Source organism: Oncorhynchus nerka, linkage group LG14 (assembly GCF_034236695.1).
Source record: "Oncorhynchus nerka isolate Pitt River linkage group LG14, Oner_Uvic_2.0, whole genome shotgun sequence".
NCBI lineage: Eukaryota > Metazoa > Chordata > Actinopteri > Salmoniformes > Salmonidae > Oncorhynchus > Oncorhynchus nerka.
Genome location: NC_088409.1, coordinates 75218041 through 75362219, shown reverse-complemented (window position 1 = coordinate 75362219; position 144179 = coordinate 75218041). Strand labels below are relative to the sequence as shown.

Genomic DNA, 144179 nt, shown 5'->3' with positions numbered 1-144179 from the left:
TACACAAAGCTGGAGATCTGCCTGTGTTAACCTCCCTACGATGTAATCAAAGCATTGGACCACAGGGACTGTGTAACTGTGAGACAAACCTCCAGCGGGCTGTGCCTCCTTCCCCTCCTTTTGAAACCCTGCTAATTGAAACCATACCATCATGCACCAAAGGTCACCGCCCGCTCCCCTCCCCAGTCTGCTGCCGTGATGACAGCCTTGAGAATGGTCCTTGGTCAGAAGTAGTGGTTGGTAGGACCACTCCTCCAGTGGAGGAGGACCTGGTGGGGTTTATACCAGTACACCCCAGACCGAGCTATCACTGTAACATGGCCGTCCTTGGTTCTGTTATGAGAGAACATGAGCCAATGTAGGTTAGCCTTGATGCTTCAGTCTTGTTTTATAAATGGTTGGTGAAGTGCATTTCATTTCTCTCTCTCTCTCTCTCTCTCTCTCTCTCTGTCACGAGTCCGACCGAGGGTGTTTCCCCTTCCCGGGCGGGTGGCGCTCGGCGGTCGTCGTCACCGGCCTATTAGCTGCCACTGATTGTTTTTCCTCCCCCTCCTTGTATGTTTAGTGGTAGCACCTGTTCTTGTTTAATTAGTTTGTCTTTATTAGACAGCCGGCCCGCCTGGTTGTTGTGCGGGATTATTTTTCATTGTAAACTTTCGGCTCTGTTGTTAGAGGTACGTGCTTAGTTGTGATTTTCTCCATTGTACTTTTTCCCCTGTGTTTGGGAAACATTACTTTTGTGAGCACCCTGTGTTGCGTTGGTGCTAGTAAAGACGCACAGCATTGAACTCTGTCTCCTGCATTTGACTCCACACCCACGACACCCGGAGCATTACAGAATCCCGCACCTTTGATTTATGGAGTCAGCAGGAGCAGCAGCCAACCCTCTCCCATCGATGGAGGAACGGGTTCTCCACCACACCACCGTCCTCCATCGGATCGGATCCGCGATGGATCAAGTAATGGAGAGAATGGACAGATGGGAGAGGAGTGATCTCCTCTCTCCACCTTCGGCACCCACGGTTCCGGACTCCCCATCTCCCGACTCCAGCACCCTCCGTCTGACGCTACCGAGGGCTTATGATGGAGCGGCGGCGGGTTGCCAGGGGTTTCTGCTTCAGCTGGAGCTATACCTGGCCACCATCAGACCCACTCCCTCAGGAGCAGAGAGGGTGAGTGTCCTCATCTCCTGCCTCACGGGTCGTGCTCTGGAGTGGGCGAACGCAGTCTGGAATGGCCCAGACTCAGCGCGGGAGCACTACACAGAGTTTTCCTGCCGCTTCCGTGCCGTGTTTGATCACCCTCTAGACGGCCGAGCGGTGGGAGAACGACTATTTCATCTCAGGCAGGAGAAGAGGAGCGCCCAAGATTACGCGCTGGAGTTCCGGACCTTGGCAGCCGGATCTGGGTGGAACGACAGGGCCCTTATGGACCACTACAGGTGTAGTCTCCGAGAGGACGTCCGCCGGGAGTTAGCGTGTCGGGACACCACTCTGTCACTGGATCAGCTGATCGACATGTCCATTCGACTGGATAATCTGCTGGCTGCCCGCGGGCGTTCAGAGAGGGTTCTGTGCGTTCCACCACCCAGCCCCTCCGCTCCCATTCCCATGGAGTTGGGAGGAGCTACGCCGAGGGGTACCGGAGGAGGTGGCCTTCCCTGCACCAACTGTGGTCGGAGAGGGCACACGTCTGATCGGTGCTGGGGGTCCGTCTGGGAGTAGAGATGGCAGGCGGAACGCTTCTCGGTCACCCCAGGTGAGTCAGCATCAAACTCACCCAGAACCCCTTGTTGGCCATATGTTTGTCTTAATCTCTTTCCTTCATTTTTTTCCCTCTTCCCAGCATAGGGCGCTAGTCGATTCAGGCGCAGCTGGGAACTTTATGGATCGCGGACTCGCCCTTAAGTTAGGGGTTCCGCTGGTGCCGATAGATTCTCCTTTCCCCGTGCACTCCCTAGATAGCCGGCCATTAGGGTCAGGGATGGTCGGGGAGACCACGGTCCCACTGGACATGGTGACGCAGGGGAATCATAGGGAGCGTATCAGTTTTTTTATTATTGATTCGCCTGCGTTTCCAGTGGTACTGGGGACTCCCTGGCTGGCCCGGCACAATCCTAAAATTTCGTGGAGACAGGGGGTTCTCCAGGGGTGGTCAGAGGAGTGTTTCTGGAAGGTGTTTGGGAGTTTCCATCTGTGCCACGTCGGTGGAGAGTCCAGACCAGGGTTCCACGGTGTGCATTCCCCCCGAGTATGCCGATTTGGCAATCGCTTTCAGTAAAGTGAAAGCGACTAAATTACCACCTTATCGACCGGGAAGGGATTGTACGATAGATCTCCAGGTGGACGCTGCGCTTCCCAAGAGTCACGTGTACCCGTTGTCCCAGGAGGAGACGTTGGCAATGGAGACATATGTCACGGAATCGCTGGGACAGGGGTACATTCGGCCCTCCATTTCACCCGTCTCCTCGAGTTTCTTTTTTGTGAGGAAAAAGGAGGGAGGTTTGCGTCCGTGTATCGATTATAGAGGTCTAAACGCCATCACAGTGGGGTATAGTTACCCTCTACCTCTCATCGCTACGGCGGTGGAATCGTTCCACGGAGCGCAGTTCTTCACAAAACTGGATCTCAGGAGCGCGTATAGTCTGGTGCGTATTCGTATTCGGAAGGGAGACGAGTGGAAAACCGCATTTAGTACTACATCCGGCCACTATGAGTACCTCGTCATGCCGTATGGGTTAAAGAATGCTCCAGCCGTTTTCCAATCCTTTGTAGACGAGATTCTCAGGGACCTGTGCGGGCAGGGAGTGGTTGTTTATATCGATGACATTCTGATCTACTCGGCCACTCACACCGCGCATGTGTCTCTGGTGCGCAAGGTGCTTGGTAGACTGCTGGAGCATGACCTATACGTCAAGGCTGAGAAATGCGTGTTCTCTAAACGAGCCGTCTCTTTTCTGGGATATCGCATTTCCACCTCGGGGGTGGTGATGGAGGGTGACCGCATTAGGGCCGTGCGTAATTGGCCGACTCCAACCACGGTAAAGGAGGTGCAGCGGTTTTGGGTTTTGCCAACTACTACCGGAGGTTTATCCGGGGTTTTGGCCAGATAGCGGCTCCCATTACCTCACTGCTGAAGGGGGGCCCGGTGCGGTTGCAGTGGTCAGCAGAGGCGGACAGAGCATTCAACAAGTTGAAGGCGCTGTTCACTGATGCGCCCGTGTTGGCGCATCCGGATCCCTCTCTAGCATTCATAGTGGAGGTGGACACGTCCGAGGCTGGGGTGGGTGCCGTGCTATCACAGCGCTCGGGTACGCCACCAAAACTCCGCCCCTGCGCTTTCTTCTCAAGGAAGCTCAGCCCAGCGGAGCGTAACTATGATGTGGGGGACCGGGAGTTGCTAGCGGTGGTTAGAGCTCTGAAGGTGTGGAGACACTGGCTTGAGGGGGCTAAGCACCCTTTTCTCATCTGGACCGACCACCAGAATCTGGAGTATATTCGGGCAGCTAGGAGACTTAACCCACGTCAGGCAAAGTGGGCCATATTCTTCACCCGGTTCCGGTTTACTTTGTCTTATAGACCAGGCTCCCAGAACGTGAGGGCTGACGCACTGTCCCGCCTTTATGACACCGAGGATGGGTCCACCGAACCTACTCCCATCCTTCCCGCCTCAAAGCTGGTAGCCCCAGTGGTATGGGAGGTGGACTCGGACATCGAGCGGGCGTTACGGGCTGAACCCGCGCCTCCTCAGTGTCCAGCGGGGCGAAGGTACGTGCCGCTTGGTGTCCCGGACAAACTGATTCGGTGGGCTCACGTCCTACCCTCCTCGGGTCACCCTGGGGTGACGAGGACAGTGGGGAGCCTTCAGGGGAGGTATTGGTGGCCTACGTTGGTCAAGGACGTTAAGGGTTATGTCTCCTCTTGCTCAGTGTGCGCTCAGAGTAAGGCTCCTAGGCACCTTCCTAGAGGGAAGCTACAACCCCTCCCCGTTCCACAGCGGCCATGGTCACATCTGTCCATAGATTTCCTGACCGATCTCCCGCTGTCTCAGGGGAACACCGCGGTTCTAGTGATTGTGGATCGGTTTTCTAAGTCCTGCCGTCTCCTCCCGTTGCCCGGTATCCCTACAGCCCTGCAGACTGCGGAGGCATTATTTACCCATGTCTTTCGGCACTACGGGGTGCCGGAGGACATCGTTTCTGATCGGGGCCCCCAATTCACGTCTCGGGTATGGAGAGCGTTCATGGAACGCTTGGGGGTCTCGGTCAGCCTGACCTCCGGTTATCACCCCGAGAGTAATGGGCAGGTGGAGAGAATGAACCAGGAGGTGGGTAGGTTTCTGCGGTCGTATTGCCAGGATCGGCCAGGGGAGTGGGCACGATACATTCCTTGGGCTGAAATGGCTCAGAACTCACTACGCCACTCCTCTACTAACGTGTCCCCTTTTCAGTGTGTGTTGGGGTACCAGCCGGTCCTGGCACCATGGCATCCGAGCCAGACCGAAGCTCCTGCGGTGGAGGAATGGGTACAGCGCTCCAAGGAGACCTGGAGGGCCGTCCAGGAATCTCTCCGACAAGCGAGTGGACGGCAGAAGAGGAGTGCTGACCGCCACCGCAGTGAGGCCCCGTATTTGTACCGGGGACAGGGTCTGGCTCTCGACCCGAAACCTACCTCTCCGCTTGCCCTGCCGGAAGCTGGGTCCGCAGTGTGTAGGGCCCTTTAAAGTCCTGAGGAGAATAAACGAGGTGTGTTATCGATTACAACTCCCTTCCTATTATCGTATTAACCCCTCGTTTCATGTGTCTCTCCTCAGGCCGGTGGTAGCTGGTCCCCTGCAGGACAGTGAGGTACCGGAGGTCCCTCCCCCCCTCTGGACATCGAGGGGACCCCGGCGTACACGATCCGGGCCATTCTGGACTCAAGACGCCGGGTGAGGGGCCTGCAGTACCTCGTGGACTGGGAGGGGTACGGTCCGGAGGAGAGGTGCTGGGTACCGGTGAGGGACATCTTGGACCCATCCATGTTGAGGGATTTCCATCGCCTCCATCCGGATCGCCCTGCACCTCGTCCTCCGGGGCGACCTCGAGGCCGGTGTCGGCGCTGCGGGAGCCGCGCGTCAGGGGGTACTGTCACGAGTCCGACCGAGGGTGTTTCCCCTTCCCGGGCGGGTGGCGCTCGGCGGTCGTCGTCACCGGCCTATTAGCTGCCACTGATTGTTTTTCCTCCCCCTCCTTGTATGTTTAGTGGTAGCACCTGTTCTTGTTTAATTAGTTTGTCTTTATTAGACAGCGGGCCCGCCTGGTTGTTGTGCGGGATTATTTTTCATTGTAAACTTTCGGCTCTGTTGTAAGAGGTACGTGCTTAGTTGTGATTTTCTCCATTGTACTTTTTCCCCTGTGTTTGGGAAACATTACTTTTGTGAGCACCCTGTGTTGCGTTGGTGCTAGTAAAGACGCACAGCATTGAACTCTGTCTCCTGCATTTGACTCCACACCCACGACACCCGGAGCATTACTCTCTCTCTCTCTCTCTCTCTCTCTCTCTCTCTCTCTCTCTCTCTCTCTCTCTCTCCCTCTCTCTGGCTCTCTCTCCCTCTCTCTCTCTCTCTCTCTCTGACTCTCTCTGGCTCTCTCTCTCTCTCTCTCTCTCTCTGGCTCTCTCTCTCTCTCTGACTCTCTGGCTCTCTCTCTCTCTCTCTGACTCTCTCTGTCTCTCTCTCTCTCTGTCTGTCTCTCCCTCTCTCTGGCTCTCTCTCCCTCTCTCTCTCTCTCTGACTCTCTCTGGCTCTCTCTCTCTGACTCTCTCTGGCTCTCTCTCTCTCTCTCTGACTCTCTCTGGCTCTCTCTCTCTCTCTCTCTGACTCTCTCTGGCTCTCTCTCTCTCTCTGACTCTCTCTGGCTCTCTCTCTCTCTCTGGCTCTCTCTCTCTCTCTGCCTCTCTGGCTCTCTCTCTCTCTCTCTCTGGCTCTCTCTCTCTCTCTCTGCCTCTCTCTGGCTCTCTCTCCCTCTCTCTCTCCCTCTATCTCTCTCTCTGGCTCTCTCTCTCTCTCTCTCTGGCTCTCTCTCTCTCTCTGACTCTCTGGCTCTCTCTCTCTCTCTGACTCTCTGGCTCTCTCTCTCTCTCTGACTCTCTCTGTCTCTCTCTCTCTCTGACTCTCTCTGTCTCTCTCTCTCTCTCTCTCTCTGACTCTCTCTGGCTCTCTCTGGCTCTCTCTCTCTCTCTGACTCTCTCTGGCTCTCTCTCTCTGACTCTCTCTGGCTCTCTCTCTCTCTGGCTCTCTCTCTCTCTCTGACTCTCTCTGGCTCTCTCTCTCTCTGGCTCTCTCTGGCTCTCTCTCTCTCTCTGCCTCTCTGGCTCTCTCTCTCTCTCTGACTCTCTCTGGCTCTCTCTCTCACTCTCTGACTCTCTCTGGCTCTCTCTCTCTGACTCTCTCTGACTCTCTCTGGCTCTCTCTCTCTCTCTCTCTGACTCTCTCTGGCTCGCTCTCTGACTCTCTCTGGCTCTCTCTCTCTCTCTCTCTCTGACTCTCTCTGGCTCTCTCTCTGGCTCTCTCTGGCTCTCTCTGGCTCTCTCTGGCTCTCTCTCTCTCTCTCTCTCTGACTCCCTCTGTCTCTCTCTCTCTCTCTCTCTTTCTCTCTCTCTCTCTCGCTGGTGAGAACAGTGGCACTTACGACTTGTTGTATTTCACAGGCTAATTCCACTAACTACATCATCAGGATCTTTTTTGTTTTTGTTTTGACACCTGGAGTAATAGAGAGTGTGATTAAACCCGCTGATTCATTGTGTCACTTTACCACAGCCATGTGATAGGAGTTACTTACCCTGCCCACTCATTAATAACCTCTATGAGTTTTTGAACCATGGAGATTTCCTTCCTTTATGGTGACTGTCAGTTTCTTTATTAGTGCATCATTAGACATTGGCAGTATTCCTGGGAAGCTGTGTGATTACCTACAATCAAATTGTACCAGGTATACAGACACTTAGATCGTATTTACCACTGTTTATTCCTGTTTTCGAAGACCATACACATAACTATTACCTAAATATAAATAATAATAATAACATTAATTACAGTGTAATAACAATGTCATTAAATCATTTTTTATTCTAGTAGGCCTATGTCATTCTGGTTTAAGGAACGTGTGACAATAAGAGCAAACTAAAGACTAAATATTAAGCATAAAAAAACAGCTGACATATTAGTGTCAGGATCTGAAAGTGACTTAATACTCAACGGTTCCATTGTAATATATTATCCATAATGGACCAAATGAATTGTTGATTTAATATGGCGGGACTACAGCGTTTCATAATGCCTGTTCCTGGTGACATTGCCCAAGGGACGCACAAGAAGTTTAATAATTGTACGCACCAAGTAAACAGCCCTCCGGCTGAGAAATGAGCCAGTGGAAGCCTAAACAAATCCTCTGTCCCTAAGCTCGTTAGACCACCTCTCCGCAGAAACAAATTACAATGAAGTTTGATTTTCTAAAGAATGGGCTCCTGTTGCCTCTGAACTGGCAAAAGCAATTAGAGAGTGATGGACACCTGTCAGTGACAGCAAGGCAGCCAGCTATTCTCCATCCATCTCCAGGGCAAGCTAGCATTCTGCTTCATCTCAGTCACTACCCTTCCTTTGTCCTTTAAAATCAAGAGTGTAAAAATCAATGGTACTTTATTGTTGCTTTGAATCCACACATACAGCAATGAGATGGTGAGTGCTTTGTAGGGTTTGATGGAGGAAGGGGGAGGGACATTGAGTCTAAGGTATCTGGATAAGATCAATATGAAAGAGAGAGAGACAGACAGAGATAGAAAGAGAGAGGGGGATAGAGAGAGAGAGGCTGCCGTAGCCAGACCTGGCTCTCAAGTGAAGACAGGCTATGTGCATACTGCCAACAAAATGAGGTGGAAACTGAGCTGCACTTCCTAACCTCCTTGCAAATGTATGACCATACTGTATTAGAGACATATATTTCCCTCAGATTACACAGATCCACAGAGAGAGAGAGCGAGAGAGAGAGAGAGAGAGAGAGAGAGAGAGAGAGAGAGAGAGAGAGAGAGAAAGGCCACCATAGCCTGTCTTCTCTTGAGAGCCAGGTGTGACTATGTGCACACTGCCCACACAATGAGGTGGAAACTGAGCTGCACTTCCCAACCTCCTGCCCAATGTATGACCATATTAGAGACACATATTTCCCTCAGATTACACAGATCCACAAAGAATTCAAAAATAAGCCCAATTTTGATAAACTCCCACTGGGTGAAATACCACAGTCTGCCATCACAGCAGCAACATTTGTGACCTGTTGCCACAAGAAAAGGGCAATCAGTGAAGAACAATCACCATTGTAAATACAACCCATATTTACGTTAATTTATTTTCCCTTTTGTTCTTTCACTATTTGCACATCGTTACAACACTGTATATAGACATCATATGACATTTGAAATGTCTTTACTCCTTTAGAACTTCTGTGAGTGTAATGTTTACGGTTCATTTTTATTGTTTATTAACTACTTCACTTGCTTTGGCAATGTTAACATATGTTTCCCATGCCAGTAAAGGCATTGAATTGAATTTGAGAGAGAGAGAGAGAGAGAGAGAGAGAGAGAGAGAGAGAGAGAGCAAAGTACATTTTGGTGCAACACATTTCACTGTCTATGCTTAAAATTGTGTGCATGGACAATAAAATGAGTAATTCATAATCGAATATGGGGGGATTGCTCCTATCTTAGTTTTGCATGGAGGATTGCTCCTATCTTAGTTTTGCATCGCTCAACATCTCATTGATATTTCAGTGCATAACGAACAAATAGAGCAATGGGTTATTTAATAATTTAACATAAACCCCATTGCTTTATTCATTCAGATACAGTATATCCCTAAATGGCAATTTGAGTTTGAATAATGTTTTTAACCTCTGTAAGATTAACGTCCAGTCACCGTTTTCCACTATCACTCTCCTTTTATTGCTCCTGCAATAGCCAATGTATTTGATGTGGCTGTTTAACAGTCAATGCATTTCCCCATTATATCATCCAAACCACCGGTTAGCGTTCAAGGTAGTGCATGGTAAAAGGTGGATGGGAAAAGTCCTCTCTTTGGAAATGGAAATGGTGAGTGTAATCTCCTCTTGAGACAGGAGAGATGAGGAGTGGAGAGGCATGCTCTCTGGGGTGAACACACTTGAGTTTACATTCCGTTTTAGAGGTTTTCTTTGGAGATTGCTTTGGTTGAGATCAAGCCGCACATAAACTGAAACATTTGAGGCAGCAATCAACTGACCGTATTCCTATTGAGGTGCACCACCGCAGAGAGCGGGTGGAGGTAGAATAAGCACAGAGTGAAGTCAGGGTTGTGTGCTCTCTTACTGCTTTTTGACAATTTTAGTTACTTAATCCTTAATCCCAATCAGATCTGGGTTCAAATACTACTTCAAATATCTCAATTACTTTCACATACCTTTCAAAGTAAGTTTTCAGATATTTCTTTTGAAAAGACAAGTAGTTGAATATAATTGAGAAAGTATTGGCATGTGCACTTGGAAAATATTGGCATGTATTTGAAATTACTCAAATACACTGACTCAAATAAACTCCCATGCATTTAATCCAGGTTTTTGAAAATACTGTTTACAAATAAGTATTTGAAAGTACATTCAAATAGTAGGCTATATAGAAAATCATTTGAAAATCATTTCAAATACTTCCAATGGAAGTAGTTGATTCAGGCCACATTATTTGCAAATACTCAAATAGACAGACAATAAGTATTTAAATAACAAATATTCAAATAAACATGTGTTTGATCCCAGGTATGATCCCAATGCATCCTTTATGCCTTTATTATGTTGTTCAAAACTTACTACAGAAGTGAGAGGTTCCAATTGTTAATTAGTGTATTTTCTATTCATGATTTATTAATCTAGTGTACCCTGTTTCAAATGTTAATGTCAAGCAAAATAGCACTAGGCATAAATTATTCTTGATTTGGGTGATTTTCTAAGTAACCCTATTCATAGGAACTGCCTCAGGCAAAAGACTTCAGAAAAGATGAAGAAACCCATTGAGCAAGAAACAACAACATACTGTGAGCTGTCATACTCCTAACATGAAACAACAACATACTGTAAGCTGTCATACTCCTAACATGAAACAATAACATACTGTGAGCTGTCATACTCCTATCATGAAACAATAACATACTGTGAGCTGTCATACTCCTATCATGAAACAACAACATACTGTGAGCTGTCATACTCCTAACATGAAACAACAACATACTGTGAGCTGTCATACTCCTAACATGAAACAACAACACACTGTGAGCTGTCATACTCCTAACATGAAACAACAACACACTGTGAGCTGTCATACTCCTATCGTGAAACAACAACACACTGTGAGCTGTCATACTCCTATCATGAAACAACAACATACTGTGAGCTGTCATACTCCTATCGTGAAACAACAACATACTGTGAGCTGTCATACTCCTAACATGAAACAACTACATACTGTGAGCTGTCATACTCCTAACATGAAACAACAACACACTGTGAGCTGTCATACTCCTAACATGAAACAACAACACACTGTGAGCTGTCATACTCCTATCATGAAACAACAACACACTCTGATCTATCACACTCCTAACATGAAACAACAACACACTGTGAGCTGTCATACTCCTAACATGAAACAACAACATACTGTAAGCTGTCATACTCCTAACATGAAACAACAACACACTGTGAGCTGTTATACTCCTAACATGAAACAACAATATACTGTGAGCTATAGTACTCCTAACATGAAACAACAACATACTGTAAGCTGTCATACTCCTAACATGAAACAACAACACACTGTGAGCTGTCATACTCCTAACATGAAACAACAACACACTGTGAGCTGTCATACTCCTAACATGAAACAACAACATACTGTGAGCTGTCATACTCCTATCGTGAAACAACAACACACTGTGAGCTGTCATACTCCTAACATGAAACAACAACACACTGTGAGCTGTCATACTCCTAACATGAAACAACAACATACTGTGAGCTATAGTACTCCTAACATGAAACAACAACATACTGTGAGCTGTCATACTCCTAACATGAAACAACAACACACTGTGAGCTGTCATACTCCTAACATGAAACAACAACACACTGTGAGCTGTCATACTCCTAACATGAAACAACAACATACTGTAAGCTGTCATACTCCTAACATGAAACAACAACACACTGTGAGCTGTCATACTCCTAACATGAAACAACAACACACTGTGAGCTGTCATACTCCTAACATGAAACAGCAACATACTGTGAGCTGTCATACTCCTAACATGAAACAACAACATACTGTGAGCTGTCATACTCCTAACATGAAACAACAACACACTGTGAGCTGTCATACTCCTAACATGAAACAACAACATACTGTGAGCTGTCATACTCCTAACATGAAACAACAACACACTGTGAGCTGTCATACTCCTAACATGAAACAACAACACACTGTGAGCTGTCATACTCCTAACATGAAACAACAACACACTGTGAGCTGTCATACTCCTAACATGAAACAACAACACACTGTGAGCTGTCATACTCCTAACATGAAACAACAACATACTGTGAGCTGTCATACTCCTAACATGAAACAACAACACACTGTGAGCTGTCATACTCCTAACATGAAACAACAACACACTGTGAGCTGTCATACTCCTAACATGAAACAACAACACACTGTGAGCTGTCATACTCCTAACATGAAACAACAACATACTGTGAGCTATAATACTCTTAACATGGTACTTGGATCCAGGCCTCAAATTATTGCTGTAATATCATTGTATAATCTAAAGCTAAAACATAAATTCCAGCATCTGCCGCTGTCAGCAATTACATTTTTGCACATGTAAGCAACATGCTTGGCATAATGGTACGATGTTTTCACACAGAGGTCATATTTCCATACAGTAACTGGGATTACCTTTTTTTCCTTACTTTAATCAACTAATTCAAACATGCTGTTGGATCATTCAGCAGTTTCTTCACTTCAAATCCATTAGGTCCTGCTGGAGTAAAACATAGCAATATGCCAGGTGAACCGTATGGACATCTTATTCCGACCAGCGCATCAATACATTATAGAGAAAGTACCTACCACAGCATTGCTTGACTTCAGATGCTCTGTCTTGTAGACTATTAAACAACCATACTAACCCATTAACTAGTCAAAGCAATTCAAACTCATGTCTTTTCCCTCATGTCGGAAACAAATGAATAGCGCTCCTCTAGACTTGTAATGTACAAACAATCTAGGCTGACAATGCTATTGCAGATTTCCCTCTTTCTTTCTTTGCCTGTTTTGTCTACTGAGATCAAAGAAACCGATGCACTTGTGACCATATGCATCATGTTCTAAAGTTGAGAAAAAATATCCCTGTTTGCCCTCATTTCGGGATTTTGCTTTTGTAACTTTCAAGTCTGGAGAGAGCTCTCTTCCCTTTGTTGCCAGTTCTGTTTCTTCCAGCAGCAGTCTCAGAGCAATAATTATGTCTATGATAGGTGTAGTCTTAAGAAGTTCAACAAAGTTGGCAGCAGGAGACTATGTTATACAGTAACTTTGCAGATTCAATGAAAAGGTACAGTACATAATGTAGGTTACTATACAATCAATCCCATGCTACCAAAATACATTGTCTCCTTTTGCAATAAGAGTACTGTAGTTGTTTATGACATGCAATGGAAAATAAGTCATCCTGGAGGAGAGGACATCACATTTCAATTCAGTTATGAGAATCCCATTGCATGTGGGATTCTGCATTGTTTGCTGTTTGGGGTTTTAGGTCGGGTTTCTGCTGATCTAAAAAGGCCTTTATAAATACATTTGATTTGATTTGATGTATCGCAATGTTCTCCCCAAATTAGTCAAAGTGTCTTTGCTGCGCACGCTAATGTTCACAGTAGACAATAATCTGTTTTGTCTCTCAGACGATGGGAACATGCATTCCTCTGTCCTCTTCAACAGGAAGTGAAGTGTTGAGCCCTGCAGAGTCCCAAACTCCAGCCACGTGGCCACTTCACGACAAGCTAGGGCTTTATTTATAGAAGTCAAACAACAGGAAGGAAAAATGGGGCCAATTCTACCTGGCAAGATGTGTAGGAGTGATGACACACACTCAGTAGAGTGTAAACAGATCAAGAGGAAGGTCCAGAAAGGGTGTTATGAGAGAGAGGGAGAAAGGGGTCTCTCAGTGTTAAAGTCTAAAATGTTTCCTTAGCCCTGAGCCAGTGAGAGTGCCCTATATGCCTTCCGATGTCTAAGGCAAGAGGAGAGGAGAGAAGGGATTCAATGAGATTAAACTATGTAGGTCAGCCCTTCTAACTTACAAGTAGAATGTCTGGGGTAGTGGTTCTGTGGACCTCACTAGCATGGAAAATGTACACCTCTGTGAATTGTTGCAGTTCGCTGTTTCCAGTTTAACTGGAAAGGAGACATAACATCACATTACAAACAAAATGACTGTTAGATTCAGGTGATGTAATACATTGAATGAGTGCAAAGAAGTTTGTCATTTTTAAACACAGTACAATCACACATGGATACAGTACAATGCCATTTTGGGGGGGCAGGTAGCCTGGTGGTTAGAGTGTTGGGCCAGTAACCGAAAGGTTGCTAGATCGAATCTCTGAGCTGACAAGGTACACATCTGTCATTCTGCCCCAAAACAAGGCAGTTAACCCACTGTTCCTAGGCCGTCATTGAAAATAAGAATTTGTTCTTTAACTGTTTAACTGCTCTCTCCACTGGCTTCCAGTTGAAGCTCGCATCCGCTACAAGACCATGGTGCTTGCCTACGGAGCTGTGAGGGGAACGGCACCTCAGTACCTCCAGGCTCTGATCAGGCCCTACACCCAAACAAGGGCACTGCGTTCATCCACCTCTGGCCTGCTCGCCTCCCTACCACTAAGGAAGTACAGTTCCCGCGCAGCCCAGTCAAAACTGTTCGCTGCTCTGGCCCCCCAATGGTGGAACAAACTCCCTCACGACGCCAGGACAGCGGAGTCAATCACCACCTTTCGGAGACACCTGAAACCCCACCTCTTTCAGGAATACCTAGGATAGGATAAAGTAATCCTTCTCACCCCCCCCCCCCCTTAAAAGATTTAGATGCACTATTGTAAAGTGGCTGTTACACTGGATGTCTTAAGGTGAACGCACCAATTTGTAAGTCGCTCTGGATAAGAGCGTCTGCTAAATGACTTAAATGTAAATGTAACTGACTTGCCTAGTTAAATAAAGGTTCAATCAAATTTAAATCATAGAGGATGACACAAAAAAGTTGTTTAACTTATTACCATTGTGGTCCTCAAGAAAATACATGAAAACAAAATCTACACAAGATTATAAAATGAAAACAAAATACATCTCAAATATATCTCATCAGTAGGGAGGAAACCGTAAAAGGAATCAAATAGATTACCATGTAATGTTCATTTCAAACAATTCTACTTTATTTACGCCTGTGTAGTTTTAACGCATTTTGCCCATAAACCATTCTTAAGGTTTATCTTAAGACTTTCTAGTGTGGGTATGGATTTTATATGATTTTAAATGATTCCAAAGGTGACAACAGAGGCTTATCCTGCAACTCGTTCAGTGTCATTTTCATGGTATTTGCAGTTAGTATCATCAGGCATTGGGAGATATTTGTCTCATCTCCTCAAACCTTGGTCTCAAACCTCTTTCATTTCTCTAACCTCTCTGTCATACTTCTCATACCGGTCCTGAGAAATAATACCAATACAATGCAACTATCATTGAGGTATCCATACACAGGCATGTTTATGAAGAAATATCTGTAGATCGTGATTATTGAATCATTTATTTGGCAAATTCATTCTTGAGACCGCAGGGGATGCCTGCAAGCCGTGTGATGAGACCATGACTTAAGAGGCTTAGGGGGCGAGGAAGACCTCTGCTGCTTCTCATTAGACCAGGGTATTTAGAAACCAATATGGCCCAGTGTTAAATAGTGCACACACACCAGCATGATTATCGCACATGGACCCTATAATAACCTCACTTTCACACACAGAAGTATTTATCGAGAGGAGGAGAGAAAATGAATGGTCCGTCTCAAAAACACCTTTGATTTCAGTCCTCTGAGTATGACGGACATTAAAATTTTGTGCAATTAAATAAATGGTTCAGAGATAATCACCTGGTCCCTTGAGCTACAGTATGGGTGAATAATGCATATGGAGAAGGTGGAGGATGAGGTTGCCCCCTCTAATTAAAAGAACATGCCCTCAGTGAATCAGCTGTTATGGCAACCACATGGTAGTGGAAATATAGCGAATTTAAAGGTCCAGTCAGAAATCTATAAAGGAGTCTCATGGGTATGACATGAAATCATACACAAGGCCTTGACAGCCCCACTCACCCCAGAAATATGGCATAAGATGATATGTCAAGGTCGGACTTGAATCAACCTCTCACTGTCCTTTGTTCATCTTTTTCTTCCAATTCTCCTGAAAAAGCTTTGTTATTAGTCCTGAGATTCCACAATAAGTAAGTTATAAGCATCAGATCTAGATGTCCCGCGACTCTCCCACACTTGTTTATTTTTCTTGTTGCAAAATGATATCAATAAATAATGCTGGCAGTATCAGCGAGTGTGACAGAAATGGAAATGAGATTTGGGTTTCCGCTGCCTGCCACATGTCGCTATGGGTTTAGGTCTTCCAGTGAGTTATTTTTGAAGCAAATTTGGGTCATGACTTGCAAGGTGTTATTTTTAGGTATCAACCCCTGTAGGCAATGTCTGTGAGCTACAAAACATTTAACCGTGCTTTGCGTGATTTGCATTTTTAAAGGAAAGCAGCGGAGGGAATATCATTGTGCTCTGTTGCTCCTATCTTTCCCACCATGTTTCACTGAAATGCTGCTCATTTCAGTGAGGTGGAGGATGCCACACGTCTCCAGTCTTGACTAGTTTCTCTCTGTGATGGAATGAAGCATACAGTGTTAAAAGTTATTCTGTATCTCTGTATCGCTCTGTCCCTGGCCTGCAGACTGAACCAGAATGGTTGACTGGTAGTGTCCATAGGATTATACTTCACTCCATCATGCTGTAATTGTTTTCTAAGCTCCCTGGTGCACCTCCTGTTGTTGCCTAATGTCGAAACTCACGCTCATGCTAACTCCATTGCCTAAGCGCACCTGGCCCATCCATGTTATAGCATTTCATTTTGACATATTGTCTACCTCTGGTGACCACATCCTTGTTATAGCATTTCATTTTGACATATTGTCTAGCTCTGGTGACCACATCCATGTTATAGCATTTCATTGTGACATATTGTCTAGCTCTGGTGAACACATCCATGTTATAGCATTTCATTCTGACATATTGTCAAGCTCTGGTGACCACATCCATGTTATAGCATTTCATTTTGACATATTGTCTAGCTCTGGTGACCACATCCATGTTATAGCATTTCATTCTGACATATTGTCAAGCTCTGGTGACCACATCCATGTTATAGCATTTCATTTTGACATATTGTCTAGCTCTGGTGACCACATCCATGTTATAGCATTTCATTTTGACATATTGTCTAGCTCTGGTGACCACATCCATGTTATAGCATTTCATTCTGACATATTGTCAAGCTCTGGTAAACACATCCATGTTATAGCATTTCATTTTGACATATTGTCAAGCTCTGGTGACCACATCCATGTTATAGCATTTCATTGTGACATATTGTCTAGCTCTGGTGACCACATCCATGTTATAGCATTTCATTGTGACATATTGTCTAGCTCTGGTGAACACATCCATGTTATAGCATTTCATTCTGACATATTGTCAAGCTCTGGTGACCACATCCATGTTATAGCATTTCATTTTGACATATTGTCTAGCTCTGGTGACCACATCCATGTTATAGCATTTCATTCTGACATATTGTCAAGCTCTGGTGACCACATCCATGTTATAGCATTTCATTTTGACATATTGTCTAGCTCTGGTGACCACATCCATGTTATAGCATTTCATTTTGACATATTGTCTAGCTCTGGTGACCACATCCATGTTATAGCATTTCATTCTGACATATTGTCAAGCTCTGGTAAACACATCCATGTTATAGCATTTCATTTTGACATATTGTCTAGCTCTGGTGACCACATCCATGTTATAGCATTTCATTTTGACATATTGTCAAGCTCTGGTGACCACATCCATGTTATAGCATTTCATTGTGACATATTGTCTACCTCTGGTAAACACATCCATGTTATAGCATTTCATTTTGACATATTGTCTAGCTCTGGTGACCACATCCATGTTATAGCATTTCATTTTGACATATTGTCAAGCTCTGGTGACCACATCCATGTTATAGCATTTCATTGTGACATATTGTCTACCTCTGGTAAACACATCCATGTTATAGCATTTCATTTTGACATATTGTCTACCTCTGGCTATCACATCCATATTATGGCATTTCATAGCATTTCAACTCTGGTGACCACATCTGTAGAGAAAATACTTACAACCAAGGCATGGCGGTCTCCTGTTTGGTTTTGGTTTTATTACAGATTTTGACAGTGTTCACATGAAAAATCACCCGCTATTGGAAACCTTTTCTACAAGTCCAATTGCTGAATTTGATTGTATTATGAGAGTGTCTTTTGGGATTTAAAAAGCATGCCATTCTCAGTCCTTGTAGAGGAATTGTCAACATTTAGTCTGTAATAAGTTATAGTGGGTAACAATGAGAAAAGCACAAAAGGAATTGTGGTATTTGTTGGGCTTACATTACAATTTGTTTCCCAAACTTTGTCTAACTGAAAACATTGACATATTTAACAATTCAGCTCAACCTGCCCTGACACTAATATCCAAGCCTGCCATTCGATTCTCAATGTTTAATACACCACATATCTTTCTGTCATAGAATTCTATGCCAGTTTGTCATGGTAACATTGTTAGAGTGAAAAATGTCATCCAATCGCAGTCAAAGCGATGGGTAAATTGTGTATTCCATTCACACTAAGATCTATTATTTACAAACAGTATTGCTTTCCTATTGCCAAGAAAAATATCAAATTAGAAACCATATTGGCAAGGACCGCCGATATTTGTTTTTCATGCTAAATTAGATTTCATTTGTGGCATTTTAATATTTTCCTGAGCGTTAACAAATCACACCGTCTTCAAAGCAAAGGTACTGAGTGCACAGCAGCCCGTGTTGGGAGTCCTATTCATGATGAGCATGGATATCTCGCCTTTCTTTTGTGCCACACTTTGAATAATTTGTTATCACACACAGACACATGCTAACACACGCACTCTACACACACATACACCTGGATTTTGCATTGTAGATATGTGGTAGTAGAGTAGTGGCCTGAATGTAATATCATACAATATTTCAAATTGTATTTACAGTAACTGCCTTAATGTTGCTGCACCCCAGCAAGAGTAGCTGCTGCCTTGGCAAATATACATAGCCACTCTCAGTTCAACGAGCATCTCCTTGGAGCACGACTTTCACATTCACACAATGTTCCAATATTTCCCAATTAAATGTTTTTAAAGAAACAACGATTTGTGAATTCACCAATCACAAAAGGCACGTGACAGCGGATATTCGGGCACATTAGCCAGATATATAAATATTCTGGGAGGGAGTTGCTAGCTCCTCAGTGTCAAGCAGAGTCATCTGCAAATATAATGGTTTGTGTCTATCCAGAGCAGGGGACAATTTAATGAATTTAAAGAACCCATTTAGTATTTTACCTTTATTTAAGTAGGCAAGTCAGTTAAGAACAAATTCTTATTTTCAATGAAGGCCTAGGAACAGTGGGTTAACTACCTGTTCAGGGGCAGAATGACAGATTTTTACCTTGTCAGCTTGGGGGTTTGAACTTGCAACCTTCCGGCTATTAGTCCAACACTCTAACCACTAGGCTACCCTGCCAGAGAGGGCTATTAAATCATGTGGATGGGAGCATCCATCATTCAGTGGAATATTCCTGATGGTCTTGTCTGTTTGACCATGATGCTGCTCTAGCGCTGAAATGGATGTAATTAGAATAATCTCATTGGAAGGTGAAGCGTTTTGTTGGCCGTGCATGTGATTCTTTCCCGAAGGCGTGAGAGTGCTCCTTATAGTCAAACAAGCTCAAGGTACTGTAAGTCTCCCTCCCAGTAGTGTTTTATGGTGCAGTTGAAAATGATTCCTGTTTGCTCTGGACAAGCAGTACTTCACTATGCCCTCTCCCCACTCCATCCATGTCTGTTGAAGCTCATTAAACATCACTGTTTTCCCCGTCAGCTTGGGAAGTGTACAGACTACAGTACGTCTTGCAAGAGCCGTGTGTTCTGATCCAGAGGCATCACTGGAATTGAGGAGGCACATCCTCAGGGCACGTTGGTCTGCATCCCTGGCCTGTTTGCTGTGGCCATGAGAGGTGTGTGTGTGTGTGTGTGTGTGTGTATGTGTGTGTGTGTATGTGTGTGTGTGTGTGTGCGTGTGTGTGTGTGTGTGTGTGTGTGTGTGTGTGTGTGTGTGTGTGTGTGTGTGTGTGTGTGTGTGTGTGTGTGTGTGTGTGTGTGTGTGTGTGTGTGTGCGTGCGAGTCCATGTGTGTATTTAGAGTTAAATTCGAACCACTGCCTGTTCACCCCGCTATCATCCAGAAGGCGAGGTCAGTACAGGTGCATCAAAGCTGGGACCGAGAGACTGAAAAACAGCTTCTATCTCAAGGCCATCAGACTGTTAAACAGCCACCACTAACATTGAGTGGCTGCTGCCAACACACTGTCATTGACACTGACCCAACTCCAGCCACTTTAATAATGGGAATTGATGGGATGTAAATATATCACTAGCCACTTTAAACAATGCTACCTTATATAATGTTACTTACCCTACATTATTCATCTCATATGCATACGTATATACTGTACTCTAGATCATCGACTGCATCCTTATGTCACTAGCCACTTTAACTATGCCACTTTGTTTACTTTGTCTACATACTCATCTCATATGTATATACTGTACTCGATACCATCTACTGTATGCTGCTCTGTACCATCACTCATTCATATATCCTTATGTACATATTCCTTATCCCCTTACACTGTGTATAAGACAGTAGTTTTGGAATTGTTAGTTAGATTACTTGTTGGTTATCACTGCATTGTCGGAACTAGAAGCACAAGCATTTCGCTACACTCGCATTAACATCTGCTAACCATGTGTATGTGACAAATAACATTTGATTTGATTTGATTTGATTTACTATTATTAGGGGAATCTGCCCAAAGGTGCAGGGAGGGCAGCTATTTTTACCAGCTCATGCTCTGTTTTGATCCTTGCTCCCTTCCTCCTCTTTTCCTTCCCTCCCCTCCTCCTCCTCCTCCTTTTTGAAGTGAGACATGCCCGTGCCCTGTGGTGCATGTGCTGGCCAGGCATCACTGCAGCACCTCTCTCTCTACCTCCGGTTCTCTCTGCATCCATGTCCACTCCAGGTTTGATGTGATGCTAAAGCACCAGGTGTCAGGGTCCATGCCCTTCCATTTCATCCTCCTCATCAGCCAGCATGGACAGGAAGGCCACAAGACAGAATAAACTGCATGCAAGTTGGCCGGAATAACATAAAAGGCTAGGGGAATCACTGTTCTACGCACTACAAGCTATTTTAGGAGAGAACTTTTATCTCCTTTAATTCAGCTCAGGCTGAATGAACGCTGTTGCTTTTAAATAGCATCTTGCACAAGGTATGCAAAAATCCATTCATACAGTCAGTGATATATAGTCCTCATTAACATTGCAGTGCTAATGCAGGGCAGAGACATTTTTCTTCTCCTCTGCAAGAGCCACAATGCAGTGTGGCTGACTGAGAACTTGAGTTTCACTCCAGAAGGAGCTCCTCTTTCTCTCTCTCTCTCCCTCTCACTTTTTTTCTTTAATTTGCTTTACTTTGGTTTATCTATCCTTTGCCTCTTTTCTCCCTCTTGCTCTATCTCTTTATTTGCTCCCCTCTTTCTCTCTCTACCAACCACGTCCTTTCTTGCAGCCCAGAGAAGAGGCAAAAGCCCTGTTCTAAAGCCTTGTTCTAAAGCCCTGTTCTAAAGCCCTGTTCTAACGCCTTGTTCTAAAAGCCCTGTTCTAAAGCCCTGTTCTAAAGCTTTGTTCTAAAGCCCAATTAATCTCTCTTCTATTCCATCTCAGCCATCTCCATGAGACTTAAAGGGCATAGCATTATCATCTTAGAAATCTGCAGATAACATCCTCTCATGATTACCTTGATCACGCTGTTTTGGGGGTGTTTCTGAAAGAGACAAAGACTTGGGAATGATATGACTGGCATATATGATTCCATCACACTATAAAACACGGCCATGAGAAAACTTATAATTGTTCTGCAACCAGTGTGTTATTTTTAGTGTTGGATGTGGCAGGTATAATTATGCCATGAATATGTTATTTTCTTATCTGTGTTTTGACAGGAGCAGAAAGTCTTTCTGCTAAACGTGTTCAGTGGTTCAAGTTAACCGTGTTGTCAAGGCTACTGCATGAAGACAGCTTGGTGCAGAACACATCATTTTCTATTTTTTTTGTTTTGCTAGCCACAGCCCGGGCCTTAATGTGGACGTGCCTTCCGCTTGCTTTCCATTCCCCTCGATATGGTAAAGCATTGTTTATGGCTCTGAACCCACAATAACCCTGTGAAAAGAGGTAAAGGATTGAGCTGTTGTGACTTGAATCCTCTTTCCTCTTCAATGTAAATTCTTTGGTGGCTCTGCCGTACTAAATTGCCAAGTGACCAAAATAAGTATTCTCCAATCTCCCATGGCAGTAACGTCTGGCAGTAACCCAAGCCTGGTTGCCTGTAGAATGGCGGGCAGATATTATCTAGACTGTAACAGAGGATGTCTCCACAGCGGGGAGGATGGAGAGAGAGAGAGAGAGAGAGAGAGAGAGAGAGAGAGAGAGAGAGAGAGAGAGAGACAGAGACAGAGACAGAGACAGAGACAGAGAGCTAGAGACTGCAGAGCTGGCATGGGGCCAAGGAATCTGTCTTGTGGGCCCACAAATCAGTTTGTACCAGGTGAGGCAGAATCCAGAATCTGCCTTGAAATAAAACAGCATGAAGTAGTCACAAGGTTGGAACCCGATCAAAGATAAGAGAAAAATTGAACACACTCGACTAAGGAAACTTAATCAACTGCTTGCAATTAGATAATGCAAAGTTTGTCTTATAAATCAGGGAGTATCAAGCAGGGAGTATCAACAGTTTATCCCATCCTGAGATAGTTCAGTCATAGATAAATGACAAGCATTACCAGGTCAAGAGTTCCAGTCAATACAAAAGGAATGCACCAATATTTCTCATTGGGTGGCTCTAATGTGGTGTGGCATTCTTTCGGTGGGAGAGTACAGGACGTATTTGAAGTACACTACCGTTCAAAAGTTTGGGGTCACTTAGAAATGTCCTTGTTTTTGAAAGAAAAGTAATTTTTTGTCCATTAAAATGACATCAAATAGGTCAGTGTAGAAGTTATAATGTTGTAAATGAATATTGTCGCCAGTAACGGCAGATTTTTAATGGAATATCTACATAGGCGTACAGAGGCCCATTATCAGCAACCATCCCTTCTGTGTTCCAATGGCACGTTGTGTTAGCTAATCCAAGTTTATCATTTTAAAAGGCTTATTGATCATTAGAAAAACCTTTTGCAATTATGTTAGCGCAGCTGAAAACTGTTGTCCTGATTAAAGAAGCAATAAAACTGGCCTTCTTTAGACTAGTTGAATATCTGGAGCATCAGCATTTGTGGGTTCACTTTGTCCAGTGTGTGTGTTCTTTTGCCCATCTTAATATTTTATTTGTATTGGCCAGTCTGAGATATGGCTTTTTCTTTGCAACTCTGCCTAGAAGGCCAATATCCCGGAGTCGCCTCTTGTTATTGTTGAGACTGGTGTTTTGCGGGTACTATTTAATGAAGCTGCCAGTTGAGGAGTTGTGAGGCATCTGTTTCTCAAACTAGACACTCTGATGTACTTGTCCTTTTGCTCAGTTGTGCACCGGGTCTCCCACTCCTCTTTCTATTCTGGTTAGGGCCAGTTTGCGCTGTTCTGTGAAGGGAGTAGTACACAGCGTTGTATGAGATCTTCAGTTTCTTGGCATTTACTGACATGGAATATCCTTCATTTCAAAGGTCTTTGTTTCTGGCTATTTTGAGCCTGTAATCAAACCCAGAAATGCTGATTCTCCAGATACTCAACTAGTCTAAAGGAGGTCAGTTTTCAACTGTGCTAACATAATTGCAAAAGGGTTTCTAATGATCAATAAGCCATTTAAAATTATAAACTTGGATTAGTTAACACAACGTGTGTAACGGCCTTTGGTGGAAGAAGGTGAGGACCAAAGCGCAGCGTGGTACGTGTTCATCATTTTTATTTAACTGAAGACTGAATAACCAAAACAACAAAGGAACAACCGAAACAGCTCCGTCAGGTGCAAAACACACTAAACAGAAAATAACTACCCACACCACACAGGTGGGACAAGGCTACCTAAGTATGGTTCTCAATCAGAGACAACGATAGACAGCTGCCTCTGATTGGGAATCATACCAGGGCAAACACAGAAATACAAAACATAGAACAAAACATAGAATGCCCACCCCAACTCACGGCCTGACCAAACAAAATAGAGACATAAAAAAGGAACTTAGGTCAGAACGTGACAACATGCCATTGGATATTTCAGATATATTTCAGATATATTTCAGGTATATCATATTCCATCCAGCTACAATAGTAATGTACAACATTAACAATGTCTTCACTCTATTTCTGATCAATTTGGTTCTGATCAATGTGCTTTTCTTTCAAAAACAAGGACATTTCTAAGTGACCCCAAACTTTTGAACGGTAGTGTATGTCATAAAGTATGCTTGTTACCTGTCTCCCTGTATAATGTTGAGCTGCTGTTTGTTCAGCGAGGCAGTGTGCAGCAACCGTGGCTCAAGGCACAATAATGAGCTGTGTGATATTTAGTGGGTGGCCTTCCTGACTAAAGCTTTGTGACATGTTTTATTCTATGTTGTAATTTCTTTCTTATGAAACTCGAGTTCAATGTCTAACCTAATTACATGTCTGAATATGTCATGTACCATAATTAATTGGGTAGTAAACTGTGCTGTAATGTCTTTAGTAAACGCTACAGCCACCTAGTTTTGTGTACAGTGTGCAGCATGAATGCACCTCTGTGACAAATAGCTATGTTGTCTATTTCACATGTACTGTACAGTATGTTCAAGTAACTTTATCAATGGACAAGCCAGTTGAAGCTAATAGCTGTATTATGTATGTGCCAAGTGCATTCTATGGCTGTGCATGAAAATGTGATTTGTAATTCCATATTATCACACCTTTACGCCTCAATTGTAACACAGATGCACAAGACAGGCACCATCCCTATAGATTCAGATTTCTAGCCATTTTATCTATTTTTCTTCAATCCATGTCACAGGGTTCCTTTCCTCAATTAGATTAGTGGTAGCTAGTTCCCGAAAGAACTGTCCTGCTCTTCCTGAATGAAACGTGATTGATTTATGGAAGGACCAAACTGCCATTATCCTATTTATTACTTGTATGATTGGAATACATCCAGTAGGATATCACCAGGGCATTGCTGCTAATAAACGTCCTGATTTCGTCAGGGAGGAAAATCTATAGAGATTTCTATTTTCACTTTAGTGGTAGATGAAACACGTACCCAGCCCAAAGGTCAGAGCTAGCTGAGATGGAGGAAGTTTGTGTCTCTGGCCAGGAACTGTAGATCGAAATGATAATAATCTGAAATACATTTTATAATCCATATGCAGTTAAAGTCGGCTGCTCTCTTTTGGAAATCTGAAACAGGGCACATCGTTATACTCACAATCAACGACATGCATAATCAGAGAATGAATATTACATGTTTATTACACAGCTAAAAAACAATAACTATTGTTGTTTCGTATAAGTGGAGATCAGAATTTAACAAAACTGTGACCACCCTACTGTAATCTATTTGAATTAGACCCACCCTAAACTGTTAGTATGATGCTGGGCCTGCTGGGCCTGCTGGGCCTTGAGGACACCGTGGTGGGCATGTGGTTGTCTCACAGCTTCAACTGTGGCCGGAAACTAGAGCCGAACAACCTTTGATATTTCTCTAAAAGCCAATGTGTCTAATAGCTGCACTCCAAGAGACAATGTCACAGTACAGAGGAATCCATGTCTCCTTTAACCTTTGATGAGAACAGAGTCTATTTTTAGAGCGCTGACGATATTTTACAAGTGTAAACTGGTCCCACCGATGCATGGAGGTATAGCCTTTGTATTAGAGTGCATTAATGAACATGTGAAGGAAGGCATATGATCATCCATATCAAAAGAGAATCCCTGCATGCAGGATTTTCTAGATTACGGTGTTACATTGCCAGTATAAAGGGTATCATCTTTGTGCTACAGTTTCATGTCTTGTCATTCTTCTTTAGTAGGGGCTTGTCAAAGGAATGATCTTGCTTGGCTGGTCACTGCGTCAGTTACGCCTCAGTCCATAGTTGCTTGGAAAATAGCCGGGACTTTAGATTAGTCCGCTGCTAGAGGCACGGAATTTTCTTTGACCAATAAATTCTCCCTTGTTGAATTATTAGTATATTTTTTTTAGATTTGGAAGTTTATTCAGCCCCAAAGCGTTACCAAAGTAGTCCCATATCTTTTTTCTTTTTTTATGTAAGGAAAATTAATCCTTCGGCTCTGTATGTCCTCTTTTTTATACTGTGTGAGAGGCATGTATTGGAATGTGGTTTTCCTTAAGATTAATAACAGTACATGTCCAGTTTCTCACACTCCTTCACATGGTAGATTATGTTCCCTTTTAATGATGAGAACACCTCTTCAACCCTTCCAATAAAAAAATGCAGTGGTATTCAGCAAGGGACGGATGCTAACATCATTTTGCCTGCTCTTGCAACTATTGAGTTGACCTTGGGTGATGTCTTGTGTTATCTCCAAACTCTGCCTTAATCAAGTCACAGTCTATGAGCCTTAAGAAGGATTTCATAAACAGCTTTCCTCATCTCCCTCTATACCCATACATTGAAACAAGAGCATCTGGAGACTATATTGAAGTAATTCTGTGAAAAATTTAATCTCACCCACCATGACCCAAAGGACACTTTTAGCCTATAGACCTATAGGGGTAGGGGAGTCACATAAAATACATCAAAATGACTTTCCACCTTTCCCAGACATTGACAGACTTAGGCCTTGACCTTACATGTCTAGTACTAATATGAACTATTACCCCTTTCATCAAGCAGAGATTCCATGGTCCTGAATTCAAGAGCTGTTTTGTTCCTCTGATGTTAAAAGATAACATGTTTCATATTTAGCACATTGTCCAAAGCTGCATCCTACAATAAGTTTGAGTATTGTAGGCTTAGTATTGTGGTGAACAAACCAGTTGTATTTATAAGCAGCAGAGTAAGGTCCCCTCATTTAGCAGCATGATTGATGTAGACCTGTGGAGAACTGATGGGTTCCCCCCCAACTGACATATGATGCAAAGCGCCTGTTGATTTACACTGGCTCTCCTCGCAGTGGCGTGCGCCTCACATCGCATCACATCCCTCACTCCCCATTCCCCGGATAGGGAACACTTCATCAAGGGAGGAGTGGTGGGATTGGAGAAGGAGAGGGGAGGTGGCATGACATAAAACACATTACCTCCTCCATAACCCCCACCCTTCACTTCAGCCTTTCTCAAGGCATCCTTGTTTGCTTAGAAAGCTAGCCACTATTGCATTTGTTATTTGTTTGCTATTTTATTCGGATCCCCATTAGCAGTTGCAAAAGCAGCAGCTACTCTTCCTGGGGTCCACATCATCATCCCCGTCCAGCATTTATGTGAATAGACCTTAAAAGACAAAGGGATCAATGCCAAGGAATGCAGTCAATTTGCATTTAAATCCCAAGCTAATCAGCTAATTAATTTGGTTCAATAATGCATCCCAAGCTCCCAATCGGTGGCTGGGGCGCCTCGATGTCCTAATAGGTACGTAAAGATAGTTTTCTCTTTTCCCATTATCCGCTTTCGCAGGGGGAAGGGTATGGGAGGGGTTTGCAATCTGGTACAGTTTCTCTTTGGGATAAACTTCCTCCTGTCAAAGAGACTGGCCCTGTGGAATAGAGATGAAATAAAAACAACAACACCAAAAACAACAGTGGCTCTTTGGGGAGCGGAGAGGAGAGACTGAGCCAGGCGAGAATTCATAAGCAACCCGTTTGCATCTCTTAGTGAAGGAAGTGGGCTATGCTAACATAGTAACTCAGTTTGCAGAATATCACTTGATATCTTTGAATGAATGGTTCACTCTATACAGTATATACAATACAATCTGTTCCCCAGATATGCAGCATGAGTATATGCAGTATCTCACACACTACCTTTGAGGGGTTTTTTGAGCACACAACCATTCACACAAAGGTACGAATAGTATTCCAATTATGCCAAATTTATTTATTTTAGTACTTAAGAATATTGTTGATTTATGGCTATAAGATATAGCATTTTCCTGGGTCTAGTGGTGCTGAAAATATCAAGCAAATGTTGTGTGCAATGTCGTGGAAATTATGTTGAAAAGAGATTGATCTGTTTACCTTGAATGCACCAGGCATTGTACTACCCAGTGCAGAGGAGGCTGGTGGGAAGAGCTAGAGGAAGATGGGCTCATTGTAATGACTGGAATAGAATAAATGGAATAGAATAAATGGAACGGAGTCAAATCCTCCCACCAGCCTCCTCTGACACAGTGGTATATTTTACCTGTCAAAGGTACAACCATGAGATTCAGCATAAACAGTGATCAAATTCAGCCTTTTTGACAATAATCTTCCGACTGACCCCTCTTGATCCATTCAAGCAGCTTACAAATGCAAAACAAAACATTGGCTCCACGTTTGGCTCTTGATTCTGATTCAGTCATTTCCCTTGTCTTTAATCAGTGCATGATAAACATTTTCTGATTTCTCTCTCCCTCTCTGATTCTCTACCACGATTAAAGCTTCATGAAGAAATCAAAAAGATGACTCAGTGTAACATCTGCTTTTGAAGTCTTTTAAATGCAAGGAGTGAGCACTGCTCCCCCCCAAAAAATATATGAATAGCAAATGACAGACAGAGAGCAGGGAGGAGGAAAAGAAAGAGAGTGACAAACATTCACTAACCCTAACAGTAATTTTAGATCAATAAACATGCATCTGAACAATCACTTTTCCTCTTGCCATGACGACGTCATAGTGAGAGAGGCAGAAACAAAGGACCTTTGGGAAGATAATACATTAATGTGATTGGATTAAAAGGTGCTACAGTGGGGCAAAAAAGTATTTAGTCAGCAACCAATTGTGCAAGTTCTCCCACTTAAAAAGATGAGAGAGGCCTGTAATTTGCATCATAGGTACACTTCAACTATGACAGACAAAATGAGGGGGAAAAATCCAGAAAATCACATTGTATGATTTTTAATGAATTTATTTGCAAATTATGGTGCAAAATAAGTTTGCTCAACTACAAACAAGCAAGATTTCTGGCTCTCACAGACCTGTACATTCTTCTTTAAGAGGCTCCTCTGTCCTCCACTCGTTACCTGTATTAATGGCACCTGTTTGAACTTGTTATCAGTATAAAAGACACCTGTCCACAACCTCAAACAGTCACACTCCAAACTCCACTATGGCCAAGACCAAAGAGCTGTCAATGGACACCAGAAACACATTTGTAGACCTGCACCAGGCTGGGAAGACTGAATCTGCAATAGGTAAGCAGCTTGGTTTGAAGAAATCAACTGTGGGAGCAATTTTTAGGAAATGGAAGACAAACAAGACCACTGATAATCTCCCTCGATCTGGGGCTCCACGCAAGATCTCAAAATGATGGGGGGTCAAAATGATCACAAGAACGGTGGGCAAAAATCCCAGAACCACATGGGGGGACCTAGTGAAGGACCTTTAGAGAGCTGGGACCAAAGTAACAAAGCCTACCATCAGTAACACACTACGCCGCCAGGGACTCAAATCCAGCAGTGCCATACGTGTCCACCTGCTTAAGCCAGTACATGTCCAGGCCCGTCTGAAGTTTGCTAGAGAGCATTTGGATGATCTAGAAGAAGATTGGGAGAATGTCATATGGTCAGATGAAACCAAAATATAACTTTTTGGTAAAAACTCAACTCGTCGTGTTTGGAGGACAAAGAATGCTGAGTTGCATCCAAAGAACACCATACCTACTGGGAAGCATGGGGGTGGAAACCTCATTATTTGGGACTGTTTTTCTGCAAAGGGACCAGGACGACTGATCCGTGTAAAGGAAAGAATGAATGGGGCCATGTATCGTGAGATTTTGAGTGAAAACCTCCTTCCATCAGCAAGGGCATTGAAGATTAAACGTGGCTGGGTCTTTCAGCATGAAAATGATCCCAAACACACTGCCCGGGCAACGAAGGAGTGGCTTCATAAGAAGCATTTCAAGGTCCTGGAGTGGCCTAGCCAGTCTCCTGATCTCAACCCCATAGAAAATCTTTGGAGGGAGTTGAACGTCCGTGTTGCCCAGCAACATTGCCCAGCAGTCATTGCCCAGCAGTCATTGCCAACAAAGGGTATATAACAAAGCATTGAGATTAACTTTTGTTATTGACCAAATACTTATTTTCCACCATAATTTGCAAATAAATTCATTAAAAATCCTATAATGTGATTTTCTGGATTTTCTTTTCTCGTTTTGTCTGTCATAGTTGAAGTGTACCTATGATGAAAATTACAGGCCTCTCTCATAATTTTAAGTGGGAGAACTTGCACAATTGGTGGCTGACTAAATACTTTTTTGCCCCACTGTACCTGCATGTGGATATGAGCATCACTAAAGGCCTGGCTGTGTTCTACTACACAGGAGGGAATGCGCTTTACTGACCTATAAACAAACATCCAATGTGGATCAATAGGCTGAGTGGTCTATGCTGCCTCGAGATGCTGACCATAAATCTCCCGGGGCCACCCTCACCCTCATTAAATTATAAAAGATCTGTGAGCCGTGAAAGACTAACTGTGAAGGATCCCAACGGTGCCTAAAAACAGAGCCCAAACAAAATAGATTTTTCAGTCCATATTGTTATTCAAGAATCCTTTAAAGTCTGTCTGCTGTCTCTGAAGTCAGGACTCAAAGACAGGCTCAACCTCCCGCAGAGCTCATGTACATCTGTGGTGTGTTAGCTCATCAAGAAAATGCTTACACCTCCGTGTGATGTCACGACCACGGAAATACGGTGTAAGAGCAACCAGGAACACTCGCCAGGTCCGTTCCTGACGTCCGAGCCATAGCACATTGCTTGTTATATTTGAATTGTAAATCCACTTTTTTTTCATTTTCATTTTTTATTCACCTTTATTTAACCAGGTAGGCCAGTTGAGAACAAGTTCTCATTTACAATTGCGACCTGGCCAAGACAAAGCAAAGCAGTTCGACACATACAACAGCACAAAGTTACACATGGAGTAAAACCAACGTACAGTCAATAATACAACAGAAAAATAAGTCTATATACAATGTGAGCAAATGAGATGAGATAAGGGAGGTAAAGGCAAAAAAAAGCCATGGTGGCTTTGCCATGGACACTGTCATCTCAGATTTTCAAAATATGCTTTACAGCCAACGCTAGACAAGCATTTGTGTAAGTTTATCATGGCATAATGCTATGCTAGGCTCTGCTAGCAGCAGGCAAAATTTTCACGAAAATAAGAAAAGCAATCAAATTAAATCATTTACCTTTGAAGAACTTTGGATGTTTTCACTCAGGAGACTCCCAGTTAGATAGCAAATGTTCCTTTTTTCCAAAAATATTATTTTTGTAAGCGAAATATCTCCCGTTTGTTCTTCACGTTTGGCTGAGAAATCGACCGGAAAATGCAGTCACTACAACGCCAAACTTTTTTCCAAATTAGCTCCATAATATCAACAGAAACATGGCAAACGTTGTTTAGAATCCAAAGTTGTCAATTATATGCATAGTCGAGCATCTTGTCATGACAAAATATCCTGTTTAAAACGGGAACGTTTTTTATCAAAAAAGGAAAATACTGCCCGCTAGTCGCAAAAGGTTAACCTCTCTGCGCACGGAACCTGCTAGCTGGCTGAAATTCCACAACATACAGTGATCGCTACATAAATAGTCATATTAAACATTCATGAAAATACAAGTGTCTCACATGTATCGAAAGCCTAGGATCTTGCTAATCCAACTGCGTTGTCAGATTTAAAAAAGGATTTACTGCGAAAGAATACAATGCGATTATCTGAGCATAGAGCCCCATAAATAAAAACAATTATAACCAGCACAGGCGTAACATAATCACAAACTGCATTAAAATAAATCTTTACCTTTGACGATCTTCGTCTGTTTGCAATTCCAATGCTCATTGTTACACAATGAATGATCTTTTGTTTGATAAATTCCGTTTTTATAGCCTAACACAAAACATTTTGTGAACCGCTTGTGTCGTGAATTCCGTCTCATTCCATTTTCGACGACACATTCCAGGTAAATAACCCACACAGAACGTGACATTTCCAGTCATGTTTGGTTTCACTGCAATCAACTGGTTTGTTTGTAACTCAATCAAACGTGATGGGCCATTTCGCGGGACGTATTGACTGAAAAAGAACCGTTTTGAAGACAACAAGTCATGACATCATTGTGCACCAATGATTTGCCCGCTGTTTCGTTGATTGACTGTCTTTTAACCCAATGACCACTGATCGTCTTGAAATCTAGCTGGGTAGATAGCCAATGAGCTGAGCTAAACGGCAATACGCCATGTTTATGTGTTGCAAGACCAACCCATGTAGTAAGCTTCAGCGTAAAGTGAGTCATTCGCTATTGAAGTTTCATACCGGAAGGAGCTACTCATATTACGCACTGCATTGTTTGGTGAACGCGCAGAGTCAGCTGTTTATATATCAATCATTATGCCGACTAAGTCAGGGAAAGCTAAATCTTTTTTAATTTGTTTTCATTTCACCTTTATTTAACCAGGTAGGCTAGTTGAGAACAAGTTCTCATTTGCAACTGCGACCTGGCCAAGATAAAGCATAGCAGTGTGAACAGACAACACAGAGTTACACGTAAATAATTAACAAGTCAATAACACAGTAGAAAAAAAGGGGGGAGTCTATATACAATGTGTGCAAAAGGCATGAGGTAGGCGAATAATTACAATTTTGCAGATTAACACTGGAGTGATAAATGATCAGATGGTCATGTACAGGTAGAGATATTGGTGTGCAAAAGAGCAGAAAAGTAAATAAATAAAACAGAATGGGGATGAGGTAGGTGAAAATGGGTGGGCTATTTACCAATAGACTATGTACAGCTGCAGCGATCGGTTAGCTGCTCAGATAGCTGATGTTTGAAGTTGGTGAGGGAAATAAAAGTCTCCAACTTCAGCGATTTTTGTAATTCGTTCCAGTCACAGGCAGCAGAGTACTGGAACGAAAGGCGGCCAAATAAGGTGTTGGCTTTAGGGATGATCAATGAGATACACCTGCTGGAGCGCGTGCTATGGATGGGTGTTGCCATCGTGACCAGTGAACTGAGATAAGGCGGAGCTTTACCTAGCATGGACTTGTAGATGACCTGGAGCCAGTGGGTCTGGCGACGAATATGTAGCGAGGGCCAGCCAACTAGAGCATACAAGTCGCAGTGGTGGGTGGTATAAGGTGCTTTAGTGACAAAACGGATGGCACTGTGATAGACTGCATCCAGTTTGCTGAGTAGAGTGTTGGAAGCCATTTTGTAGATGACATCGCCAAAGTCGAGGATCGGTAGGATAGTCAGTTTTACTAGGGTAAGCTTGGCGGCGTGAGTGAAGGAGGCTTTGTTGCGGAATAGAAAGCCGACTCTTGATTTGATTTTCGATTGGAGATGTTTGATATGAGTCTGGAAGGAGAGTTTGCAGTCTAGCCAGACACCTAGGTACTTATAGATGTCCACATATTCAAGGTCGGAACCATCCAGGGTGGTGATGCTAGTCGGGCATGCGGGTGCAGGCAGCGATCGGTTGAAAAGCATGCATTTTACTAGCGTTTAAGAGCCGTTGGAGGCCACGGAAGGAGTGTTGTATGGCATTGAAGCTCGTTTGGAGGTTAGATAGCACAGTGTCCAATGACGGGCCGAAAGTATATAGAATGGTGTCGTCTGCGTAGAGGTGGATCAGGGAATCGCCCGCAGCAAGAGCAACATCATTGATATATACAGAGAAAAGAGTCGGCCCGAGAATTTAACCCTGTGGCACCCCCATAGAGACTGCCAGAGGACCGGACAGCATGCCCTCCGATTTGACACACTGAACTCTGTCTGCAAAGTAATTGGTGAACCAGGCAAGGCAGTCATCCGAAAAACCGAGGCTACTGAGTCTGCCGATAAGAATATGGTGATTGACAGAGTCGAAGGCCTTGGCAAGGTCGATGAAGATGGCTGCACAGTACTGTCTTTTATCGATGGCGGTTATGATATCGTTTAGCACCTTGAGTGTGGCTGAGGTGCACCCTTGACCGGCTCGGAAACCAGATTGCACAGCGGAGAAGGTACGGTGGGATTCGAGATGGTCAGTGACCTGTTTGTTGACTTGGCTTTCGTAGACCTTAGATAGGCAGGGCAGGATGGATATAGGTCTGTAACAGTTTGGGTCCAGGGTGTCTCCCCCTTTGAAGAGGGGGATGACTGCGGCAGCTTTCCAATCCTTGGGGATCTCGGACGATATGAAGGAGAGGTTGAACAGGCTGGTAATAGGGGTTGCGACAATGGCGGCGGATAGTTTCAGAAATAGAGGGTCCAGATTGTCAAGCTCAGCTGATTTGTACGGGTCCAGGTTTTGGAGCTCTTTCAGAACATCTGCTATCTGGATTTGGGTAAAGGAGAACCTGGAGAGGCTTGGGCGAGGAGCTGCGGGGGGGGCGGAGCTGTTGGCCGAGGTTGGAGTAGCCAGGCGGAAGGCATGGCCAGCCGTTGAGAAATGCTTATTGAAGTTTTCGATAATCATGGATTTATCGGTGGTGACCGTGTTACCTAGCCTCAGTGCAGTGGGCAGCTGGGAGGAGGTGCTCTTGTTCTCCATGGACTTCACAGTGTCCCAGAACTTTTTGGAGTTGGAGCTACAGGATGCAAACTTCTGCCTGAAGAAGCTGGCCTTAGCTTTCCTGACTGACTGCGTGTATTGGTTCCTGACTTCCCTGAACAGTTGCATATCACGGGGACTATTCGATGCTATTGCAGTCCACCACAGGATGTTTTTGTGCTGGTCGAGGGCAGTCACGTCTGCAGTGAACCAAGGGCTGTATCTGTTCTTAGTTCTGCATTTTTTGAACGGAGTCTAGAGTCTAAGTCTAGATATACAGAGGTACACACAATTTTAGAATAAATTGATTGGGAAGGTGAGACAGAGATTGTTGTAGGACGCTTCATTTAGCGATTGTGGAGGAATATTTGTTGAACGGGAGAGGACATCGTTTTGGACTGGTAAGTTCTTATCATGCTAATGCCCTTGTTTGAAATTGATAATATAAAATATTATTTGTGATTTTTTTTTAAATATAGAAGCAATATATCAACATGTAATGTCATGAAATGTGAGATGCGTGTGTCTGCCACCCACCCCAAACCACATGAAATAGCCTATTTGAGGCTGTTGAGGAGAGGGCAGGACCACATTAATGGCCAAAGTGAAATGGAGACAGTAGATACAGCTGGTCTGTTGTAATATAATAAAGACAGTAGATCTAGCTGGTCTGTCATAATATAAAAGAGACAGTAGATCTAGCAGGTAATAATAATATAATAATATATTAAACCTAATATATTCAACCATCAACCTTCATCTCTCTATATACAGTATATATGTTTATTATACCTGTTGATACAGGGCTCATATGTGAAACTATTCTAACTGAACATTTTCTTTCACAGTGACACTGACTCCGAATGGGAGTCTTATCCGGTGTCCTGTGTGAATTTAAGTATGCTCTCTCTAATTCTCTCTTTCTCTCTCTCGGAGGACCTGAGCCCTAGGACCATGCGTCAGGACTACCTGGCATGATGACTCCTTGCTGTCCCCAGTCCACCTGGCCTTGCCGCTGTTCCAGTTTCAACTGTTCTGCCTGCGGCTATGTAACCCTAAACTGTTCATTTTTACTCTTGAGGTGCTGTCCTGTTGCACCCTCTACAACCACTGTGATCTCCACCCGGCACAGCCAGAAGAAGACTGGCTACCCCTCATAGCCTGGTTCCTCTCTAGGTTTCTTCCTAGGTTTTTGCCTTTCTAGGGACTTTTAGGCTGGGGCTATATAAATAGATTTGATTTGATAGAGGACTGAGGGTCTTCCAAATACTGAAAGTGTGTAAATAGTTACCCATGTTATTTTGTAAATGTATATATATATTTTTTTCATATATTTTTTAATCAATAATAATTTTTTCCCATTTCTTTTCTTCATTTTTTTAATCAATTATTTTGGGGGGTGTGTTAGAATACCATTTTGGTATTTTGTATATAGTTATTTGTTTCCAAATGTATACCTTCACCAATTTGGCCACTGGGGTACATTTGGGCTACTTGTGTGGGACATCTGGGTGAATTCATGATAAATGTCATGTAGCACACTCATTTAGGAAGTTATTATTCTGAAACTTTGCACAAGTACTGTTGCCCTCTAAAATCTTTCACTGAAATTGTCCCCATCATCCTATCTGAATGTTTGTTTTATCTTGTTCATTTTAAAGATGATGATACAAAAATAAAAATAAAAAACATGTTTTTTTTAATTGTTTTATCTAAACCAGATTGTGTTATATTCTTCTACATTCAATTCACATGTACACAAACTTCAGAGTGTTTTCTTTCAAATGGTACCAAGAATATGCATATCCTTGGTTCTGTGCCTGAGCTACAGGCTGTTAGATTTGGGTATGTCTTCAGGCGGAAATTGCACAAAGTAGGGGGGAGCTGTAGGAGGTTAACGTGCATGAAACCAAGGCTACGGTTAGAGTTACAGAAGCCATCAAAAGAGAGCGCCTGGGGAATAGGAGTGGAGCTAGGCATTGCAGGGCCTGGATTCACGTCTACATCACCAGAGGAACAGAGGATGAGTAGGATAAAGGTATGGCTAAAAGCTATGAGAATTGGTCATCTAGGACGTCTGGAACATAGAGTAAAAGGAACAGGTTTCTGGGGGGCGATAAAATAGCTGCAAGATATAATGTACAGACAAAGGTATGGTAGGATGTGAATACAGTGGAGGTAAACCTCCAGTGAGTAGTGAGGTTGGTTGGGGTCACGGTGATTCAGACAGCTAGCCGGGCCATGGGTAGCAATCTGGCAGAGGATGGAGGTCTGTTTTTAGCCACCTCATGCGTTTCCGTCAGTAGATTAGTGGGGTTCCGTGTGGTAGAGGGGACCAATCCAATTGGCAAAATAGATATAGTTATAGTGACCCAAGAAAATTGTCCGATACACTTATTCAGATAGCAGCCGATAAGACAGCTAACGATTAGCGGGCCGCAGATGGGCGTTCAGGTAACGTCACGACGGAGGGGCCAGTTGGATAACTCCCTCGGGCAGATAACGTCGGTATTCCAGTCTTGAAGGCCCGGTGAGGCTCCGCGTCGCCAGTAAAACGGGTCCGGATCGGTGATTAAAGCCCAGGAGTGGCTGATGGAACTCTTCAGCTGGCTCGCTCCGGAATAATTTATGTTTGCTCCGGGACCGACCTATGCCAATAGTCACTCGGATAGCAGCTAGCTAGCTGCAAGATGCAGGTGTAAATGTCCAGAGCTTGCGGTAGAAATAGTATTCTCTGGTCTGAGTCACGTTGAGCTAAAGGATAGCTGATGACCGAACACCGTGGTTAGCTGAATACTGACGTTAGTCAGTGAACTGGCTAGCTTCTGGCTAGCTTCTGTTGTGGATTTCAGATTTGAGGTGAATAAAACTTTTTTTTAATATAAATTGGTGAGGCAGGAAAGTGTTTTTAAGTTGAGTTTTAGAAGAATAAAATATATATATAAATATATATATAAAAAGATAAGCGAAGAAAATTTGTAAATATATATATATACACGGGACACAACAAGATGAGGACAAAGGACGTCTGACTGCTATGCCATCTTGGATATACAGGAGTGCTAGTGTTAGGAGTGCTCGGACTCTAAAACGGGAGCCATGTTGTGTCTGAAGCTTTTTAAAAAGTATGGACCTTGCACATAGGAGGATTACATTTTCATGCGGTGAAAGAAGAGTCCCAACACATCACCATTAATCATTTTTAAAGGGAATATGTTCCCACAAATGGAATCATTATGCCAACAGTGATGCCTCAATGAACGCCAGGACAGAATGTGGCACATTGTAATGCTAGTTCACCAATCAGTGCTGACAAGGACCTGTTTCCACACTAGTGACTTTTCAGGGCCTGTGGTATACATTTCAGCCATCTGCATTAAGGTGCTATATCATGCACCAAGGCCAAGGCACCAAGTTCACTTCCATGGCAAGATCTGCTTCCCATTTATGATGGGTGACCTGCTGCATGATAATTAGTATCTACCTCACAATATTTCATCTAACTGCATTACATTTTAGTCTTTTAGCTTTTCAGGAGCTATTATGGTTAAGTGCCTTGCTTATGGGCACATTAACACCTAGTGGCTCGAGAATTTGAACCAGCAAACTTTCAGTTACTGGCCCAACACTCTTAATGGCCCTCGCTACATATTCGTCGCCAGACCCACTGGCTCCAGGTCATCTACAAGTCCATGCTAGGTAAAGCTCCGCCTTATCTCAGTTCACTGGTCACGATGGCTACACCCATCCGTAGCACGCGCTCCAGCAGGGGTATCTCACTGATCATCCCTAAAGCCAACACCTCATTTGGCCGCCTTTGGGGGGACGAATTGCAAAACGAATTGCAAAAATCGCTGAAGTTGGAGACTTTTATCTCCCTCACCAACTTCAAACATCTGCTATCTGAGCAGCTAACCGATCGCTGCAGCTGTACATAGTCTATCGGTAAATAGCCCAACCATTTTTACCTACCTCATCCCCATACTGTTTTTATTTATTTACTTTTCTGCTCTTTTGCACACCAATATCTCTACCTGTACATGACCATCTGATCATTTATCACTGCAGTGTTAATCTGCAAAATTGTAATTATTCGCCTACCTCCTCATGCCTTTTGCACACAATGTAAATAGACTCCCCTTTTTTTCTACTGTGTTATTGACTTTACTCCATGTGTAACTCTGTGTTGTCTGCTCACACTGCTATGCTTTATCTTGGCCAGGTCGCAGTTGCAAATGAGAATTTGCTCTCAACTAGCCTACCTGGTTAAATAAAGGTGAATTTTTTTTTTTAAGAATTAAAATCACTTGGCTACCTGCCGCCCCTACAGTAGCTGTGGCAAACTTATCCTTTGGGGACAATTCAGTACAGGTACCTATGTTTTTGCAATCAGTTCAGTGGTGATCGCACGATCAACTGCTCAGAGATTGTGCCATGTTATCACATTTGCTCATTGAGTAAGCTGTGCATTGCACCCCCAATGCTATTGCTTTGCTTCTCTCCTGGAATTGTGCTGACAGTGCCAAGCCTGTCTATGGTTATGTCTTAGATTGCAGCATTAAGGGTAATCTTCCATCCATCATAGTTTGACAATCTGTGCTGGAAGAGCAAAGTTTCATGTTATGCTCTTACTCTTCGACAATGAATTGAGTTGTCACAATAAGACAATTATATAAATGACATGTTTGCCATAAGATTGATCGACGTCTATCAATAACATAATGTCAAAATAGGACACATTTATGAATTTATTTTGACAAGGAAAGTCATTTAATTAAGAACAATTTCTTATTTTCAATGACAGACCAGGAAAAATCTGTCATTGAACTGCCTTGTTCAGGAGTAGAACAACATATTTCTACCGTGTCAGCTCGGGGATTTGAACTCGCAACCTTCATGGTTATTAGTCCAACACTCTAACCACTAGGCTACGCTGCCTGCCCAAATGCAAGAAAACATATCAGTTTGTATAAAATTTGAAGGAGCTCTCTGACAAAACTGCACTTTCTCTAGCACATGGGTAGAGTGAGACAAATAGAAGCACTTCCATATCTCTCCTGGCACATTAGCTTGATGTAGATGGAGGGGAAGGAGGGGGCATTGTTTCAGGGTATCTAGTTATTGGGATGGAAAGGAATGGGGGGTCTTGTGCTCAAAGAGCCACTTCAAAGAGAAGCAGCAGTGAGGGGAAGGGCTGGCCTGGTGGCCACTGGAGACCTCAGCCATGTGTGTTATTTCAGTAGAAATGTCTGTCTCAATGCCTGATAGGAAGTGTTGCTCCTCTCGCTGTTTGTTTATTTACCTCACTGTTGCACAGTCATACATTCTACAGCCAGGGAGCCCATGAATGGATACATAAATCCTGACTGTGTGTGCATTATAACTCCAGGATAATGGACACTTATTACTACAAGCCAATAGATGTGTCGACAGAAAAATGCTAGAACTATGTGTTGAGTAGTGACATTTGTTTGAAATTGCAAATATATATTGAATTTATATGCTATATATAGAAAAAATAAGGAATTACAGTAATTTATTTTCCATTTCAATCTTTCCCATGTGTTAAATTTCCACTGTGCTGTCTCCCAAACTATCACATTATTTTTCCAGTTCCAGCATGCACTATTGTAAAAATAATGCAAGAACATAAAATTAAAAAACATTTTCATTCAGACATCTGTAGGGGGGAACATTGTTACCCTTTTGATGCACTGCTAAGGAAGTGGGCCTCAAGTAACCTACCCCACAGTCAGACCAGCCCAAGATGTCTTTGTGGTCAGATGAGGCAATGTGAGCGCTTCAGGCTCTAGAGGTCTCCATCCAGCATGCAGCAACATCCACCTATCGGAATTCTTCCCCTCACTGTCTAGTGCAGCGGACAGCGGTATAGGAAGGGGAGGAGAACGCTCAGAGCCACGGAGACAGAAGGAACCTGAGACACGCACGCGTCCCGAACGACACAGAAAGGAAGGGAACTTTGATTTGACGCGTGGCCGATAATGATGAAATTGACGACACGAAAGAGCTGCATTCCTTAGTGAAGGGAATAATTGACATTTCGAGTGTTCCAATATATAATGTCCTTGGATCCCTGCTCATTGTAGATTATATTTAATTGCTCTCTCCTATTTCTGAAATCTTTCTTTATTGTGATTGTACACTTCGTTCACCCGCATGAATTTTAAGGCAGTCTGAGCGCATTGTTTCCATTTTCGTCGCATGGGATTTCCAGTCGTGTCGGGTGCGGTGATGTCTGCAACATTCCGCTCTTTGTTTCTGGGTAAGTGAGTTCCCATTCATATGAAAATATGTAGTTATTAATGGGAGATGATCAATAACACGATAAAGGATGTAATTGGGGTTATGATTTATACAGAGCCGTTATGTGGGCTATTGTTCACAAAAATTTACCATAGCTGACAGCGCTCCATCGTGCGTAATTGTATCCAGAATTATATCGAAATTAGCCTACAAATAATGTAACATAAGCTGTTCATAATATTTATCTCAAGTTCTTTATGAATAGCCTAGATCAGTTTGACAAATTAGCCATTTTAAAATGTAAAATAAATAGTGAGATGAGACTTCATTGTGATAAGTAATTCAATGAAAAATGTGTTTTAAGAAGAAAAAAGTTAACTTCTGGAAAAAAAGCCCCTACAATGTGAATTGAAAGCAGATGTTTCTGTGTTATGATCACTGTACAAATGCTGCACTTCAGGCATCCATCCACTAGACTGGTTCTGGAGAAAGACTGTAGTCTGAGTGTATTGTATTGTCCATTGAATGTTAATGACATATTTAACACAACTGCTTCACACTCCAAAACACACTCCAAAAGCACAAAGACAGGGCACGCCACCTATAATCCGAATCACAAATGAATGTGTTGTGTCACCGATTGGCAAAAATAGATATTTCTAATAGATCATGGCAGGTGTTGAGAGTGCCTAGCTGGTGCCCTGAGAGGGACTTGACCGCGAGATGAGGAAGCTAGATATCGCGTGCCGGCGTGTGCCGGGGTCAGAGTTGGTGAGAGTTGAGCAAAGCAAACATGGAATAGGCCTACTCATGTCTCCTTTGGTTCAATTCCAACAATTCTGTCCGTTGTTGTGATGGTGCATTCCATTAGTATATTTTTTCTGATGACAGTTTATTGGCTGTAGCCTTTTTTGTGTAGCCTAATGTGTTTATCAAACTTGGACCTTTAATATAGTATATATTTTCTTTGCAATAGCACATTAAATACATTACCTCTGCCAATATATACTGAACATAAATATAAAGTGTTGGTCCCATGTTTCATGAGCTGAAATAAAAGATCCCAGAAATTGCACGCAAATATTATTTCTCTCAAATTGTGTGCACACATTTGTTTGCATGAAGCTGATAAAACAGCATGATCATTACATAGGTGCACCTTGTGCTGGGGACAATAAAAGCCCACTCTAAAATGTGCAGTTTTGTCACACAAGACAATGCCACAGCCCTACTGATTTATTTAAATGGACTGATTTCCTTATATGAACTGTAACAGTAAAATCTTTGCCATTTTTACATGTTGCGTTTGTACTTTTGTTCAGTATGTTTGTTGTATGTTAAATTGGGTCCTAAAGTCTTATTTTGTCCAAATTCAACGCATCTTCCATAATTCTTGCAGTAACATCACATCAAAATTTCACTGTGAGGTTTCTATAAATTCAGCAAATACCATAGCTAGAGCTTTACATGTTCTCTATTGTCAAAGTAGCTACACCTGAATGAGGTCTCAGTAGCCTGCTCTACAATGATAGGCCTATGAGTGAGGCAGACAAGTGATGTGGGTTGCCATTGTGTTCATTTTCCTTAGCCAATAGGCTGGGGATAACTGGGTTGACAGTCTAGACATGCAATCATAGCTCTAGTGAACTGTATTATCAGCTATTAATTTTGTTAGCTGGTGGTGATGATGATGATGGTGATGAAGTTGATGTGATGATGGTGATGATGGTGGTGGTGGTGATGATGGTGAATATTGGTGATGGTGGTGATGATGATGGTGGTGGTGGTGGTGGTGGTGGTGGTGATGATGTTTTGGTGGTGGTGGTGGTGGTGGTGGTGGTGATGATGGTGATGTTTTGGTGGTGGTGGTGATGATGATGTCGAGTACGATGGAATTTGTATTATTTGTTTGTATTTAGCAGATTAGTGTATTGCTAATGTGTAGGTTGGAATTGATAGTCAGATGGCATACATGTAGTGGTGACATACCCCTCTGTGCGGTCTTTCATAATGGCAAACCAGGTTGAAGGACATTTCCCTTATAGTTATGAACAGTATTTATTTAAGACCAACCCAGAGGGTGAGCTAAGAGAGAAGAGCTTATTTTATTATGGAATGATCAATACTAATTAATAGAGCTCATTTCCTTTTAATTTGTCTTTGGCCTTGGAAGTCCAGAGACATTCTTAATTAACTTAATATCTGTGGGAGATGTAATATCCAGTGTTCACATTATAGATAAGTTCCACAATTAAACACCACAGAATTCCTTAACTGGCTTTATCAAGGCTTACATCACAAAATGAATGGTGCAGTGGAAGGTCAAATGATATGGTAAAGCCTGTAAAAAAGCTGGAAGTAGAACCAGAGTAACCAAACCAAAGTAGTGGAGCTTAATGATGGATTGCCTGCCTGTCATTCCCTCAGCAATATATGGTTTTGAATGGAACATGTTAAATGACTGTCCAGGAAGTAAAAACAGATTGTAATTCACTTGACAGAAATGTAATGGGAAAAAGTGAGTAGCCCTTCCGTTGGAGTTATACATTTCCAACCCGCAAACACCCTAATTTCAAATGGAGCTTATTCACTTTGACCGCTATGATATTTATCAGTCTTGCATCTATGCTGCTCTATGACAATGGCAGAGGGAATTTGAGTTGCATCCTCAAGTTGCATAATCATCGTTCATCTGATCTGTAATGTATGGAGATATATGCTAAGAGTGACTAGGTTTAAAACGGGGTTCTGTTCCCATTCTATATTTAGCGTGTCTCTAGGGGTGGACAAAGCATCTCTCAAATGTGAAGATGACAGGAGCCTCCGGAGCCAGAGGTCTTGAAGTGACATCTCGATGTGTTTGGCCCTGAATCACAATTCCACACATACTCCCCTATCTCACACTCATACAAACACACAGCCATTTAAAAAAAATCTGATGACCATAGAAAGCACTAATACTGTAGGTCCAGTTATTGCTTATTTTTTATACCTTTATTTAACTAGGCAAGTCAGTTAAGAACAAATTCTTACTTTCAATGACAGCCTAGGAACAGTGGGTTAACTGCCTGTTCAGGGGTAGAACAACAGTTTTGTACCTTGTCAGCTCAGGGATTTGAACTTGCAACCTTCCAGTTACTAGTTCACCACTCTAACCACTAGGCTACCCTGCTGCTCTAGTCCATATTCATAGACTAGGGGCTGTATTCAATCTGTATCACAGAAGTACAGCGTCACAGCGTGATTGAAATTGAAAGCAATGATCCCGCATTAGCGGAGACTGCATTCACGTAAACACTCCAAATATTTCAAGCTCTAGATTGCAGAGATACACACAGGATGGAATAACCTTTTAGAAGATGTGAGCACACATGTAATGAGCACCCTAATGAGACTATGTTTGAGCACGAATGTCTAACTGTCACTACTAGAACTATACACCCATATCACTAACAAACACTGATTTGCTTTTCTAGCAGTTTTTCCTGATGTGTTATGTCTTACTTGATTCCTATGGCCTTTAGATGGCTAATACACTTTTCCTGATTTTCTTCTGAAATAACCTTGTTTCATTGATTGAAGTGCTTTTAGGAATGTTTTTCTGTGCAGAGCAAGCCTGGGGCCCGATTCAATCAGATCCGCTTTGGTCAGCATATCAGTTGTTTTGGCAGTGTCAGAGGTGGAACTGCGTTAGAGCTGTCTATAATCCCACAATTCCCATGCAGCCGCGTTAGAAGTTCATGCAGCCGCTTTGCAAGTTCAAACACTCGAATTAGACTAAATCACCATATCTAAATGAACATGAAAACATGCATTAGTCTAACATCAATGGCTTGATTTTTTTTATAAGTCATTATTTCTAACATCAATAGAGCCTACACTTTCTAGTGCCGTTTTGAACTTCTAACGCAGTAGGGATAATAAGGAAGGGAGTGGTTTGTGACACACGAGCAGCCGTTCCCCAATTTGTCAGCTCATACCTCAGTTACACCTCCAACACCATCAAAACATCAGCTACAGTTCATTCTGAAAGTATTCAGACCCCTAAACTTTTTCCATATTTTGTTACTTTACAGCCTTATTAAAAAATGGATTAAATAAAACAATTTCCTCATCAATCTGCACACAATACCCCATAATGATTAAGCGAAAATAGGTTTTTAGACATTTTTGCACATTTATTACGAATTAAAAAACAGAAATACCTTATTTACATAAGTATTCAGACCCTTTGCTATGAGACTTGAAATTGAGCTCTGGTGCATCCTGTTTCCAATGATCATCCTTGAGATGTTTCTACAACTTGATTGGAGTACACATGTGGTAAATTATATTGATTGGACATATCAGGTCCCACAGTTGACAGTGCATGCTAGAGCAAAAACCAAGCCATGAGGTGGAAGGAATTGGCTGTAGAGCTCCAAGACAGGATTGTGTCGAGGGACAGATCTGGGAAAGGGTACCAAAACATTTCTGCAGCATTGAAGGGCCGCAAGAAAACAGTGGCCTCCATCATTCTTAAATGGAAGAAGTTTGGAATCACCAGACTTTTCCTAGAGCTGCCAGGCAAAACTGAGCAATCGGGGGAGAAGAGCCTTGGTCAGGGAGGTGACCAAGAACCCGATGGTCACTCTCACAGAGCTCCAGAGTTCCTCTGTGGAGATGGGAGAACCTTCCAGAAAGACAACCATCTCTGCAGCACTCCACCGGTCAGGCCTTTATGGTGGAGGGGCTAGACGGAAGCAACTCCTCAATTAAAGGCATATGACAGCCCACTTGGAGTTTGCCAAAAGGCACCTAAAGGTCTCTCAAACCAAGATTGATTTCTTTGGCCTGAATGCCAAGTGTCACGTCTGGAGGAAACCTGGCACCATCCCTACGGTGAAGCATGGTGGTGGCAGCATCATGCTGTGGGGATGTTTTTCAGCGGCAGGAACTGGGAGACTAGTCAGGATCGAGGGAAAGATGAATGGAACAAAGTACAGAGATATCTTTGATGAAAACCTGCTCCAGAGCGTTCAGGACCTCAGACTGGGGTGACGGTTCCCCTTCCAACAGGACAATGACTCTAAGCAGACAGCCAAGACAATGAAGGAGTGGTTTTGGCACAAGTCTCTGAATGTCTTAGAGTGGCCCAGCCAGAGCCCGGACTTGAACCCGATCTAACATCTCTGGAGAGACCTGAAAAAAGCTGTGCAGATACGCTCCCCTTCCAACCTGACAGAGCTTGAGAGGATCTGCCGAGAAGAATGGTAAAAACTCTTCAAATTCAGGTACTGCCAAGCTTACCCAAGAAGACTCGAGGCTGTAATCGCTGCCAAAGTTGCTTCAACAAAGTACTGACTAAAGGGTCTGAATACTTTTGTAAATGTGATATTTAAGTGTTTTATTTTTAAAACATTTGCTAAAATTTCTAAAAACCTGTTTTTGGTTTGGCATTATGGATTATTGTGTGTAGATTGATTGCGGAGAAAAACGATGTAATCCATTTGAGAATAAGTCTGTAATGTAACAAAATGTGGAAAATGTCAAGGGGTCTAAATACTTTCCGAATGCACTGTATGTGGATCCAGCCAATGCTGGATAACGCTGGTTAGCGCTAGCTCTGATTGAATCCAGGCCCTAGTTCTGTGTTCTGAATGAGAGTGATTTTAGGTGAAATAGTGCCTGCTTTCTTGCACTCTCTGTGGAATATTTTCAATGTGTGTATTTTTAACTTTGTGGTGACAGTGGGGCAATATTGAGTAGCTTGGATGAATAAGGTGCCCAGAGTAAACTGCCTGCTACTCTATCCCAGATGATAATATATGCATATTATTAGTAGTATTGGATAGAAAACACTCTGAAGTTTCTAAAACTGTTTGAATGATGTCTGTGAGTATAACAGAACTCATATGGCAGGCGAAAACCTGAGAAAAATCCAACCAGGAATTGGAAAATCTGAGGTTTGTAGTTTTTCAACTCTTTGTCATTCCAATATACAGTGTAAATGGGGTCATATTGCACTTCCTACGGCTTCCACTGGATGTCACCTTTATTTAACCAGGTAGGCTAGTTGAGAACAAGTTCTCATTTACAACTGCGACCTGGCCAAGATAAAGCATAGCAGTGTGAACAGACAACACAGAGGTACACATGGAGTAAACAATTAACAAGTCAATAACACAGTAGAAAATGTTTTTTTTAAAGAGAGTCTATATACATTGTGTGCAAAAGGCATGAGGAGGTAGGCGAATAATAAAAAAATGTCAGATTAACACTGGAGTGATAAATGATCAGATGGTCATGTACAGATAGAGATACTGGTGTGCAAAAGAGCAGAAAAGTAAATAAATATAAACTGTATGGGGATGAGGTAGGTAAATTGGGTGGGCTGTTTACCAATAGACTATGTACAGCTGCAGCGATCGGTTAGCTGCTCAGATAGCAGATGTTTGAAGTTGGTGAGGGAGATAAAAGTCTCCAACTTCAGCGATTTTTGCAATTCGTTCCAGTCACAGGCAGCAGAGAACTGGAACGAAAGACGGCCAAATGAGGTGTTGGCTTTACCAAATCAAATCAAATCAAATTTTATTTGTCACATACACATGGTTAGCAGATGTTAATGCGAGTGTAACGAAATGCTTGTGCTTCTAGTTCCGACAATGCAGTAATAACCAACAAGTAATCTAACTAACAATTCCAAAACTACTGTCTTATACACAGTGTAAGGGGATAAAGAATATGTACATAAGGATATATGAATGAGTGATGGTACAGAGCAGCATAGGCAAGATACAGTAGATGGTATCGAGTACAGTATATACATATGAGATGAGTATGTAACAAAGTGGCATAGGGATGATCAGTGAGATACACCTGCTGGAGCGCATGCTTCGGGTGGGTGTTGCCATCGTGACCAGTGAACTGAGATAAGGCGGAGTTTTACCTAGCATGGACTTGTAGATGACCTGGAGCCAGTGGGTCTGGCGACGAATATGTAGCGAGGGCCAGCCGACTAGAGCATACAGGTCGCAGTGGTGGGTGGTATAAGGTGCTTTAATAACAAAACGGATGGCACTGTGATAAACTGCATCCAGTTTGCTGAGTAGAGTATTGTTGGGTAGTCAACATTAGTCAGAAATAGCATTATAAATATTCACTTACCTTTGATGATCTTCATCAGAATGCACTCCCAGGAATCGCAGTTCCACAATAAATGTTTGTTTTGTACGATAATGTCCATCATTTATGTCCATTTATGTCCAAATAACTTATTTTGTTAAGGCGTTTGGTAAACAAATCCAAAAGCGCGTTCTGGTCCAGCCAAACATCGGACAAAAAGTTTAAAAAAGTTATATTACAGGTCGAAGAAACTTGTCAAACTAAGTATAGAAGAATTCCATTGTCTGTAGAAAAGCAATAGAACGAGAGCTACCTCTCATGTGAAAGCGCATGACTGAGAAAGAGAAACCCCTCAGTCAAACAGCTCCCACCCGGCCCCCCTTCACATGAGAAGCCTGAAACAACGTTCTAAAGACGGTTGACATCTAGTGGAAGCCCTAGGAAGTGCAAAAATAACCCGAATCCCACTGTGTATTCGATAGGGGTGAGTTCAAAAACTACAAACCTCAGATTTCCCACTTCTTGTTTGGATTTTTTCTCAGGTTTTTGCCTGCCATATGAGTTCTGTTATTCTCACAAACATCATTCAAACAGTTTTAGAAAATTCAGAGTGTTTTCTATCCAATACTTATAATAATATGCATATATTGGCATCTGGGACTGAGTAGGAGGCAGTTCACTCTGGGCACGCTATTCATCCAAAAGTGAAAATGCTGCCCCCTATGCCAAAGACGTTAACAAGAATTGTATCTTTAAAATGGTGTAAAATACTTGTATGCTTGAGGAATTTTAATTATGAGATTTTTGTTGTTGAATTTGGCGCTCTGCACTTTCACTGACTGTTGGCGAGGTGGGATGCTACCATCCCACATATCCAAGAGAGGTTTTAACAGCCAAAATCATCTTCGATACAAGTGAAGGTCATTCTGGCGAGATGAAAATGTATGACAGATTTCCTCTCTTTTTTTCTATATCCTTCCTATTTTACCCCCTTGTGTCTGTCATCATCTTATTTGCATCAATACACTACATTGACATTGGACATCAATTTCCCCATTGATCAATGTCTTTTCAAGAGGTCTGTCTCAAAATAGAGTATGTCTTTACTTGAAATATTATGTAGCATTGACGTGGGCCACAAACATCTGGACAGAACTGGGTGTGTGTTGTTTTCTGATCTATAAATCTCAGCCGCTTTTCAACCTTCACTGACAAAATTACTTCCAGATTATTTTGGAACACATGAACAGGAACTGCCTATTTCCCTGTACGGCTAACTTTTGACAGATGCTCTGGAGAGGCTCAGATTCACGTTAACTCAAGCCACATGTATAGTACAGTAGGCTACGTTCATTCTGGTACACCAAGCTCTTCTTTCTATGATATCTATCAAGCATTGCAAACCTTCCATTTTAGGTTCATAAAAGGGGTTCAAACAACAGAGTACCCTATGGATTTCTTTCATCTCTACCACCATGGTCATGCACGAGCAAAAGTCAGGATTTCTTTCATCTCTACCACTATGGTCATGCACGAGCAAAAGTGAGGATTTCTGCATTATTTGTTGGGGTAAATAACCATGAAAGTCAATAGAGCGGGGACCATTCTTGCTTCTTTTCAGGAAAGCTTTGCCGCTAGTGAACATAAACAGTTTGATGAGGGTCTCTTTGATTGTTTTATAAGGATGCAGAGATCTGAGGGTGAACAAATGACAAGACAAATACTGATGTTTTTGCCCCGAACTACAAAGGGCATGGTCCTAATTTACTCTTTCTGCAAATGCCAGATTTTCACCCAAAGCGACCAATCCACCATTCATTCTGATTTTAACGACAACCCTCTGATGTCCAGAGATGAACCCATCTTTCCCAGTATAATGCCATTTTGCTATTTCCTTTTGGAATACATCCCTCCATTTTACTATGATGTCTTACGGGGATCTGGAAACTCCCCATTTGTAACATTTCTACCAATATTGCCCTAAAAATAAATACTTTACCCAAAGGTATAATGATATTTCCCATTGACTGATCATGGTTTTTCCGATCCCCTGGTATGATATTGTTGCACCTAAATTATTGTCACAGTTGGACTTCAACCACATATTTCAATGGATAGCTACTGCCAAGTGAATAGAGACTTATCTAAATCAACACATCTTCTGAATACCATTTAAAAGAAATCCATTATCATCATTCATTGTTAGGATGCTATCATTCCAAGCTCACAGCTCTGTTTTGCTTCTCTCAAACATGCTCTATCTAACTGAAAACGGGCAGCCCAAAATAAGTGTGGCACGCTTGTCTACTCATAGCAAAACATGCTTTTGGTCTGTGTTCTCTCTTTGGAAACCAGGTATTTCTGTTTTCAGAGAGGCTGAGGGATCCGTTATTGGTACAGGAAAATAAATCGTTTCTGTCGCAAAGGTCTTTCATTTTCAAGCAGCTTAGCATGCTGCTTACATCAACGACACGAGAAGAATAACAAGTGCCTTACAATGTATTTTATATGTGATTTTCCTCCATTGAAAAGATGGGATTGTCATTCTGTACGTTAGTTCCATGGCTGAAATTGGCCAAACCTTATTTTCCTCCGAGGCTGTAGTGTGCGTTTCCTCCGTGTCAAACGCTCTAGCCCACTGTCATCTGGACCACCCATTAGCTAGAGCTGAGGTGTTGACATTGTGATTGGACTGTTTTATGCGATTGGTCAAATGTGCATGCCCTCAAATGAAATGCAAGGAATTGTTGATTTTCCCCAAAAAATTGCAATCACAGAATCGCAGAATCCTGGAGGGACTAATTGATTATTATGTCCAAATAGAGGCTTTGATATTCAAAAGGCATGATGTGACTGAAGATCTGAATAATTTGGGAATATTGCTCTCAGAGGAATAGGTTCTCACTATAAAGCACTCTGTGACAGTGACCATCAACTAGATTCAGCCACGGGCCAATTTGTTCTTGAGCGGATGGTCGGAGGGGGCGGAACATTTTTACAATCAGTGGCGTCCCGTAATTCAGCCCCACATATTTATCTAAAAAAAAAGCTAAATAAAAATACAGTTTTTTATTTTTGTGAGGGTTTGCCTGTTTTGCATGTTATTTTGGCAATAATACATGTCACATATCAGTTTGCAAACAATGTAAAAAAAATAACAATAATAATTGAGTAATAAATAATTGAATGATAAATAAAACTGCATACAAACATGGTCTTTTTTTTGCTTTCTTGAGTAAGGCAGCTCCAAAATGCAGGTCTTTCAGCCTAGCTCATTGCTTTCTATGGTGGTGGGGCAGCCAGTGGAAAATACGGAGCGTAGGGGTTGGTAATATTCTTGTTACGCCCTGACCATAGAGAGCCTTTGTTTTTCTATGGTATAGTAGGTCAGGGCATGACTGTGTGGTTTTCTTGTTATTATTTTCTATGTGTGGTTCTAGTTTAGTTTTTCTATGTTGGTGTTTGGTATGATTCCCAATTAGAGGCAGCTGGCTATCGTTTGGGGATCATATTTAAGTAGCATTTTTTCCACCTGTGTTTTATGGGATATTGTTTTAAGTTAGTGTAGTGCACCTATTTGTTACGGTTCGTTGTTTGTTTCATTCTTTCTTTGTTGTTTTGTGCGTTTCTAATAAATAATATGGGGAAACCATATTGCGCTGCAGCTTGGTCCGATAATTATTCCAGCGAACGTGACAATTCTCTAGTTGCGCTGTGATTGGCTCAGTGCTCTTTCACTCATGGGGACACTACGTCACTGCCAAATCTAAGGGTAGAGCTAAATTCAAGCTCCTTGGGTGTGCCATAGAGTTACATTAGAAGTGCCCATCCAAGAAGGTTCAAGGTCATTGGCCACAGATAAAATTACATCAAATCACCTTATATCTACAGTAGCTTTGATCATACTTTCAAAATCTTAGCTAGCAGTCATCATCATGAATCAAGTCGACAATCTACTGGCAAATCCTTTTTGATTCTTGTCATATGAAGAGAAATTATAGATGAAACATATCGGTGCTCATCGGCCATTGGACAAAAACATTACACAACAAGTTGGAGATCACAAATTCAATATTGAGAGGTTTGGAAGGAATCAGTGGCTAACTGCAAACATTGCAAAGCAATCACTAGACTGCTATTCCGTAGAGTTGGTGTGTGGTCCCAATTCTGGGTTTAAGGGTCTCTTTTTCCAATCTTAGAATGATAAACATTCAACATTGGCCATGCTGTCAACCCAGCATGATTTTTGCCACGTTTAAATCAACTGTTAACTCGGAACTGGGAAATCTGACTTCAATGAGCTCAAGACAACTGAGAACTCGGGGAAAAACAAGCTCCTACTGGAATAATACATTTTGAATGGTCATCCAACTCGGAATTGTAAGTTGGGAACTCTTTCTAGGGCTACGATCTGAAGATCACTGATGTCATCATGATTCAACCTTGTTTTTTTCCAAGTTCCCAGTTGTCTTAAAAGCATCATCAATCCAGAGAGTGTCAGACTTTGATGACAACGTTTGATGACAAAATTTGCCCACGAAGGACTGCCGCACAATCTTCCTGTTCAAGTGAACACAGCACAACAAGGTGAGTCCAAAAATGTATTGTACACTGCTGCATATATTATTTAAAATGCCAGGGAGGTATGTAAACTGTAGCTACTGTAAGAATGTGATACGAAGTGTATGTTGTGTAGTTTCTATTAGTTTCCTCACCCTAATCATTTGGTCTATTTTCCCCTGTTAATTTCACCTACTGTTCTGATTTTGTGATACACATGTAGCCTATAACCTGTTTTAGAAAAATGTAATCATCGAATATTGTAAGAGTGTTCATTGTTTGCTTATATGCCCCCTTTATTTAACCTATGGTTCAGACTGGGTGTACAGGGAGAATACTAAGACCAGCCCATGTTCTGGATTCTGTCGCTGTACATTTCAAAAGTGCTGAAGAAATAGTTATATTGACTAGGTCCGTCCTAGCTCGCTCATTAATGTCTTAATCGAAATTAAGGATTGCCTCTTAACTTCTTGTCGTCCCCTTATGCCCTAGTTTGTACATCTCAATTGTCAGTAGAATCAACATTTGTTTAAGCAAGTCAGCCATATCAGCTATGTTTTTTTAAAGGCAGTAAATGAGGCTGAATTAACTATTTTGCTTCCAGACAAGGCTTTGAATATAGCCAGGTGTAGCAGTGGTAAGGTGTTGGGACTGCTGTTGGGACATCTTTATGAAGGCCCTAGCAGTTTGTGGGCACAATTTGTCACCGTTACAGTGCAATTAATCTATTGTTTAGTGTTGTGTTGTGTTGTGCAGTGGCTTTGCTGGCATGCATCCCCCAAATGTTTTGTTTGTTTGCCCCACCAAGATTTACATGCTAAAATCGCTCCCTGATTACAATAATTTGTAGACCGCAAATTGACCGCAAGAAGCCCAAACAGATATTATATTTCACTAAAACATAATCATTTCAAACCTATGCATGGAAATCACAGGTCGGTGGAACCTTAATTGGGGAGAATGGGCTCATGGTAATGAGTGGAGCAAAATTAGAGGAACGTTATCAAATACATCAAACACATGAATTCCAGGTGTTTGTTGCCATTCCATTTGCTCCATTCCGGGCAATATTATGAGCCGTTCACCCCTCAGCAGCCTCCACTGGTGGAAATACTTGGGAACAGATTTCCCCAATTAAAATCAATTGGAGCTGATTTCCTGGTATTTTACAGTTTTTTATGTCCAACATTGAAAATGCAAGAAAAAAAACCTAGATGTTTTCTTTCTCTGTTTTTTACTAAGAAAACTTGGGGGGCCAAATAAAACCTTTTGCCTGGGGCCGCCAGTTGGGAAACCCTGCTCTATGATCTATGAAGCCCAAAGACATGATTCTTCACACATTCAAGCAGGAGAATCTCTGAACATGCTTCCCTCGCACCAGGACAGCAACGTTAATTCACTAAGGATTGACTTCTTCTCCCTCGTATGACATTAAGCAGTAAATTAATTATTGAAATTGAATTCAGATTTTTTTTTTGTTATCAACCAATGATGCAAAAGCATGTTTCACAAGGCAATGACAACCCTGTTGTTTTTTCTCCCTCTCTTTCTTGTGGGATGAGAGCCAACTGAGAGAACAGGGGGAATGTTCCACGTCTGACTATTTAGACGCCTGCTGTTCCTTTCAATTTGAAACAGTCTATTAGCTCTGCTAGCAGGCCACTCCATTAGGTGTTCTGAACCCACGTGCTCCATTGTCTCACTCCATTTCACTCTTGCTGCTCTCCCCCAAGCGTTTAGCGCCAGTAATCAGCAGAGGCCTCCTTTTCTTCTTGCATTCATCTTCACCCCCATTGTCATCACCACTCCATCCGGAAGAGATCCAAAGATGGATGGTGTTTGCAGGGGGGAATTTGGTGGCCATTGATTAGTGCATTTAAAAGTAGGAAGAAGGAATGGTTAACCTGCAGGTAGCAACAACAGCTTGAGGACCATCTGTCTTCCCTGTTTGATATGGAGGGGTTTTAAAATCCAAAGCTTGTTCGTGGTTCAATACTTTTCTTTCATGTCTGTCATAAATTGACCATTACACAACATCCTGTACTTCAGATACATGTAGGTTGCAATTATTTTATTAGAACCATGAAAAAGGTATATATAATAAACACGTACTGTAAACTGATGCTGATATTTTTTTAACCAAGGATAAATGCATTGGTCATCACGACTGCAGATCTTTTATTGCTATTCAGTGCTAGTAACTGTAGAATGCCATATTTAGGTCCCACTGTAGTGGCTTGCTGTTATCTTGTACTAGAGGCATCATGATGGATGGTTTAATTATCGAGACACAATGCCAGGCATTTATCTGGCTGTTCATACCACAGCAAAAACATTGTAAACTGGATATCGCTGATCAATCGCTAGGCTTCCTGCAATTAAGTGTTTAATGCTGCTGATTACGCTAGCCTGCAATGTGTCACACTAACGGTGGCTCAACCTTTAAACGCTACGAGGCGAGATGCACTCAATGGAAGAAGTTAATGTTTGCTTAGGAGATTAAGTCACATTTAGGGAGCTTAGACCAGGGGTGTCAAACTCATTTTGCCCCTGGGGGCTGCATTCGTTCTTCAACGAGGTCTGGAGGGCCACACTTAAAATTGGTTATATTTCCTCCCTATAAAAAATTTGAAAAATACTCTATCCATTGTTTTTGAAAAATGCGATGCTCCCTGACTGTCTAGCTTTCATTTTGGTGGTTATTAGCGAGCAGGACACAATCAAGAAACTGTATGAATGTAGAACCATTATCATTACTACCAGTGGTGGAAAAAGTACCCAATTGTCAAACTTGAGTAAAAGTAAAGATACCTTAATAGAAAATGACTCAAGTAAAAGTGACTCACCCAGTAAAATACCACTTGAGTAAAAATCTAAATATATTTGGTTTTAAATATACTTAAGTATCAAAAGTATAGTAATTTCAAATTCCTTATATTTAGCAAACCAGATGGCACCATTTTCTTGTTTTTTAAATGTATTTACAGATAGCCAGGGGTACACTTCAACACTCATTACATCATTACACATTAAGCATGTGTGTTTAGTGAGTCTGCCAGATCAGAGGCAGTAGGGATGACCAGGGATGTTCTCTTGATTCGTGTGTGATTTAGACAATGTTCCTGTCCTGCTAAGTACATTTGGGTGTCAGGGAAACTGTATGGAGTAAAAAGTATATACTTTTCTTGAGGAATGTAGTGAAGTAAAAGTATAAGTTGTTAAAAAGTACAGTAGTAAAGTAAAGTACAGATACCCAAAAAACAACTTAAGTATTTTATTTAAGTACTTTACACAACTGATTACTACACAGTTTCAATTTGGTTTGGTTCATTTTAAAGTATATTTAACATACTTTAAAATGACCCCTCCCCCACCCCCCAAAAATATATAGAGAGATGTTGTTTTATGTATGTTTGGCAACCCTGGCTTAGACCATGGTGAGTGTACAGTAGATTGCTGAAAAGTAAGAACATTCTCCTCTTCCTGTGAAACTGTTCCAAAACAGATGGCATCATCACCTTTGTTTTTACGAGTCGTTAGACTTGACTTGATGATGAAATGGAGCCTTTCCACTATACTGCCCATGCAGATGTGTAGCTCTATGGTTTGATGTTATCCACCAAGTCGCAGAGTGCCGTGCAGAAATAGCAATGTAAAATACAACCCAAACACACACAAGCATTAGATTTTCACAATACAAGGATTTTAATATTGCCTTTCCAAAGTGGGCACATTGTGTTTTCCCTTGACTGAGGCGGCAGAAGCACCACCCCTGTGTTCTGATAAAAGTGTAGTGTGGGGTTGTTATTCTGCATGCCTGAAATACACATATTCTCTCTCTCTCTCTCTCTCTCTCTCTCTCTCTCTCTCTCTCTCTCTCTCTCTCTCTCTCTCTCTCTCTCTCTGAAACACATACAACTCCTGTATTTGAGGAGGCTTCCAGTACCCTGGGGTGTGGCAAATTAATGCCATCTACTTCCCTGTTCCCGGATGGGCTAAGCTCCTACTTACATTTCCTGCAGATGCTACCATTATCACTCCATTGTTTAGTCATCTTCTGCCTCTCCTGTGTCTCTCCTTGATTCTTTACATTGGTCCTCATGCAGCCTGACAGGCTAACTGTAGTTCACTACGCCACCAGAGAAGACACGGCTTAGGACTGTGTTTAAAGTGCTTGTCATGGTTTTGTGGTTTTGTCAAAATTGTCACATTTCAATGTATTCCATAGTGGTGCTGAACAGTCTGCTTGTGAAAAAGATGTTCCTTTTCAAATATTTGTTAAGTTTTTGGAGTAAAGGTTCAGTTGGGAGCAAATAGAACATGATGGGCACGGCTTGTCTTCTTGATATTCAATGTGAGGTTTTTAACAGCACACATCACTTTATTGTCTGTCATTTCAGAAAGGGAAATCTGGAGTGTTAACATTTGGCATGATTTTCAGTCTGAGGTCCAGAGTTGTTGTGGAGGAGGAATAGCAACGTTTGCGAATTCAAGCTCTTAAAATAATTAAAGTTGGCAATGATGACTGTGTATTCTAGAGTAGTCCAAGCTCAAAATGTACAGTGATGGAAAGTACTGTACCATCAACTGTATGCAATGTTATAAAAAAAATGGCATGGGGTTAGAGTATAGAATAAGAATATAGAGTATAGAATAAGAACATATTATTTAATGGATGGTCTATCCCTTGTTTGTGAGAATAAGGGCATGCCTCATCTCCTTGGTTACTGGACCCAATTAAAAAAAAAAAACATTTGCTCTATGTAGAAGAGAAAATGCTATTTACTCTATGAACCTTTCCTCTTGGATGCACTCTTGACATTGAACAATGTGGAAGAGCCGACTCGTCACTAGCCCCTTTGCTAATGAGGCAATTAAGTCTATCCTGCCGTGTTGGAGCACTGGGCTGAGTGTAGGGCCGAGAAGTCATCTGCAGTCTCAGCAATCAGCAAGTGTCTCTTCCCCCCTGGCTGCAAACAGAAGGCACAAGCAGGCTGTCTGGTGGGATTCACTCCCCCTCCATCCCCTCTCCCATCCTTCCTTCTCCTGTGGCCCTCCCTTGTCAATGTGACCCTCGCTCATCTCTTCAGATCACCAGCAGGGCCAGGCCGTATTGAAGCGTTGTCCAACTAGTGGCCTCATAGAATCACGTTATCCATGATTGATGCTTGTGCGCTTCCTGTTTGGCGATGGGATGTGAAACAGTACATGGTCTTATAGTGTTGCTTCAGAGTTTTCCCTGTATGACTACTACCTTTGACTACGGTGTTTCAGTGAACCTGACCTGAGTATAACACGGTGCAGCAGCAGCGTTTTCCTGTTCGGTCACCCCGGGCCGTTAGTGGAGTATTTACCATGTTTCCTTTAGTCCATGAGTTATTCATGCCACCAAAAGCTCCTGCTCAGGGAGGGGACGTTAGGCTGCAGCAGTGTGGATGGAGGGATCCTACTGCAGCTGGAGGTAGTGTGGTGCGTGGGTGCTTGTTTCGCCTTTTCCTCCCTCTTCCATGACGCACATAAGTAAAACAAGGCCCATCTCTCCTTCACCTGGTCACTCGTTAGTAGAGAATCCTGTGTGTTAGTGTGTATGTTTATGTGTGTTAGTGTGTGTGTGCGTGCGTGCGTGTGTGCATCATGTGTTTCTTTAGATTGCATCTTCCTATTGTGTAATGGGGATGTTTATTAAAGCTTGGAAATGCATTCACCTCAAGGCTGTTTTGCTTATTACAGGCTAATGTTGATTGTTTAAATTGCACGGATACTTCGCATTCCTCCTTTTGCCCATTTAAATTGTAGTGACATTAGTTAGTATGCTTTTTCCTCCAAACCTCTATAGCTTCTCGCTGCTGTGTCATGTACAGAATTAGAGCCTAAGTTAATGTGTTTAAAGGCGGTGATAACGGCAAGGCTTACCGCTGTTCAGAAAGGGATTACGGAACATCGTTTTCTGTCTTCAAATAGCTGGTTTAACCGCCAGATTACTTTCTTCTTCTCTGGTAATGAATTGCTGGTGTTTCCTGACAGACGGCATGAAAGAGAACGCCTCACTCTGCGGAGAAGGAAGACGGCTACTCTTTAGTGCTGGAAAGGTATATTGCAACGCACAGTGCAGAGAGAGACAGGAGATGTCCGAAGTCTCCTCTTTCACGGCCGCTTATCTAGTGATTGATCGGAAACATTTGACAAGCGATCCATGTGTGATTTGTAATGAGAGCGTTTGTGTGGGCATACAGGCATGTGCTCATGCATATAATAAAGCAATTGTACATGAGAGAGCGTGCTAAACTGCTTTTTTAGCACGGCTGTGCTGCGGTCATAGGTACGAGGTGGACCCGAATACCGTAGATCAGCACAGCCATGTGCTGTTGTTTTGCACAACCTCGTGTACAATTGCTTTTTTTACAAAGCATTACCAATTAAATAATATTATTTTGATCAATGCATTCATATGCTACTATTTCATCCCTCAAAGAAAAGGCCCGACACAGCTATGTTTGCTAGCCAAGCCAGCTGGACATTCATTCTATCGTTTAGGTTGCCAGAGACACAACCCAGTTGTTAGGTCTTTTTGTTCTGTATCTATGTACATATTGCAACCCAGTCGTTAGTTCAACATGTACCGTTACCATGCTGGCTGGCAACATTCTTATCCTTTGCTTGCTATCTAGCCAACTACAGCTAACACAGTCACGTCAAACCTTGCAGCTAGAATAACAGCACAATAGCTGCATTTCTCCATTTTTGTTTCACCTGACATTTCTTTGTATATATCCATAGAAATTATGCTAGTTCATAATTTCCTCTGGCTGAGAAAAAAATGGCCTTCTCGTCCTGACAGGTTCATTCTCAATAGGACAGTTAAAATCGAATTTCAATATTGAAACATTGTTGCAAATGTCAAGAGCCAGACAGCAACGTTTGTACAAACCCCCGTTGTTGCAAACCAAATGTTACGCTAGAAGTAAGGAGAAATAATGTCTTGATGCTCTTTACAGTGGAGATCAAGTTAATGAATTGCTGGCTGAGCTGATGGGACACTGGATGCACAGGGATTTCACAGATGGAATAGAAAACGAGATGCCCATTTTTGCATCATAGGCTTACCCATGTTATATCATGATGCTTGTTTTGACCAAACCGTTGTAGAGAGTACATGTATGTACATGTATAAAACAACATGTCAGTTGATTCTGTTTTGCAGAGAAAAGTCTATCAAGTATATCAAGTAGCAGTCCATTTGTATAGGATTTCCACATCCTCTCCAGTTTTGAGAACAAAACAACAATGGGTGACATATCGTTTGTCAAACTCCATCTGCAGATCACATGAGCGGATCAATAGACAGAGATCACCCCTGCGAGCGATTGACGCCTGTGAGGCAGCTGGATTGAGGGGTTTCAGTTACAAGTCACCTGGAGGGCAAACTGACAAGACCTTAGAAAAGTGCCTTGTGAGCAATGGCCGACCGTGTCTGCTCTATCATTGGCTGAACGGAGGGACACCAGATCCAGCAGGGGACGTGCTTGACAGCACCGCAGCATGCTGAAGGATAAATACTTCCCTGCCTTGCAGACGTACTCCTTTCCTCCAAATGCACTGCTTACAGGACCTTTATAAAGACATTAGACTGGAGAAATGACTCCTTATTCAATATTCAACCCACATAGCATGGCAGGATGAAACAGTGGTCTCTTACTTCTCTTGTTAGAGGACATGTATTGAGTGTGCACCCTGAGGACGCACATCCCAATGTACAGTAATGCTGTTGGATGTTGCAGGTAGTGGCACTCTGCTTATGGATGGAGCTGCGCTGTATTTTGTGTTTCAGGAGGCTAGCTAACGAATGCTCACCATCAGCCCATGGTAACTGCGCTGGTGAAGATGGATTGTCTTGGCAACGCTTTTTCTGAAGGCATGTCAATAGCTCCGTTATACCCCAGTGCATTCAAGTGCTTTGGGGAGCCTATTCATCAACTGACTGGTTAGCCCCATTTTTGTATTTTTTGTTGTTGTCTGGTCTCAGCTGCCTCTGAGGGGAAACCATTCAGTATGAGGGTGCATCAGTGCTTAACGAAGAGGGTTTATTCTAGCACTGTACTGACTAGGTATCCCCCTTTCTATTCCTTTACTACCAGTATGACCCAGTTACCTCACCAGTATGTCGCTCTCCTCCTATCTCCCCTCGTCTCCTTAGACCATCCTCCCATCAAGCGAATCATCTCCTGCAATTGATTTTACAGAACATTTGTGCAGAGGGGAGGGGGGGGGGGGGGGCAGGCAGTTCACCCGTCCTATCCTGGGGGGCGGACATTTGGATGTATCACGCCACGCATTATCATTTGAATATGCATTAGCATGCCTGGCCAATGGCAAGGCTACATAGGTTTTGAAAACCACCATTATCTCACCTTTATATTTTTCAGCTGCACCGTATTGAGATCTGTTAAGGTAATACAGTATATTTACCGTACATTTGTTTTTGTTTTCATCACTGATCTATTAGAATTGGATTTGGAAGAAATAAGCAATAATGCATTTTTATAAATCCCAAATGTCTGTTTTGTGTTATAGTCTCCCTGTGTGTCTTTTGAATGGAACTGAAGCATGAATGATGTTTCACTTAGCTGACCCTATCAGACCATTAATCCCAATGTTTAGAGTGTAGCCACCACATACTCTCAGCCTCGGCTTGACTACAACTAATCATAGCCAGTAACGCTATGTATAGTACAGCAACAAAACACTACAAGTGCAGAGCCATAGTCCACCAGTTTATATGACACTGTTGTTTTGTTTTACGTCTCACCCCTCCCTCATCTCTGAGTAATGGAACGGGCTATGTACGAGTGGAGCATCATGGACACATAGCCTGCACAAATGTACAGGAAGATTATCATGAACATGTAGCCTGCAAGGATGTATGAATGGAACATCATGGACATGTAACCTGCAAGGATGTATGGATGGAACATCATGGACATGTAACCTGCAAGGATGTATGGATGGAACATCATGGACATGTAGCCTGCAAGGATGTATGGGTGGAGAATCATGGACATGTAGCCTGCAAGGATGTATGGATGGAACATCATGCACATGTAACCTGCAAGGATGTATGGATGGAACATCATGGACATGTAACCTGCAAGGATGTATGGATGGAACATCATGGACATGTAGCCTGCAAGGATGTATGGATGGAACATCATGGACATGTAACCTGCAAGGATGTATGGATGGAACATCATGGACATGTAGCCTGCAAGGATGTATGGATGGAGCATCATGGACATGTAACCTGCAAGGATGTATGGGTGGAGCATCATGGACATGTAACCTGCAAGGATGTATGGATGGAGCATCATGGACATGTAGCCTGCAAGGATGTATGGATGGAGCATCATGGACATGTAGCCTGTAAGGATGTACGGGTGGAGCATCATGGACACAGGTCCACTGCAGCAATGTGATGGTTATGGGACAGGCTGTGTAAGGGTGTCATAGGGCTTTTGAGTGGCGCAGCAGTCTAAGGCATTGCATATCAGTGCTAGAGGCGTCACTACAGACCCTGATTCGATTCCAGGCTGTATCACAACCAGCTGTGATTGGGAGACCGATAGGGCTGTGCACAATTGGCCCAGCATTGTCTCGGGGATTGACTGGCGTAGGCCGTCATTGTAAATAATATTTTTGTTCTTAACCTAGTTAAATAAAGGTTCAAGAAAATAAAAAAAATCATGAACATATAGCCACTGCAGGGTGTGATGGATGACCACTCAGCCATGTGCATTCTGCTCAACAGAGGCAGCCTATATTTCTCTGCTCTGAAGTGGGGTTGGGTGCAGGGTGGAAGTGGAAGTGGGGTTGAGTTGGGTTGGCTGCAGGAACATATTGGAGGCTATTGCTTGGTAAAGGAATGCACTGTAGGGAGACACTAGGGGACAGAGTAGGAGAGCTATAAGAAGAGAGAGAGAACCATTGAGAGAAAGAAAGTCTGGGACAGTAAGCAAGGTGGAGAGGCAGAAACAGCACTTGAGAAGGGAGAGAGAAAAAAAGAGAGTGGGAGGGAGGGAGGGAGAGAAAGAGAAGAATATGGAGGGAGAGAAAGAGAAGGAGAGGGAGAGACAGGCAGGATCTGTCATTGATCTTGTGGCATTAGCCAGGGCCGTGGTCGTAATGAGGCCTGTGCTGTGCTCTCTGCTGTGTATGTGTGTTTGTCTGTGTGTGTGCATGCCTGACCATGGTGGAGGGAGGCAGCACGAATCGTCCATCATGTCCCCTCCTAGCCTACGGTTCCTTCAGAGGAGTGCGGCGCAGTCACGGTGACATTGGGCTCATTTACACAACAAACTCTGCACCCCACCCACGCTTGGCTCCAGCACCGTCAGAACCATCAATCTCAGTGGGTCTGGTTCTCAGTCTCTTCTTTATGGCTGTATGTCTACCATGAAAGATTGCTAATCAGAGATGGTGTGAGGGACTTTTTTGTCCACCGTTTAGACACTGCTTCAGGTGGCCTGTCCACCGTTTAGACACCGCTTCAGGTGGGCTGTCCACCATTTAGACACCGCTTCAGGTGGCCTGTCCACTGTTTAGACACCGCTTCAGGTGGGCTGTCCACCGTTTAGACACCGCTTCAGGTGGGCTGTCCACCGTTTAGACACCACTTCAGGTGGGCTGTCCACCGTTTAGACACCGCTTCAGGTGGGCTGTCCACCGTTTAGACACCGCTTCAGGTGGGCTGTCCACCGTTTAGACACCGCTTCAGGTGGGCTGTCCACCGTTTAGACACCACTTCAGGTGGCCTGTCCACCGTTTAGACACCACTTCAGGTGGCCTGTCCACCGTTTAGACACCACTTCAGGTGGGCTGTCCACCGTTTAGACACCGCTTCAGGTGGCCTGTCCACTGTTTAGACACCGCTTCAGGTGGCCTGTCCACCGTTTAGACACCGCTTCAGGTGGGCAGTCCACCGTTTAGACACAGCTTCAGGTGGCCTGTCCACTGTTTAGACACCGCTTCAGGTGGGCTGTCCACCGTTTAGACACAGCTTCAGGTGGGCTGTCCACCGTTTAGACACCGCGTTTAGACACAGCTTTCAGGTGGGCTGTCCACCGTTTAGACACAGCTTCAGGTGGCCTGTCCACTGTTTAGACACCGCTTCAGGTGGCCTGTCCACTGTTTAGACACAGCTTCAGGTGGGCTGTCCACCGTTTAGACACCGCTTCAGGTGGCCTGTCCACAGTCTAGACACCACTTCAGGCGGGCTGTCCACCGTTTAGACACAGCTTCAGGTGGGCTGTCCACCGTTTAGACACCGCTTCAGGTGGCCTGTCCACCGTTTAGACACCGCTTCAGGTGGGCTGTCCACCGTTTAGACACAGCTTCAGGTGGGCTGTCCACCGTTTAGACATAGCTTCAGGTGGCCTGTCCACCGTTTAGACACAGCTTCAGGTGGGCTGTCCACCGTTTAGACACCGCTTCAGGTGGCCTGTCCACTGTTTAGACACCGCTTCAGGTGGCCTGTCCACCGTTTAGACACCGCTTCAGGTGGGCAGTCCACCGTTTAGACACAGCTTCAGGTGGCCTGTCCACTGTTTAGACACCGCTTCAGGTGGGCTGTCCACTGTTTAGACACCGCTTCAGGTGGCCTGTCCACTGTTTAGACACAGCTTCAGGTGGGCTGTCCACCGTTTAGACACCGCTTCAGGTGGCCTGTCCACTGTTTAGACACAGCTTCAGGTGGGCTGTCCACCGTTTAGACACCGCTTCAGGTGGCCTGTCCACAGTCTAGACACCACTTCAGGCGGGCTGTCCACCGTTTAGACACAGCTTCAGGTGGGCTGTCCACCGTTTAGACACCGCTTCAGGTGGCCTGTCCACCGTTTAGACACCGCTTCAGGTGGGCTGTCCACCGTTTAGACACAGCTTCAGGTGGGCTGTCCACCGTTTAGACATAGCTTCAGGTGGCCTGTCCACCGTTTAGACACAGCTTCAGGTGGGCTGTCCACCGTTTAGACACCGCTTCAGGTGGCCTGTCCACCGTTTAGACACCGCTTCAGGTGGGCTGTCCACCGTTTAGACACAGCTTCAGGTGGGCTCTCCACCGTTTAGACACAGCTTCAGGTGGCCTGTCCACCGTTTAGACACAGCTTCAGGTGGGCTGTCCACTGTTTAGACACCACTTCAGGTGGGCTGTCCACCGTTTATACACCACTTCAGGTGGCCTGTCCACCGTTTAGACACAGCTTCAGGTGGCCTGTCCACCGCTTAGACACCGCTTCAGGTGGGCTGTCCACCGTTTAGACACCGCTTCAGGTGGGCTGTCCACCGTTTAGACACCGCTTCAGGTGGCCTGTCCACCGTTTAGACACAGCTTCAGGTGGGCTGTCCACCGTTTAGACACAGCTTCAGGTGGGCTGTCCACCGTTTAGACACAGCTTCAGGTGGGCTGTCCACCGTTTAGACACCACTTCAGGTGGCCTGTCCACCGTTTAGACACAGCTTCAGGTAGGCTGTCCACTGTTTAGACACCACTTCAGGTGGGCTGTCCACCGTTTAGACACCGCTTCAGGTGGGCTGTCCACTGTTTAGACACCGCTTCAGGTGGGCTGTCCACCGTTTAGACACCGCTTCAGGTGGGCTGTCCACCGTTTAGACACCGCTTCAGGTGGGCTGTCCACCGTTTAGACACCACTTCAGGTGGCCTGTCCACCGTTTAGACACCACTTCAGGTGGCCTGTCCACCGTTTAGACACCACTTCAGGTGGGCTGTCCACCGTTTAGACACCGCTTCAGGTGGCCTGTCCACTGTTTAGACACCGCTTCAGGTGGCCTGTCCACCGTTTAGACACCGCTTCAGGTGGGCAGTCCACCGTTTAGACACAGCTTCAGGTGGCCTGTCCACTGTTTAGACACCGCTTCAGGTGGGCTGTCCACCGTTTAGACACAGCTTCAGGTGGGCTGTCCACCGTTTAGACACCGCTTCAGGTGGGCTGTCCACCGTTTAGACACAGCTTCAGGTGGCCTGTCCACTGTTTAGACACCGCTTCAGGTGGCCTGTCCACTGTTTAGACACAGCTTCAGGTGGGCTGTCCACCGTTTAGACACCGCTTCAGGTGGCCTGTCCACAGTCTAGACACCACTTCAGGCGGGCTGTCCACCGTTTAGACACAGCTTCAGGTGGGCTGTCCACCGTTTAGACACCGCTTCAGGTGGCCTGTCCACCGTTTAGACACCGCTTCAGGTGGGCTGTCCACCGTTTAGACACAGCTTCAGGTGGGCTGTCCACCGTTTAGACATAGCTTCAGGTGGCCTGTCCACCGTTTAGACACAGCTTCAGGTGGGCTGTCCACCGTTTAGACACCGCTTCAGGTGGCCTGTCCACTGTTTAGACACCGCTTCAGGTGGCCTGTCCACCGTTTAGACACCGCTTCAGGTGGGCAGTCCACCGTTTAGACACAGCTTCAGGTGGCCTGTCCACTGTTTAGACACCGCTTCAGGTGGGCTGTCCACTGTTTAGACACCGCTTCAGGTGGCCTGTCCACTGTTTAGACACAGCTTCAGGTGGGCTGTCCACCGTTTAGACACCGCTTCAGGTGGCCTGTCCACAGTCTAGACACCACTTCAGGCGGGCTGTCCACCGTTTAGACACAGCTTCAGGTGGGCTGTCCACCGTTTAGACACCGCTTCAGGTGGCCTGTCCACCGTTTAGACACCGCTTCAGGTGGGCTGTCCACCGTTTAGACACAGCTTCAGGTGGGCTGTCCACTGTTTAGACACCACTTCAGGTGGGCTGTCCACCGTTTATACACCACTTCAGGTGGCCTGTCCACCGTTTAGACACAGCTTCAGGTGGCCTGTCCACCGCTTAGACACCGCTTCAGGTGGGCTGTCCACCGTTTAGACACCGCTTCAGGTGGGCTGTCCACCGTTTAGACACCGCTTCAGGTGGCCTGTCCACCGTTTAGACACAGCTTCAGGTGGGCTGTCCACCGTTTAGACACAGCTTCAGGTGGGCTGTCCACCGTTTAGACACAGCTTCAGGTGGGCTGTCCACCGTTTAGACACCACTTCAGGTGGGCTGTCCACCGTTTAGACACAGCTTCAGGTGGGCTGTCCACTGTTTAGACACCACTTCAGGTGGGCTGTCCACCGTTTAGACACCGCTTCAGGTGGGCTGTCCACTGTTTAGACACCACTTCAGGTGGGCTGTCCACCGTTTAGACACCACTTCAGGTGGGCTGCCCCTCAGCTAACCTTGGGCCTGACTGGGGGAGGATGGGGGAGGGGGGCAGAATTAGGATCGTTTATGAACCACCCCCCCCCCCAGCTTGCTAATGTAACGTGTGAGTCAGCAGGAGTAATCCAATCAATCTGTTTATACTCGCCTCTGAGGGGACAATGTAAGCACTGCGCTGCCTGCCGACTGCAGCCTGCCGACTGCTGCTTCGTGACTCAGTGGCTTGCCAGTTCCTCCCCAACCTCCGTATGTGTGTATGTGTGTGTGTTTACGTATGTGCTTGCCTGCATTCATGCTTACTTGTGTGCGTATTTGCATGTCTGCATTCTTGGTGTACAGTATGTCTGCGTGCAAGTGTCAATATGTACAGTATGTCTGTGTTTATTCTCCATGTGTGTGTGTGTGTGTGTGTGTGTGTGTGTGTGTGTGTGTGTGTGTGTGTGTGTGTGTGTGTGTGTGTGTGTGTGTGTGTGTGTGTGTGTGTGTGTGTGTGTGTGTGTGTGTGTGTGCGTGCTTGCGTGCCGGTGCATGATATGGAGGAGAACATGACTTCCATCATAAGCTGCTGTACCAGGAGAGAGAGATGGATAGGTGTCAAGGACAGGTGACATGCTGGGTAATGAACATACAATTCACTCGTCCCCGGGAGAGAGGGGAAGGAGAGACGAGGAAGATGGAGAGTGTTGTTGGGTCTGTTACAGCGGTCCTACTGGCTCCTCTGGACTTCTTAACCCTCTGTGACTGTTACTCTTCTATGTCACTGGGGCCTGTCATATGCAGTGCCTCCTGTCCTTGTACCACTCCCAGGACAACCTTTAAAGTGGACCCTGCTAGGATAAACAACCCCCCTCCCGAGCTCCGCCCTCGGACCTTATGTAACGCTAGTCACCACATTTTAATGTCATGCCTACAGAAACAGCACATTGCACTCCTATCGTCCATCTCCTGCATTTCTGGGTGGGACTTATGAGGGGGTTAGGTGTTGGTCGGTTGAGGGGGGAGGGAGAGGGGGGGGGGATAAATTCACGGCACGTTTCCCCCTTCCACCGCCCTGTGGCTGTTGTTATTTTACAGTCCCTCGTCGTACCTACTCCCATCCTGCCTCACACACACACACTGATGCTCACACATACATACACTGACGCACACACACACACACACACACACACACACACACACACACACACACATATGCGCACACGGTTACCAGTCAGCAATCAGCCTACTTTACAGTAATATTTACCCTACCCCATCCAGCTGACATGAAACAATAGCACACCAATCCCAGTACATACTGAAGTGACACACACAGAGAGAGGAAATGTCCTTCACTGTCCCATATCAGCATTTCCAACAGCGTCCTTCGTTTAGAAGACACTTGTGCATGGCAATTGATTGTTCCTGTGTCACCAGAAATCAATGGTCACCCATCGTCCCTATCGCTGATCTCATTCCTCCCTTTGCATTGAGCTGCTAGTCCAGTGACCTTGCTGCTCCCACCTGACCTCAGGTTTCATTCAAGTGAGGACAAAGGTGAACGCATATTATTCATTGTATGACCCATGGCAGAATTGTCTTTCATATGGCCCCAGGAATAACTTGAACTGACTTCCTTCCTTCGTATGAATCAATAGCATGGGCCCTAAGAAATATTATGCGTATCATTTCACAAAGGATATGAATTCTTGAATACACAAACCGTAGCCATAATCGAATCCCCACTGCAAATTAAAACTTTCCCGCTTCTGTAGCTGTTGTGGGTGCTGCAATACTTTTGTTTACAGTGACAGTGGACTTCAATGTAAGCTACACCAGATGCTTTTGCTGTGTACAAGTACAGTATCTTGCTATTTTTCCTGACATTTTTGAATTTTTATTTCACCATTATTTATCTAGGCAAGTCAGTTAAGAACAAATTCTATTTTGAATGACGGCCTACCGGGGAACACTGGGTTAACTGCCTTGTTCAGGGGCAGAAATGACAGATTTTTATCTTGTCAGCTTGGAGATTCAATCTTACAACCTTTCGGTTACTAGTCCAATGCTCTAACCACTAGGCCACATACAGTTGTAGCCTAGTGGTTAAGTTTACATACACTTAGGTTGGAGTCATTAAAACTCGTTTTTCAACCACTCCACAAATTTCTTGTTAACAAACTATAGTTTTGGCAAGTCGGTTAGGACATCTACTTCGTGCATTACACAAGTTATTTTTCCAACAATTGTTTACAGACAGATTATTTCACTTAGAAATCACTGTATCACAATTCCAGTGGTTCATAAGTTTACATACACTAAGTTGACTGTGCCTTTAAACAGATTGGCAAATTCTAGAAAATTATGTTATGGCTTTAGAAGCTTCTTATAGGCTAATTGACATCGTTTGAGTCATTTGGAGGAGTACCTGTGGATGTATTTCAAGGCCTACCTTCAAACTCAGTGCTTCTTTGCTTGACATCATGGGAAAATCAAAAGAAATCAGCCAAGACCTCAGAAAAAAATGGTAGAACTTCACAAGTATGATTCATCCTTGGGAGCAATTTCCAAACGCCTGAAGGTACCACGTTCATCTGCACAAACAATAGTACGCAAGTATAAACACTATTGGACCACGCAGCCGTCATACGGCTCAGGAAGGAGACACGTTCTGTCTCCACGAGATGAACGTACTTTGGTGCGAAAAGTGCAAATCGTGCAAATCAATCCCAGAACAACAGCAAAAGACTGTTTGAAGATGCTGGAGGAAACAGGTACAAAAGTATCTATATCCAGAGTAAAACAAAGTCCTATATCGACATAACCCGAAAGGCCACTCAGCAAGGAAGAAGCCACTGCTCCAAAACTGCCATAAAAAAGCCAGACTACGGTTTGCAACTGCACATGGGGACAAAGATCATACTTTTTGGAGAAATGTCCTCTGGTCTGAGGAAACAAACATAGAACTGTTTGGCCATAATGACCATTGTTATGTTTGGAGTAAAACGTTGGAAGCTTGCAAGCCGATAAACACCATCGCAACCATGAAGCACGGGGTGGCAGCATCACGTTGTAGGGGTGCTTTGCTACAGGGGGGACTGGTGCACTTCACAAAATATATGGCATCATGAGGGAGAAAAATTACGTGGATAGATTGAAGCAGCATCTCAAGAAATCAGTCAGGAAGTTAAAGCTTTGTCGCAAATGGGTCTTCCAAATGAACAATGACCCCAAGCATACTTCCAAAGTATTTGCAAAATGACTTAAGGACAACAAAGTCAAGGTATTGGAGTGGCCATCACAAAGCCATGACCTCAATCCTATTTTAAAATGTGTGGGCAGAACTGAAAAAGCATGTGCGAGCAAGGAAGCCTACATACCTGACTCAGTTACACCAGCTCTGTCAGGAGGAATGGGCCAAAATTCACCCAACTTATTGTGGGAAGCTTGTAGAAGGCTACCCAAAATGTTTGACCCAAGTTAAACAATTTAAAGGCAATGCTACAAAATACTAATTGAGTGTATGGAAACTTCTGACCCAATGGGAATGTGATGAAATAAATAAAAGCTAAAATAAATAATTCTCTCAACTGACATTTCACATTCTTAAATAAAGTGGTGATCCTAACTGAACTAAGACAGGGAATTTTTACTCTGATTAAATGTCAGGAATTGTGAAAAACATACATTTATTCGGCTAAGGTGTATGTAAACTTCCGACTTCAACTGTAACTGAGAGGGTTTGTACTGTACCATATTGCATCTTATCCTACTGTAGCCCGGCACCGTGAAGGAATTCTGAATAGCACATTTCAATAATTCTGTCACGGGAAAACTCTAATCTTTCTCTGCTGCATGGCATATGTCCTCAACTTCCCCTAATCCCTATTGTGGTTGAGAAGCGAAGGTCATTGTCAAAACGGAGGAGTGATTAAGTTAATCCACTTGTTTTGTGAATCTGATTTACCTAATTCTCCAAACTAGGAAACAATGTTCCAGTACAAAGACATCAAGATGATAGTGGTGCATAAAGGAGGCCAGGCTAGAAACTGTCTGCTATCTGTCTACATGATCTGCATCCCTTCTAGTGTGTTTCCTAGTTATAGCAACCCAGTGGATTTCAAATGAATATATTCAAAACAATCTGTGTCATGCAGGGAAAAGGAGAGAGAGACAGACAGACAAACAGACAGACAGACAGACAGACAGACAGACAGACAGACAGACAGACAGACAGACAGACAGACAGACAGACAGACAGACAGACAGACAGACAGACAGACAGACAGACAGACAGACAGACAGACAGAGACAAGCAAACAGAGAAACAGACAGAGAAACAGACAGTGAGAGAAAAGCAAAGAGAAAAAGTGAGACTTGAGTCCACATAAACAATTGTGTGATCTTCTTTATTTATGGCTCAATTTATAGAACTGCAGTAGAGAGACTGATACATAGTGCGCCAGTGAGCAGTAGTCCAGCCCTAAGAGCAGCCAGCTCAGTGAGTCACACAGTGCAACTGCATACAGTTGCCTTCATTAGTAGCCGTATAGAGATGGTGCGGTTTACTACAGCGCAGGGCAACAGCCACATGCTCCTCAACCAAAACAACCAACCTCTGAGCTCTGCAGGAGTGTTTGCATATATACTTGTATGTTTGTGAATCAACACTAAGCAGGATCCCCACATCTGGGTTTCAGGGGAAAAGGAAGCTAGGTTGTAGATACTGTATCCCTGAAAACCTGATGTTTCCGGATGGTATCATTCCCACTGAGGGTGTCCTAAACAATAGACATCTAGAAACCATGCCAGTCAGTCTTCTCTCTCTTACAATGGCGGACATGGTTGTTGTTCTATGCTTCCTTTGCCACGTGTTGTCCTCTTGAGCATAGCACTGCAGGTCTTTTGGATTCCATCAGTGGCTCAGTATGAATGTATTTGATTTGGACATGGTGTGATAGGAAGGCTAGAGGCTGGCTGTTTCAGAGAGAGTTCACATATGAAAGCCCTTCCTCTTTTTCTGTCTTCTCTGTTGTTCTCAATCTCACATATCCTCGACTGACTGCCGAGCTGCTTTGTTTTTCTGCCCTGCCTCTTGAGATTGTGTAAAGCACTCTCATCGCACTGGGGGTATCACACATTCCTTTGAAGTTCATTCCTTTTCTCCATTTCTTTCTCTCTTCTTCTCCACCACTCAGTGTTTCTTAGTGTCCCTTTCAACCACGGAATGGAACTCACCAAACAAACTAATTCCTCTGAACTCTAACTCTAACTGTAGCTCATTTGGGAATTTTTGGTTTTTAAATAATATGAATTCCTTGCTTATCCTGAAATCCTGGTTGGTGGATTCCGGGTTTCCTACCTATTCCCTTCTGACTCCGGTAATCCTCCAAACGGGATTTCGGGAAAACAAGGGAATTTATTGATTGTTCCCGGAATTTTGCAAGCCGATCTAAATAGTTCATGATCCACATTATGAAGATTTGTATTTTTTATTTTATTTCACCTTTATTTAACCAGGTAGGCCAGTTGAGAACACCTTTATTTAACCAGGTAGGCCAGTTGAGAACACCTTTATTTAACCAGGTAGGCCAGTTGAGAACACCTTTATTTAACCAGGTAGGCCAGTTGAGAACACCTTTATTTAACCAGGTAGGCCAGTTGAGAACACCTTTATTTAACCAGGTAGGCCAGTTGAGAACACCTTTATTTAACCAGGTAGGCCAGTTGAGAACACCTTTATTTAACCAGGTAGGCCAGTTGAGAACAAGTTCTCATTTACAACTGCGACCTGGCCAAGATAAAGCAAATATGTGTGCGACACAAACAACAACACAGAGTTACACATAGCTGACTCTTTAGCGGGGAAGTTATTTTCCCTCACTCATCAACACTTTTCCTCTCTTGCTGGGGTTTAACAAATCTCACGGCAAATCTTATTTAGGAGAAATCAAATCTGAAATTTCAAAGTAGAAATTACAAACTTTAGAAGTTACATTAAAACTCAAATACACAACAAGTTTTAATTTCCTGCTTTACAGGAAAATTCTCAGTAACAAATGAGTGATCAAATGAAGATCCTACATCAAATCTTAACAGCCTATAATGGCTTTAACTGTTAAGCCGTGTTGTCTGTCTGCCCATTTCTTTGGGTTATTAGACTTAGACTGTACGTTAAGTCAGTGTTAACAGCCTGGGTGACCTCATTGTCTGTCTAATTCATATTACATTTGATCTTCACCATCTTAGGTACATTAATCAGGAGTGGCTGGGAGTTTGAGTTCCTAAAGTACACAATTAGTGAGAAATTCCAACACCTGAGGGATTATTTAAAAACAGCTTTTTTCTAAATATGTGTTCCAGAGCTGTTAAACTATAGTTTTAGACACACCGTTTGTATATTCCTTTTTCTTTACCTTCAAATAACTCACCAAGCAGACAGACTGTCTCGGTCCCCCTCTAGACTGCATGATCAGTGTCTGCTTGAAGAATAGACCTACCTGTCCATTCCAATTATCTCCTGGGAGCTTGGGCACAATGATCCATCTGAGAAGGAAACACTCCCCTATTACTCTGAAATTGAACATGGCACACCTCAGCCAGTCCTGATGGCCACAGGTAGGGCAGGGCAGGCCTCCTCTCGTTGGAACAGTAAATGGCCCTAAATGAGTCGATCTGGGCACTTGAGCTGTTTCACATGCTTTCCAATCAATCACAGCCCCTATTTGGTTTAGTCTCTATTTACAAAACAGATTGCCACAGAGAGCTGTAAGGTTTGCCAGGGGAAATTTGGGAAGGCAGACAAATAGACAAAGTAGCATAGCTCCTGGTTCAGGCATAACTAATAAGAAACGTATTTAGTGAACTCTGCATCGGAGCTAAAAGGATTTTAGGGACTGAGAGAATCATTGATAGCAAGTTTACAGTATAGGAGACTAATAGAGAAAGGCTCCCACACTGTTTTATGCTGTTTCATCCTAATCTGTTCTCTGGAGGAAAGGGAGGGAGAGGGATTGAAGCTGGCTCAGCCCGAAGTGTGTGCTGCATGAGTGCACTGTCATTGTTAGATGAGGACAGGAGGAGTTCTGAGGAGGCTCCAGAGTTAGACTCTTCACTCTCAGCAGAGAGAACCATCTCCCCCCCTTTCCCTTGCTCTTCATATCTCACCATCTCTCTTTTTAGCTCTCTCTCTTAGTTTATATCTTTCTCTCTAGCTCTTTCTCTAGTTGGAATTATTATTATACTGTACCAAGAAATCAGTCAAGTATTTCCTGTTAGTATAAAACCAATATCATAAATAATTTCATGGAGATATGCGTTTGCATATGTACATATATGTTTGTGAAACAACTTAAATTACTTTAGCTTCTCTCTGTCACATTCTGATTAGTTTCTCTCTGTCACATTCTGATTAGCTTCTCTAAGTCACATTCTGATTAGTTTCTCTCTGTCACATTCTGATTAGTTTCTCTGTCACATTCTGATTAGCTTCTCTCTGTCACATTCTGATTAGCTTCTCTAAGTCACATTCTGATTAGTTTCTCTCTGTCACATTCTGATTAGTTTCTCTGTCACATTCTGATTAGCTTCTCTCTGTCACATTCTGATTAGCTTCTCTAAGTCACATTCTGATTAGCTTCTCTCTGTCACATTCTGATTAGCTTCTCTCTGTCACATTCTGATTAGCTTCTCTCTGTCACATTCTGATTAGCTTCTCTCTGTCACATTCTGATCAGCTTCTCTCTGTCACATTCTGATTAGTTTCTCTCTGTCACATTCTGATTAGCTTCTCTCTGTCACATTCTGATTAGCTTCTCTCTGTCACATTTTGATTAGCTTCTCTCTGTCACATTCTGATTAGCTTCTCTCTGTCACATTCTGATTCGCTTCTCTCTGTCACATTCTGATTAGTTTCTCTCTGTCACATTCTCATTAGCTTCTCTCTGTCACATTCTGATTAGCTTCTCTCTGTCACATTCTGATTAGCTTCTCTCTGTCACATTCTGATTAGTTTCTCTCTGTCACATTCTGATTAGCTTCTCTCTGCCACATTCTGATTAGCTTCTCTCTGTCTCTTGGCAGCCCCATTAATAGAAGAGAGTGGGAGGGAGTGAGAGTGAGAGTGAGTGAGGGAGAGAAAAACACTCTAAATGTGCAGATGTTTAGGCGTGTTTATCGTGTCACGTATGTAGCGGGTCACAGAGCTGACACATTAAAGACACGTGGTGCCCCTCCACTAGTTATTAAGTCCAGCTCATAATAATCCAGGGGGCAACACCTAATGACTGTGTCTAGTTGTATGTATGGCTGTGTGTACGTTTCTGTGAATTGTCAATTTATGTGTGACCAGACCAAAATGATCTCTCTCCAATTACTCAGTCTAAACAGTAGACATCTAAAAACCATGTCAGACAGTCTTTGTCTCTCTTAATGGCTGACATTGATTGTGTTTCTATGCTATGGTTTAGGGTGGCAGGTAGCCTAACGGTTACAGTGCTGGTTATGAAAGGTCACTGGTTTGAAGACCATACACCACCTCCATCTCTCTCATTCCCTCTCTCTCTATCTCTACATCTCTCTGTCTTTTTAGTTTTCTCTCTCTATCAGTTTATATCTTTCTCTCTAGCTCTTTCTGTAGTAGGAAGTATTATTATGTACCAAGAAATTAGCCTTGTGTAATTCCTGTTATTATGAAACCAATATCATAAATAATATCATGGAGACATAGTCGTGTGAGATGCAAGAAGTGCACTAGATAAAGTGTTGTGTAGTTGGCGAGGACGGTTTACATTTAGTCTTCTTGAGGCCTCATATTCTGACACCTTTGCTCCAGTTCATGTGCATAGATGCTATTTGCTAATGACAACAAAGCTGTGTCTCCAGACAATCTACAGTATCTAGTGTGAATACTCTGGCTGGTAATCAACAGCACACACTGCTGGATGTTCCCAGTGCTTTCCATAACAGGTCTGGCTGTGTGTCTGTGACTAACTCAAACTCGTAAGTGTTTTTGTCTCTCTTCTGTGACAGCTGAAATTCAATGTTATTTTTTTCAAACCTTTATTTATAGGCAAGTCAGTGAAGAACAAATTCTTATTTACAATGTCAGCTAATACGCCACTTGCAGTCACCACTTGCAAATGGATGGATCTTTATTTGTTATTATTCACATAAACTGAACCTCATATAAGCTAAAACCTGTTCCACAAACAGGATTAGCAGTAAAGCCTTCACAGGACCACCCTGTTCTGATGTGTTATAAGGTGGGGAGGTAGTTTGTGAGTCTGCATCCACCAATCCTGGTGACTGTCTGGTTATAGTAAACAGGAGGCCCGGGGTCTTGGGATCTGGTTTCATAGTGCGGTTGGACGCCAGATGTCCACGGACATGCAAGGTCCCTACTCCCAGCTTGGCATGACACAGGCTTTTTTTCTCCTTGGCATTACACAGTGTGGACACCCCACCATCCTCAGCCTCAGTCCTACACTCAGCCCCAGTAGTGCAGTCAGCAGCAAGATGTCAAAGCGACCAAGCCCTGATTACATTACTAAACTCTTCCACTCCTCCTCTCTTTCTCACCATAGCCCGCTCTTTACAACAGAGCACTCTGAAAAATAAAGCAGTCACCCAAAAAGCAAGCAAAGGCAGTTAGTCTAAATGGTGCTGCCTTCTACCTGTTTGGTACAGTAAACAAGCTTTGTTGAATGTAATGACTGCAGAGATGCTAGGTAGCTAATTATGCCAATTGTTTTGATTACGTATTTTCCTGATCATTTATTATAATGACATGCAGTTGCTCTGTGATTATAATTATCACCCCCAAGTGTGTTTTCCAGTGGTCCTGATTGCCTTGGTCCCATTTTATTTGGAGAGCACGCCATGGATGAGTTGAAGCTTCACAGGTCCTCATGTGATTGAGATTCCCTGATCAATGATGGAACAGGGCCAATGTCTACTGTCTCCATCCATCACACCCCATATCCCAAGGTTACTGAGTCTCTCGGCCTCAGATAGCTCATCCTATGTTTAGGAAGGAAATAGCATCCTGATAACCCGCCCTGGGGGTCAACCAGGTTGTCTCTCCACCTGACCCTATGGACCCATGTGATCAAGCCCCCTGCTGCCATGATGTAGGAGGACCTGTTAGCATGATGGGGAGTACCCATGTGTCCCTCAGGCTGATTAAAACATGATGCTCTGTATTTGCTGCCACAGGCCAAGGAAGTGACCCACAGGAGGCTCTAAACGCTCCAACCCCATCCCACTACTGCCTTGTGAGGGGTTGGGCCGAGGGCCAAGATGGCTGCTGCTGCTCTCCACCTCTGGAGGTGTCATCCCTGGCAGAGTGGCGTTTAGGATTGGCGAGGATGGGTGCTTTTGAATCGTGAGAATTTGATGTGTGGTTTTCGTGTCTTTGTGTGCACTACCTTGTGTCTGTCTGTGTGTGTGTGCCTGCCTGCCTCCCTGCCTGTGTGTGCGTGCCTGCCTCCCTGCCTCTGTGTGTATACACAGTATACACAGTGTCTCACTGCAGCTGAATGCTTGTCACTGATAGTGGCCCTGCAGTGAAGTGAAGGTCACGGTACTCTGTGTCTTTCATCTGGCCCTCTCTGAGGGACACTGTGCATGTCAGCTGATGAGACAGGGGAGCGCGATCGAGATGGGGAGAGAGGGAGAGAAAGGGAATAGGTAGCCAGGGGTGGGGGAGAGATTACTGCAACAAACAAGAAGAGGGAGAGAAGGGTGGGTGCGGAGAGTTTTACACACGTAAATAGGAGGCAAGGAGAGAGAGAGCTTGAGAGACTGGGAGAGACCGGGAAAAAAGAAAGACAAGGAGCTCCACCCTGGTCATATGTAGTGTGGTTGTTATCGCACACAGACATTGTGTACTCTACTATATTCCAGGCAGCTTTAGGCTTCAACATGTACATGAAACAGACATTGTTTAACTTCTTGCGGCGAGCCATGCCGGATCCGGGATTGTGAATACAGCCTCAAGCTCATTACCATAACGCAATGTTAACTATTCATGAAAATCGCAAATGAAATGAAATCAATATGCTAGCTCTCAAGCTTAGCCTTTTGTTAACAACACTGTCATCTCAGATTTTCAAAATATGCTTCTCAACCATAGCAAAACTAGCATTTGTGTAACAGTATTGATAGCTATTGATAGCTAGCATTAGCATTTAGCGTTAGCATTCAGCAGGCAACATTTTCACAAAAACCAGAAAACCATTCAAATAAAATCATTTACCTTTGAAGAACTTCGGATGTTTTCAATGAGGAGACTCAGTTAGATAGCAAATGTTCCGTTTTTCCTGAAAGATTATTTGTTTAGGAGAAATCGCTCCATTTTGTGCGTCACGTTTAGCTACTAAAAAAACCTGTATCCAGGATTGTGTAAATCTATCCGCAAGCTCATTAGCATAACACAACGTTAACTATTCATGAAAATCGCAAATGAAATGAAATCAATATGCTAGCTCTCAAGCTTAGCCTTTTGTTAACAACACTGTCATCTCATATTTTCAAAAATATGCTTCTCAACCATAGCAAAACTAGCATTTAGCATTTAGCGTTAGCATTTAGCGTTAGCATTTAGCATTAGCATTTAGCGTTAGCATCAGCAGGCAACATTTTCACAAAAAACAGAAAAACATTCAACTAAATAATTTACCTTTGAAGAACTTCGGATGTTTTCAATGAGGAGACTCAGTTAGATAGCAAACGTTCAGTTTTTCCTGAAAGATTATTTGTGCAGGAGAAATCAGTCCGTTTTCTGCTTCATGTTTGGCTACCAAAAAACCCTGAAAATTCAGTTATAAAAACGCCAAACTTTTTCCAAAATAACTCCATAATATCGACTGAAACATGGCAAACGTTGTTTAGAATCAATCCTCAAGGTGTTTTTCTACATATCTCTTCAAAGATATATCGTTCGTGGAAGTGTGCTTTCACCTCTGTATCCCATGTGAAAATGCATGCAGCTGAGAATTACGCACCAATTTAGACAAAGGACAGCGGGCGGACCCCTGGCAAATGTAGTCTCTTATGGCCAATCTTCCAATGATATGCCTACAAATACGTCACAATGCTGCAGACATCTTGGACGAACGGCAGAGAGCATAAGCTCGTTCATGGCACATTCACAGCCATATAAGGAGACGATAGAAAAACAGAGCCTCAAAAATTCTGCTAATTTCCTGTTTGATGTTTCATCTTGGTTTCGCCTGTAGCATGAGTTCTGTGGCACTCACAGATAATATCTTTGCAGTTTCGAAAACGTCAGAGTGTTTTCTTTCCAAAGCTGCCAATTATATGCATAGTCGAGCATCTTTTCGTGACAAAATATTGCGCTTAAAACGGGAACGTTTTTTTATCCAATAATGAAATAGCGCCCCCATAGCTTCAACTGGTTAATGAGCAATATCTCCGATTTAGGCTTCAACATGTACATAAGGCCAGTCTCCATGGCAGAAATACAGTTAGGCTGCAACAATGTTGATACATGACTCATCAGCCCTGTGACATCATTACACAAGTGTAGCACCTGTTATTCATTTACGTACAGTATGCATATGGAAATCCAGCCACAAGCCACCATGTCCCTTTAATTTCCCTCATGTTTGTGTAACAGCTTAATTTACATGGTCATTAATGGACAAAACCCTCAAGCTCTTCATGCATCTATTCCCAATATCAAGTGACATCGTAACATTTTACTTTGTGCCCAAATCAATAGGCTTGACCATAATTTCCATGACTAGTTAAAAATCGTTCTAAGCGCCCTCCATTAAAGTATGTCAGTCGTGCATAACGTTACTGTATGTAGTCGTAGATGTAGCGCTCTTCATTCATTTATAATGAGCCTGTTATGACTCCCTGGAGCCACAGTGGAGAGTGGAGTTTTATTGTGCGGTGAACTGGAACCTCCTGTTGGACAGTGTTGCCAGTGAAGTGTCAGAATGTATGCAGAGCATATATACTGAACAAAATATAAATGCAACATGTGTTGGTCCCATGTTTCAGGTGCTGAAATAAAAGATCCCGGAAATGTTCCATACACACAAAAATCGTGTTTCTCTCAAATGTTGTCCACAAATTTGGTTATATCCCTGTTAGTGAGCATTTCTCCATTGACAAGATAATCCATCTACCTGACAGGTGTGGCTTATCAAGAAGCCTATTAAACAGCATGACCATTACAAAGGTGCACCTTGTGCTGGGGACTATAAAAGGCCACTAGAATGTGCAGTTTTGTCACAACACAATGCTACAGATTTGAGGGAGTTTTGAGGGAGTGTGAAATTGGCAAGCTAACCCCAGGAATGTCCACCAGAGCTGTTCAAATCAAATCACATTTGTCACATACACATATTTAGCAGATGTTATTGCAGGTGTAGCGAAATGCTTGTGTTCCTAGCTCCAGCGCAGTAGTATCTAACAATTCACAACAATACACACAAATCTAAAAGTAAAAGAATGGAATTAAGAAATATATAATTATTAGGATGAGCAATGTCGGTGTGGCATTGACTAAAATACAGTAGAATAGAATACAGTATATACATATGAAATGAGTAAAGCAGTATGTAAAAATTATTAAAGTGGCTAGTGTTCCATTATTAAAGTGACCAGTGATTCCATGTCTATGTATATAGGGCAGCAGCCTCTAAGGTGCAGGTTTGAGTAACCGGGCGGAAGCCAGGTAGTGATGGCTATTTAACAGTCTGATAACTTTGAGATAGAATCTGTTTTTCAGTCTCTCGGTCCCAGCAAGGGCTGTTGCAGTGACCGTATTACCACCACACCGGTGGTTACTAGTCATGAAGGCAGTCAAATTCCACGTGACTGTTTAGTCAAGGTGATTAGGCTTCTCCAAGCTCTGATGCTGCTGCTCGTCATTAGTAGCCTACCCAAAGTGTTAACTGCCTCTGCACTCCATTGTCCCTATAATCACTCTGACATCAATGCAAAAGTCATTCAAAATCGAATGAAACACTTCATTAGAGCTCATGAGCTCATGTTGCACAACAGTTCTATAGTCTATGCAATTGCGCGAGAAAACAGTGATGGCCTCTACTAAAAATAGGCGGATCTCATCAGCTTTCTGTAGGCTAGGCCTACTATATTTATTTCTCAACTTTCCTAATATTAAGCTCATTAATTATAATTACAACAGGAGAAAAGCCTACCTGTCAGGCTTGAAAATGAACCACGGGAAAAGCTTCCTCCATTCGCTATTTAAGTGCATAGATGAAATGTATTTTTTTCCCGCTGCCCCTACAGGTGCATGAAATTGGTCCATTCTAAATCAAAACAAATTTCACACATATGTTATTTAGTATATGTAAAGATAAGATTAAATCAAGAATAGTCTGATGGGTGACAATATTAGCCTATCACTTGTGAATTATATATTAACACCTGCCCAGCATAAGAAACAATGCCTTTTTTGCAACTTTTTCTAATCATAGTTGCACACCTCATGTAGGTCTATACAGTTGACGTTGGAAGTTTACATACACCTTAGCCAAATACATTTAAACTCAGTTTTTCACCATTTCTGACATTTAATCAGAGTAAAAATTCCCTGTCTTAGGTCAGTTAGGATCACCACTTTATTTTAAGAATGTGAAATGTCAGAATAGTAGAGAGAATTTTTTATTTCAGCTTTTATTTCTTTCATCACATTCCCAGTGGGTCAGAAGTTTACATACACTCAATTAGTATTTAGTAGTATTGCCTTTAAATTGATTAACTTGGTTCAAACGTTTTGGGAAGCCTTCCACAAGCTTCCCACAATAAGTTGGGTGAATTTTGACCCATTCCTCCTGACAGAGCTGGTGTAACTGAGTCAGGTTTGTAGGCCTCCTTGCTCGCACACACTTTTTCAGTTCTGCCCACACATTTTCTATAGGATTGAGGTAAAGACTTTGTGATGGCCACTCCAATACCTTGACTTTGTTTTCCTTAAGCCATTTTGCCACAACTTTGGAAGTTTGCTTGGGGTCATTGTGCATTTGAAAGACCCATTTGCGAGCTAGCTTTAACTTCCTGAATGATGTCTTGAGATGTTGCTTCAATATTTCCACGTAATTTTCCTCTCTCATGATGCCAACTATGTGAAGTGCACCAGTCCCTTCTGCAGCAAAACACCCCCACAACATGATGCTGCCACCCCTGTGCTTCATGGTTGGGATGGTGTTCTTCGGCTTGCAAGCTTCCAACTTTTTCCTCCAAACATAACAATGGTCAATAAAACTGTTCTATATTTGTTTCATCAGACCAGAGGCCATTTCTCCAAAAAGTACTATCTTTGTCCCCATGTGCAGTTGCAAACTGTAGTCTGGCTTTTTATGGCAGTTTTGGAGCCGTGGCTGAGCGGCCTTTCAGGTTATGTTGATATAGGACCCGTTTTACTGTGGCTATAGATGCTCCAGCATCTTTACAAAGTCCTTTGCTGTTGTTCTGGGATTGATTTGCACTTTTCGCACCAAAGTACGTTAATCTCTAGGAGACAGAACGCGTCCACTTCCTGAACGGTATGACAGCTGGTGTTTATACTTGCGTACTATTGTTTGTACAGATGAACGTGGTACCTTCAGGCGTTTGGAAATTGCTCCCAAGGATGAACCAGACTTGTGGAGGTCTACACATTTTTTCTGAGGTCTGGGCTAATTTATTTTTATTTTCCCATGATGTCAAGCAAGGAGGCACTGAGTTTTAACGTAGGCCTTGAAATACATCCACAGGTACACCTCCAATTGACTCAAACTCAGAAGCTTCTAAAGCCATGACATAATTTTCTGGAATTTTCCAAGCTGTAAACTTCTGACCCGCTGGAATTGTGACACAGTGAATTATAAGTGAAATAATCTGTCTGTAAACAATTGTTGGAAAAATTATTTGTGTCAAGCACAAAGTTGATGTGTCAAGCACAAAGTTGATGTCATAACTTGCCAAAAGTATAGTTTGTTAACAAGAATTTTGTGGAGTGGTTGAAAAATGAGTTTTAATGACTCCACCCTAAGTATATGTAAACTTCCAACTTCAACTGTATGTTTTGATAGGGTTCTTTCACAACTAAAGTGGCCAAATAACTTTTAATAACTAAATTAAGCACATTAATCCGCTTTACAAGGGCTGTAGAGCCTAACTGGCTCTTCAGTATATTTATATTTATTTCTCGCAACAGAATAGGTTGACTTTTGTAGGATGGGGGACAGTAGAATGACATAGGCTAGTGCCTACTCTTCATGTTTGCTGACGAAAAGTAAATGGAGAGTTCTTCCAATATCCTCAATATGCATCTCGGAATTGGATGAGGACACATGCAGTTGTGTCCCCGGTGTGTCTGCCTTCACTTGTAGCCTGTGAGAAAGACCCGATCACGTGATGGAGAGCCATGTTAGTGAGAGGTGATTCGGAACGCAGGGAGAAGGGCACAACGGCCAATGGCCGCAACAGGCCTGGAATTCTTTAGGGTGCAATAAGGCCACACAAAGGGGATGCTGCTGTGAAATTCTAGGGATTATCAAGTGCTTGTCAAATTGTGAATGAGTGACTGATTTAGTGTGTACATTCGTGGCTAAAAGTTTTGAGAATGACACAAATATAAATTTTCACAAAGTCTGCTTCCTCAGTTTGTATGATGGCAATCTGCATACACTCCAGAATGTTATGAAGAGTGATCAGATGAAAGTCCCTCTTTGCCATGCAAATGAACTGAATCCCCCCCAAATATTTCCACTGCATTTCAGCCCTGCCACAAAAGGACCAGCTGACAACATGTCAGTGATTCTCTCGTTAACACAGGTGTGAGTGTTGACGAGGTCAAGGCTGGAGATCACTCTGTTATGCTAATTTTGTTCGAATAACAGACTGGAAGCTTCAAAAGGAGAGTGGTGCTTGGAATCATTGATCTTCCTCTGTCATCCATGGTTACTTGCAAGGAAACACGTACCGTCATCATTGCTTTGCACAAAAAGGGCTTCACAGGCAAGGATATTGCTGCCAGTAAGATTGCACCAAAATCAACCATTTATCGGATCTTCAAGAACTTCAAGGAGAGCGGTTCAATTGTTGTGAAGAAGGCTTCAGGGCGCCCAAGAAAGTCCAGCAAGTGCCAGGACCGTCTCATAAACTTGATTCAGCTGCGGGATCAGGGCACCATCAGTACAGAGCTTGCTCAGGAATGGCAGCAGGCAGGTGTGAGTGCATCTGCACGCACAGTGAGGTAAAGACTTTTGGAGGATGGCCTGTTGTCAAGAAGGGCAGCAAAAAGCCACTTCTCTCCAGGAAAAACATCAGGGACAGACTGATATTCTGCAAAAGGTACAGAGTTGGACTGCTGAGGACTGGGTTAGAGTCATTTTCTCTGACGAATCCCCTTTCCGATTTTTTGGGGCATCTGGAAAAAAGCTTGTCCGGAGAAGGCAAGGTGAGCGCTACCATCAGTCCTGTGTCATGCCAACAGTAAAGCATCCTGAGACCATTCATGTGTGGGGTTGCTTCTCAGCCAAAGGAGTGGGCTCACTCACAATTTTGCCTAAGAACACAGCCATGAATGAAGAATGGTACCAACACATCCTCCGAGAGCAACTTCTCCCAACCATCCAGGAACAGTTTGGTGACGAACAATGCCTTTTCCAGCATGATGGAGCACCTTGCCACAAGGCAAAAGTGATAACTAAGTGGCTCGGGGAACAAAACATCGATATTTTGTGTCCATGGTCAGGAAACTCCCCAGACCTTAATCCCATTGAGAACTTGTGGTCCTCTTGATCCTCAAGAGGCGGGTGGACAAATAAAACCCCACAAATTCTGACAAACTCCAAGCATTGATTATGCAAGAATGGGCTGCCATCAGTCAGGATGTGGCACAGAAGTTAATTGACAGCATGCTAGGGCGGATTGCAGAGGTCTTGAAAAAGAAGGGTCAACACTGCAAAAATTGACTCTTTGCATCAACTTCTTGTAATTGTCAATAAAAGCCTTTGACACTTATGAAACGCTTGTAATTATACTTCAGTATTCCATAGTAACATCTGACAAAAATATCTAAAGACACTGAGGCAGGAGACTTTGTGAAAATTAACATTTGTGTCATTCTCAAAACTTTTGGCCACGACTGTACAGCCTGTGCAAAAACAAAGCAGAGTTCATGCCTTTCAAGCTACTTTTTAAAAATCATCATTAGAGTTGCAACATGCAGCCTTACAATGTATTAAAAATCAAAACGTATAGGCCAATGTTTGTAGAACAACTAAAGTTACATTAATACTCTTTATTTAACCAGGTAGGCTAGTTGACAACAAGTTCTCTTTTACAACTACGACCTGGCCAAGATAAAGCATAGCAGTGTGAATAGACAACAACACAGAGTTACACATGGAGTAAACAATTAACAAGTCAATAACACAGTAGAAAAAAAAGAAAAAAGTGTCTATATACATTGTGTGCAAAGGGCATGAGGAGGTAGGCGAATAATTACAATTTTGCAGATTAACACTGGAGTGATAAATGATCAGATGGTCATGTGCAGGTAGAGATACTGGTGTGCAAAAGAGCAGAAAAGTAAATAAATAAAAACAGTATGGGGATGAGGTAGGTAAATTGGGTGGGCTATTTACCGATGAACTATGTACAGCTGCAGCGATCGGTTAGCTGCTCAGATAGCAGAGGTTTAAAGTTGGTGAGGGAGATAAAAGTCTCCAACTTCAGCGATTTTTGCAATTCGTTCCAGTCACAGGCAGCAGAGAACTGGAACGAAAGGCGGCCACATGAGGTGTTGGCTTTAGGGATGATCAGTGAGATACACCTGCTGGAGCGCGTGCTACGGGTGGGTGTTGCCATCGTGACCAGTGAACTGAGATAAGGCGGAGCTTTACCTAGCATGGACTTGTAGATGACCTGGAGTCAGTGGATCTGGCGACGAATATGTAGCGAGGGCCAGCCGACTAGAGCATAGAGGTCGCAGTGGTGGGTGGTATATAAGGTGATTTAGTAACAAAACAGATGGCACTGTGATAAACTGCATCCAGTTTGCTGAGTAGAGTATTGGAAGCTATTTTGTAGATGACATCGCCGAAGTCGAGGATCGGTAGGATAGTCAGTTTTACTAGGGTAAGTTTGGCAGCGTGAGTGAAGGAGGCTTTATTGCGGATTAGAAAGCCGACTCTAGATTTGATTTTAGATTGGAGATGTTTGATTTGAGTCTGGAAGGAGAGTTTACAGTCTAGCCAGACACCTAGGTACTTATAGATGTCCACATATTCTAGGTCGGAACCATCCAGGATGGTGATGCTAGTCGGGCGTGCGGGTGCAGGCAGCAAACGGTTGAAAAGCATGCATTTGGTTTTACTGCTGTTTAAGAGCAATTGGAGGCCACAGAAGGAGTGTTGTATGGCATTGAAGCTTGTTTGGAGGTTAGATAGCACAGTGTCCAAGGAAGGGCCAGAAGTATACAGAATGGTGTTGTCTGCGTAGAGGTGGATCAGGGACAACATCATTGATATATACAGAGAAAAGAGTCGGCCCGAGAATTGAACCCTGTGGCACCCCCATAGAGACTGCCTGAGGACCGGACAACATGCCCTCCGATTTGACACACTGAGCTCTGTCTACAAAGTTGTTGGTGAACCATGGTGATTGACAGAGTCGAAAGAGTCGAAAGCCTTGGCCAGGTCGATGAAGACGGCTGCACAGTACTGTCTTTTATCGATGGCGGTTATGATATCGTTTAGTACCTTGAGCATGGCTGAGGTGCACTCGTGACCGGCTCAGAAACCAGATTGCGCAGCGGAGAAGGTACGGTGTGATTCGAGATGGTCAGTACACCGATGTCTTGCTCCCGGACTTGCTAAACACTTTCTTCACCTGTTTTGAGAATAACACAGTGCCACCGATGCGGCAGGCTCCCAAGGTCTGTGGACTCTCGTTCTCGGTGGCCAACGTGAGTAAGACAAGGCTGCTGGCTAAGACGGCATCCATAGCCGCGTCCTCGGAGCATGCGCAGACCAGCTGGCTAGAGTGTTTATGGTCATATTCAATCTCTCCCTATCCCAGTGTGCTGTCCCCACTTGCTTCATGATGTCCACCATCATTCCTGTACCCAAGAAAGCAACTGAGACATGGCTGGTTTTCCCTTTGTAGTACATGATTGTAGGCCCTGCCACATATGTCTCGTGTCTTAGCCGTTGAATTGCGACTCCACTTTGTCTCTGTACTGACGTTTTGCCTGTTTGATTTCCTTACGGAGGGAATAACTTCACTGTTTGTATTCAACTATATTCCCAGTCACCTTGCCATGGTTAAATGGGGTGGTTCGCACTTTCAGTGCACCCCGAATGCTGCAATCTATCCACGTTTTTTGGTTTGTTTAGGTTTTAATCGTCACAGTGGGAACAACATCCCCTATACACTTCCTGATGAACTCAGTCACTGTGTTGGTGTATACGTCAATGTTATTCTCAGAGGCTACCCGGAACATATCCCAGTCCGCGTGATCAAAACAATCTTGAAGCATGGATTGGTCGGACCAGTGTTGAATAGACCTTAGCACGAGTACTTCCTGTTCTAGTTTCTGCCTATAGGAAGAGAGAAGAAAAATGGAGTTGTGATCTGATTTGCCGAAGGGAGGAGGGTCTTGTATCCATCCCGGAAGGGGGATTTTTGAATGAACTTAGGTAACTTGTTCTTCAAATTTGCTTTGTTAAAATCCTCAGCTACAATAAATGTGGCCTCAGGATATGTCGTTTCCAATTTGCACAAAGTCCAGTGTAGTTCCTTGAGGGCCATCTTGGTATCGGCTTGAGGGGGAATATACACGGCTGTGACTATAACCGAACATAATTATCTTTGGCGGTAATGCGGTCAGCATTTGATTGTGAGGCATTCTAGGTCGGGTGAACTAAAGGAAAAAAACTAAATTCTGCAAAGTTGCTTTTAGGAGCTGCCATGTCTGTCAGCGCCATCTTGCATCTAAAACTGAACCTGAGAATTGAATGTTAATTTTTCTAACATAAGCCACCCACAACATCGTTTTAGGGAATTTGACAGTACTTTCAACCGGCCTCATAACCACAGGCCACATGTAACCTCGCCAGCCCAGGACCTCCACATCCAGCTTCTTCACCTGTGGGATCATCTGAGACCATCCACCCGGACAGCTGATGAAACTGAGGAGTATTTTTGTCTGTAATAAAGCCCTTTTATTGGGAAAAGCTCATTCTGATTGGCTGGGTCTGGCTCCCAAGTGGGTGGGCCTGGCTCCCGAGTGGGTGGGCCTATGCCAATTTTAGTTTTAGTGGGAGCATACTGTGCTTTCAATACAAAATCCAACTTCAATACAAATCATACTCGAAGTTCAGAAAAAGCAGGAAGAAACCAATGCAGACAGAGTTTCTCTTCCCAGCAGGCCTCACATACACATTCCAGTGACAAGAGCAGTATATATTTTTTATCTAGCTCAGATCGTCCCAGAACCACTCAGGTGTTTGGAACTCAGGAAAGAGGGGCTTAGAGTGGGGACGAGTCTGGTGCCAAACGACTGAACCACTGTAAACATTGTGGGAGCACCAGAGTACTCTTCATCTCCCTGTCTCCTGCAGCTCAGCCCCCTCCCTCCTTTCCTGTCCTTCCGAATGGTATGATGGCTGTGGATGGAAAACACTGAGCCTTAGGACAGGAGGAAACGATGTCAGCTCTCCCATGAAAGGCAATGGGTCTCCACCATGCCTACATAAGGCCAGCAGACTGGCAGTGTGTGTGCGTGCTTGTGTGTATATAGCACGGCAGGCAGGCGGACGTGTGGCGTTCACAGCCACAGGGCCTGACGGGGCTCTGCTCTGCCTCACCTAATCTAAACAAAGAGCTTCGGCAGAGCTGCAATGAGTAATGTGTACTCTGTTAGTCATGGCAAAAGAGAAGGTTGTGAAGCAGTGTGTGTGTGTGTGTGTGTGTGTGTGTGTGTGTGTGTGTGTGTGTGTGTGTGTGTGTGTGTGTGTGTGTGTGTGTGTGTGTGTGTGTGTGTGTGTGTGTGTGTGTGTGTGTGTGTGTGTGTGAGTGTGTGTGTGTGTGTGTGTGTGTGTGTGTCAGTGTCCAAGTGTGTGTGCTTGAGATTAAACACACTCTGAACTTGAACCTGGAGCCTCTTGGCAGGCAGGCTATCCCCAGTTTCACCTGATTGCCATGTATAGTCATATTGAGGTGATAAATTCACCCTGCAACCAGATATTCAGGCTGCACACGGATCACACACTACCGAGCCCCCACACAACACCAACCCCATCAGCCTGTTTCTTCCTCCTCTACGTCTCTGAGATCTATGCTTATGTGGCTTTCTGATTCAGAGCGCCTCCTCCGAGCTAACAGAGAATGAGCTCTTTTATTACTCAAAACTAGAAACCTGATATCATTTTCTTTCCATTCCAGAAACATTAGTGCTAGCACATTCCCAGTGGGCTCTTTTCTTAAATTCCTGTTATGTTTCAAAACCAAAATCACAAAGAGCAAATGTTCCTTGCGTTAATCTTCCAATGGGCACACGATTCCGACTGTAAGCTGTTTGTTCATGAGCAGAGGGATCATTTTCATAGTCCTGGCACCAGTCTAGGACCTTGCCAAATGGGGATGTCACCATGTCAGTGTAGTCAGAAGGGATATAGAGTTAGGTTGGCATGTGACGCTCAGTGCTGTGTTGCTACTGTGGCTGACTGACTGGCTGATGTGTGTGTGTGTCATATCAGTCGAACAGTGTCCCCAGAGTCTGTTGGGCCACAGGCAGGGCTTAAGGGCAGTCCTGACTGTTTTGACCTCTGACCCACAATTCCCCTCTACAAAACCAACCAATCAGGTCCCTACATACATTATCACTCAATAGTATAGGGTATCCACTGTTCTTTTTATGTATTGACTTGGGTCAATGAATGGTTCTCGGTTCTGTTCCCACACAGTGTAACCTAAGGTTGCTTTGGCAGTAGTGAAACAATGCACAACAAAATCAGCCCAATTGCAAAACGGCTCGTGGCCAAAACCTATCAGGTTTTGATTCCCCCATCATAGAACATGTCTCTGAAACCACCATCACCTCATTTGTCCCCTCCCATCCGTCACTCCCAGTTGCAAACAACACTGCTATTTTACTGGGCCAATTAAAAGGCAGTGACATTCAAGCGTGGGAGACGGAGTGACATTAAGAATAATTTCTGGTAAAACCCAGTGACATTACGCTGCTGATCAGCTGGCGAGCACACAGGCACGCTTGTACCTACTGGCCAGGAGCACTACTACAGCATACAAAACCGCTGCTGGGGACCCGATGTCAATATGAAGGCCTTCAAATGTCATTAGATATTTTTTTCTATGCGTTTGGCTATTAATCTGCTCTTCATAAAGTGAAAGGGGGGTCTATTGTGCTTACCTCAGTGGCAGTAATTATTCAGTATATTATTCAGTTTGATATACCAAACATGCAAGTCTCTCTCTGCCTTTCTCTCTCTCTCTCTCTCTCTCTCTCTCTCTCTCTTTCTCTCATCCACATTCATCTATATATCCTTCCTGCTTTGTAATGAGTGAAAGGGGACCTGGCTTGCCATGAAGGACATCTGAGGGAGGAAGGACATTGGGGCTGGAAGGTCGCACTATGGAGTCTGTAGCATTTCGCTAAGGGCAGCATTACTGCTCCAGTTGCCTCCGTACGTGTGTGCGCCCTCCTAAGACCCTGCTCCAGGCCAATAGCCACTGCTCATTAAATCATACAAGTCATTTCTCCCTCTCATCCACACCAGACCCATAATCAGCATGCAGTCCCACCCTGATCCTCTCCACCTATGTCTGCATTAAGAAGTCCTGTGCCTACCTGACCTGCCCCTCCACCACCTATTAGAGGAGTCTCTCACGCAGAGCCACTTGTGTCGCAGCACATCACTGGAATTCAGGCGGAACTAATAGAAATATTAGAGTGAGAAAAATGGTGAAGGTTTTTTCTATGAGTTGAGCAGATTAGACTGGACTAATGCGTCCGACGATAGGGAATATAAATTGCGCCCAGAGCCTGTGTGATTGGCCACGGTGGGATAAATAAGCCCGGAGCAGAGCGGGCTGGTCTGAAACATATCCTGCTAACCTCAGCATTGCCCGGCTCGGCTCGGCTCTCCTCTCCTCAAATCCGCTGGCTTGCTGCTCCAGCTGAAGAGACCGACCGGGCTACTGCATGGCATCTGGGCCGGAAACAAAGCTGATTGAATCAGTTCTTGTTTATTGGATCCCTGGGAGAATGTTGTCATTGCCCTGGCATTGGCCCACCCATGCATGGCAAGTGCATTATTCCCCTTCACCGAACAGTCGCCATGCAGGGCGAGACTGTGTGTTTGTGTTGTAGTATGTGTTCTGTGGGTGCACTGTAGGCTTGTCTACATCAAGGCAAAAGAGGTTGGTGGAGAAGGATTGGAGGCAGGAACGGGTTGAAGGATAAGGGTTGGGATGAATGGAAGAAAGAAAAAACGTCTCACTGCAGGCTCCTGAAAACATTCCCTCACCCTCTTCCCCCCAGAACCCTCTCTCCCTATCCCCATCTTCCCCAATGCAGCAGAGAAGCCAGACAGCGATGGTGAATCTGGTTTGAAATGGTCCTCTTCCACACAAAGGGAGTAGCCTGAGAGTGTATCACCACTAGTAATGCGGTGCCTCTTAGACTGGGATGGTTGGGTGGCAATCAGACAGACAGCATGACAAAGTATCTTTATACAGCTCCACTCTGTCTGCCTCCAGACCTCACTGTAGTTCTGAATAGGAAGATGCTGCAGTTCGCTGTTTGATATAATCGTCTTTGAAAAGTATGTTGGACAATGGCAGATGCCAAAGCTTTGTGTTATAGGCTTTAGTACCTACATATTACCTGTGATGTTTAATATGACCAGACGATGATGGGATCAGGCTATCACCGGTTCACTGTGTTGTGAAGTCATGACACCCAATGATGTTCTCATCACTCCCAGAAAGCAAAGCCCACAGTCTGCTGCTGTGGAATAGGATGTATCTGGCACGGACACAGTCAAGTGGAGAATTCTATAAGATTGATGGCATTCGCAGCATGATGTTTTTAGGTTTAATGAATATGGAGTACTTGATTCCACATATGTATGTGATGCTGCATGGTACAGGGCGGCATATAAATGGCATATGAATCAACTCCTGAACATAAAGGACATCAAATCAAATCAAATTGTATTATCACATGCGCCGAATACAACCTTACAGTGAAATGCTTACTTACAAGCCCTTAACCGACAGTGCAGTTAAAAAAAATATGGTTAAGAATAAGAGATAAAAGTAATTACAAGTAATTAAAGAGCAGCAGTAAAAAATAACAATATATACAGGGGGGTGCCGGTACAGAGTCAAGGTGCGGGGACACCGGTTAGTTGAGGTGGTATGTACATGTAGGTAGAGTTAATTAAAGTGACTGTGCATAGATGACAACAGAGAGTGAAAGGGGCATGGAGAGGGGTGGGGGGGTGGGGGGGGTTAATGCGAATAGTCTGGGTAGCCATTTGACTAGATGTTCAGAAGTCGTATGGCTTGGGGGTAGAAGCTGTTTAGAAGCCTCTTGGACCTAAACTTGGCACTCCGGTACCGCTTGCCATATGGTAGAACAGTCTATGACTAGGGTGGCTGGAGTCTTTGACAATTTTTGGGCCTTCCTCTGACACCGCCTGGTATAGAAGTACTGGATGGCAGGAAGCTTGGCCCCAGTGATGTGCTGGGCCATTTGCACTACCCTCGGTAGGCCAAGCAGTTGCCATACCAGGCAGTGATGCAACCAGTCATGCCCTGATCTGAGGACCCATGCCAAATCTTTTCTGTCTCCTGAGGGGGAATAGCTTTTGTCGTGCATGCTTCACAACTGTCATGGTGTGCTTGGACCATGATTGTTTGTTGGTGATGTGGACAACAAGGAACTTGAAGCTCTCAACCTGCTCCACGGCAGCCCCGTCGATGAGAATGGGGGCATGCTCGGTCCTCTTTTTCCTGTAATCCACAATCATCTCCTTTGTCTTGATGACGTTGAGGGAGAGGTTGTTGTCCAGGCAGCACATGGCCAGGTCTCTGACCTCCTCCCTATAGGCTCGTTGTTGTCGGTGATCAGGCCTAGCACTGTTGTATCATCGGCAAATTTAATGATGGTGTTGGAGTCGTGCCTGGCCGTGCAGTCATGAGTGAACAGGGAGTACAGGAGGGGCTGAGCACACACCCCTGAGGTGCCCCTGTGGTGAGGATAAGGGTGGCGGATGTGTTGTTACCTACCCTTACCACCTGGGGGCGGCCCGTCAGGAACTCCAGGATCCAGTTGCAGAGGGAGGTGTTTAGTCCCAGGGTCCTTAGCTTGTTGATTAGCTTTGAGGGCACTATGGTGTTGAAAGCTGAGCTGTGGTCAATGAATAGCATTCTCATGCAGTCCCAAATCAGGAGTCGTTTGTCCTTTTTAGAACAGATGATATTCTATTCTAACATGGTTGCTGCCTTCAAAAACGTGGCAATGGTATTATTTGGGGTAATGGTTTTCATTTTCTTGCTTGAAATCTGATTTGTCAGCAGGAGAAAGTGAAAAAGTAGGCATTTTCAAATTAATCTGAGGTTCACTTTTTATTTCTTTGTTAGGAGGGTAAAAATGGGAGAGGAGGAGAGAAAGAATTGCTTCACTGAGTGAGCAGAACATTCTGTATAGTGTGGCGCATAAACCTTTGCCGGTTGGAGGTTGTTCTTAACCTCTGAGTTGGATCCAAACGCCAATGAGCCAAACGTCTTTCATTAATCTTGAAACAAAGCCCCTGCATCAGCAGAACCGCAGACTCCACGGCAGTGAGGATCATACCAAAAACTCTGACAAGAAATACAACAAGAAACCCACCCGCCTCAACAGTAGCTATCCCTCCTCTGCTCCTTGCTCCCTTTTTAATTAAGAGGAATAAATTGCCCCAAGGGTTGATGCATAAGAGACAAAACACTTAGCATGTCTGGCCTTACAGAACATTTTATATTCTGTTGCCTAAAATAAATACCTTGATCAGAGCCTGGAGGTACTGAGGTGCCGTTCCCTCACAGCTCCGCAGGCAAGCACCATGGTCTTGTAGTTTTGAAGCCAGTGGGCTGAGAACTGGATGAGGAGGGGGGTTTAATGGCACAATATTCTGTTGCCTAAAATAAATAAATGTATTCAGCCCTCGAGGGTACACTTTTTTCATGGCTAAAAGGGCCCTGTGTTGATTCTAGTTTGGCTGCCACTCTACATAAGCACTCATCTAGGGCTGTGTTGCTGTGTTTAAACAAATTAATGGAAGGTATGAATTTACATAACATATCAAGAGAGGGAGGAGAGGGGGAAGAAATGGCTTAACGAAGGAGAAGAGGGAGAGAGACTAATTTCAGTCTCCGAAAAGAAAATATCTGTTAAATTACATTACAAGTCCCATGCACATGTCATCCATACTGGTAAACACAAGTGGCCACAATCAAATACAAATAGAGAACATATGTCATTGATTGAACACAACCACTCAAAATTGATTTAACCTGTTTTAAATGATGCGACACAACCAATATATGCCAGTTCAGAGAGCAAACAGGTTGTTGAAGGTGGGAAGGAGAAAGTCTGAGAATGGATATTGTAGTACAGTGCATTGTAGGCTGTATATTGTACAATGGACGAATTGTATGGCCCTGAACATTGCGCTTTCCATTTATTAACAGTACTGACTGCTCAATAGATTTTGACTGGTTGCAGGTTCATGTCAACAAAGAACAAGAATTACAGTATCACAAGGACAAGTTTGTGAGATGCAGGGTACAGTACTGTAAAAATAGGGGTACAAGGAGGAGGAAGAACAAAAAACAAAATTGCAAAGAGCAAAGCAGAGTAGTAATTTCTGATCAATTTTGAGCTAGGGGTACAAAACAGAACAACAAAACTATGATAGAACCTGTTTTCGTTCATCAAAAGACAATGAAGGAAAAATATGCATTTTTTAAAAATTAAAAATGTACTTCTCCCTGAGAATTGTATGTTTTGAACAATGTGTTTTCTATTTTTTGGTGCATTGTTTACTGACTGCTTGAGAGTGTATATCATTTTGAACACTTTGTTTATGATTTGAGAGCGGTGTTTGATTTTGAACACAGGTAAAACTGTTTTGAGGCGAATGTTTCATTTTCTAAGAGGAGTCAGAGGTAATGTAAATAGTGTTTGAAGATGAGGTTTTGTGTTTAATGTTTTCAGGAAATGGAGCAAGGTTTCAGAAATTGTGGTTAGCAACTGAGAAAAACTAATATCTAGAGTCATCTGACATATCCTCAGATACCTTCTTGCACATTAATCATCATTTACACCCATTTGAAACTAGAAAGAGAGGAGAAGGAGAGAGAGAGAGAGAGAGAGAGAGAGAGAGAGAGAGAGAGAGAGAGAGAGAGAGAGGCTGTTTTGCTTTGTGTTGCTCACTACGTCTCCCGGGTTGATGTCACAGGGGATCAAGTCATGGAGGCTCGGGCCTGGCTCATGATTCACACAGAGAGATGAGGAAGCCAATGCGGACAGGGGAAGAACCTGAGGACAGGAGAGGAAAGGATAGCAGGAACAGCAGCAGCCTCCCTATCTCTATCTCTCTCTCTTGCTCTCTCCCTCTCTCTCTCTCTCTCTCTCTCTTTCTGTCTCTCTCTCTCTCTCATTCTCCCTTTCTCCTTCTCCTCTCTTTCTAATTTCAAATGGGTGTAAATTATGATTAATGTGCCACATGAAGGGAGCTGTTTGAATAGGAGGAGGAGAATAATAAGCTTAGCCTGCATGTATATTGTGGCAAGGCTGGCTGAGTTTAATAGGGCACTCTCACAGCAGGTAAACCACAACTAACTAAACTCACACCGCATCACTTGGAGCACATGTTCGACCACAGAACTAGCCTGTCCTGTGCCAGGTTTCCCCCATTCTGCCATTGTTATTGTGTGTGTTTATAGTGCTGGGTATTTTGTCATCTACGTGGTTTGCTCTCTACTGGCTGAGCTGTCTTCGGAATGTATTAGGTGTCCAGTAGGTCCAGTGTCTTTTTAATGGTTCTCTTAATTAACTAACGGTAAAATGTTAGTCTTGTCAGAGAGGATGCCCAAGCATGCAATTTAGCACAGGGTAATGAGATTAGTCTCTCATTTGCCAAGCAAATGCAGATCAAACAGTATGGCTGAATTAAAAACAAGGTTTTTCTTTATTTACTTGAGTATAGCGCAGGGCAGCGGCCAGCAAAGCAGCCACAATTCTTTTAGCAGTGACATAGCTGAAATGTGGTGATATGGAGTGTGTTTGACGTTGGGTTGTGAGTGTGGCCAACCAGCTACATGTCAGAGGGAACAGGGACAGTTCCTGGAGCAGGGGCTGGAAAAAAAGTATGCCACTTTCCCTCGCTCAGGAGGGCCATTGTGGACAACCAATGAAAGCAGACCCTTAAACACTCACAAACACCATCTGCCCTGAACACACACACAAACATTTAGCAGAGTCCTCCGCTGGCCAACAGAAAATCGCCTCCAAGCTGGAAAAACAAGACCTGTGCAGTTGGTTTGTTTTTTCTCTTTCTTCCCCAGTCCCCTTAAGCACAGGCCAACACCCTCCAAGTTGCTCAACTTCTCTGTACTGTGCACATCTGATGTCCTGGACAACTGGAAAATGTACTTTATACCACATTGCTGTAAAACATTCAAGTTTGGGGGAAGGGCGTGAGTTACCATATGTTGCATTTCATTGGACAAGGCCTTACATCCAGTACAGTAATTGCAGACAGGGGTATTAAAGTGTCATTTTAGTTACTCAAAAATGCAATTTTACAGTCTAAGGTATAATTAGTAACTCTAGCAATTGTAGATCTGTGTCAATTTTTTTCACCCTTTTCACACTCCTGGATTAGACAGGGACGTTCCTATTTCACACTCCTGGATTAGACAGGGACGTTCCTATTTCACACTCCTGGATTAGACAGGGACGTTCCTATTTCACACACCTGGATTAGACAGGGACGTTCCTATTTCACACTCCTGGATTAGACAGGGGACTCCTGGATTAGACAGGGACGTTATTTCACACTCCTGGATTAGTTCCTATTTCACAGGGACGTTCCTATTTCACACTCCTGGATTAGACAGGGACGTTCCTATTTCACACTCCTGGATTAGACAGGGACGTTCCTATTTCACACTCCTGGATTAGACAGGGACGTTCCTATTTCACACTCCTGGATTAGACAGGGACGTTCCTATTTCTCACTCCTGGATTAGACACTATTTCTCACTCCTGGATTAGACAGGGACGTTCCTATTTCACACTCCTGGATTAGACAGGGACTCCTGGATTCCTATTTCACACTCCTGGATTAGACAGGGACGTTCCTATTTCACACTCCTGGATTAGACAGGGACGTTCCTATTTCACACTCCTGGATTAGACAGGGACGTTCCTATTTCACACTCCTGGATTAGACAGGGACGTTCCTATTTCTCACTCCTGGATTAGACAGGGACGTTCCTATTTCTCACTCCTGGATTAGACAGGGACGTTCCTATTTCACACTCCTGGATTAGACAGGGACGTTCCTATTTCACACTCCTGGATTAGACAGGGACGTTCCTATTTCACACTCCTGGATTAGACAGGGACGTTAGACAGGGACGTTCCTATTTCACACTCCTGGATTAGACATGGACGTTCCTATTTCACACTCCTGGATTAGACAGGGACGTTCCTATTTCACACTCCTGGATCCTATTTCACACTCCTGGATTAGACAGGGACGTTCCTATTTCACACTACTGGATTAGACAGGGACGTTCCTATTTCACACTGGATTAGACAGGGACGTTCCTATTTCACACTCCTGGATTAGACAGGGACGTTCCTATTTCACACTCCTGGATTAGACAGGGACGTTCATATTTCACACTCCTGGATTAGACAGGGACGTTCCTATTTCTCACTCCTGGATTAGACAGGGACGTTCCTATTTCACACTACTGGATTAGACAGGGACGTTCCTATTTCACACTCCTGGATTAGACAGGGACGTTCCTATTTCACACTCCTGGATTAGACAGGGACGTTCCTATTTCTCACTCCCAAAATGTTGCCGTTTGCCCTCATTTTCTTTGGCACCGTTGGTTGTCAGTTTCAACCCCATGGCCTACATTGCACTGCTTTATTTCACACAAAAACACAATGTCATGTGACAGATTCCCACCAAACCCCTTTTTAGACAGAACCTAATTTAATTACATTCATCAGTGCTCCCATTTCACTGAGAAGTCTGAATCAGGGTAGATCAATTATTTTGTCTGAAGCAAATTCGGAGTGCATTCTTGACGTGTCTGGAATTAACTCCTGAGACTACAGCAACAAATCAGAGAGACTGTAGGTCTGCCCTTTGCCCTGTTTTTCTAGCTTGGGCTGTCGCAGTGAGCCCACGCCCTGCCTCTGAGCACTGAGTTCTCAGCCTTGGCCCAAAAAGCTCCGCATCTCGTTTAATCATGCTTTGGGGAGTGAAATATGGGCCTGGCGAGCCTGCTGCACCAAAGTCCCATTCATCTGGTTTCAATCTCCTCTCCACCCTCGGATGTGGCCGCGTGGAAATTCCTTATCTAGCTGACGGGCCGGGAGGGACAACCCTGCCCTCAGAGAGACTGACTGAGCTGATCAGCCCAAAGGCCAGCCTTATTTATTGGGGGAGTGTGTGAGAGCTGTGAAGCTTATGCCACATGTGGATGCATGGGGACCTCTGCTCTGCTAGTGCTGCTGGCCCCCAGAGAGGGGAGAATGTTTTAGGCCTTTCCTGGTGCTCTCTTTAAAAGGGCTTTTTAGGCATGTTGTGTCCTTGTGCTGTAAGATGTTTGGTGGCTATGAAGGTTCAACGTGCTATGCCCATTCCAAACCTAACACATCACATGCATTATTTTGATGAATATCTAGTGTATGGCACATTACAAATGGACAAAGTACAATAATTAGGATTTAAAGATACCTCTAAATTGTTTACTATTGATAGGCTGCTATATTAGGCCTACTGAACTGCTGCATAGTTTCCTTAGGCCAGCAAGTAGTAACTGTCTGTGTGTACCTAGCAGGCACTCAGTGTCTGTCTGATCCATTGGACCTGAGTAGCCAGCAGGACAGATGGTAACCTGGGCCATTAGCGATCCTCTGAGCGTAAACGGGACCTTTCCTGTAAGCGCTGGCTCCATTTTGCCCTGCACAGCCACAGCCACAGCAGCACTTTGTCTTTGTCTGATACCTCACAAATCAACGCCTTTCACAAGCAGTGAAAGCTGTCATGGCACCTCTTCATCTCAGAGGAGATCAAATCAAGCTCTTTTTATACAGCACATTTCGAAGATGAAATGCAACACCATGTGCTTCTCGGGAAAAAACGAATAAAAACAATGAGAAAAAATACGGAAATTTTTACAGTTAAAGTTGGAAGTTTACATACACCTTAGCCAAATACATTTAAACTCCGTTTTTCACAATTCCTGACATTTAATCAGAGTAAAAATTCCCTGTCTTAGGTCAGTTAGGATCACCACTTTATTTTAAGAATGTGAAATGTCAGAATAAAAGTAGAGAGAATGATTTATATCAGCTTTTATTTCTTTCATCACATTCCCAGTGGGTCAGAAGTTTACATACACTCAATTAGTATTTGGTAGCATTTACTTTAAATGGTTTAACTTGGGTCAAACGTTTTGGGTAGCCTTCCACAAGCTTCCCACAATAAGTTGGATGAATTTTGGCCCATTCCTCCTGACAGAGCTGGTGTAACGGAGTCAGGTTTGTAGGCTTCCTTGCTCGCACACACTTTTTCAGTTCTGTCCACAAATGTTCTATAGGATTGAGGTCATGGCTTTGTGATGGCCACTCCAATACCTTGACTTTGTTGTCCTTAAGCCATTTTGCCACAACTTTGGAAGTATGCTTGGGGTCATTGTGCATTTGGACAACCGATTTGCGACCAAGCTTTAACCTCCTGACTGATGTCTTGAGATGCTGCTTCAATATATCCATTTAATTTTCCCCTCTCATGATGCCATCTATTTTGTGAAGTGCACCACCCCCACAACATGATGCCGCTACCCCCGTGCTTCACGGTTGGGATGGTGTTCTTCAGCTGGCAAGCATTCCCCTTTTTCCTCCAAACATAACAATGGTCATTATGGCCAAGCAGTTCTATTTTTGTTTCATCAGACCAGAGGATATTTCTCCAAAAAGTATGATCTTTGTCCCCATGTGCAGTTGCAAACCGTAGTCTGGCTTTTTTATTGCGGTTTTGGAGCAGTGGCTTCTTTCTTGCTGAGCGACCGTTCAGGTTATGCCGATATAGGACTTGTTTTACTGTGGATATAGAATTTTCCAAGCTGTTTAAAGGCACAGTAAACTTAGTGCATGTAAACTTCTGACCCATTGGAATTGTGATACAGTGAATTATATGTGAAATAATCTGTCTGTAAACAATTGTTGGAAAAATGACTTGTGTCATGCACAAAGTAGATGTGCTAACTGACTTGCCAAAACTATAGTTTGTTAACAAGACATTTGTGGAGTGGTTGAAAAACGAGTTTTAATGGCTCCATACAAAGTGTATGTAAACTTCCAACTCCAACTGTAACACATTAGATCTGTTAAAAGTTAATACAAATAAAATAAAATAAAATTCATGTATTATTTCCTCATCTTTGAAATGCAAGAGAAAGGCCACATTGCATTATTCCATCTTAGGCGAAATTTAGATTATGTCCACTAGATTGCAGCAGTGTATGTGCAAAGGTTTAGACTAATCCAATGAACTATTGCATTTCTGTTCAAAATGCATCAAGTCTGCCCAAAGGTGCCTAATTGGTTTATTAATACATTTTCAAGTTCATAACTGTGCACTCTCATCAAACAATAGCACGGTATTCTTTCATTGTAATAGCTACTGTAAATTGGACAGTGCAGTTAGATTAATAAGAATTTAAGCTTTCTGCCCATATCAGATATGTCTATGTCCTGGGACATGTTCTTGTTACTTACAACCTCATGCTAATCCCATTAGCTCACATTATTTCAACCGTCCCGCGGGGGGGACACCGATCCTGTAGAGGTTTTAAGAATGGAAGGTTGGAGATTGGCTGAAAATTGCCAAAAGCTGAAGAATCTAGATTACTTTTCTTTAGAAGGGGTTTCACCATAGTAGTTTTTAGTGCAGTGGGAATGTCCCTATGAACAGGGAATGATTAACAATAGCTTGCACTCCTTCAGATATACAATTAAAAACTATTTTGAAGAAGGTGGTGGGGATAGGATGCTGCTCCAGTTTCAACTGTTCTGCCTGTGGCTATGTTACCCTGACCTGTTCACCGGACGTGCTATCTGTCCCAGACATGCTGTTTTCAACTCTCTAGAGACAGCAGGAGCGGTAGAGATACTCTTAATGACCGGCCATGAAAAGCCAACTGACATTTACTCCTGAGGTGCTGACTTGCTGCACCCTCGACAACTACTGTCATTTTTATTATTTGACCATGCTGGTCATTTATGAACATTTGAACATCTTCTGTTCTTCATGTTCTGTTATAATATCCACCCAGCACAGCCAGAAGTGGACTGGCCACCCCTCATAGCCTGGTTCCTCTCTAGGTTTCTTCCTAGGTTTTGGCCTTTCTAGGGAGTTTTTCCTAGCCACCATGCCCCTACACCTGCATTGCTTGCTGTTTGGGGTTTTAGGCTGGGTTTCTGTACAGCACTTTGAGATATCAGCTGATGTAAGAAGGGCTATATAATGTAAATACATTTGATTTGACAGGATCAGAGGCAGGTAGAAGGCTTAAGTTGTGATATCACTTTGCTGAGCATGTCAACCAGGGGAAATGAATCCATAGTGCCTTTGTGTGGTAGGCTAGGGCACATATTATCAAACTTCTCATCAGGTCTTGCTTCACTGATACCCAGCCTAATGTTTGCTTTTTTATCTCTGAAAAATGCTGCATCCTCCTCACATTTCGATGTGGAAGAAAGGTCACATGGGTTTGCGAGGTTAGGATTTATCAGACCATCAATGGTCGAGAAGAGCACTCTCAAATTATTCTGATTATTAGTGATCAAGTTAGAAAAATGGAGATGGCGTCCATTGGTGTGCCCTTCCCAGTCATAAGACAGGATGGACAGGGTGACTCCACTCCTAGGAAGCAACAGCAGCATCAGGCATCCACTCCTGGTTTCAGGTGTACTGCGTTTGTTCTTTTCTGCTTTGTCAGTCAAGTCAAATTAGGTAGCCTAGTGGTTAGAGTGTTGGACTAGTAACCGAAAGGTTGCAAACTCAAATCCACGAGCTGACAAGGTAAAATAGTTTGTTTTACCCTCGAACAAGGCAGTTAACCCACTGTTCATTGAAAATAAGAATTTGTTCTTAACTGACTTGCCTAGTTAAATAAAGGTAAAAAAACTAAATAATAAGTCAGATACATACCATAAGTCTGGAGACAGTGCCAATATGTTGCTGGCGAGCTAGCAGCCTCGGATCAGGGGAGGGAATTAGCGTCCCCTCTGTTTTCAATTAGCTTGTGAAATGTACAACATAGGGGCCGCTCTGTTGTTGTTCCGATCATATTCGTCCATGGACACAGCCCAGCGCTTCAGTGCCTTTGCTCAGAAATGCTCTGTCTAACCCTGGGTGAACTCAAGGGCCTCGACACTGACAGACAGTGGCAGTGGACAAGCTAATGAAATGAAATGTGTGTGGAGAGGAGAGGAGAGGAATCAGGGAAGGATCCAGAGCCCCAGCAGCACGCTCAAGCTGAACACACAAAATGTAGCATGTCCAATCCCAGGCTGTTTCATGCTGTCTAAAGCCATGGTTTAGATTTAGCATGTCCAAACCCAGGCTATTTTATGCTGTCTAAAACCATGCTTTAGTTTTTGCATGTTCAAACCCAGGCTGTTTTATGGTGTAAAGCCATTCTTTAGCTTTAGCATGTCCAAACCCAGGCTATTTTATGCTGTCTAAAGCCATGCTTTAGTGTTAGCATGTTCAAACCCAGGGTGTTTTATGGTGTAAAGCCATTCTTTAGCTTTAGCATGTCCAAATCCAGGCCGGCTTATGCTGTCTAAAGTCATGCTTTAGCGTTAGCATGTCCAAACCCAGGCCATTTTGTTTTCAAACAGCCCTGTTTTCACGTACCACCACCATCCTTTGTCTACTCTCATGTGTTTTATTGTCTTCCCACATCTTGTAAAAGGAGTTAAAGAGACTCCTTTAAAACATCATCATCAAAGTATTGAACTGCATTTAATAAAAGTTAATGGCACAATACTTGAGGTAGACAGCATCTGATGTTTTTATTGGTCGTACAGTACGCTGCTACAGAGCATTCATCACCACAGAGACTGGGCGAACATCATGCATTCCACTTCCTGTGGTCATCCACCTAGTCAGCTTTATTTTCCACCTAATGGACATAAAAAATAGCAGATTGCAGCTAAATGGACTTGGCAGCACCATAGGGTATTAAGTATTGATCTTCGGAGGCCAATGCACAAATTCAGGCAGCACCAACAATGTGAGTGGAGTTCACCAGCAGCCAGCCTCAAATGGAGATTAGACCGCATAAATAACAGGGAAATAAACGTTGTCTATTTTGTGTCCTGAATAATGGAGAGAAATGCACACCTGTTGTGCCAGGTGAAATAGTACACAAAAAGGTTGTTGATACATGTATGGATACCATGGCAATTGTGTTTGGTCTCAGGTCTTCTCCATATGTTTGTCCCAAGCAAAATTTAGCTTCTATCATGCCAATACCCAACAGGACAGCTCCTGTTATCAGTAGCAGGTGAGGCAGTATTAAACAGTGCTTTAATTCATAAGGCCAGCTTCCTTGTTGACTGCACCATCTGTTTTGATGTCAGGGTCAAGCCAAGCCTGAACCCCATGGAGGCAAATCTATGACTGTTTGTCTTTTTCTAGTTATTGTTTCTTGTTTCTTCACCAGCTAACTGTTACAGTTATAATCCTCTGTGATTAATATTTCCTTTCTGTTTGCACAATCCTGGAAAATAACCTTTTTGTTTGCCAAGAAAAATAACTTAATGCCACTCAAAGCGAAAAATAGGCCCAGCTCAGAAAACAATAGTTTGGCTGAATTCTTGGAGAAACTGTGATTGTGCTTGAATTAAATACAGATTTTCCTAATAGTTTCTGTGAAAATACATGTAATTTCTTAACAGGATGTATAATTGTTGTCTTTAAATATCCCAAATTTCTGACTCAGTCAAATATTGCCATTGTTTTCCATCCTTACTTACTGTATACACACAAGTGAAAATTAGTTTCAGCGAAGTTGTCTAATGTTTCTGTGGAAATGGCAAAAAAGCAGTCTATTCTAGCCTGTCTGAGAATGTCTTACCGTGTCAAGGGATTTCAGTCCCCTGTCCATGAAATGTGGCCAGTCTAAGCTGTGGGGCATTGGGGGCTAGCAAAGGTTTTGCAAGGGTGTGTGTGTTCGTGTGTCTCTCTCTTAGTGTGCGTCTCTGTGTGTCGCTCTCTCCCTCTCTGTGTGTGTGTGTTCTGGGGGGAATGTGCCCTTTACAAGGCCCACACCCCAACCACATGTGAAGCAAACACACACACACACACAGAGAGAGAGAGAGAGAGAGAGAGAGAGAGAGAGAAAGAGAGAGAGAGAGAGATTCTGCCAAGGACCAGCACATTAGTCATTTTAGCTGTTTTCTGTGAGGAGTAAGTCTAAACTTCTCTCTCTGTGTGTGTGTTCTGGGGGGAATGTGCCCTTTACAAGGCCCACACCCCAACCACATGTGAAGCAAACACACACACACACACACACACACAGAGAGAGAGAGAGAGAGAGAGAGAGAGAGAGAGAGAGAGAGAGAGAGAGAGAGAGAGATTCTGCCAAGGACCAGCACATTAGTCATTTTAGCTGTTTTCTGTGAGGAGTAAGTCTAAACTTCTCTCTCTCTTTTCTGTGAAACACATTGTGTTGCATTCCATGTCTGAAATGTGCTGTATAAATAAAGCTTGATTTGATTTAATTTGAAGATAAAGCTAAGTACCTACTGTATATAGACACTCTAGTCATTTGTAGCGAAGCGAATGCACACACATGCTGGTATGTTTTGTAGTGGCCAGATGTGGGGAGGATGTGTTGCCACAGCAGAGAAGAGGGTCTTTGTCCAATCCCCACAATTCAGCTGAAGCGTGTTATCTTGCGCAAGCCAGGCCATTTGACATTTGGGGGGGGGCTTGTTTATTTAGAACACATCATGGAAATAGGAGGTCCTTTGCATGGTGTTATTTCAAGCTGAAAATAACACCTTAAACGGTTTAACACCATACAAGCCTCCAGCGATTATCCTGCGAGGGAGCCTGGAATCTCTTAATTAAGATGCATTGGCATAATTAAAATGTAAATGAAGAATGTATTTTTTATTTTTCCTTTATTTAACTAGGAGAGTCAGTTAAGAACACATTCTTATTTTCAATGACGGCCTAGGAACAGTAGGTTAACTGACTTGTTCAGGGGCAGAACAACAGATTTTTACCTTATCAGCTCTGGGATTTGATGTGGCAAACTGTTGGTTGAATGTCCATTCCAAATGATGAATATGCGTTTTAATTCAAACTCGACCAATGACTATCAGTCTTTGTGTTTCAGCACTTTTAAGTCCTGTGCCACTTGTTACGGATACAGGTATCCTGTGTGTGTTTGTTTTCTCTCCTTCTCTCCTTCTGCCCCAGTCACAGTCATCTGTCGCCAATCAGTCACCACTGAAGACACACCTGCTCCTTTTCCCTTACCCAATCACATTCCCTTTCCCTTGGTTTAAAAACCCAGTCAGTTGTTTCCCAAACTCTCTCTCTCTCTTTCTGGATTGATACATCTCCCTTTTGTTGTTGCGCCTAGATCTCATTTTGTCCGTTATCTTGTGAGTATGTATGACTGTTAGTTTTTTGGTGGGAAAAGGGTATATGAAGCCAAGTTGCCCATGGGCATACATTACCCGTAGGAGAACTCTGTCTAAGTACCCTAGTTAGAACTGGGTGGACCACCCACTGTATTTTATTGGTTAGGTAGCTAACTGTTCTTGAAGCAGGTAAGACTAGATTAGGCTTTAAAATATATATTTATTAGTTCTTTCCTTGGGTCCAGCTCAGCCCCCCCCATTACCGTGTGTTTGAAATGACTTCCGGCGCCGACTGAGATGGCCGCCTCGCTTCGCGTTCCTAGGAAACTATGCAGTTTTTTGTTTTTTTACGTGTTATTTCTTACATTAGTACCCCAGGTCATCTTAGGTTTCATTACATACAGTCGAGAAGAACTACTGAATATAAGATCAGCGCCAACTCACCATCAGTACGACCAAGAATATGTTTTCCGTGACGCGGATCCGGTGTTCTGCCTTACAAACAGGACAACGGAATGGATCGCATGCAGCGACCCAAGGAAACGACTCCGAAAAAGAGGGAAACGAGGCGGTGTTCTGGTCAGACTCCGAAAAAGGGCACATCGCGCACCACTCCCCAGCATTCTTCTTGCCAATGTCCAGTCTCTTGACAACAAGGTTGACGAAATCCGAGCAAGGGTAGCATTCCAGAGGGACATCAGAGACTGCAACGTTCTCTGCTTCACAGAAACATGGCTTACTGGGAAGACGCTATCCGACGCGGTGCAGCCAACGGGTTTCTCCACGCATCGCGCCGACAGAAACAAACATCTTTCTGGTAAGAAGAGTGGCGGGGGCGTATGCCTCATGACTAACGAGACATGGTGTGATGAAGGAAACATACAGGAACTCAAATCCTTCTGTTCACCTGATTTAGAATTCCTCACAATCAAATGTAGACCGCATTATCTTCCAAGAGAATTCTCCTCGATTATAATCACAGCCGTATATATCCCCCCAAGCAGACACATCGATGGCTCTGAACGAACTTTATTTAACTCTTTGCAAACTGGAAACCATTTATCCGGAGGCTGCATTCATTGTAGCTGGGGATTTTAACAAAGCTAATCTGAAAACAAGACTCCTAAATTTTACCAGCATATCGATTGCGCAACCAGGGGTGGTAAAACCTTGGATCATTGTTACTCTAACTTCCGCGACGCATATAAGGCCCTGCCCCGCCCCCTTTCGGAAAAGCTGACCACGACTCCATTTTGCTGATCCCTGCCTACAGGCAGAAACTAAAACAAGAGGCTCCCACGCTGAGGTCTGTCCAACGCTGGTCAGACCAAGCTGACTCCACACTCCAAGACTGCTTCCATCACGTGGACTGGGACATGTTTCGTATTGCGTCAGATGGAAATATTGACGAATACGCTGATTCGGTGTGCGAGTTCATTAGAACGTGCGTCGAAGATGTCGTTCCCATAGCAACGATAAAAACATTCCCAAACCAGAAACCGTGGATTGATGGCAGCATTCGCGTGAAACTGAAAGCGCGAACCACTGCTTTTAATCAGGGCAAGGTGTCTGGTAATATGTCCGAATATAAACAATGCAGCTATTCCCTCCGCAAGGCTATTAAACAAGCTAAGCGTCAGTACAGAGACAAAGTGGAATCTCAATTCAATAGCTCAGACACAAGAGGCATGTGGCAGGGTCTACAGTCAATCACGGACTACAAGAAGAAACCCAGCCCAGTCACGGACCAGGATGTCTTGCTCCCAGGCAGACTAAATAACTTTTGCCCGCTTTGAGGACAATACATTGCCACTGACACGGCCTGCAACGAAAACATGCGGTCTCTCCTTCACTGCAGCCGAGGTGAATAAGACATTTAAAGGTGTTAACCCTCGCAAGGCTGCAGGCCCAGACGGCATCCCCAGCCGCGCCCTCAGAGCATGCGCAGACCAGCTGGCCGGTGTGTTTACGGACATATTCAATCAATCCCTATACCAGTCTGCTGTTCCCACATGCTTCAAGAGGGCCACCATTGTTCCTGTTCCCAAGAAAGCTAAGGTAACTGAGCTAAACGACTACCGCCCGTAGCACTCACTTCCGTCATCATGAAGTGCTTTGAGAGACTAGTCAAGGACCATATCACCTCCACCCTACCTGACACCCTAGACCCACTCCAATTTGCTTACCGCCCAAATAGGTCCACAGACGATGCAATCTCAACCACACTGCACACTGCCCTAACCCACCTGGACAAGAGGAATACCTATGTGAGAATGCTGTTCATCGACTACAGCTCGGCATTCAACACCATAGTACCCTCCAAGCTCGTCATCAAGCTCGAGACCCTGGGTCTCGACCCCGCCCTGTGCAACTGGGTTCTGGACTTCCTGACGGGCCGCCCCCAGGTGGTGAGGGTAGGCAACAACATCTCCTCCCCGCTGATCCTCAACACGGGGCCCCACAAGGGTGCGTTCTGAGCCCTCTCCTGTACTCCCTGTTCACCCACGACTGCGTGGCCATGCACGCTCCAACTCAATCATCAAGTTTGCGGACGACACAACAGTGGTAGGCTTGATTACCAACAACGACGAGACGGCCTACAGGGAGGAGGTGAGGGCCTCGGAGTGTGGTGTCAGGAAAATAACCTCACACTCAACGTCAACAAAACTAAGGAGATGATTGTGGACTTCAGGAAACAGCAGAGGGAACACCCCTATCCACATCGATGGATCAGTAGTGGAGAGGGTAGCAAGTTTTAAGTTCCTCGGCATACACATCACAGACAAACTGAATTGGTCCACTCACACTGACAGCGTCGTGAAGAAGGCGCAGCAGCGCCTCTTCAACCTCAGGAGGCTGAAGAAATTCGGCTTGTCACCAAAAGCACTCACAAACTTCTACAGATGCACAATCGAGAGCATCCTGGCGGGCTGTATCACCGCCTGGTACGGCAACTGCTCCGCCCTCAACCGTAAGGCTCTCCAGAGGGTAGTGAGGTCTGCACAACGCATCACCGGGGGCAAACTACCTGCCCTCCAGGACACCTACACCACCCGATGTTACAGGAAGGCCATAAAGATCATCAAGGACATCAACCACCCGAACCACTGCCTGTTCACCCCGCTATCATCCAGAAGGCGAGGTCAGTACAGGTGCATCAAAGCTGGGACCGAGAGACTGAAAAACAGCTTCTATCTCAAGGCCATCAGACTGTTAAACAGCCACCACTAACATTGAGTGGCTGCTGCCAACACACTGTCATTGACACTGACCCAACTCCAGCCACTTTAATAATGGGAAATGATGTAAATATATCACTAGCCACTTTAAACAATGCTACCTTATATAATGTTACTTACCCTACATTATTCATCTCATATGCATATGTATATACTGTACTCTAGATCATCGACTGCATTCTTATGTCACTAGCCACTTTAACTATGCCACTTTGTTTACTTTGTCTACATACTCATCTCATATGTATATACTGTACTCGATACCATCTACTGTATGCTGCTCTGTACCATCACTCATTCATATATCCTTATGTACATATTCCTTATCCCCTTACACTGTGTATAAGACAGTAGTTTTGGAATTGTTAGTTAGATTACTTGTTGGTTATCACTGCATTGTCGGAACTAGAAGCACAAGCATTTCGCTACACTCGCATTAACATCTGCTAACCATGTGTATGTGACAAATAACATTTGATTTGATTTGATTTGAACCTTATGTGTTTGACGGTAGGTTTAGGTTGTCTGTGAATTTCTTTTAGTTCTCACTGTTCCTTTTCACGGTTATGATTTGCATGAGATATGTTACGGGTCTTGTTTCCGTCCCCCCTAGACTGCAGGGCCAAAGGGGTTCGTAACTCCACTCTGTCATATGTGGAGCTACGGTTTTACTGAGCCACATAAAGGTAAAGGGAGGAAGTGGGGCGGCGGTGGCTGCTTATTGGAACACCTCGAGTACCACATGTGGTACACTCTGGAGCCCTGGTCGTTTAAGCTAACGCTAACGGCTAAGCAGCTGACGGAACATCCATAGGATCTTGGATAACACCCATGTATACAGTATGATGACGACAGCTGCAGGGTTTGGAAGATGTAAGCAGGATTCCGTGACTTGGCGTTCCTTTGGGAAAAGTTGTAATTAACTTTTTGAGGCATTTATCTGCTGCTAGTTTATTGAAAACTTTTGGGTGAATTAAAAGGGCTCGGCATGAAACCAATTTAGCATCTATTTTAGGATTCTATCAGTGGGATGGTGTCCATTTTTTGCGTGATGTGACATAGATGACAAGCCCTTGAAATAAATGTTAATGAAGCCAACAATAGCGCTTGAGGTGAAAACGTACCACAGGGTCGTATATTATTCCGACCTTAGTGGAATTTCATCTCCCATTCCTTATTTCCCATAGGCTCTCTCTCTTTCCCCATTTCTCTCCTCCAGGTCATATGGATTATCCTTGAAGCGATTCCATTCCTTTGTATCCGCCTGCTCTAGCCAGGCTTTTAGGAATCCATCATCGCAGATGAGTGTGTACATGACTGGGCCCTCATTTTAAACATTTTCCTCTCAAGCCCCGGCTCTCTCCATGCTTGAAATGGCCCTGATCTTTAATAGTGCTGTTAGTGGCATGGAGAAAAGTTCCATATTAGCAGAAGGGGTGTTGGTTGCCGGGCGCAATGCAGAGAAGGATTATGGGTACTTTATCCCTTCAAAAAGCAGCCTCCAGTCAGTGAAAACACAGCCCTCTTGGATTCCACAGGAGAAAAATATTCATGACTTGGACCAAGAATTAGGGAGTGCCTGCAACGCGTACAATTTAATGTTAAGGTGTGATCTCTGGTAGAGTTAAAACAATATTTAATCCCTTCAGAAGAACTAATTAAAAAGAGCCTGTATATGAGGCTGTATAAAGGAGTCTCTGTGAGAGGTCTGACGAGGGTTGTTTTTGTAGCCTGTTAGTTTGTACTAGTGTCTCCGAGCATGGCTCTTGTCTGGGGAGCCATCAGAGATGTGAGCGCATTTCAGTGTTTCAAGTCCACCTCAGAGAGCAGTATAAATGAGAACATATGCTTTACCTCCCTCTGTGCCCATCGCTGTAATAACTATTTCCTTGTGAAGAAAGCACCAATATATTTACCATTTGTATAGCAACAGGTTGTCAACAAACCCACAAGTATTAATTTCACTGATCTTTCTGAACACCAAGCTGTACTTCTGGCTGTGACCAATGTTCCCTCTAAGCTAGCCCCGAGATTGCTGCACATAAATATTAGCTCACAGAGAGAATCAAGAGATTGAACTTCATTCAACTTTCTAGAGCACCAAGCGGTTGATCGGGATCGACTAGTCAATCTCTAAGGCATTCCTAGTCGATCGCTAAACATTTCTGTAAAAAAATGATAAAGCCTTTTTTTGTCTCAGACGGTACTGTAGGTGCACCCGATTCAGGATTCTGCTGCCCTGTATGCCAGATAGGCGAACTGTTGTCAATTTGAACCATTTAATGTGTGAGGGTACAAATCAAGATGACTGTCTGCAGTAATGTAGCAGGCATAAAAGAAAGCTTGATACTGTGAGATTTCAGAATGTTTAAAACCATGACTAGAGAGACTGTCAACAAAATCAACAAAGAGCTGCTGTTTTTATGAGTGAGTTTAAGTTCTTACTCGGAGCTGTCAACACTTTGTATTGATCACTTTTATAAGCCATAAAAAGCGCATTCTTCCTATTTCCTTTCAGCTTCACAGAAAGCACTGCAGCAGTAACTAATGAGTAGGAAAGTGTATCTATAGGCTTGCATTCTTATTATTACTGGGTCTTTTTTCATATCAATCAAATCTATTTATAATGCCCTTTTTACATCAGCCGATGTCAAAGTGCTGTACAGAAACCCAGCCTAAAACCCCAAACAGCAAGTAATGTCGATGTAGAAGCACGGTGGCTAGGAGAAATGTCAAGATGTTCAAACATTCATAGATGACCAGCAGGATCAGATAATAATAATAATCACAGTGGTTGTAGAGGGTGCAACAGGTCAGCACCTCAGTAGTAAATGTCAGTTGGCTTTTCATAGCCGATCATTCAGAGGTAGAGACGGCAGGTGCAGTAGAAAGAGAATTGAAAACAGCAGGCCCAGGACAAGGTAGCACGTCCGGTGATCAGGTCAGGGTTCCATAGCCGCAGGCAGCATGACCAGGTGAACTGGGGACAGCAAGGAGTCCATCAGGCCAGGTAGTCCTGAAGCATGGTCCTAGGGCTCAGGTCCTCTAAGAGAAAAAGAGAGAGCGAAAGAGGGAGCATACTAAACTTCACACAGGACACCGGATAAGGCAGGAGAAAAACTCCAGATATAAGACTGACCCCAGCCCCCCGACACAAACTATTGCAGCATAAATACTGGAGGCTGAGACGGGAGGGGTCGGGAGACACACTGGCCCTGCCCAACGATACCCCCGGACAGGGCCAAACTTTGCCAAAGCACAGCCCCCACGCCACTAGAGGGATATCGTCAACCACCAACCTACTACCCTGAGACAAGGCCGGGTATAGCCCACGATGATCTTCCCCATGGCACGAACCCGAGGGGGACACCATCCTGGAGAGGAAGATCACGTCAATGACTCAACCCACTCAAGTGAAGCACCCCTCCTAGGGACGGCATGGAAGAGCACCAGTAAGCCAGTGACTCAGCCTCTGTAATAGGGTTTGAGGCAGAGAATCCCAGTGGAGAGAGGGGAGCCGGCCAGGCAGAGACGGCAAGGCCGGTTCGTCGCTCCAGTGCCTTTCCATTCACCTTCACACTCCTGGGCCAGACTACACTCAGTCATAGGACCTACTGAAGAGATGAGTCTTCAATAAAAACTTTAAGGTCGAGACCAAGTCTGCGTCTCTCACATGGATAGGCAGGCCATTCCATAAAAATTGAGCTCTATAGGAGAAAGCCCTGCCTTCAGCTGTTTGCTTAGAAATACTAGGGACAGTAAGGAGGCCTGTGTCTTGTGACTGTAGCATACGTGTAGGTATGTACGGCAGGACCAAATGCTTTGTGGGTTAGCAGGTAGACCTACCGTAATATTGAGGAATATTTCACTTTCTCTGTTCACAGGAGTAACAACATGTGCATGAGGCAGAAATATGCTGTTTGGCTCGAGTTTCGTCATCAGCTGGAAGACTGTGTCCCTTGTTTGTCAGTGTCAGTGGAGGAAAGGGAGAGCGGAGGAATGTTGAGAGGCAGACCGTCAGTCTGCTGCTCTCTCCTTCTGCTGAGACTGACCGTCAGATGCAGGCACCATCAGCACAGTAAAATAAAAAGCAAATTATTTAAATGTACGCTCACTCAGCTGTGCTTTACAAGTAATATAACAATGGATCTATTACCTGTATGATCATATAGGCTACCTCAAATTTTGAAATATGATTTTTTTTTAATGTCCTGAACAACAATGCATTGACAAAGCCAATGTGCAGTGATAATGTATTGGGCCTATAGCTTACTGAGTGGTAGATCTTGGGTTGCATTTTGACTCGTAGTGATCTTGACTCGGTTGGTGACCACTGTTCTAGAGTTTTCCCTGTTAACACTATTGACGTTTCTCTTTACTGTGGTAATTGTGATTGAATCAATGCAATATTATCCCATTTCAATGCAACATACCAAAACTAACTATGCGAGAGATTTTTGTTGTAGGCAGAACACATCGGAGTAGGATTCTATTGCATTGACATGCACTACTCAGCCAGTACTCTACACAGACCCGTGCAGCATAAACAATCAGCGCTGCAGTAGGCCTATATGCAAATAGACCATAGACCATCTGTGTCATTTACTTTGAACTGGACTGTGCTTACAGCATGAGTAGATGCGCTTGTTTTGAGATCAAAGCGAGAGCTTCATGTAGCCACGTCTGCACATCTTGTTCATATCCTTTGCTAGTTAGTGAGTTATTAGCCCAGTTATATATAATTTATAGTCAGCAATAGGGGAGTGATTGCTTCCTACAGGAGCACAAAATGTATACATTTCTAGACATCTTTAAAAAGTGAGTCAGGTTTTTTGTCTTAAAGTGTTGTATTTTAAGACAGGCTTGAATAAGCTAAGTAGCCAATAGGCAGAGGGTAGCATAATTTGTCTGATTCTCTCTAATAATGGCATGGAAATAATAATGCATTTTATTTTGTGAAGTAATTTATTGCATCAAACAACACCACATTTCCAGTCACCTCCTTCACTGAATGACAAGTGGATAAACAGGTTATAATGTCAAGCCCTGCATGTTTCAAAAGTCTCATGTAATGTAGGCCTACATTGAAGACCACACATTGGATGCTACTGTAGACTGAATGATAGAACAGCTACTGTATTTCCATGTTGAAATGTTATGGCTACATTATGATCAAATAGCCACAGTAGTCTACAAGGCCACTGTTAAAACTGTAACTTAAAGCGGGTACAGCCTCCGTGTTAACAGTAAACGCGCGCTGGAAGATGCACAGAATTGTCATAACGTTCAAGTTTGTGCTCAGCAGACCTGAAATATGCTCTGTGCCAAACATTTTTTGAGGAAACTTTGGTTGTGACCTCTGACTATTTCAGCGTTTTCCATCATTTGAATGTGTCCCCAGCTCAACTGTGTGTCACCAGTTGCTTCTGATGCATTTCACACATATAAGTCATACCATGGAGCTAAGCCAAATTCATTGTACCTGGTTATCCGGGAGGCATTTCTCTATGTCCCAGCCCATTGTTCTCTGAGTAATTCTCCCTGTCCGCTCCCTCTGTTTTCTTCTCCTGCCAGAGAAGCCTGTCAGTGGAGCAAGATAACACTTTAGTATAGAGTGACTGTGCTGAGAGATGAATGCTGCAGTCCTCTCTCCCTGTCTGGACCTTGTGTGGATCAGCTGGTAACTCCTATGCAATTTGAAACTCTGTATGCCCTACGACTGCTATATTCTACTTCACATGTTTGCACAGTGGCCTTGATTTACCGTCAGCATGAGATAGGTCTTGTTTTCCCATTATGCAGATGGAAGTATGGAAGTGCATTTCTAAGACAGCAGATGTTCACACAATGCATGCAGCACACACACACACACACAAGCACCCACATACTGTTCACACACATGCACTCTTATTACAAAGGACAAATACATATAGAACTCTTAAAGGAGTTAGTTCTGCCTCCTCTACTTTTCCAACTGCTTTTCCCTAGAGCTACGGTGAGATTCAAGCTCATTGTGGCCAGAATCTGTTGACCATGGCGAACAGAGTGGACTTATTAAACACAAGACGTTGGGCCTTCTCTTCTCTTTTTCCTCCCCTGATCTCTACAGTTGTGAGAGCCAGGAGCTTTAGCGGTGCTGAGGCCCCAGCCAAGCCAACGTGCTGAATGGGACGTGGAGCTTGACTTTGGGCAATGTGAAAGATTTGGGGCCGCTGCCTGCCTGCATCCCACTGGCTGCTCTATAATAAGACTGTACCATTCTGCGGGGAGGTGGATTTACTGGAGCACAACTCCCCCTAGGGCATTTTCATAGAAATTGGTTCCTCCACTATAGTCGCCCCAGCTCTCCCTCACTCTCTCTGTCCCTCTGTCTCTCTCTAAGCCTATGCTGCTGCCAGGTCCCCTTTTGTTCATTATAATACATTTCTTTAGCTCTTTTCTTTGTTTGGGTAAAAACTGAGCCCTGTCAAACATGTCAATTTTCAGCCATGTTGATCCCAGTCCAGAGAGTAGAGGAAATGAGAGAAGAGGAGGGGGAGAGAGGGGGGTGTCTTGTCAGAGCCAGAAGTTATTAACATAGTTACCTTATCGCGAAACACCCCCTTGACTCACAGCTCTCAGCTAAGATGGCCTCCTTAACATACAATTTCCCAGGGCCCAATGGAATGTCAAGAAGACGTGAACACATAGAGGCCTCGTGATTAGACCTGAGATCAAATACATGTGTATTTGAGTATCTGGTATTTAAAATACAGTATTTTCAAATACACAGCCCAAAACAAGTACTTGTATTTGAATGGTTATTTGTAAAAAAAAAAAAAAATAGTCTGCCAAATTGTATTTCAAATACACTGACAAAACACACTCATGCATTTAATCCAGGAATTTGAAAATAGTATTTGAAATAAGTATTTTACAATACTGTAATATACTTTCCAATTGTATTTCCAACTACATAAAAATATTCAACCACCCCACTGGGCACAGACATCAATTCAACATCTATTGCACGTTGGTTTAACTTAATTTCATTGAATGACATGGAAACAACATTGATTCAACCAGTGTGTGCCAAGTGGGACTTGTCTTTTCAAGTAAAATATATCTGAAAGGTTACTTTGAATGTACTGTATTTGAGATATTTGAAATAGTATTTGAACCAAGGTCTGCTCGTGATGTTTTGACAATTTTGCTGTGCCTGACAGTAAATAACGTCTCAGACTATTTACTGTGTCTCCGGTATTCATAGTAATTCAACCATTTTTTTTGTTTTACTTGTCAGCATGCTGCCCACCAGTTCTAGTTTGTATGGAAACGACCATGTCAAGAAGTATTATGCTGAGTTAGGGGTTCAGCTAAACTCTTTTTCTCTTGCAAAGGTAGCAACAGCCAAAGTAGCCAGTATGCTAGCAGAGCATAAATGCTCCAAAGACCCAGGCCTGGATAATATTCCTGCAAGGTTTCTTTGAAATTCTGCTGAGGAAATTGCCCCTTGTATTACACATCGTTAATCTCTCTCTTGAACAATGCATCTTTCCCATGGAAACAAGCTAAAGTTATACCTCTCTATAAGAAGGAGGGATAAAGTCTGACCATAGGAATTATATGCCTGTATCTATCCTCAGTATAACATCAAAGATCCTGAGTCCACATATTCACATAGGCAGGAGCTGCTTTCAGGAACTCAGCTGGCTGCCTGTTGATGCTAGGGTGTCCCAGATTAAAGTCTGATTTACACTAGTATTTATGGTTCTGTGTCCAGATATCTGACTGATTACTTTCTGCATGTTAGGGATGCACACAACCACAGCACCAGATCAGGTGTTGCTAATGTGTGCTTATACAGGTTCAGAAGTAATGCTGGGAAAGGTACTTACTTGTATACTGGAGCCTCAGAGTAGAATGAGTTACTTAACAATAAAGAACCAAACTGTTTGTCTTCTGTGCCCATATGAATGTACCCTGCGATGTAACTGCAATGATGATAGGTGTACTTCTTCTTTGGTTTTATGTTTTATTACCTCAGTGCCATACTGTGTTCGATCTTGCCTAGCCATCTTGTCTCAAGAGGACCACAATGGAAATAAGTCCCAGACTTTATTGTGTGTTATCCTCCATGATTTTACTCATGTGCACGTATGGCTTTTTCAAGATTTATGTGCGATTTTTATTTTTATTTATTTATTTTTTATTTTTTAAACGGCTGAAATAACAAACTAAAGTAAACTGAAATATCCCACTATATTAGACCATTGAATGCCAAGGGCATAAACTAAAGACTACCTGAGGTTCCTATACAGAGTCACCATAGTATGCTGTGACACCCTGGTATGCCGCATACTGGGTATCTCACAAATGATGGTTTCCATCGGTCCAAACCGCCACAGCTGTGAACACTGTGAATGAAGCCAATCCAAAAAATCTGAGAACAAATCGACTTCAAGGTAGACTTATTTTGGACCCCAGAGCACAAAATCCCCTCTCCACAACCATAAACTGAGGATGTAAAAGCTGATTGTAGTGTTACTATAAAGGCATTGTATTGTTTGTCATGTTGTTGGCTGAAATTGAGATCATTTCATATATAGTAAATCCATTGACCGATGATAAAGTGAAGCCTAATTCCAAACCCATGCAGTCTGTATTGGCTCAGTGTGCTTGTTGGAAGGTCGTTGAGAGTTTGCTAAAGGAGTAGGCGATATACAGCACAGTTAATTGCACATACAACACACAACCTTCTATGTACTGCCTTTGATAATTGGTCCTACTCATATCGCTCCCATGCAAAACTCTCTCTCTCTCCCCGACTCCCCAGCCTGTGAGTCCCCTGGCGAAGGGAGGAAGTAGGGCAGGTGGTGGAGAGGTGAGGTGAGCTTACTAGCTGTTATCAGGCCCAGCACACCGAGCAGGGGGTTCAGTTCCGTGGTGACAAGTGTGAGGGCACTGACTAGACAGCACGGCTTGAACAGGCCTTGGCCAGCAGCATGCACTGGGCTCCCAACGGACCATCACCGGGCCCTAACACTCAACGGTCACTCACTCACTCACACACACACACACACACACACACACACACACACACACACACACACACACACACACACACACACACACACACACACACACACACACACACACACACACACACTCCAGCCAACCTCCTCCGTCCTCCTCCTCCTCAAAGTGATTAGGAGCTATGCTGAGAGGATGCCCACAGTCCTCTGTTCTGGCTGGATCATTCTCTCCTAGGCTCCCCTCCATGACTTCCATCCAAGTAATATCTGCGGGGTGCCCACAAGATGAATGGCTCTGCAAATGCTGCATTAAAAAGTCATGAATGGGGATACCTTCAGGGGAGTTGGGAGCTCCTTGGCTTGAAATAGGTGGCCATTTTTTCTGATGAGTAATGATTTCAGCAGAGCAGGGGAGAGCGAGAGCAGTAGGAGGACCTCAGTAATGTGCCCTGTCACCAGGGCTGTTTTGAGTAGACTGAGGGCCCTGCTGTACTGTAATATGGCCTCCTTTCCTGTGGTGCTGGGTGCCAGTCAGAGAGGGCGTCTGGAGTTGGGTCAACGTGGTGACTCAGATGGATGTGAGTGACTTGTGTGGAGCCCAGGGTTATTGCATCAGGGAAATGTGAAAGTCAAATAAAGTTTTAGAGCTGCACACAGAGTAATGATGTCATCATTATGAGTCATTCAACCTCTTATGAATAACGGGTTTGCAGGTATGATACCTCCCTCCATGTACCAAATAAAATATATTTGCCATAGTTGTCGACTACAACTTTACCATGAAATGCTTGTTTATCAGCCTATCCCAACGAGGCAGAGTTGAAAAATAATAATACAACATTTAAATAGAAACACGGGGAGTAAAATGCACAAGAATGGAGCTACATCCAGGGAGTACCAGTATCAGATCAATGTGGAGCTACACACAGGGAGTACCAGTATCAGATCAATGTGGAGCTACATCCAGGGAATACCAGTATCAGATCAATGTGGAGCTACACACAGGGAGTACCAGTATCAGATCAATGTGGAGCTACACACAGGGAGTACCAGTATCAGATCAATGTGGAGCTACACACAGGGAGTACCAGTATCAGATCAATATGGAGCTACATACAGGGAGTACCAGTATCAGATCAATGTCGAGCTACACACAGGGAGTACCAGTATCAGATCAATGTGGAGCTACATACAGGGAGTACCAGTATCAGATCAATGTGGAGCTACACACAGGGAGTACCAGTATCAGATCAATGTGGAGCTACATACAGGGAGTACCAGTATCAGATCAATGTGGAGCTACACACAGGGAGTACCAGTATCAGATCAATGTGGAGCTACACACAGGGAGTACCAGTATCAGATCAGTGTGGAGCTACACACAGGGAGTACCAGTATCAGATCAATGTGGAGCTACATACAGGGAGTACCAGTATCAGATCAATGTGGAGCTACACACAGGGAGTACCAGTATCAGATCAATGTGGAGCTACATACACGGAGTACCAGTATCAGATCCATGTGTAGAGGTACCAGGTATTTCAGGTAGATATGTACATGAAGGCAGGGTAAAAGTGACAGAACTTTTAAGATGTCGCCCTCTTTACCACATCCCTACACCAAGTCACCTATTTTATGAGGCAGACGAGCGATCATTCTCATTGACTCTGACCGCTCTTACGTGTGTTGTTCCTGAGAGGCTGGCCACTGTATAAGAAGAAATGTGCCTCCGGCTGAGGCATTGACCACATATGGTGATCCACTGAACATTGACAACATGTGATCGAGGGTGATAGGGCACAAAGGCATTCTTTCAATGAGTCGCTGTCTGTTTAATCTCTCAAGCCCCGATATACCCAGGGCCAGCCCACAGGAAAAAACAGTGTTTGTATACCACATTGTATATTTCGTGATTTATTGAACCACTCAGCACCTAATCAGCGACACACCACTGAGTAATAAAAACGAGTATATTCAGCCAAACAAGCGTTTGATAACTTTATTTAGAGCACTTTGAAGCCAGGCTCTTAGCCGGCTCTCTGCAGTGGCTAAATGAAATGTGCGTTAGGTTAATGCTGAAGCACCAAAAATATCTAGCGCATTTGAGCGAGTAAGCCGGAGGCGTCATGGGGGCTGTGGAGCATATGCATTGTTTTCCCTGTGCTGGGTCTACCAGTGGAAGGGAGTCGTATGTCCTCTTGATCACCCAACGGCCCCCACGAGCTCCATCCCTCTTTAAATCCCCTGACGCCTCTGTTTAATTCCCCTCAACCCGGGGCTGTCCAGCATCCTCCAATAAATTAACCCTGCGACCCCCACTGCATAGCATGCCCTGACAGTCTGGCCACTGGCCAGGGTCCAAGCCACAAGCCCCACATACACAGCTGACGGAGCCTAGTGCAACTCAGACCCTGTCGTACAGCAAACAACCTGACAGCTAGGTGAGCTTGGGAGAAATTGACTCTAGTTATAGTCTTTGTCTCATTGTGGTTTAGATGGTTTTGTGTGTTTGATTCTGTTTCTATTATGTGTTATGTCCTAGTAATTCTGATGGGGTTTCCTATCTCACTAGGTTTTTTACTCAAGATATTTTCTGCCTGTGGCTGCTGTCTGGTGGTGTATCTGGTTCTAGTTATCTGACAGTGTCTTTGTTCTCTCTCTCTCTCTCTCTCTCTCTCTCTCTCTCCAGTGCTGCTGAGCCTGCTGACGGCCGGCGCCCAGACAGAAATGAAGAGAGTCGTCGGAGACAACACCACCCTGCCGTGCCACCATCAGTTCTGGCAATCCAATGTGCAGTTGCTTGACATCGAGTGGCTACTGCAGAAGCCCAACTCCAAGCAGAGAGTGGTGAGGAAGCTGCTCTCTCTCTCGTGTCTCTTTCGTTGTCATTTTCTCTCTTTCTTTCCTTCTTTCTCTCTCTTCTCTCTCCTTTTCTATACCCCCCCCCTCTCACCCTCAATCTCTTTGTTGCAACCAATCTGATTTATTTTAATAGCTTTTTCAAAGGCACACTAATACAACACAATGTTCCTCCAATTTGTTTTCTTCCCATCTCATTTCTTCCTACAGTCTACTCTTACTCTTGCACAGTTTGTTACGTTACAGCCTTATTCTAAAATGGATTAAAACGTTTTTTCCCCTCATCAATCTACACACAATAACTCATAATGACAAAGCGAAAAAAAAAAAAAAGGTTTTAAGAAATGTTTGCAAATGTAAAAAATAAATATCACATTTACATAAGTGTTTAGACCCTTTACTCAGTACTTTGTTGAAGCACCTTTGACAGCGATTACAGCCTCAAGTCTTCTTGGGTATGACACTGCAAGCTTGGCACACCTGTATTTGGGAAGTTTCTCCCATTATTCTCTGCAGATCCTCTCAAGCTCTGTCAGGATGGATGGCGAGCGTTGCTGCACAAGTATTTTCAGGTCTCTCCAGAGATGTTCGATCGGTCGGGTTCAAGTCCAGGCTTTGGCTAGGCCGCTCAAGGACATTCAGAGACTTGTCCCAAAGTCACTCTTGAGTTGTCTTAGCTCTGTTCTTAGGGTCATTGTACTGTTGGAAGGTGAATCTTCACCCCAGTATAAGGTCCTTAGTGCTCTAGAGCATGTTTTCATCAAGGATCTCTCTGTACTTTGCTCCGTTCATCTTTCACTCCATCCTGACTAGTCTCCCAGTCCCTGCTGCTGAAAAAAATCCCCACAGTATGATGTTGCCACCACCATGCTTCACCGTAGGGATGGTATAGGCCAGGGAATGAGCGGTGCCTGGTTTCCTCCAGACGTGACGCTTGGCATTCAGGCCAAAGAGTTCAATCTTGGTTTCATTAGACCAGAGAATCTTGTTTCTCGTGGTCTGAATGTCCTTTAGGTGCCTTTTGGCAAACTCCAAGCGGGCTGTCATGTGCCTTTTACAGAGGAGTGGCTTCCATCTGGCCACTCTACCATAAAGGCCTGATTGGTGGAGTGTTGCAGAGATGGTTGTCATTCTGGAAGGTTCTGCCATCTCCACAGAGGAACTCTGGAGCTCTGTTAGAGTGACCATCAGGTTCTTGGTCACATCCCTGACCAAGGTCCTTCTCTCCCGATTGCTCAGTTTGGCCAGGCAGGCAGCTCTATGAAGAGCCTTGGTGGTTCCAAACATCTTCCATTTCAGAATGATGGAGGCCACTGTGTTCTTGGGGACCTTCATTGCTACATACATTTTTTGGTACCCTCCCCCAGATCTGTGCCTAGAAACAAACCTGTCTCGGAGCTCTACGGACAATTCCTTTGACCTCATGCCTTGATTTTTGCTCTGACATGCACTATCAACTGTGCGACCTTTTAGAGACAGGTGTGTGCCTTTCCAAATCATGTCCAATCAATTTAATTGAACTCAGGTGGACTCCAGTCAAGTTGTAGAAATATCTCAAGGACGATCAATGGAAACAGGATGCACCTGGGCTCAATTTTGAGGCTCATAGCAAAGGGTCTGAATACTGAAGTAAATACGTTTTTTACATTTTATTTTTTATAAATTTGCTAACATTTAAAAACAAACTGTTTTTACTTTATCATTATGGGGTATTGTTTGTAGATTGATGAGGATTTTTTTTTATTTAAAACATTTTAGAATAAGGCTGTAATGTAACAAAAGGGGTCCGAATACATTCCGAAAATACTGTAGGCTTTTTCAGATTCCCTGAAGTGAAACGATATCGACTGAGATACAGTGGTAAACAAATGACTGTGGCTGAAAGTCCTCCTGAGACACAGTTACTAAATAAAGCCTGTACATTAGACCAGAGAAGCCTGTACATCACAACAGCTGTGAAAATAGTATACCTAGACATTCCAGTCCCTGAGATATGAATTAGACAACATCAATACTGCCAGCTATTAATATAATAAAAATGGATCCATCCTATCACCCACCTTTTATCATCTACCCGAGTCTAAAAACAGTCCTAATGTAATTACTTGTCTTCTAGCTCTCAGAAGATGTTAAAGTTTCAGTTTCTGTTTTGATTTAGTACATTTCATTAAGAAAAAACTAACATCTGATAATACCTGTAATACCGTGAAATCTCAACAGGCCTTATCAGATTAAAGAGATTTCTAATTTCTTTGAAAGTCATTCATTTACACACTGATCTGTTGATTAGCAATGAGAGATTTGGCTCCACAAGGGAAGGGAGGAGGGAGAGAAGGGAGAAGGGAGGAGGGAGAGAAGGGAGGAGGGAGGAGGGAGGAGGGGAGAAGGGAGGAGGGAGAGAAGGGAAGAAAGGGGAAAACAAATGTCTTTGATACCTCTGAAGAGGCTGGCACATTGCATTGAATATTTAACGAGGAGATAACATTGAAGGCACCATTAATTAAAATGAAACGTCTGAACATTTTATTAGAAACGAGACTGTGCCTGTAGCGAAATTAATAAATCATTATTTTATTTCAGCTGGAAGGTCGTGTTGAAATGGAAAAGAGCAGCTTGTCAACATTTAGCCTCTGTTGCCGAGTGTACAGGCTACATGTGTCAGGAGCACAGAGGGGAGAGAAATCCCGAGCAAGGGCAGGGTTCACTGGCGCTGACCTGGGGATGCGTATGCTAATAGTGCTACACACCCATAGGCCCATCCTGAGGCCGTCCACAGACAAGGGGAACATTGAGAACTCTGATGTTGGATGCTGTATTGAATTCAATTGCACATTAGACAGACCACTCATTCCACCTCTCATAAACATATGTTCACAGCCACAAGCACAAACACATACACACCTGCAAATACTGTACACTCCGCATCCAAAATGGATAAACACAGCAGGAGTGTGCCCATAGGCAAATGCACAGTAACTTGTGTGTGTGTGTGTGTGTGTGTGTGTGTGTGTGTGTGTGTGTGTGTGTGTGTGTGTGTGTGTGTGTGTGTGTGTGTGTGTGTGTGTGTGTGTGTGTGTGTGTGTGTGTGTGTGTGTGTGTGTGTGTGTGTGTGTGTAAATGGGCAGACGTCACCTGCGAACGCAGCAGGTAAACCCAGCTCCGATGGCACTGATGTGCTGTGGCACCAGCGTTTAACAGTCCCCATCTGCAGGCTCTCACTTGCCCTGAGTAATAGGCTGCTGTGACAGCTGTGTTTGATGCCGTTGTGTGTGTGTTTTTACAAGGTAGAGAGAGTGAAAGACAAATAGAGGGTACATGTCTGTACTGTATGTGTATGTGTCTTTATGAGCAAGCAGTGTCCATGCATGTCTAAATCCACATACAGAGCTGATGCCTTTACATATCTCTCTGCATACAGCTCTCTGTGTGTCTCATTGTCTCTCTCCCCAACCCAGATCATCACGTTTTTCGGGGGCCAGGTTTACACCAACGAGGTGACCAGCGGGACCAGTCGTCTGTCTTTCGCTGGGGACTACCTGAAAGGAGACGCCTCCCTGCTCCTCAGTGACTTACAGCTGACCGACTCTGGGGAGTACTACTGCAAGGTCAAGATGGGGGGAAAGTACCACTGGAGCCAGGTTAACCTCATAGTGCTGGGTGAGTCTGCTCTCCAGCTCTGTCTCTCACACACGCTAATCAATAGGGAATTAGCAGGCACATTTCCTCTCTCATGCTGACTGATCAAATGATTCAATTTGATTCAGATGGAGTGATTCGATTTAGATTTTTTTGTTTGGCCTTGTTTCTCCATTGCGAGGGTCTCAGATGTATGGTTGCTGAGGCACATAGAAGTAACATAATCTAATATATGTAAAAAAAAAAATGGCTGGCATTGGGGATCGACCTCTTGTCTGTTTGAAACAGATGATGCAGAATTTAGTTGTTAAACATTAGGAATTATTTTGCTACCATGATATGAAAATACGTTTTCTGTCATCAAATATACTGCAGACAAGCTCTTTATGATGATTTAATATTTGTTATCTGTTTATAATTATTAAACACCATACAGAGTTCTGAGCCGTCATTCAGCTTTCATAACTATTATGACAAAGCCAGTTGGGCTGCTTTAGAGGGGCAAAAACCCCATTGTTGTTTTATATGTTCTGTTGAGTTTTTTCATTGCCCCAATACACAGAGGTTTGGCGGATCTGTTTTAAATGGCTTAGTTTTCACTGGCTCTGTGGTAAATGTGTCTCTGCATATCATTGAATAGACAAACAGCTTTGAAGGACAGACAGGCAAGTGGAGAGCAGCAATACCACAACGTAGTCCAACGGTAGAAGTGAGATCATTCTCCCATGCATTTTATTAAAACATCATGGGAGATTAGTTAAACCGGTGGTTATTGGTACTTTAATGGAACAGTCTCTTAATCCTTTTTCCCTTTTCTCCTCCATAAAGACATTTCATTGAGTTAGCATCTAGATTTTTACTAATTGCCCTCAGCTTTGCAGTGACACTTTTGATTTTGAGAGATGAACATTTGCATTTTTCTCTTGCAGTCCCGACGTTAAGATAATGGGTTGGCAGAGGAGCTGGTGGCTGGCTGGGTCTGGGCCCCTGTGTCAGTGTGTGAGTCCTCGCTCTGCCTGCTCCGGCTGCAGATAGATTGGTCTAACTGGCCCTGACAGAGCTGTGCGATGTACTGCAGAATCCCCGGCACTCTCCTCAGCCCCTTCATTATATCTCTTACTGAGCGTGGAAGCAGCATGTTCACCATGCCGGTTAGACTGGGAGGGAAGGGATGGAGGGGAGGGATGGAAGGAGGAAAGGGTGGAGGGTTGGAGGGATGGGTTAAGGGATGGATGGAGAGATATAAGGAGGACTGGAGCACCTGCTGTGAAGCAGCCATAGAGCTAGAGAAGGGCTGGCCATATAGTGACCCCCAGGCCACAGGAACTCAGGACCACAGCACTCTCTCCTGACCTGTCTCTGTCTGCAGGCTTTCAAAACCAACTCACAGTCACTTATTGATCTAGGTTTGGGGCCTGTAACACAACTTGTAATCACAGCATTGGCTTCCATGAGAAACAAACAGCTGCTGTTACACTCAAGAATCTTTAAGTATTATTTACTGTTTACACATGCTGCTACAGTATTATGTTATTTGTAGTGTTTTATAACTACTGTTCTGTTGTTTCTACAGTGAAGCCCTCTAAGCCACGATGCTGGATGGACGGCAGGCTGCTGGAGGGCAGTGATGTTAAACTGAGCTGCAAATCCAGTGACGGCTCAGACCCTATCAAATACAATTGGGAGAGGGTGCTGGATAAGGGAAAGAGTGTTGGGAACCTCCCCCTACTGGCACTGAGAGGTAAGTAGATTGTAGATTGTACACTTGCTGTACCCCACTTCATCCATGTGCATGTGAAACACAGGTCCCCTAAAGAGGACATTACATAGTTTGTGATATTTTGATGATAGTATTTCCCAGAATACATTTTTATCCCCAAACACTTAAATTCCAGTCTGCCTCCGAAACACCAAAATGTAATGGAGATTCATTATAGCACAAAAACTTCCTGATAGTGGTAATTCAGCCAGTGTTCCCCAACTGGCAGCCTAATTTGTTCCCGCGGCTGTTTTTATTTGGACATAAAAGACTGTAAAATCACCAGCAAATCAGCTCTGAATGATTTTAATTTTGCAAATCTGTTCAAAAGTACTCCCACGCATAATAGAGAGATATATGTGATTGTATACAAATATAAGCAAGGTTTGAAATTATTATGTTTCATTCATTTATGCATTCTACAAATTATTACTAATTATGACCCCGTGACCATCCACTCAAGAAGAAAATCAGCCCGTGGCTGAATCTATTTGATAATCCCTAACCTAGACGCATCTACCCCTTTGAGGCACAAAACACACTTTCATTGCGTTTCAGTTTCACCACCTATTCTCCCCACTCAACTCGCATTAGTGATGACACGTGCCCATGCCGAAAGCCTAGAAATTAATGACCTCCATGATACAACATCTGTTCAGTCTAATTCGTTTTCATTGGGCGATACAACGCACCGTCGTGGCCCATTATTTATGGGTGGTGGTGAAAGGTAATATCACATGGCTGTCATGACAGGGATGTCTAAGGGGCTCTTAGCCACGTAAATCTCCATCGTTGTCTCAGACAAACTCTTTAAACTCCCCCTAAATTCCCCCAGGGTCTACGAGCCCGGTGTTCTTCAATCACCAGAGTCACTCTGAGCATGAGTACACCCAATCTCTCCGAGGCCAAGATCAACATTTGCGAGTTCCTCTCCTCTTGCTCCATCCCACAGAGTGTGATACCTCAGAGCTGACACGCTATTGCAGACAGGAATGGTTAGCCCAAAACAGACCTGAGTCAGTTCTAACTAGGCTCAACACTCATCAATACAATTTAATACAGCCTCAATACAAATACAGCCTCACAATGCATTTGTCTTGCTGCTGATCTGTACTAGATTATCATAGAATGGAGTGGATCAGAGCTGAGTAGACTTTGATATGAAGTACAGTACTTCACTGCAAGGATTTATTACATGCTGTTAATCAAATTGCTCTTCAAGATCATGCTAACTGTAGAAGTGCTTGAAACCATTGTAGTGGACATACATGTACAAGCTGCACCATAGACCCCGGTCCTATCAGCTTTCCCAAGTTGAGCAGGTTGTTAAATCACAGTCTATCTATCTCTCCTACAGATCTGAAGAATCCAGAGATCGTCACCCTGCGGAACCTGACGAAGGACAGTACAGGTGTCTACAAGTGCACTGCCAGCAATGACGTTGGCGAGGAGAACTGCATCATCGAGGTCACCATGCAGTGTGAGTAGAGAGAGCTGCTCTCCGGCTCCGCACCACACCATGCTATGATGGTGATGGATGACTGTAGTTTCCAACAGCACCTGGACATTGTTTTTTCCTCGCTCCACTCCCCTGCGCCTCAGTAACACAACACTGGGGACTGTACCGTTAAAACAGTGGCCATTGGTCATCGACTTCGCTCAAACAGTAATGTTTCAATGTCACGGTAATAGATTTCCAGAAAGGCACAGGAATTTTAAGGTCACAACAGGGTGAAATGTTGGGGACATGATTTATAAGTTAACACAGCAACAGAAATGGTTTGATAGCATTTTGTTAGATTCATAGTTTTGTAGCGAACACATAATACACACAACACCAGCAAAATCTATCATCCACAAATTCACAGGATTTACCTATCGGGACTAAATCATTATTTTTAAAGGGATTGTTTACGTGAGAAGCATCAATATTTGCGTGTGGATACTGTATGTACAGGTGCATGTATGGTAGTTTTCCACTGCCCTTCTGAGGTCAAAAATGTGTGATGATCCACAGATGTTCGAGGGATGGGCGTGCTGGCAGGTGCCGTGGTGGGTGTCTCCTTTGGTGTTCTCCTCATCATCCTAATCATCTGGCTCGTCTTCCGCAAGAAGGAGAAGAAGAAGTATGAGGAGGAGGAGACTCCCAATGAGATCAGGTCAGTCATTTTCTTCTTCTTCCTGCATCTCTTTATCTTCTGTCCCTCTTTCACTCTTTTTCTGTCTAACTTTTTAAATACTGAAGCATGTATGTGCACTTGCGTGTGTGTCTGTAATAAATCTCTCATTGTCAAGCGTAGTATTTATTGGTTTCTGAGAGCCATCCTTTTCACACCTCTCTGCTCCCGTGCCCAGAGCTTCTCTCCTCTCCAGAGCAGCCATAAGCAGGCAGCAGGGCCTAAGTGTGGATTAAGGCCGTGTTTGACTCCCAGAGCGAGATTTACAGTAAACTGGGGCCTCCAGGCTGCTAATGGCGCAGCTTGTTACAGCAGAAGAGAAAACAATTCACTGCTTGGAGGCTGTGTAGCTGCTTATTTGCCGATGTTTAGATAAATAATGCAGACTACGGGGAGGTGTTTCCTTTTTACATGTCATGTTTAACCTCTGAGCGGGTGGGATGGGATGGGGCAGTTTTCTGAAGTGGGGTCGGTGACCGTGGTGCCAGTGTAATGTAGTGGATTAAGACCTAGATGAGTTGGACTATTTTTATTTAGACACTTGTGTCAGACCCAGATGATAATGCAGCAAGGGCAGTGGAGCGTCACCAAACCCTTTTCTCTGATTGTGTAAGATCGTTTTCTCCACTGGCTCTCCTCAGAAAGGCCGTAGAGTTTGTCTAAGTTTATGTTTGTCTCTGTGTGCATGCTTGGGGTCATGACTGGCCAAATCTAAGTAGCTCTTGTTTGTTTTTGTTTTTGATTTGTGTATCTGTGCAGGGAGGATGCAGAGGCTCCCAAGGCCAAGCTGGTGAAGCCCAACTCTCTGTCCTCGTCCCGCTCTGGCAGCTCCCGCTCCGGGGCCTCCTCAACACAGTCCATGGTGCACAACACTGCCCCCCACGGGCACCGCCCTCGGCCCCCAGCGATAGCTGCCCTTAAGGAGAATGGACAGCCCCCTGACTTCCCCCAGTCCCCCCCAGCATACACAACGGTGGTACCCCCAACAAGACCCCTGAGCCCCCTGGCACCCCCAAATTCAACATCAACTCCAGGAAACAGATCTCTGGGCCCACTCCCCCCACTCTCATGGTCCCTGCCCAGACCAAGGCCTTTCAAACTGTGTAGGATGGAGAAGAAAGTCTATCCTGGCTATGTTGATGTGTAAAACCCACCCCTTCAAAGACACAAACTCTTCCGTTAAACAACGAAATGCAAGTAGTAAAAGGATGTAATTAAAATAATCAATAATATAAACCCCAAAACTGTTAATGAATGCATACTTTAAAAGGGAAAATAAGAAATGCTTGCCCCCTACTGAATAAAAAACAACAAAAACAAAAAAACTGAGACAGAACACTTTTTTGTTTGTCTCGTGGCTAAATAACTTATTTTTACACTTTTCTTTCTACTTTGAAGTCATGGGAAGCAATGAGCGATCACAGCGCTGTGTGCGGTGAGGTGTAAGAAAAACCCAGAGTGGAGCTTTTATTTATCAAATCAAAAGGACAGGAAGAGTGCAGAGAAAAAGGAAGAAAGAAGGAATGGGTTGAGAAAAGAGATCCAAAGTGGAGACACGCAGCTGACGACATGACGGAGGGATGAGGGCATGAAACACTGAGAGAGAACCACGCCTCTTTATTTTGGCCTAGTGGTGTCTCTGACTCATCCAACCACACCACTCCCAACAGGCAGACACACCAGAGCTTCCAGCCCCCACTACAACCACACACCCCTGGCTTTCTGACAGAGAGCATGCTGTGTGCCCTGTGAGGAGAGAAACCGCTAGATCAACCCTCCAGAACACAGGCGGCCGATGGCACCTTATTTGGAGAGGACGGGCTCATAGTAATGGCTGGAATGAAATACATGGAATGGTATCGAACACGTCAAACACATGGTTTCATTGTGTGATGCTATTAAATGCACTCCATTCCAGCCATTATTATGAGCCATCCTCCCCTCAGCAGCCTCCTGTGCTCCAGACTCTGTGATGCTTTACGAACTCCATGACGACATCTGAGACACATCATGTTCCATGGTCCTGACCCCATTCAGAGAACAGCTCATTTGCTTTTCTCAATAGGAGAAACTTTAGCCACATTCATAGGATGCAGCACTGACATGGTAGCCAATCCCTAGCAAACACAGCTGATTAAACTAATTGAATTCTAAACTGAACATCATGATTAGTTGATAATTGGAGTCAGGTGTGTTAGCTGGGGCTGGGGCAAAAGTGTGACACCAATCAGGCCCCTGAGGACTGGCGTTACCATCCCATATGGTACGGAAACTCTTCCCCAAATTAGCATATGGATGAATTGGGTGTTAATGTACAGTACATAGAGACACATGACTGAATATACTGAATAATAAAAATAACTTTAAGACAAAGGAGGTTTAATATCCATTATATTTCAGGTTGTGAAGGGTGACAGACAGCTATGTCTCAGCCTAAGGAAGTACCACCAATCCCCAGGATGGGTCATCGTTGCTTTATTTACTCATTTATTTACCTCCACTGTTTTGCAATGTTACGGAAACCAAAACCTGTCAAAAAGTCAATGAATGTGTGTTGAACAAAGATGGTCACTACGATTATGTTCTATGCTTTGTAAGGTACTGAATAGAAGGAAGTAAAACATAGTTAAAGAGACACAAATGACATTGAAGTTAATCCCCGAAATACTGTGGATGATTGAATAGAGGAAGGAGTATGATTCTAGGGACTATTGTACAGTGTGCATGGTTCCACCCCTGGTAGGTACTCTCCTTGGATCCACAACAACAGAGTGCCACTCGATTACTGTCTGATTGTTTTGATAGTTTCTCTGTACATTCTCTGTACATTGGCCAAGCTTTGGCATCAGCCATCCCCTTTGTTGTACATCTGTCTGACCCTGTGCAGTTTGAATGAAGTAGGCTATTTAGTGTGCCTTTGAAATCCCTATCCCTGTTGATGGTTTCTTTTTCTGTCCTTATCATGAATGCACATGTGGTTTGAGTTATGTGTTGATCCAGCTTTGGGAATCTACTATCAAAACACAGTGAGACAGGGGCATTAACCAAACCTGTGGGATTATATGTATCTGATCAGAGTCCATCTGCGCTCTTTTAAGGTCCTTACTACTGAAAAGGGTCTGTTGCAGGTGCGTAGGAGTCAAAGTAACAATACTGGACGAGATAGAGACCTGCACCTTGCCGAAAAAAGAATAGATCCAAAACTTAGGCTTGAATGCAAAATCAAGATGTTTATTGAAACATCATGGTGTCCAAAGAATATAGCATAGTGCATAAATCAAATGTGAAAACAAAACACAAATGTTTCTTCCTCAGGCCATCAGTGGACATTTTCAGCACACACCTGGTTTCTATTTCAATGATACTTGCATGTCACATGGGCAAGAAAATACATCAGAAAATCTATAAAGTAGTACCTAGTACAATAGAATGCATGATCTAGATTATATACAATTGCGGACAGAGAGAAATCATCAATTATTACTTATAGATGTACAATGTGAACATTTCCTCAAAATAAATAACACAGGATTGTAAGAGTAGGGAGCTAGAGACACCACTAGCTGGGGGTATCGTACACAAATAGTTGCAGAAAACACTTCAATAACAATTATTCATTCATGCCTAAAATAGAATATAACGTTAGAAGACCTGCATGTGGATACTGTTTGATAGTGTATTGTTTTCCAGTGGCAGAGCTGTAGAATACGCTCACTTTGTAATAGATATCCTTACATGCTGCACAACTACGACAGAGGTAGAAGCCAGTCACCTGGTGTCAGCCCTAACAGTGAAATCCCTGACATTCCTGGCCCTGTAGTGTGAAATGAGAGGAGGGTCAGAGAAAATCTTTTGGCAAGCAGGATCAGCAATAAGCACATTCCAATGCTACTTAATAGCTCCCTTGATGTCATCACTCCCTTGATGGCATCACTCACAGAACAATATGTAACAGTACAGACATGAATGGTTTTTATTTTATAAATTTTTGTATTACTTTTATCCCTTCTGGTAGAGGTCTCATCAATGGGACGTACTCTACTGAGAGCACTAGAGGCATGTAGGCTTTGTATACAAAGTAGTGGACAAAGACCCTGACTGAAGGCGCACAAGGCTATCCCGGAAGAATATCTCGCTAGGACTAATCTCTGCTATAATATATGTATATGTATATGTAACCCAATCACAATGCAGAGGGTGTACATCTCCATAATGAGACAACATTCCATGCCAAGGGAATGATGTACATTATAAATCTTCTTCAGGATCGGTGGATCCCCTGCGGGACGGTTGAGTTAACGAAGGCTAATGTTATTAGCATGAGGTTGTAAGTAACAAGTAAACATATCTGATATTGTCTGAAAGCTTAAATTCTTGTTAATCTAACAGCACTGTTTCCAGGAGCTATTACAGTGAAATAATACCATGCTATTGTTTGAGGAGAGTGCACAGTTTTGAACATTAAAAGTTATTAATGAACAAATTAGGCACATTTGGGCAGTCTTGATACAACATAATGAAAATTAATGCAATGGTTCATTGGACCAGTCTAAAACGTTCACATACACTGGTGCCATCTAGTGGCCAAAATCTAAATTCCACCTGGGCTGGAATAATACATTATGGCCTTTCTCTTCCATTTCAAAAATGATGGTACAAAAAAATACAAAACTTTTTTTCTTTGTATTATCTTTTACCAGATCTATTGTGTTATATTCTCCTACATTCCTTTCACATTTCCACAAACTTCAAAGTGTTTCCTTTCAAATGGTACCAATAATCTGCATATCCTTGCTTCAGGGCCTGAGTTACAGGCAGTTGAATTTGGGTATGTCATTTTAGGCGAAAATTGAAAACAATGGTACATGCCTTCAGGGCCACACCAACACCCACACATTCTCATGTTAGCCGCTCATTCAAGTGAGAAGAATAGTGGGACCAGCTAGGCATAACCTATCTGAATGGAAAAGACTGCAGTGTAGACACGCAGTGTTTATATTAGTTTCTGTGACTTGCAGTATACAGTTGAAGTTGGAAGTTTACGTACATTTAAACAAATACATTTAAACTCAGTTTTTCAGAATTCCTGACATTTAATCAGAGTAAAAATTCCCTGTTTTAGGTCAGTTAGGATCACAACTTTATTTTAAGAATGTAAAAGGTCAGAATAATTGTAGAGAGAAATATTTATTTCAGCTTTTATTTCTTTCATCACATTCCCAGTAGGTCAGAAGTTTACATACACTCAATTAGTATTTGGTAGCGTTGCCTTTAAATTGTTTAACTTGGGTCAAACGTTTCGGGTAGCCTTCCACAAGCTTCCCACAATAAGTTGGGTGAATTTTGGCCCATTCCTCCTGACAGAGGTGGTGTAACTGAGTCCGGTTTTTAGGCCTCTTTGCTCGCACACACTTTTTCAGTTCTGCCCACACATTTTCTACAGGATTGAGGTCAGGGCTTTGTTATGGCCACTCCAATACCTTGACTTTGTTGTCCTTAAGCCATTTTGCCACAACTTTGGAAGTATGCTTGGGATCATTGTCCATTTGGAAGATCCATTTGCAACCAAGCTTTAACTGACTGATGTCTTGAGATGTTGCTTCAATATATCCCCATAATTTTTTTTTCTGAGGTCTTGGCTGATTTCTTTTGATTTTACCCATGATGTCAAGCAAAGAGGCACTGAGTTTTAATGGAGGCCTTGAAATACATCCACAGGTACACCTCCAATTGACTCAAATTATGTCAATTAGCCTATCAGAAGCTCTAAAGCCATGATATAAATTACCTGTGTCAGGCACAAAGTAGCTGTCCTAACCGACTTGCCAAAACTATAGTTTTTAAACAATAGATTTGTGGAGTGGTTGAAAAACGAGTTTTAATGACTCCAAGCTAAGTGTATGTAAACTTCCAACTTCAACTGTATGTCTATTATTGAAATCAATTCAGTTTCACATGCAGCAATCTTGTTTTCTCTAGTGGTAACAATGCCCGTCCATAATTCATACTCATCTAGGCCTCTGGAAGTCGCTCGCATGCTATCTGCCTGGCAAAGCCGTCTTTTAATATAGCCATGCACCGGCCTCTTTGTGTATTGACAGCTTCCCATCACACACACAACCAGAAACACAGACACACACACACACAAACACACAGAAACACATAGAAACACAGACACACACACACAAACACATAGAAACACAGACACACACACACACACACACACACACACACACACACACACACACACACACACACACACAGAAACAGACACACAAATGCACATAAATACAGACACACACACATACAGTACATAGTGAACCAAAAGCCGAAACAGTCAGCCTTGTTATTTCTGTTCCTTCAGAGTACATTTGATGGATGGTTGGCGGGCATTACGACTGACTGATGGCACTCCCCAGCAAAGGGAGCATAAAAAGAACCATTGCATAGCCCAGGAGACAATACACACACACACATGAACAGTGCTATGTGTCTTAGCATTCTCAAAACAAATGCTCTCACAGTTTTCAAGGGAAAGTGAGAGAGTAGTGGGAGAGGAGGGGACATAAAACAAGATTGATATCGAGCCAGAGCTCTAGGCTCCTCCATTTAAATTCCCTCCACTGCCTATAGGAGCAGCTCGGTGGAGGATAAGATGCTTTGTCTTAAATTCCTCCGACTTTTCGATTTGCTTTCAAGCAACTGGAGGTCTCAGGTGGAAAATTCCCCAGATTATGAGCTCTCGCGTCGCTTTTCCACATCTGTGCCAGCTTTGTGGACTGTCAAACCTGCTCTGTTTTCTCCAAATGAATCCTGATAGGCTTTTGTCTGAGCAGTCGGGAATTTAAACTAGGCTTTTTCTCCACCCCCAGATTTGCAACACCGACAAAATGGGTCTTAAAGTAGCTCTACTATAATGTTATCATCATTCAAATGTAAGTGAAATGATTCATGATTCTGATTATCCTACATTATATTATATGACTATGAATCTCATGTAGCCAATACGTTTGTGTTCTTAAAGCAGTTTTGGGGATAAGCAGTTCAGCATGACAGATTGAAGCTCAGACTGTATTTGGACAGCCTCTGGCACGGGAACATGATCTGTTGTGACATTCTGAAAAGGGAGGGGTGGAAGTCCATCTCAGAAAGGAGGCACGCAAAGGGAGCTGCATGTCAAAAGCTATGGAGCAGATGAGGGGGAATGCTTTGCTTTGATGTAAATGTATACCAGTATTTGGCTAAAAAACATGATTGTAAATATATATTACAGAGAGTTTTATGACGCTTTTAATTTGTTTTCTATTTTGGTTCTTCCAAATCCATGTACTTTGCACCTTTGTGTGCTGTGCTCATCACGGGTGAGGGTTGGGGGTTGGGGGGTTTGGTTCTGTCTGTAATAACCTTGACTGGATGTCAGACAGACAGCTCAGCATAGCATCATTAAGGGAAATTTAAACCACTCTTTACTCTTCAATAATCTGTCATCTTCTTTGTAGTTGCTTCTCTTTATTTGTTGAAAACAATCCATGTAAATATTACAAGTAAAAAATGTATATTTTTACTACTTCTGAGTTATTACTATTTCATTTGCAAATAAAATATACAATGACAAGTTATACGGCATATCATTTCTTTGCTTCAATCAAGGCAAATACAAGCAGTGAAACTGACCTTCACTAGCAGCTGCCTCTCATTTGTATGACATTGTAATGGTATTATACTGGTGACTCATGGTGACTTAGTTGAGAGAGCTACAGTAGGGAGCACCTTTCTCTGTGTTGCCAATAGGCCTCATGATCCCCAGTTTCGCAGTGACAGAATGGCCAGCGACAGCAGTAGCAGAGGCTTCAGCCTAACTGCTAATCTCCAGGCCCCTGGATGTGACACTTATGCCTATTGCAGTAAGGTTCAGAGATATCTATTGACCTGTCAGCCTTATATTGACTGGGTGACGACCCTCCCACTCTGTCTTCCATATTCTTTCTCTTTGCTCTTGTTTTCCTTATTAGGATGTCGGCAGGCGGAGCTGGGAGGGTCGTCAGCGACATGGGACACACCTGGGCTGGGGTGTGTCCCAGGATAAATACACCTCTTCCCCATTCATTGAGGAGACTCTTAGATTTTGCTTGCCTTGGCAACTTTCAACACTCCCCCATTATCACCTTTATGTATGCAAACACTCACACTACTGATTACTGACTACACACAATTGTTAATTGTATTTAGTTTACTTAAATTAATAAATATATTTTGTTATTCCTGATCTCCACGTTGTCTCCTTTTTGTTGCGGGCTTTGTGCCAGTTCGTGACAACTGACATTCATCTTTTTCCCTCTGAATTTCTTCCTATGTTGACAATTTATTGAACTGCCAAGATGAAGTATACATGTCAAACAGATCCAGAGAGAAATGGTGACTTATAATTTTTTCACAGGAACACAGGTATCATACAAAATGTCTTAACAAATCACGACAAACAAGGGTTATGGAACATATTCCTGAAGTAAAAGAGCTATGAAGTGACTACTGTACATATGAAAGCAATACAATGGGGATTGTTTAGGCTACATATCACATCAGACTATCTGACATCTTGTTGCTGATCCTATTTGTTTAAACATTGCCATAATTCCAGAGCACCTCATACATATCCAACAAGATTGAGACATTTTAAAGCCTACATCACATATCTCTACTCTCAATGCCCTTTGATTCCACATGATTAACAATGTGTAATGACACACCCCCTCGGATATACAAACACATGTAAACACACACAATCAAATGATCTGGTAAGAAAATCAATAATACAAGCACTGGTCATTGTCTCATTTTAGAGAAATGTAATTGAACATTAAAAAGGTGATTCTAGTCCTAGTGTGGAATACAATAAGGATTAACACAGGAATAGGAAACACAATGTTACTCTAATGGGTTATAACGTAACTATGATAAAGACTAGTCCTTGTGTCTTTATCTTGGTGTGGAATATCTTAATCTGATATTTTTGCCATAAAATGTAATCAAACCTTATTTGGCTTTTGGTCTCTCCTTTATCTTGAAAGTTAATGTATGTAGATTGCCATAGTTCTGTACATTATCGGAGCACCGAAATATGTTTTTGTTCATCAGTTATAGAATTGTGCCCCCTGGTGTTGGTTGAAGATCTCAGTGAAAACGACCCCACCTGTGATGATGCTGCTGGACCCTAATATGATAACAGCCATCCACATATTAAACTGAGAAATCAGGCATAAAAATAATGAACTTGATCAGTTTATAATAAATCCTCACATGACTATCTAGACTACAGTATGTTGGTGGTCATCGGGAATGAAACAGTGAAGCCATGAATAGCTTTGGTTGAGGCTCCTTCTGGCAGTTGTGTACTCTAGTCACATGACTTGGACCCAAGTCTGACTCAAGTCACAAATTTGATGACTTGAGACGAGATATAGAATAACTTGAGGCTTGACTTGAAGCCTCAAGACTCGGGACACGACTTTAGAGACTGATGTAGAGACTGATGACTTGAACTTATCTGGACAGGTTTTGTAATGTTGTGTCACTCATTTTGTGGCACAGTATACATGGATTGCTCTAACAGCAGCCAGAGACAGTAGCCGCAGCATTGCTCTTGTAAAAAAAACTGGAACAGATTGGCTAGTAAAACGCACACTTGGCACTCTGATTGGACTAGAAAACTGTCAATCAATACAGGTCGGGTGATGATCTAGCGAACAGATTGTTGATTTGCTGTACAGCTACAGGACTGTGTGGATCTGTATAGACCAGACCAATCTAATTTATCCTGTAGTCTAAATCAACTGTGGGTGGTGTTTGTGTTGTAAATGTACGTCTCTTTGCGTTGGTGGTGTTTTTTGTCAGTCACAAACACCTAGGTAATAATGTTGCCATAATAAATAAATATGCACCTCCCAAACAAATTTGGTGATCGAGAACACTGGGGACAGCCCACATTCTGAAATTGCATTTTTGTCCCACCCCAGTTTTATCATTGGAATGTGATACAAAACTGGCCGCGGCATGGTTTGGGACCATGCGGACGCCTCTGAGCGGTGGGGAAGGATGTTTGGAGTGTTTATCCAATAGGACAAAAAAAGATGTACTTCTAAAACCAAAGTTGCCCCTGATCAAGAATATGAACTGTTTACTTTGCAAGCTCATCAGCAATCGGGTAACAATTACTAGCATAGGCCACTGGTACTTGCTTCAAAATTATAATTTACTTATGAAGCTTGCATTTGTTTAAAACTAATTATTACTGTGGAGAAGACGCGGCTCTTCACTTGCGCTCTGCTTTTGTTCTCTTGTTGAAATGTTTGCTCTTGCTTTCACACGTTTAAATGCATAGGCCCTATGTGGTAAATCAATATTGCATATAATACTACAATAGCTGCTAGCGTTTCATCCCCATGCCGTTTATTGCCACACGTAGACATTTCTGTTTCATGTTTGATAGGCCTACGATAATTTTAATTTAGCCAACCATTTCTTGCCCTCTGAGAGGGCGTGATGTTTACTGTGCACGTGAACGTTCACAAGACTCATGAGGTAGCAGTTATGCTTTGTTAATTGAAAGTATGGTTTCCTTTGTTCATATTTCCTGTGTAATCTTTGAGTTCCGTGTGTCTGTGTCCGACGTCTTTGTCATTATGGTTGTGCGTAAAAGGAGCGCGCTTGCCTCAGTGCGCATTGAAATAGACTACGTGGCCTGCACTCTACCCTTTGGAGTCAGAACGTAGAGTAAGATAAAATGATTGTTCCGTGTATGCATGGTGTTTAAATATCATTAATAATCATTAAGTTTGATTAACACGAATGTAACAATGTATGTGTAAATTGCATTTTACATTGTAGAACCAGTGTGTGTATAGGTTGTAATTGCCAATTGGGTAATTTGTATGGTCCTGGGGGCCAAGTGCTTATATTATGTAGGCTTACCTGTTTGAGCTCCTGTTAGACCGATTCGATTTGGGTTCTTAAGGTCAGACTGTACAGTCTTGCCCTCTACCTGTCCATTCAGATAGGACAGGTTAAGCCTCATACAAAGGCTATTTCTTTTGGGCTATCGCTTCTGTATGTTTGGTCAATCTACTTGTATATTTTGTATGATATTGTGCTTTCACCATTGGATCGCCAGTAAATAAATGTACACTCTGAGCATGTCAACCTGCCTTGCCTTCTGCTGATGTCATGCCCTTATGACTGATACAAGGTCCCTGTTTTACAATTACATAATCAAAATGTGTTTTAGACAAAATAATGAAAAGGGCTGTCTGGTAAAATAATGAAAAGGGCTGTTTGGTAAAATAATGAAAAGGGCTGTTTGGTAAAATAATGAAAAGGGCTGTCTGGTAAAATAATGAAAAGGGCTGTCTGGTAAAATAATGAAAAGGGCTGTCTGGTAAAATAATGAAAAGGGCTGTCTGGTAAAATAATGAAAAGGGCTGTCTGGTAAAATAATGAAAAGGGCTGTCTGGTAAAATAATGAAAAGGGCTGTCTGGTAAAATAATGAAAAGGGCTGTCTGGTAAAAAATAATAAAAAAGGGCTGTCTGGTAAAATAATGAAAAGGGCTGTCTGGTAAAATAATGAAAAGGGCTGTCTGGTAAAATAATGAAAAGGGCTGTCTGGTAAAATAATGAAAAGGGCTGTCTGGTAAAATAATGAAAAGGGCTGTTTGGTAAAATAATGAAAAGGGCTGTTTGGTAAAATAATGAAAAGGGCTGTCTGGTAAAATAATGAAAAGGGCTGTCTGGTAAAATAATGAAAAGGGCTGTCTGGTAAAATAATGAAAAGGGCTGTCTGGTAAAATAATGAAAAGGGCTGCCTGGTAGCCTCAATAAATAGACACATATTTGTAGTTAAACAAGTCATTGCATGTATATATTTTTTTATGTGACTTGGGACTCGACTTGAGACTTGGACGTTGTGACTTAAGACTTGCTTGTGACTCCAATAATAGTGACTTGGCACCACCTCTGCCCTCTGGTGGTCCATAATAAGGCCTCCTCAAGAGGAATCATGGTTATTACAAACCACGTTTCCATCCAACAATTTGATGCAGATGAATTACCTGCCATCCCACAATTTCTCCGTTTGACATGGTGGGATCTTTGTTGGAAACACATTTATGCAAATATTGATATAATAACCATCATATCGATCATTTCGAAGTAAACTTGGAGTCACGTGATGATAATGTGTGGTGCTCCCACTACCACTTGGGAAAGCATGCAGTTTATCAGGCTACAGATTAAATAAATTATTATTAACTTCACAGGTTGGGAAATGTGCAAGGTGATGAGCTTGATGCACCTTTCCAATAAATATCAAGTGTCTTTGACAAATACAAATAATAGACCTATCGATCTTATCCATATTCATCTCATAATATAGGTAGCCTACCCGCACGGTACCTGCTAAGTGTTTGCTAGAGCGCATCAGCCAAGAGAAGAGTGTGCACATTTGCTATAGAACGCAACAGTTTTTCTTTCAAAACCATCAGTAGAGTTGAAAATGCGATGAAACACATTAAACTTATATTTTTCATTCGGTAGCCTACATGGGAATTTACATTGGTGTAAAGTATTTTTACTTGTTTTTTTGGGGGGGGTATCTGTACTTTACTTTACTATTTATGTTTTTGGCTACTTTTACTTCACTACATTCCAAAAATGAAAGTACTTTTTACTCCATACATCTTCCTTGACACCCAAAAGTACTTGTTACATTTTGACTGGAAAATTGTCCAACACACTTATCAAGAGAACATCCCTGGTCATCCCTATTGCATCTGATCTGGCAGACTCACTAAACACATGCTTTGTTTGTAAAGGATGTTGGAGTGTGCCCCTGGCTATCCGTCAGTAAAAAAAAGAACAACATCGAGCAGTCTGTTTTGCTCAATATAAGGAATTTTATGTGATTTTTACTTTACATACGTAAGTACATTTTAGCAATTCCATTTACTTTTGATACTTGGGTATATTTAAAATCAAATACTTTTAGACTTTTACTCAAATACTTTTAGACTTTGATTTTACTGGGTGACTTTTACTTTTACTTGAGTCATTTTCTATTAAGGTATCTTTACTTTTACTCAAGTATGACCATTTGTACTTTTCCCCAAAACTGGGAATTTAACTGTAAAAGTTATTTGTATGCGCCTTTTGTCATCAGGCACAGCCTTTTATCATCAGGCACAGCCTTTTGTCATCAGGCACAGCCTTTTGTCATCAGGCACAGCCTTTTATCATCAGGCACAGCCTTTTGTCATCAGGCACAGCCTTTTATCATCAGGCACAGCCTTTATCATCAGGCACAGCCTTTATCATCAGGCACAGCCTTTTGTCATCAGGCACAGCCTTTTATCATCAGGCACAGCCTTTTATCATCAGGCACAGCCTTTTGTCATCAGGCACAGCCTTTTATCATCAGGCACAGCCTTTATCATCAGGCACAGCCTTTATCATCAGGCACAGCCTTTTGTCATCAGGCACAGCCTTTTATCATCAGGCACAGCCTTTTATCATCAGGCACAGTCTTTTATCATCAGGCACAGCCTTTTATCATCAGGCACAGCCTTTTATCATCAGGCACAGCCTTTTATCATCAGGCACAGCCTTTTATCATCAGGCACAGCATTTTGTCATCAGGCACAGCCTTTTGTCATCAGGCACAGCCTTTTATCATCAGGCACAGCCTTTTATCCACAAAAAGTCAGTTTGCTGGAAACATCTAGTGGGAAAATGTGCATATTGTTTTAAGCATATTTTAGAATATTCACATGAAAATCTGTCACAAATTGGATGGAAACCGAGCTAACGATACAGAAGAGATGCATGTGTCACTGTCCACATATGGTTATATATGAATGTCAGTTTACAAAGGAACTGCTTTATCAGTACTGATTCACACAATTGCTGAAAGGATGCTGATAATGCAACAACTGGAGTACTTTAATAAAAATGGCATTGATAAGATTAGGACGATAGTCAAAAGTTTGGACACCTATTTATTCAAGGGTTTTTCTTTATTTTTATGAGGTGCCTTGATGACAGCTTTGCACACTCTTGGCATTCTCTTAACCAGCTTCACCAGGAATGATGGAGTCTTGATGGAGTTTCCATATATGCTGAGCTCTTGTTGGCTGCTTTTCCTTCACTCTGCAGTCCAACTCTTCCCAAACCATCTCGGGGTGACAGGTAGCCTAGTGGTTAGAGTGTTGGACTAGTAACCGAAAGTTTGCAAGATTGAAACCCCAAGCTGACAAGTTAAACTGTCATTCTGCCCCTTAACAAGGCAGTTAACCCACTGTTCCTAGGCCGTCATTGATTTAGGCTGCAATTTCTGAGGGTGGTAACTCTAATGAACTTATCCTCTGCAGCAGATGTAACTCTGGGTCTTCCTTTCCTGTGGCAGTCCTCATGAGAGCCAGTTTCATCCTAGTGCTTGATTGTTTTTGCTACTGCTTTTGAAGAAACTTTCAAAGTTCTTCAAATTTTCAAATGGACAGTCATTTCTATTTGCTAATTTGAGCTTTTCTTGCCATAATAGGGACATGGTCTTTTACCAAATAGGTCTATCTTCTGTATACCACCCCTACCTTGTCACAACACAACTGATTGGCTCAAAAAGTATTAAGAAATTACACAAATTAACTTTTAACAAGGCACACCTGTTAATTGAAATACATTCCATGAAGCTGGTTGGGAGAATGTCAAGATTGTGCAAAGCTGTCATCAAGGCAAAGGGTGGCTACTTTGAACAATCTAAAATCTATCTTTATTTGTTTAACATTTTTTTGGCTACTACATGATTCCATATGTGTTATTTCATAGTTTTGATGTCTTCACTATTATTCTACAATGTAGAAAATAGTAAAAAATAAAGAAAAACCTTTGAATGAATAGGTGTGTCCAAACTTTTGACTGGTACTGCATAGTGATGGGCATTACTGCTCTTTTCAGTGAGCCAGCTCGTTCGGCTCAGCTCACAAAAAAGAGCCGTCTCTTTTGGCTCCCAAACGGATCTTAAAAATATATATATTTTGCATTTTTTCAAGTCAAACAGTTTGTGATAGTTTGACTGATTGGTGTTAAAACAATTAAAATTAAATTATTAAATGAAATCATACTCTACCTTAATAACCACAGTGTATTAAACATTTGCATTTAAAGTATAACTTTTTAATGTATATAAACAAAGTGCATATATATCTAACCATTCAAAACAAATACAATCTGAACAGCATAATAGAATATTTCACCATATCAAAGAAAAATAAATAACCATTTGCAAAACTGCAGCATCCCACAAATTGAAATAAATGTAAAAAAGAGGGATGCTATTATACATGTGCATTTACAGTATAACTTTTTAAATGGTTATAAACAAAGTGCATATAAATGTAACAATTCAAAACGAATACAATCTGAACAACATAATAATAGAATATTGCACCATATCAAAGAAAAATAAATAGCAATGTGTAAAACTGCAGCATTCCACTTAAAACATTAAACTGGTCCCTCTTCTCTCTCTTTCTTCTTAATTGCTATGTTATAACCAGCAGCACACAGCAATGCTGACTATATTTTGCTTTTATGAGAGATTTGCATTCAGAAATGCAAGCTGCCTCACTCATCTGCTGAGGGATTCCTTCGTGCTGTATCCCCAGTTGCTCTCTCGTCAAACAGAATCCATATGTTCCTTAAATGAGTTAATTCCATTCATTTAAATCTTTTGATTATTCATATCTTAATTTTTAAATTTATTAATAAATAGATTCGGCTCTTCTGGTGTGCGAGCCGGTTCCCATTGTTCACCTACAACGGCTCTTAGAGCCGACTCGTTTTGCGAACGACCCATCACTAGTACTGTAGGCCTACAGTAATGTAGTATGTACCCACTGGGCACTCACATATATTTTGACAACCCACATGCAACTATCATGGTCATGTATCTCTCTGGACAAGAATATCTTCTGCCTAAATTACAATTGGTAACCATCTGCCCATTGATTTCCATCTAAAATGGCAACTGC

The 144179-nt window shown here is 43.3% G+C and overlaps 1 protein-coding gene across 1 annotated transcript; it reads left to right on the top strand.

Annotated features, from left to right (window-relative positions):
- Nucleotides 1-40051: 40051 nt before the first annotated feature.
- On the top strand, nt 40052-135724 carry clmpb (CXADR like membrane protein b). The gene is given in 8 exon segments (XM_029681279.2): nt 40052-40569; nt 120364-120521; nt 123989-124190; nt 125743-125910; nt 127286-127408; nt 127946-128087; nt 128865-129090; nt 129093-135724. Coding segments are annotated over 8 exon segments (1200 nt in total). The 5' UTR covers nt 40052-40508; the 3' UTR covers nt 129213-135724.
- The last annotated feature ends 8455 nt before the right edge of the window (nt 135725-144179 follow it).